The sequence below is a fragment of the Mobula birostris genome, chromosome 27 (genome assembly GCF_030028105.1).
Source record: "Mobula birostris isolate sMobBir1 chromosome 27, sMobBir1.hap1, whole genome shotgun sequence".
In the NCBI taxonomy this organism is placed as follows: Eukaryota; Metazoa; Chordata; class Chondrichthyes; order Myliobatiformes; family Myliobatidae; genus Mobula; species Mobula birostris.
Window position 1 is genome coordinate 21,537,546 of NC_092396.1, and position 144,179 is coordinate 21,681,724.

The 144,179-nt window shown below is 43.3% G+C and overlaps 6 protein-coding genes across 10 annotated transcripts in view; 4 read left to right on the forward strand and 2 right to left on the reverse strand.

The window, feature by feature from the left end:
• Positions 1-21,336, forward strand: part of pusl1 (pseudouridine synthase like 1) — a 101,939-nt gene extending 80,603 nt beyond the window's left edge. For both annotated transcript variants that reach the window (XM_072245069.1, XM_072245070.1), the window contains exons 7-8: positions 15,946-16,108; positions 18,996-21,336. In XM_072245069.1, coding sequence (XP_072101170.1) covers positions 15,946-16,108; positions 18,996-19,003 — 171 coding nt within the window. In that variant the 3' untranslated portion in view covers positions 19,004-21,336. The remainder of the gene's footprint in view (positions 1-15,945; positions 16,109-18,995) is intronic.
• Positions 21,337-33,318: 11,982 nt separating this feature from the next.
• Positions 33,319-47,655, forward strand: LOC140188650 (lysophosphatidic acid receptor 6). Its single transcript, XM_072245121.1, has 2 exons — positions 33,319-33,467; positions 41,508-47,655. The coding sequence occupies exon 2, from the start codon at positions 41,570-41,572 to the stop codon at positions 42,539-42,541; it is 972 nt and encodes a 323-aa protein (XP_072101222.1). The 5' UTR covers positions 33,319-33,467; positions 41,508-41,569; the 3' UTR covers positions 42,542-47,655.
• Positions 47,656-51,924: 4,269 nt separating this feature from the next.
• On the reverse strand, positions 51,925-88,712 carry ints11 (integrator complex subunit 11). Of its 4 annotated transcripts, none has more exons than XM_072245426.1 (19): positions 88,613-88,712; positions 88,200-88,305; positions 84,756-84,833; positions 84,571-84,668; positions 82,422-82,495; positions 81,020-81,248; positions 78,982-79,080; positions 78,073-78,107; positions 72,196-72,334; positions 69,193-69,257; positions 67,175-67,364; positions 65,298-65,381; positions 65,098-65,187; positions 63,303-63,465; positions 62,068-62,175; positions 60,946-61,007; positions 60,714-60,856; positions 56,843-56,972; positions 51,925-52,431 (listed from the first exon to the last, which is right to left on the reverse strand). In XM_072245426.1, exons 3-19 carry the CDS (start codon positions 84,781-84,783, stop codon positions 52,363-52,365), a joined length of 1,806 nt encoding a protein of 601 aa, XP_072101527.1. In that variant the 5' UTR covers positions 84,784-84,833; positions 88,200-88,305; positions 88,613-88,712; the 3' UTR covers positions 51,925-52,362. The 4 variants fall into 4 exon arrangements, with proteins under 4 accessions (XP_072101527.1, XP_072101528.1, XP_072101526.1 ...); XM_072245427.1 differs by lacking the exon at positions 88,613-88,712 and adding an exon at positions 88,441-88,595; XM_072245425.1 differs by lacking the exon at positions 88,613-88,712 and adding an exon at positions 88,396-88,595.
• Positions 88,713-88,739: 27 nt separating this feature from the next.
• cptp (ceramide-1-phosphate transfer protein) lies at positions 88,740-98,025 on the forward strand. Its single transcript, XM_072245428.1, has 2 exons — positions 88,740-88,866; positions 94,630-98,025. Exons 1-2 carry the CDS (start codon positions 88,748-88,750, stop codon positions 95,150-95,152), a joined length of 642 nt encoding a protein of 213 aa, XP_072101529.1. The 5' UTR covers positions 88,740-88,747; the 3' UTR covers positions 95,153-98,025.
• Positions 98,026-108,726: 10,701 nt separating this feature from the next.
• LOC140188447 (uncharacterized) lies at positions 108,727-116,254 on the forward strand. Its single transcript, XM_072244731.1, has 2 exons — positions 108,727-108,788; positions 113,086-116,254. The coding sequence occupies exons 1-2, from the start codon at positions 108,773-108,775 to the stop codon at positions 114,000-114,002; spliced, it is 933 nt and encodes a 310-aa protein (XP_072100832.1). The 5' UTR covers positions 108,727-108,772; the 3' UTR covers positions 114,003-116,254.
• A 13,613-nt stretch (positions 116,255-129,867) lies between these two features.
• The window catches only part of LOC140188589 (tumor necrosis factor receptor superfamily member 16-like), a 35,214-nt gene continuing 20,902 nt past the window's right edge, over positions 129,868-144,179 (reverse strand). The window contains exons 3-7 of the mRNA XM_072245018.1: positions 143,060-143,191; positions 140,392-140,473; positions 136,240-136,424; positions 134,377-134,472; positions 129,868-133,969 (exon numbers count right to left, since the gene is read on the reverse strand). Coding sequence (XP_072101119.1) covers positions 133,872-133,969; positions 134,377-134,472; positions 136,240-136,424; positions 140,392-140,473; positions 143,060-143,191 — 593 coding nt within the window. The 3' untranslated portion in view covers positions 129,868-133,871. The remainder of the gene's footprint in view (positions 133,970-134,376; positions 134,473-136,239; positions 136,425-140,391; positions 140,474-143,059; positions 143,192-144,179) is intronic.

Genomic DNA, 144,179 nt, shown 5'->3' on the forward strand with positions numbered 1-144,179 from the left:
AGGGATTTTGATCAACATAACTGAGAATTTTTATTTGTGAATCGCTCCTTTTTTCACGGTGGAGCCCAAAAACAGGGAAAATTATAAAACATGGAAAACTAAAAATTCAAAACCTGAAATGTCAGCAGTTGGAAGTTTTCATCCTCCTTTGCTCAGTGCTTAGTTGAACCATCTCTTGCAGCTATTACAGCCAGTAGTCTTTTTGGATAAGTCTCTATTAGCTTTGCACAAGATGATAGAGCAAAGTTTTCCCATTCCTACTTGTAAAATTGCTCAAGCTACGCCATGTTAGTTGGGGAGCGGTAGTGGACAGCAATATTGAGGTTTTGCCAGAGATGTTCCATCAGGTTAGATCAGGGCTGTGGATGGACTACTCAAGAACATCAATTTTCTTCATTTGAAGCTGCTCCATGTTTGCTCTGGCAGTGTGCTTTGGCTCATTGTCCTGTGGAAAGATGAATTCCTCCCCAGTTTAAGCTTTCCTGCAGAGGCTAATGGGTTTTCATCCAGGATCTCTGTATTTAGCAGTGTTCATCTTCCCATCCATCCTGACCAGATTTAGAGTCCCTGCTGCTGAAAAGCATCCCCATAGCTTGATGCTACCTCCACCTTACTTTACAGTAGGGATGGTGATTCGCGGCAGTAGATTTATCCCATGTATACCCTTATAGCCCAAGGGTATTATGGAGCCATGAACTTCATCTGCAGTTGCCGCCACTGACTTCTGCAGCTGACTCAGAGTGACTGTTGGCTTCTCAGTAGCCTCTCTTACAAGTGCCATTCTTCTCTGGTCACTAAGTTTAGAGGGGTGGCCTGACCTAGGCAGTATTTTTTCCGCTTTTTCACAATGGACTTCATTGAACTCCGAGGTATGTTCAGTACTTTTGAGAGGGTCTTTTACCCTTCCCCAGATTTGTGCTTTTCTGTTATCATTTCCCTGACTCATCTTGAATGCTCTTTTGTCTTAATTTTGGTTTGGTCTGGTAAAAATCTGTATCATGTTGGACCTTACAGTGAAAAGGCTTCTTTATTCTTATGAATTCATTGAAAACAGGTGATCCTCCAATTTTCTACGCCAACAAATTGGATGAGCTGGTGAGGTAATGTATTGCACCTGACGAAAATTAGCACAGTAATTGCAAAGTGGATGAATACTTTTTCAGCCCCACAATTTTTAAATTTTTAATAAATTGTTGACAGGTTTTGGAATGTTTCTTTTGATTTGACATGATGCAAAATGTTTTGCAGGTTAGCTCAAAATGTCCTACTTCAATATATTTTTAAATTTAAAAAATGAGACACTAAGATATGAAAATGGTTGTGGGGCCTGAATACTTTTTCGAGGCACTGTATCTCAAATATGATTGCATTAATCCTCACACACTTCGTAGTTTTTGACTGTACTTCTTTTAGTTGAGCAGCCTTAGTGACAGTCACACGGGATGTCAGCACCGTGTGTCAAAAGATAGGTGAGGCCACATTTGAACACATTTCTTAGAAACACACAATGAGCTACTTTCTTTAAAGCAACGAGTGAGAGAACAACATCTTGCAGGGCAAAAGCCATCTAAAAACAGCAAGTCTCAGCAGAAGTTTTATTTGAGACAATAAAAAAGGGAGGTGTAAACAGAGTGGGAGTGGGCCAGTGTCAGAGTGGTTAGGATTTGGCTCAACAGGCTTCAGTGAGAACAGGCAAGGAGAGTGTGAAACTCAAAGGTTTTAGAGAGAAGGCACAGGTAAATTGTTTTTTTTATTTTCTGTAAATCCTTGGTATTTAGTTCAGTGTAGGCAGGAATGCTCCTCCTGTGAGATGTAGGATTTCAGGGTACCTGACACTCTCCCTGATGTTTACACCTGTGCAGGAAATGCACCCAATTTCAGCTCCTGACTGACAAGGTCAAGGAACTGGAACTGGAGCTGATGCACTCAGGACTATTCAGGAAGCTAAAAACCTCACAGATGGAACTTTCACTGAGGTGATCACAACAAGGGTGCAGGCTTCAGGCAGGAAGTAGATGGGTACCAACCAGGAGAGGTAAGGAGAGTAAGCAATCAGGGCAAGGTTCCCCTATGGCCATTCTCCTCAGCAACAAGTACGCCCCTTTGGATAGTGTGGGAAGGGTGGGGTCGGGGGTGGCCTATCAAGGCACAGCGGCAGCAGGCACCAGACCAGTGGCACTGTGGCCATCTCTGAGGCTCAGCAGGGAAGGGTAAGTTCAGGCTGGAAAGTAGTGATCGGAGACTCGACTTGTAAGGGGACGGACAGGCGATTATGTGGCTGTGAAAGAGATACCAGGATGGTGCGCTGCCTCCCAGATGCTCGGATCCGGGATATCTTGGAGTGGCTGCAGGATTTTCTCAAGGGAGAGGGTGAGCAGCCAATGATCGTTGGGCATATTGGCACCAACGATGTGGGTGGAAAGGGGGAAGAAGTCCTGTGCAGAGAGTATAGCAAGAGGCCGAAGACCAGGACTTTAAGGTCGTAATGTCTGGATTGCTCCTAGTGCCATGTGCTGTTCGGTACAGGATGAATGAGTGGCTGAGGAACTGGTGCAGGGGGCTGGGTTTCAAGTTCTTGGATTATTGGAACCTGTTCTGTGGTGGGGTGACCTGTACAAGAGGGATGGGTTGCATCTAAACAGGAGGGGAACCGGGAGGTTCTCTCGTGCTGCTCAGGAGGGCTTAAACTAGTTTGGCAGGGGGATGGGGAACCGGGGAACCAGAGAACCAGGTCAGAAAGTGGAGTGATGAAGAGGAAGGTCGACGTCAGGGCCGGTTAAAGCAGATATGATAGGATGGAACAGGTCATTTGAAAGTGTTTGTAAACACTTCAGATGTGTAAAATGGTAAAAGTGATGAACTTAGAGCATGTTGTAACCATTATAGAGACTTGGTTGAGAGAGAGGGACAGGAATGGGTGCTTAATATTTCAGGATTTCGATGTTGTAGAAAAGATAAGGAGGTAAAAGAACAAGAGGGGTTGCACTACTAATCAGGGACAATATTAAATCTACACTCAGAGGGGACATAATGGAGGGCTCGTTCACTGTGTCTATGTGGGTAGAACTCAAAAATGGGAAGGGTGTTTATGGAATCTTGCTGTGCTGCAACATCTGCCCTCCCTCCATTGATGAGTACCTGCTCAAACGATGTCATTGCTTGTGAAGTGCTTAGGAATGCTCTTGCCCCATTTGTCCACTTCACCTCATTTCACTTCTGTCACAAACACAGTGTTTTTGTTTTCTTCCTTTTGGCCTCAGTGCTTCCTGCTTGGGAGCTCTAGCAGTGGTGCCTGCTGATTAGGAACAAGTTTAGACCTCACAAGAGCAGTGGGAATGGGGTCCTGGGCACGCGGTTCTTTGTGATTGCTGCTTATAGTACGCTGTCTCCCAGTTTGCTCTGTGTAATGTGATGGGATTACCTGAGTCCCCCCACCGCTAAACTCGTTCATGCAGGTATTGTATTGGGTATTCCACATCTCTCCATTGCATCTTGTGACATTCCTTTATCTACTAGAATCAGCCTTGTGCATTACCCAGATTCTGTGACATTGCTTCACCTGTTGTCAGCCATTTGTCTTTACTGTCAGAGGCCCTGCTCTGTTCCAAGGAGGTCCCATTGCCGTACAAGAATGCACTTCTGTACCCCACTGGCATGGCACCTGATTTCTTTTTTCAGCTGGTGGGCAGTCCTCTGCTACAGCAATACTAAGAAGCTTTCCTGGATTAAACAATCGATGTTTCCGGCCAAGACCCGTCATCGGGACTAGAAGGGGGAGGAAGCCAGAGGAAGAAGATGTGGAGAGGGGAAGGAGTACAAGCTGGCAGATGATAGGTGAGACCAGATGAGGGGGAAGGTGGGGTGAAGTCAGAAGCTGGGAGGGGATTGGTGGAAGAGGTAAAGGGCATGAAGAAGAAGGAATCTGATTGGAGAGGACAGTGGACCATGGAAGAACGGGAAGGAGAAGTGGAACCAAAGGGAGGTGATGGGCAGGTGAGAAGAGGTAAAAGGGGAACCAGAAAGGGGATGTGAAAAAGAGAGAAGGGGGAGAAACTACTAGAAGTTTGAGAAGTTGATGTTCATGCCATCAGGTTGGAAACTACCCAGACAAAATATGAGGTGTTGCCTCATCATGACGATAAAGTAGACCATGGACAAAAGCATTGACTGTTCGGTCTGCCCCATAAATACTGCCTGATCTGCTGAGTTCCTCCGGCGTTTCGTGCGTGTTGCTCAAGATTTCCAACCTCTTGTGGTTAAGAAGCTTTTAATGCAGCCTCCAGAAGCTCTCAACACAAACTCCGTGCTGCATCCTGTCAACGTGGACGTGGTATTAAAAGCGAGCCAAACCCATACAGCTCCAGCATCCCTGAAAATCTCGATGAGTCCTTCACAAGATGCACATTGAAAGATGTAGCCAGTTGGTGCGTGGATGGGGCACAGAGGCAACCAACCTGAGATTGATACTGACTAGGACACTGCAAAACTCTTTGAAATGTACCAAAGGAACTTGTAAGTCCATCCAAAAGGCAAATTAAAATTGGAATAGTATTCCAATTTTACTAAATTGTAGCAATGATAATTCTTAGTAAATTGTAGCAATGATAATAATCCAATCCGAGATCATAGCACGGCAAAGGAGGCAGCTGTTTGGTTAATGATGACTTGAGTTTCCAAACCATCCATCTCTCCTGCTCCTGGTGATTAAGAAGCATTGTAAATGCAAACCATCCTTCCTGCAATACAGGGGCCTACTTTCCGTTTCACTGCAACCGTGACAATCTGACAGTTTTGTAGATTTATTCATAATGTGTATAAAACCTCTTTCCTGAAGCACACTTAATAGAATTGCTTCATTTAACACGCAGGAGCCCTTTGGTTCATTGCTCCCGTACTAAACCAACGGATCTTTATAGACTCAAACAACAGGAATTCCGCAGATGCTGGAAATTCAAGCAACACACATCAAAGTTGCTGGTGAACGCAGCAGGCCAGGCAGCACCTCTTCCTAGAGATGCTGCCTGGCCTGCTGCGTTCACCAGCAACTTTGATGTGTGTTGCGGATCTTTATAGACTGTTTGCTTTGTGTTTGTATAACCACTACAGGGACCTAAATAATTCTGAACTTGTATAATTACTCATTATTTCTGCTGCCAACTATTGTTAGCTGCAGACGACGAGATTATCTGAGTGTGAGCTGTTTATCAGTATCCATAGTATATTTTAAGACAATTATTAGAAGGCTGATATCGACTGGACCGCTAATATCTAGCTGGCACATAATTTCCATTAATGGCTGTCTGCTGCTGCCTGATATTATCGCAGGTCATAAAATGCAGAAGATGCAAAGCTGCAGGGTAGTGCAGACGTCGTGTTTGGAAATGGGCAGGTGATAGGTAAAGCAGGGTGGGGGGAGACTACCTGACAGGGCTGGTGGTGGTCAGAGTTCAAAGTACATTTATTATCAAAGTGTGCATGCGGTATACAGCCCTGAAATTCGTCTCCCCCCACGGGCAGTCACGGAACAAAGAGCGACCGTGGAACCAACCCGTTCAAAGGAAAACACCAAACCCCCTGCACCCCCCAAGCGCAAACGGCAACAATAAGAACAATCGAAAACGCAAAAGGCATATTTCAGTACGGTTTGTTAGAGTGTTAGAATTGAGTTGCTGAATAGTAAGTTGGGAATCGAGGACTGGCGTTTAGAGGTTTGGAGGACGACCCCGTGGAGCTCAGTTCCAAGGTGCTGGCTGCTTTATCTTCCCCCACTATTCCTCCCCTCTCTTCATGAATGGTCTTTAGAACGACAGTGTATTGGTGCATACATCGGCCAGGTAATAATTTGCATTATTTCTATGAAGTCAAGAGCAGGTTACAGACAGGAATCCTGGCCATTTTATTTTCTGATCCTACCCAAGAGTGAAAACCAATGAAGGCACTCCCCTAACTCCCACAGCCGAGGCCTGAATCCCCTTCAATGATTCCTTTACTAATCCAGTCACTGAGAAGGTTGTTACTTTATTTTGATTTATTTTTGTTATTTTAACCTTTATGATTGACTTTACCAGTGTTTCCCCTTCTGTGGAAAGGTGTGTCAGTGCTGTAGCATGGTGCTGAGAGAGTATCAGAGATGGATCGTCTTCTAAACGACACTTTCAACTGATGTCTTGTGTGCCCAGAGGTGAACAGCAGAAATACCTCAGGATTCCTGGCCAATGTTTATCGCTCAGTCACAGCATCACCAAAATGCATTTTCTGCTAATTATCACACAGCTTTTCTTGCGAGCTTGCTGCGTGCACGTTGGCTCTCACGACAGTACACTTCCAAAGGTGCATCACTGGCAATCCAAGTGTTTCCTGTTTTTAACCATGTATAATCACACTAAGTACCAGTTCACTTCATCATCTTAAATACAAGAAATTCTGCAGATGCTGGAAATCTTGAGACACACACAGAAGATGCTGGGGGAGCTCAGCAAGTCAGGCAGCATCTACGGAGGGGAATAAACAGTTGACGATTCGGGCCAAAACCCTTCATCGGGAGGATCCCCCCTCTGCCCACCTTCTTCTGCTGGCTTCTGCCCCCTTTCTCCAGTTCTGAGAACGGTATTGGCCCGAAACATTGACTGTTTTTCCCCCCTTCATAGATGCTGTCTGACTTGCTGAGTTTCTCCAACATATTGTGTGTGTTGCTCACATTATCATCAGGAGGCTGTCTCTCAGGCTGTACTGGATACTATAGAGAGAGAGTAGAGGAGATTTACCTTATGAGAATAGGTTGAGTGAACTTGGCCTTTTCTCCTTGGAGCAACAGAGGACGAGGTGACCTGATAAGATGATGGGAGGCATTGATTGTGTGGATAGCCAGAGGCTTTTTCCCAGGGCTTACACAAGGGGGCATAGTTTTAAGATGCTTGGAAATAGGTACTGAGGGGATGTCAGAAGTAAGTTTTTCACACAGAGAGTGGTCGGTGCGTGGAATGCACTGCCAGTGACAGTGGGGGAGGCGGATACAATGGAGCCTTTTAAGAGCCTCTTAGATAGGTACATGGAGCTTAGAAAAATAGAGGGCTATGCGGTAGGGAAATTCTAGACAGATTCTAGAATAGGTTACATGGTCGGCACAACATTGTGGGCCGAATGGCCTGTAATGTGCTGTAGATTTCTATGTTCTATGTTTCCATATCCTGCAGAGGAAAGCAGAGAGGTGTGAAAAGAGTTTTCCTGCATATGAGAGGAAAGTAGGCATTTTAGAGGCTGCGGTAGATGTGGGAATTCCTTTTATGGTCGGAAAGGTGGGGTTGGGGGGGGAAGGGATACTGCTGACACAGGCTGGGATCTCAGGGTACAGTATGTACGCAGAAAATCCAAATTCATTGTCACCTGTACAAGCGTACGTAATCATAGGTGGGGGGGTGATCCTTGATGATGGATGTTGCCTTCTTGAGTCATTCTCTCATGTAGAGATGCTGACTCAGGAAGGCAGGACAGCAGCTGTGTTTCATATGGAGTTTGAGAAGGTTTGGTATGTCACTGAAAACTGGAAAATTACTACAGATGTACTGTGGAGAGCATTCTCACTGGCTGCATCACCATCAGTAGAGAGCTGTAAGCTTAGCTCCATCACGGGCACCAGCCCCCGTAGTATCCAGGACATCTTCAAGGAGCGATGCCTCAAGAAGGTGGCGTCCATCATTAAGGACCCTGTAAACACAAAATAATCTGCAGATGCTGGGGTCAAAGCAACACTCACAACACGTTGAAGGAACTCAGCAGGTCGGGCAGCATCCGTGGAAACGATGAGTCGACGTTTCGGGCCAGAACCCTTCGTCAGGACTGTAGGGGGAAGGGGAAGGGGCAGAGGCCCTATAAAGAAGGTGGGGGGAGGGTGGGAAGGAGAAGGCTGGTGGGTTCCAGGTGAAAAACCAGTAAGGGGAAAGATAAAGGGGTGGGGGAGGGGAAGCAGGGAGGTGATAGGCAGGAAAGGTGAGGAAAGAATAGAGGAAAACACAATGGGTAGTAGAAGGAGGCAGAACCAAGAGAGAGGTGATAGGCAGCTGGAGGAGGGGGCAGAGTGAAATAGGGATAGGGGAAGGGAGGGGGAGGGAATTACCGGAGGTTGGAGAATTCTATGTTCATACCAAGGGGCTGGAGACTACCTAGACGGTATATGAGGTGTTGTTCCTCCAACCTGAGTTTAGCCTCATCATGGCGGTAGAGGAGGCCATGTATGGACATATCTGAATGGGAATGGGAAGCAGAGTTGAAGTGGGTGGCTACTGGGAGATCCTGTCTGTTGTGGCAGACGGAGTGGAGGTGCTCGACGAAGCGGTCCCCCAATCTGCGTCGGGTTTCACCGATGTAGAGGAGGCCGCACCAGGAGCACCGGATGCAATAGATGACCCCAACAGACTCACATGTGAAGTGTTGCCTCACTTGGAAGGACTGTTTGGGGCCCTGAATGGTGGCAAGAGAGGAGGTGTAGGGACAGATGTAGCACTTGCGCTTACAGGGATAAGTGCCAGGTGGGAGATCTGTGGGGAGGGACGTGTGGACCAGGGAGTCGCGGAGGGACTGATCCCTGCAGAAAGCGGAGAGGGTTGGAGAGGGAAAGATGTGCTTAGTAGTAGGGTCCTGTTGAAGGTGGTGGAAGTTGTGGAGGATAATGTGTTGGATCCGGAGGCTAGTGGGGTGGTAGGTAAGGACAAGGGGAACTCTGTCCCTGTTGTGGTGGCGGGAGGATGGGGTGAGAGCTGAAGTGCGGGAAATGGAGGAGATGCGGGTGAAGACCCCGTCACCCAGGTCATGCCCTGTTCTCATTGCTACCATCAGGAAGGAGGTACAGAACCCTGAAGACACACACTCAGCAATCCAGGAACAGCCTGTTCCCCTCTGCCACCTGATTTCTGAATGGACATTGAACCCATGAACACTACCTCACTACTTTTTTATTTCTATTTTTCACTAATAATTTAATTTAACTTCTTTACATATATGTATTTACTGTAATTCACATTTTTTTTCTCTATTATTACATATTGCATTGTACTGCTGCTGCACAGTCAGCAAACTTCACAACATATATTGGTGATAGTAAACCCAATTCTGATTCTAAGGTATTACCGATGGTGAGGATGTATTGGGCTGTGCTCACTACTCTCTACAGCTTCTTTCTGTGCATTTGAATTGCCAATCCAGACCACGGTCCATTCAGAAAGGATAGTCTAGTCTATGTTGGCCAGTGTGCTAAAATGTCGCAAGGGCTGGGTAAAGGAAACTGCTTTCATTGGAAGTCCATTAGTTTGACTCACAGCCCTAGTACCACTTGCACTGAGTGTAAGAACTCTTTGTTTGCTACTTGCCACGTCCACCCAAAATCAGATTACCTCGAGTCTATAGAACACCTCTTCTACAGAATTTCCCTTCTTTCTGGAAATGCCGTGCTGGCTAAAGGTGAGGGAGGACCAGACATAATGGACACTGGGATTTTGGCAGTGCAGGCTCAGTCATCCCTCAGGGTGCTGGAGATAAGTGCAGCAGAGAGCCAAATGAGACCCCTGCTGACTGAGTGAGAGAGTCTAAACAAAAAAAATTACACTGCGTGCAGCACCCACAGAATGCTGGAGGAACTCAGCAAGTCGAGCAGCATCTACAGAGGGTCTTTATGAAGGACTACAGCCCAAAACATCGTCTGTTTATTTCTGCCCGACTTGCTCAGTTCCTCAAGCATTTTCTGTGTGTTGCTCAAGATTTCCGGCATCTGCAAAATCGTTCACGTCTCAATTAAACAGTGTGGGCGTTTGACCATAAAATTTCAAGTCTGACAGGTATTTTGGCGAAAGAGGCAACAATGGATTGAGTACAACACGAAGTTTAGGCCATTCAGCCAATCAAGTCCTTGCCAGCTCCCAATAGTCCTGCTCAACCTCTCATTTTCTCCATGCCCCTACAAATTATTCTCTGTCTCATGTCCCTCAAGTGTCTGCTGATTCTTTTGTTTTGCTATTTACCTACACTAAGGGCTGTTTTTACTGTAGCCAGTTAACTTGTCACCATGTCTTTGTGATGCCGGAGGAAAGCAGAACATCTGGAGCTGTATTGTGATATTACTTGCTGTTACTTAGCCACACATAGATTTGGGTTAGCTGGTGCACATCTCTCATTATTCTCTTGGCTGAAGTGTAATGCCTTCACCTCTTGAGTCGGAGGAGCATGCATTCAACACCCACTCATGTTCAAGACCTCAGCTGACTCCATGTGTGGTTGTGTGGGGGAGTTCGGAACAGTGATATGAGTCACCGCAGACCTGAGTGGCTGCTGCTTCTGGGGTCTGGATAAAATCTATCAATTCTGCCTTGAATCTGCTTAGCAATGGAGCCTTTTGAGCTCAAAGATTCTAAAAGACTGTTACTCCTGGGGAGAACTTCCTCCTAAAAACTGTCCTGGATGGCCAGCCTCCCAAGTTGAGCATGTGATTCCAAGTTTGAAATATCGCTTCGATCCCCAGATTGAATCCCCCTGTCAATTATGAAGAAATGCATTCAGTGGCCACTTTATTAGGTATCTCCTGTACCTGATTAAATGGCCACCGAGTGGAGTGTAGGTTTGAGGTCTTCTGCTTCTGTACTCCGTCTTCTTCAAGGTTTGATGTGTCGTGTGTTCAGAGATGCACTTCTGCACTTCACTCTTGTAATGCGTGGTTATTTGAGTTACTGTTTCCCTCCTGTCAGCTTGAAGCAGTCTGGCTATTCTTCTCTGACCTCTCTCACTAACAAGGCCTTTTCACCCACAGAACTGCCGCTCACTGGATTTTTTTTGGTGTGAGTTTTCGCACTATTCTCTAAAAACCCTGGAGACTGTTGTGCTCGAAAATCCCAGGAGATCAGCAGTTTCCGAGATACTTAAATCACCTTGTCTTTCACCAACAATCGTTCTTAGATCCCATTTCTTCCTCATTCTGATGTTTGGTTTGAACAACAACTGAACCTCTTGACCATGTCTTAAGCATTAGGTTGCTGCCACGTGATTGGCTGATTAGATACTTGCATTAACAAGCAGGTGTACCTAATGAAGTGACCATTGAGTGCATGAGGATTTTATGAAATTTAAAGACAGGATGGTGGGTCTGAGTTCCAGTTTGCTGGGATCATGAGCAAAGAAATGATAGATATATATGAGCAGTTGGGTGTTCATATTAACCCTATCAAATCCCATGTTATGTTTCATTGAGACTTCCTCAAGTCTAACACCTTAGACTCAAAACCTTTGATACTTTATACTTCATTGTCGCCAAACAATTGATACTAGAGCATACAATCAACACAGCGATATTTGATTCTGCTCTTTGCGCTCCCTGGAGTACAAATTGATAGTAAATATAAAACATTTAAATTATAAATCATAAATAGAAAATAGAAAAGGGAAAGTAAGGTAGTGTAAAAAAACCGAGAGGCAGGTCTGGATATTTGGAGGGCATGGTCAGGATCCGTTCAGCAGTCTTATCACAGTTGGAAAGAAGCTGTTCCCAAATCTGGCCGTACGAGTCTTCAAGCTCCTGAGCCTTCTCCCGGAGGGAAGAGGGACGAAAAGTGTGTTGGCTGGGTGGGTCATGTCCTCGATTATCCTGGCAGCACTGCTCCAACAGCGTGCGATAGATACCCCACAGGAGATTCCCAAACAATATTAGAGCATTTGAGGTTGGGAGGACTTTGCTGGTGAGGTCCAGGGATTGGGTAATGGACAGAGAGCAAACAGGTGAGTTTGGGTCAGGAAGTTGTGACTAGTGGAGTCTCACATGGATTATTGCTGGGACCCCAGCAGTTCATGGTCAATATACAAGCATTATATTACAGAAGTAAGTGCCATCTACCCTAATTTGTAAAAGTCAGATGAAATAGTGGATTGTGAGGCGGATATGGGGAGGTATCAAATAGATTTCGACAAGCCAAGTGAATGGGTAAGAACATGGAAGATGGACTAATGTGTGAAAATGGAAGATTAAATGGATACGGGGAATTTTAGAGGCAAGTTTTTTTTACACAGAGTGGCGTGTGTGTGGCAATGTACTGCCTGGGATAGTAGTAGAAGTATATTTAGAATATTTAAGAGACTCTTAGGCACATGGATGAAAGAACAGTTAAGGGCTATGTAGGAGGGAAGAGTTAGATTGATCTTAGTGCAGATTAAATGTCTGGCACAACACTGTGGGCTAAAGGGCTTGTACTGTGCTTCAGTGTTCCTTGTTCAGTCATTTAGGACAAACAGGAATGCAACAGAACACAAAGAAATGCAGTTTTGAAGCATGAGAGGAAACCTCAGTGAAACAAAAAACTTTAACAGGGTTTGACAGGGCAGATGTGAGGATGAAGGCATATCTTGATCTGGGATCACGTTTTAAATTAATGACAAGAGAAAATTTCTTCCCAAGCATCGTAAGTTTTTGAGATTCTGTATTCAAGGGGTTCATTTGTTGAGTAGATTCAAAATGGGGATGATAGATTTTTGGACGCTAAGTGGAATATTTGGTTTGTGCAGGACAACGACAGTTGATCAATAGATTATTGAATAGCCGGGCTGCATAGCCTCACTGCTGACGTTGCCTTTTACTGTAAGATGTTTCGCATGGTATGTTTGCATCCCTCAGGATATGTCACCGTGTGAGGGCGAGGTAGGTGGTGTGGGGGTTCGGTTGTGTGAAGGGCACGGGGTCTGCTGGTGGATCAGAGCAGAAGGGGAGCGGCGCATTGAATGAGGCAGGTTCTACACTTGGCTAGATTCACTAGTGCTGCCGTTCAGATGAGAACTTGAATGGTGTGTGACTTGAAAAGCCCATTGCACTACTGAAGAATCATAGAACGTAGAACAGTACAGAGCAGGAAAAGGCCCTTCAGCCTCCAGTGTTGCATTGAACTGATTAATAATCAAATGCCCACCTAAACATGTCCCTTCTGACTACCCAATGTCCACATCCTTCCACTTTCTGCACATGCATGTATCTAGGAGCCTCTTGAACACTTCTATCGTATTTTACCTCTTCCTACCACCCCAGGCAGCATATTCCAGCCACTGGCCAATCTCACGGTAAAAAAAAAAGCACTTGCCCTTCAGATCTTGGCAATTTCTACTGCTGTCTCTTCACAATCGTGCCCCCTCATCATCTCCCGAGGTCAGGTACATCCAAGCTCAGAGCATCGCTGTGACGCTCCTCCATCACACTGTTAAACTGGAACACCCACCAGAGATATTTTACAGCTAACTTTTCCATTAAGTATTTCCAGCCCCATTATTGGTGAACCTCCTCCTCCTTCCTTGCTTAAAGTTAATGGTCTTTGCATCTCTAAGTTGGGCAATGGTAGCAGTGAGTCAGACCTGCCGATTACCACACATAGCATTGTGGTTTTATAGCTCACTGTGCAGGCACCACAATCGACTGGTGATCCTTTCTCTTGAACCTGTTCTATTTGTTATGCTGAACATGTTGCTTAATTAGAAGATAAATGTTCCAGAGACAGAAGCTGTCATTACTGGTTCCCACCACAAACTATTCTACCTACACACATCCTCCATCCAACCCACACCACCGGATCTAACTGCTCGCTACCTTGGTGAGTTTCCGAACAAACACTCTCACAGTTACTAAACCCAGCAGCTTCTGTCTCCGTCCTGTCACCCAGCCCGGCTCTTGATGCTGAGATCTTCACCACAGGCTTCCTTTCAGCCTCAATAACCCCCCCGGCCCATCAGAAACCATGCAGCCCAACCACCCGGCACCCTCGAGCTGGCCGCTCTGGTGAAGGGCAGCCCGCTGAACAGCTACTTCCCTTCCTGATGAAGGATCTCAGCCTGAAACGTTAACAGTTTACTCTTTTCCATGGATGCTACCTGGCCTGCTGCATTTTGTGTGTATTACTTTGATTTCCAGCATCTGCATGGTTGTGACTTCCCTTCAATCATTCAGTTCTCGAACCAACTGGCACAACCCTAATCACTATCTCAGCATGGCGACACTAGGACCACTTTACACTTTTGTATCTCATTGTGTTAATTCTTGTGTCATTTACGGTTTCTTGAGAATGTGATGTAAAGTTAGTTATCCATTGGGCCCGTGCGGGTGACCACAAGTAGTTACACTTATTCCTCTCCATGCCTTACCACTTCTTTAGCATTGTGTCTGTTGCCAGCTCGACACTCAACCCAGCACTGGTGAGCAAGTAGCCGGCTAGATTCGAACCCAGGACCACCCGCCTCGAAGTCCAGTGCTGATACCACTACACCACCAGCCAGCATCAGAAATGGCAATAAACTTGACTCTAACTTTACCCTGTTCTCGAAGCTCCAATACTTCCGTTTAAAACCTCCAGCCTTGTTTCCAAATCTCCAAACCTTGCCTCCAAATCTCCAAGCCTTGCCCTCCTTATTTCTATAATCCCCCTCTGGGTACTTTGTGCTACCAATTATGCCCACTTCCAAGTTTCTTGTGCCCTGAGTTCTGGAATTTGATCTCTAAACCTCTCTACTTTTCTCCCTCTTACATTTTGCCTCTTTGGTTAAAAGCTATTCCCCTCCATTATATCCTGATGTGGCTCACTATCAAACTCAGTTTGCCCGTCACAGACATAAATGAACCTGAGACATCAAAGACGTGTTGCCCCATCACAAGCTATTTATTATTGCTGTATTTACTTAAATTGACTTCAAGAGCTGTGAAGTAATGTTCTGTAAAATCCCAGAAGACCACAATTGGAATATTGTGTTCAGTTCTGGTTGCCTCACTGTAGGAAGGATGGTGGAAGCTTTACAGAGAATGCGGAGGAGATTCACCAGGATGTTGCCTGGATGAGAGAACATGTCATTTAAGGATAGGTTGAGCGAGCTAAGACTTATCTCTTCAGAGCAAAGGAGAATGAGGTGACTTGATAGAAATGTACAAATTGATAAAAAGTTTAGATCAAGTGGACAGCTGGATACTTATTCCCAAGGATGGAAATGGGTGTTATGAGAGGACGTAATTTTAAGGCAATTAGAGGAAAATATAGAGGGGGGTGGATGTTGGAGGTAGATTTATTTCACACAGTGCTGGGTGTGTGGAATTGGCTGCCAGGGTGGTGGTTGGCAGAGGAAGATACGTTAGGTGTATTTAAGAAACGTTTGGATAGACAGATGGGTGATAGGAAAATGGAGGGTCATGTAGGAGGGAAGGGTTAGTTTAAAAGGTCGGCACATCGTGGGCCAGAGGGCCTGTACTGTGCTGTAATACCCAATGTTATACGTACAACTTGCATTTGATACTTTCTCCGTTCAGGGGAATGGTTGTCAGGCTGCCCTGCACAGAGCCCTGATGGAGAATTCATTGTTTGGTAAGCCTGGGACACTGAGACTGAAGAAGGCCTGATTCTGGTAGGCCACAGAAACTGCTGTACATCTCTTTAAGGTTGTTTGCCAAAGCAGCTGGGTGAATTTTGAAAGCAGAAGCAGCCTCGCAGCAGTATTACAGAGTACTGCATTAACACTTCAAAATGGAACAAAAATAACCTACACGTCTTCACACGTGTAGCCCTAAGTGGATCTGTGGATCAGAATGATCACAAGCAACGTTTTGTTTTGACTTTCAAAAGTATCTTCAGAATACCCGGAGAACTCTTTCACCACCCCAGGGGACAGTTTTCTGATTGTCCTCAGTAGTGAGTGTGCCATTTAATTGCAGCAGTTATCTCATTTTCAAAGACCGCTGTTTGCCATTTGGGTTTCACTGTTCTGTTCCCAGGAGCTTCTGCACAACAGAAAGAAAGGAAGCTTTAGCGCAGAGAGACTGGATGGACAGAAGTAGCAAAGACACTGACCCTAGGCTAAGAAGTATCTTCCCAGTGATGTTAATTTAAACTATTCACGTTGTCCCAACACTGAATGTTCTTCTGAGGTGAACCATTGATTTGGGCTTTCTTCCAGGTGCGGAGAATGACGGGAGTTCTGGTAGCTGTTGGACAGGGCAAGCTAATGCCCCGGCGTGTTGCCGAGCTACTGGAGGTCCGTGACTCCAGAGCCTATCCGGGGAATCTTATAGCCCCACCAGACGGCCTCTTTTTGAAGAGCGTGGAATACGATGAGAAGGGTAAGGGGCAAAGTGTGCAAAAGCTGAGTGTATCTTGACTCCTGATCTTTGCATACAAGAGAAAGCACAGGAAAAGACGTTGTCCATTTCCTTCTCTCTCCCTGACACAGATACAGAAATGTGCCTCTGCCTGCAAGAGATATATGTATGTATCTCTCTCTCTCCCCTCCCCCTCTCGTCTCTCTCCCCTACCCCTCTCGTCTCTCTCCCCTACCCCTCGTCTCTCTCTCCACCCCTCTCGTCTCTCTCTCCACCCCTCTCGTCTCTCTCCCCTACCCCTCGTCTCTCTCTCTCCTCCCCCTCTCATCTCTCTCTCTCCTCCCCTCTTCTCTCTCTCTCCCTTCTCCTCTCTCTCTCCTCTCCTCTGTCTCTCCTCCCCTCCTCTCTTCTCTCCCCTCTCTCTCTCTTCCTCTCCTTCCCTCTCTCTCCCTGATATACAGTGTAGATATATATATACACACACATACATACTAAACAGATACATATGCAAGCATGACATGTACATACACAAAGGTGCAGGCACACAAAATATTTACACCATACACATGATCACTACTATATCTTAACGTAAATGCAGATACTAAATATGCACATACGTGATTTCTTAAAGGAGTGCATGCCCCCCTATATACCTGCAAACATGCAGATGTGCATTCATAATTACACACATGAATCCAACTTGTACATATGCAGACATTTTTAGAGACACAACTCGTAAATATACACGCAAACATGAGGAATTCTGCAGATGCTGGAAATTCAAGCAATACACATCAAAGTTGCTGGTGAATGCAGCAGGCCAGGCAGCACCTCTAGGAAGAGGTACAGTCGACGTTTCGGGCCAAGACCCTTCGTCAGGGCTAACTGAAGGAAGAGTTAGTGAGAGATTTGAAAGTGGGAGGGGGAGGGGGAGATCCGTAATGATAGGAGAAGACAGGAGGGGGAGGGATGGAGCCAAGAGCTGGACAGGTGATTGGCAAAAGGGATATGAGAGGATCATGGGACAGGAGGCCTAGGGAGAAAGAAAAAGGGGGAGGGGGGAAAACCCAGAGGATGGGCAAGGGGTATAGTCAGAGGGACAGAGGGAGAAAAAGGAGAGAGAGAAAAAGAATGTGTGTGTATATAAATAAATAACGGATGGGGTACGAGGGGGAGGTGGGGTATTAGCGGAAGTTTGAGAAGTCAATGTTCATGCCATCAGGTTGGAGGCTACCCAGACGGAATATAAAGTGTGGTTCCTCCAACCTGAGTGTGGCTTCATCTTTACAAGTAGAGGAGGCCGTGGATAGACATGTCAGAATGGGAATGGGACGTGGAATTAAAATTTGTGGCCACTGGGAGATCCTGCTTTCTCTGGCGGACAGAGCGTAGGTGTTCAGCAAAACGATCTCCCGGTCTCTGTCGGGTCTCGCCAATATATAGAAGGCCGCACCGGGAGCACCGGATGCAGTATATCACCCCAGCCGACTCACAGGTGAAGTGTCGCCTCACCTGGAAGGACTGCCTGGGGCCCTGAATGGTGGTGAGGGAGGAAGTGTAAGGGCATGTGTAGCACTTGTTCTGCTTACAAGGATAAGTGCCAGGAGGGAGATCGGTGGGGAGGGATAGCGGGGACGAATGGACAAGGGAGTCGCGTAGGGAGCAATCCTTGCGGAAAGCAGATGTGGGGGGGGGAGGGAAAGATGTGCTTAGTGGTGGGATCCCGTTGGAGGTGGCGGAAGTTACGGAGAATAATGTGTTGGACCCGGAGGCTGGTGGGGTAGTAGATGAGGACCAGGGGAACTCTATTCCTAGTGGGGTGGTGGGAGGATGGGGTGAGAGCAGATGTGCGTGAAATAGGGGAGATGCATTTGAGAGACCCCTTGCCCATCCTCTGGGTTCCCCCCCCCCTTTTCCTTCTCCCTGGGCCTCATGTCCCATGATCCTCTCATATCCCTTTTGCCAATCACCTGTCCAGCTCTTGACTCCATTCCCCCCCCCCCATCTTCTCCTATCATTTTGGATCTCCCCCTCCCCCTCCCACTTTCAAATCTCTCACTAGCTCTTCCTTCAGTTAGTCCTGACGAAGGGTCTTGGCCCGAAACGTCGACTGTACCTCTTCGTAGAGATGCTGCCTGGCCTGCTGCGTTCACCAGCAACTTTGATGTGTGTCGTATATATACAGATATTTTTAGAGACACAACTCCCCCACACTTTCATACACTGGGCTCATGTATGAACCAACAGACAGTACATTCCAGCACATGTAAATGACAACTAAATGCTGGTCACCTGAACTCCAGCCAGTTAATTGTTGGCAGAGAAGTACAAGGAAATTCTCTTATCTGGAGAAAAACATGAAAGTGGAATAATTTAATTAACTGAATGTTACAGAAGAGGCATTGAGGCTCTATATTCAGTTAAGCATGGAGTTATTTTGCTGTTTAATGGCAGTGACCCATACTTTTTGCTTTCTGAAGCTGACATTAATTGCATACTATGTTGACAGGTTCCTCCATTTTTTTTTGCCCTCATTCCACCCAAAAAATTGTTGTTTTTGAGAGAAGACTTAGGTTGGCTCGGACAGGACGTTGCACTGTATATTCTCCACGCTGGATACGAGCTCCGCATTAGGTAGTTTTCTCCTAAGCTCTGTCAGGGACACCGCTGGTCAGACGACAAGCGTGGCACTGTTCGTGTACAGAGCATGCTTGCCTTGCATGTTTAAAGATGCTCAAGCTGCCGGCCGTCGTTGTGCCGAAATGCATGCCAGATGTTACAGCTGCAAGTCTTAGACAGATGTCAATGACCGTGTTTCTTCAGCGACTCGGTCCTGAAGGCTCCCAGAAACTGAACTGAGTGTTGCCATGGCAACTTTTTTAAAGCTGGTTTTTGTTTTGCATTGCAGATGTTTAAGTGGAACAGGACATAATTCAGTGACCGTGAACTCAGAATAAGCTGCTGCTTCCAGCTGTTACCAGGGCAAGTGGCATTGACGTTCATGGATGGTCTGGTCCCGTCGGTGACTTGTGCAACTTTCTTGTATTGCATAAACATACCTGGGTGTGTTTCAAATTATGGAGAAGTAAGAGTGTTGGATGGAGGCTATATTCTTATATATATTAATTAGCTTCCGAAATGTGACAGTGGAGATGGAAATGAGAGCCAGAACCTCCTAGTCCTTGCCCCAGATCCTGTGAAAAAGACCCGAGCAAACCCACTTCATTTCCTGAGGGAACATCTGAAGGATGCCCATCGAATTTTCCATCACCAACCACGTGAAAAGTCCCTGACAATCATCACATCCTCCCCAGCAATATTGAAGGCTATACAGTTGAAACCCTGCCGGTTTCCTTGTCTGCATAAGTCTAGGGAAGACACACTCCGGTCCCGCCAAAACCTGTAAGATTGAAACGGCTCTCCCACCACAAACTCCAGTTTGTGTGGATGCTGTGTAATTTGCAACCCTGTTACAACTCAGTGCCAAGAAGTAACAGACAGCACCCTGCATGCAATTAAAGGAATTATATTTATGAATCTTAACTCAAGGGTCAGTAAAGAAAAGAAAGAAAAAACAACAAGGAGCCATTATAATTAAACAGTCAAACGTGCGCAAAGATGAAGCTCAACTCTTCCAGAAGTTATATTCACCAATTGTCAGTCGACCTCAGCATCTTGCTCTATCGAATCACGGTCCCCCACCAGGTCGAATCCATCGAATGTCTCCAGTGTCTTCTCCCTTCATTTCCCGCCGAACAATGGACCCCAGCTCACACCGGTGTCAGGCGCACGACAGAAAACCCACTCCCCTGCTTGGATGGCTCACATTCCAAAGCACCTGTCATCTGCAACCATAATCCAAACACCACTTCGCAGGCAGTGAAACCTTTCCCAGTGTGTTGCACAATGGTTCATGTCTTTAAGCAACCTGGATGAACAGGTAGTCGTGAACGGGATCGGAGACCACGTGCAGCTGAGGCTCTGCAGCAAGTTGGAGAGGAGAAGGTTAGAAGGTTTCTAACTTGTGGAAGTGATAGAAGATCACGTTTTACCAACACGGTTGTAATGAATCAGGAAGATAACCAGTGCACCCCAGGAGTCTTGTCTTTCCTATTGTGTCGGTTAAGAGGGTAGTAAGTTGATGTAGGTATTAAGTTTTGTTAAGTTCTACCTTTGATAGGTTAGTGGGATCAGTCTAGGGTGTGGGGGTTAGGAACAGTAACCACTTCCTGGCAAATCAGTGCAACACTTGAAGAATTTAAACTCAAATGATTAAATGCATCTAATATTTTAAAAATTCAATGGATAATAATGGTTACCATGGAATTATTGGATTGTTGGAAGAATCCAGTTGTTCACCAGTGTCATTCTGGATAGGAAACCTGCCGCCTTCAACCAGCCTAACCTTTGTGTGACTCCAAGCCAGCCGTACCCTGGATTTAGTTCTCTAAACGAGCACGTCACTTCAATAAAGCAAAATGTCAATTGAAGCTACAGTGTGCTGCCGTTTTTATAACTAGACTGCTGAAGTGTGTTCGTGATTACAGTTCACTTCCTCATCGATCAAGATGTAGAATTTGTTTCCTTATAATGTAGTGGAATTGATACCAACTGTGGCAAAGTTTAAAAAGGGAACAGTACTTGTTCCCTACGTCTTTGCAAGCTTTGGTTCACTCCTGACATCAAGTTAGAGGACACCGCATTTCATGGTCTAGTGAATTTGCTGTGGCATTGGTCAAGGTAAGGAAACAGTGTGTTTGAAAGAGTTACTGGGCATGGTAACGGGATCTCTAGGAAAGCATTCACAATGCGATTGGATAGACTTGAGTGTTCAGGGGCATGGATACTTGAATCCTGAGGAAATACATCATGAGTATTTGGATAGGTTGAGGTGATGAGGTGCAGGTCATGTCAGGTCAGGATTTGAACTGGTATCTGGGACACTGGGCAGTTTGGCAAAGGTTGGGCAAGTGAATGGTTATAGTGCTAGTAGTCAGTGGGAAGTGTCTTTGAGGTCAGCAAACAACTTCCTTACACCCTGAGCTGAAGTGGTCAGATTGTTACCAGTAAAGCACGGCTGTGCGCTATCAAAGCTTTACTCTTTGTCGGAGAAGGTTTCATAATCTGACATGTATTTTATTTTCAAAAAAATGTGAACACAGCTGGATAGTGTGAGGGGCGACTATTCCTGGGAGGATTCCGTTTGGTCACATGGCTCTTGGGGTTTTTTTTTATCTTGGTCCAGTTAACTGCAGGCGTGAGGGAGGGTCGTTTATCCCGGGTTTCCATCAGCCTGCTCCAGCGCAGTGTCTGATGCACATGAAGGCATCGGCTGAGGTGGAGGAGAGCAGTCAACCAAAGCAACTCTCCCCCACCCCCCCCCCCAGTGCTTTAATGGTGTTTCATTGCCTTTGTGTGAAATTCACTTGTGATTTATATTTCAGTTCCCCATTATTGAAAATAAATTTATTTTAAAAGACAGTCACAGTCCTGAACTATGTCTTATGGTTAGTGCAAGGGCTTAGACATTTATGAAGGTGCGTGGAGTACAGGAATTGGGATGTTACGTTAAAGTTGTATAAGATGTTGTTGAAGGCAAATTTGGAGTTCTGCGCACCTACCTGCACAGGAAAGGTATCAATAAGATTGAAAGAGTGCAGAGAACACTTTTTAAAAGTTCGTTTACGGGATGTGGGCGTCGCCAGCGAAGCCAGCATTTATTGCCCATCCCTGGTTGCCCTTCAGAAAGTTGCACTTCAAAGGATGTTTTTGAGAGGACCTGAGTTATAGGTTAGGACACTATTCCCCGGAGCGTAGGAGAATGATTTGAAATTCAGCAGAGGTATGACGAGTACAGACAGGGTCAGATGCAAGCAGGCTTCTTCCACTGATGTTCGGAGGTCATAGGTTAAGAGTGAAAGGTGAAATATTTGAGGGGAACCTGAATAGGAACAACTTCACTCAGAGGGTGGTGAAAGTATGAAATGTGCTGCCAGAGGAAGTGGAGGATGTGGGTTTCATTGCGACTTTTTATTCTCCATACATAAGAGGGAGAACAAAAGTTCATCAGACCGACTCCTTGACTGCAAGGACTGCTGTGTGAGAAGAAATCTAATGACGTATTATTGTATATTTCCTCATGAGCTCATTCAGCCCATCAGGTCTGCACTGTCTTGGAGTATTCTCATCCGTTCCATTCCCCGTGTATCTCCCTGCAACCAGTTCTCCCGCGCAAGCCCAGCAACACACATCCTCGGTTCTCCTCACTTACCGGGTGATCACCTAACAGCCAGCACATCTGTGGGATATGGGAGTAAGTCAGTGCATCCAGGGAAATGCAGACATCACGGGGAGAGCGTATGAGCTCCAGGCAGACATCACTGGAAGTGGGGATTGAACCTGGGATTACTGGAACAGTGAGACAATGACATAACCTGTAGCGCCACTGTGAACCTTTGAGCATTCTGCCTGGGTTAGACAGGTCGCTGGGGAGTCCAGCATGAGGGATATGGGAGATATTTGGAGTGAGATGAGTAATTCTTTCCACGTGGGGCTGGTGTCCCTGGAGTTCACGAGCACAGAGGTCAAATCGCTGAATATCTTCAGGAAGCAGGGAAATAGATTTCTGGACTCAAGGCATTGAAGGGTATGGAGATGGGACAGGAGCATGATATAGGCCTTCCCTGGGTTGTTTTATGGGCATACAAAGTTGATTTCATCCACAAGTCAGGAAATACAGAAAATCATTCAGTGCAATAACCTTATCTCCACAGTATTGTAATGTAAGGTCAATTAACATGAACTTCCCCTAGCTAATATCAATGTTACAGAATCAGGATGTCCTAGCTCATTGGCTGGTTTTAATGGGCTCAAAGTATCAGTGGATGTTACATTCTTCAGTAGAGTTTCATAGCACAGTGATTGCTTGCCAACTTCCGAAGCAACTGTCTTACGCGGCCTCCCACAGTGAAACTGGTGTCCTGACTTCAATGGTGTCTGATTACTGTGGGGAGTTTGCATGCAAACAAGTTCTTTTTTTCAAGACTGCTTGAATTTAATATTTCTGGGAGCTCATTTGAACATGCTGGGGTATCCATAATGCAGGCATAAGTAACTTAGGAAGGATCTGTGTTGGGGCAGTGGATCAGACATGATTGTATTGAATGACTGAACAGTCCACTGCTTTTTGTTTCAATTACTGTAGCTGATAGCTGTCTGTACACTGTCATGGAATTGGTTTATTATTGTCACATTACCAAGCTTGTTGTGTATACTGTTCATACGGATTATACAGATTAGGGCGGAGTGGTACCGTACTGGTTAACATAATGATACGACAGCGCCTGTCGCTGTCTGTAAGGAGTTTATACGTACTCCCTGTGATCGCGTGTGTTTCCTCCCACATTCCGAAGATGTACAGATTAATAGGTGACGTGGGCTCGTTGGGCTGGAAGGACCTGTATCTCTAAAATAAAATAAAATAAATCAAATCATTACACAGTACATTGAGGTAAAGCAATAATAATGCTGAACAGCTACAGAGGAAGTGCAGAGCAGGTACAGTAAACGATAAAGTGCAAGATCATAATGAGGCAGATTGTGAGGCAGGGATCCAACTTACTACACTAGGAAACCATTTAATAGTCTTATTACAGCAGGGTAGACGCTACTCTTGAGACTGGTGGTGTGCTTTCAGACTTCTACATTTTCTGCCCAGTGGAAGAGGGGAGAGAAGTGATGGTCTGGGGTGGCTGGAGTCCTTGCTTACGCTGGCTGCTTTGCTAAGGCAGCAGGTCCACAGAGGGGAAGTTGGTTTCGGTGATATGCCGTGTCTTGTCCACAGCTCTGCAGTTTCTTGCAGTCATTTGCAGAGCAAGTTTTCCACTGAGGCAAGGGGAGAAAGAAACCAGAGGACATGGGTTAAGGGTGAGGGGCGAAAAGTTTAAAGGGAACATTAGCGGGGGGCTTCTTCACACAGAGAGTGGTGGGAGTATGGAATGAGCTGCCAGATGAGGTGGTAAATGCGGGTTCTTTTTTAACATTTAAGAATAAATTGGACAGATACATGGATGGGAGGTGTATGGAGGGATATGGTCCATGTGCAGGTCAGTGGGACTAGGCAGAAAATGGTTCGGCACAGCCAAGAAGGGCCAAAAGGCCTGTTTCTGTGCTGTAGTTTTTCTATGGTTTTAATTGCCAAACCAAGCCCTGATGCTTCCAGATAAGAATCTCTTCCGTGGAGCATCACTAAAAATTGGTAATGGTTCAAAGGGACATGCCAAATTTCTTTAGCCTCCTGAGGAAATTGGTGAGCTTTCTTATCTGTGGTGTCAACATGGGTTAGACCAGGACAGGCTGTTGGTGATATTAAAAACGTAAACACGAGAAATTCTGAGTGTGTTGTTGGTGATATTCACTCTTCGGAACGTGAAGCTCTTGACCCTCTCAACCTCAAGACCATTGATGTAGACAGGAGCATCTGACACCACTCCCCCTTTCTGAAGTTACTGACTAGCTTCTGTGTTTTGCTGACACTGACAGAAAGGTGGGTTTCATGACACCATGCTACAAAGTTCTCTATCCTCTTTCCTGCTCGTCGTTATTTGAAATTACGTCCTGCTACGGTGGTATCACCTGTGAACTTGTAGATGGAGTGAGAACAGAAACCTGGCCACACTATCGTGAGCACATAGCGAGTTGAGTATTGTTGACTGAGGACACAGCCTTGTGGGGCACCAATGTTTAGAATAATCGTGGCGGAGGTGTTACTGCCTATCTTCACTGATACTCAGGAAGTCGAGGATCCAGTTGCAGAGGGAAGCATTGACTCCCAAGGTCTGGAGTTTGATTGGAATACTGATGATGAGTTTGACTGGAATAATAGTACTGAAGGCAGAACCGTGGTCAATAAACAATAGTCTGAGGTAGGTGTCTGTACTGTCCAGATGCTCCAGAGATGAGCGTAGGGCCAGGGAGATGGCGTTTGCCAAAGACCTGTTTCGGCAATTGGTAAAATGCAGAGGACTGCGGTTGTCTGGGAGGCTGAGAATGTCCTGAGCACTAACAAGATGTCATTGGAAGAGATGCAAACTCGCTCTGCTGCACTACCATAGTGTCAGAACACTGATTCAGGCCAGCCTCAGCACACAATAGGGCAGGTCTATAGCCAAAGTCTCCCCCTTGTGATGCGCAATACATAGATTTGCAATAGGAGCTCTCAATATGATGAGATAGTAGGAGGAACATCAGTAAAGAGGAGACAAGAGGCTGAAGTCCCATAGTTGTTACTGATCCAGCCCAGGCGTACCAAAGCTACTTAACTGATACCCATTCACCTCCAGTGCTGTCAGCCCATATTGAACAGCTAAAGATATCATTCTGGCCAAGTTCTATGACTGTAGCCAAAGCAACGACGCTCTGGACATGGGACAACCTCAGGTTTTGCTGTTGGAAATGAATGTGGGCAGTGGGCACCCTAGCACTCTACCTAGGTACTTCAAAGTCCAAAGTAAATTTTATTAATAACAAGAACATGAGATAAAGTCCTTAAAGTGAAATCATTGGTTGTAGAAACATTTCAATGATGAGGCAAGTGAGTGTTGTTATACCCTTTTATTCAAGAGCCTGGTGGTTGAGGGGTAGTAAGTGTTCTTTGACCTGCTGGTGGTGCGAGTTCTGAGGCGCATCTATTTCCTACCTGATGGCAGCAACAGGAAGAGGGCATGGCCTTGGGGGGGTGGGGATCTCTGATAATGGATGTGGCTTTCCTATGACAGTGTTTCACGTAGATGTGCTCAATGGTTGGGCGGGCTTTACCCGTGATGTACATCCCATCTTCTGTACTCAGTGCCATGACGACTGAGGGTAACCATGCCAAATACCTTCTTCATCACCCTGTCTACCTGTGTCGCCACATAGGTTTCCACTTACCATTTACAATGCAAGTCCTGCTCCAGTTTAACTTACCAAAATACCCCACACCTTGCACTTATCCAAGTTAAATTCTACCTGTCATTTCTTGGACCACAGGGTTGAGAGGGGTAAATAAATCAGGCATGGTTGAGTTGTAGCTCAGGCTCGATGGGCCAAATGGCCTATTTATCATGACCTTCCCCAATCTATTTTTCTCCCTCCTTTCCATTCCCCTTTCTGCTCCCCATGTGCGTTGTGTGTTAGTGAGAGCCCCTGGGCAAAGTTACCCACAATCTTCCTGATTGTGGTTAGAAGGCATTTCCTTACGTAAAACGAAAGGCAACTGGCCAATGAACTTCTGCACGAACAGGAAAGTGAGGGGATTCCAAGGAAAGCAATGTGATCCACACCTGTCACCCTATGTCATTAACCACACCAGCTGCTTAACGGCAGGCTGATGGGGATGATGCAGTCACTGAGTGAAAACACAAACTCAACGTTTTAGAAACAACTCTCCATCAGATTTCTGAATGGACATTGAACCAACTCATGAACATTACCTCAGTACTTTTGCTCTCTCTTTGTATTACTTACTTAATATTATATATACAGTATCTATAAAAAGTATTTGCCCCCTTGGAAGTTTTCATGTTTTATTGTTTTACAAAACTGAATCACAGTGGATTTAATTTGGCTTTTTTGACACTGATCAACAGAAGAAACTTTTGTGTCAAAGTGAAAACAGATCTCTACTAAGTGATCTAAATTAATTACAAATATAAAACATAAAATAATTGATTGCATAAATATTCATCCCTTTTAATACGACACACCAAATCATCACTGGTGCAGCCAATTGGTTTTAGAAGTCACATAGTTAGTTAAATGGAGATCACCTGTGTGCAGTCAAGGTGTTTCAATTGGTTGTAGTAAAAATACACCTGTATCTGGAAGGTCCAGCTGGTGGTGAGTCAGTATCCTGGCAAAAACGACACCATGAGACACAAAAACACTCCAACCAACTCCGCAATAGCTTATTGAAAAACACGTCAGGAGATGGATCCAAGAAACTTTCCAAGTCAGTGTATCTCCATCCCTTGGAGTACAGTGAAGTCAATCAAGAACTGGAAAGAATATGGCACGGCTGTAAATCTGCCTAGAACAGGCCATCCTCAAAAACTGAGTGACCGTGCAAGAAGTGGACTAATGAGAGAGGCCACCAAGAGACCTATACCAACTCTGGGCGAGTTACAAGATTCAGTGGCTGAGAAGGGAGAGACTGCGCATCCAACAACTGTTGCCGGGGTGTTTCGCCAGTCACAGCTTCATCTCCCATGGCAAAGAGAAAGCCACTGTTGAAAACAATAAAACATGAAAACTTCCAAAGGGGGAGGAGGTGAATATTTTTTTATAGGCACTGTATATTTCTTACATCACTTATTTTTTTATGTATTGCAGTGTGCTGCCATCACAAAACAACAAATTTCACAACTTGTGCCAGTGATACTAAACCTGATTCTGAAGCTCCTCTTAATGGTTCTCTCTGCACTTTGCGTAGATCCTTCCAAGAATGTATCAGTATGTTGAGTATTGGAATCAAAGGCCTCTGGCAGAAGGTCACCGGTGCCTCTAGTTGTAGATCCCTCCGTAGCTAAAGCGGAATTATGATTGGAGATGTGAGCATCTTTGCTGCTGTTAGCAATGTGCATTTCAGGTTTTGCAGCAAGCTATGGTGGTCAGAGGTCATCACTCCCTAAAAACAATTTAGCATTAGTCTGAATTCTGTTGTCATGGAAATCCTGGGAAAGGTGGGACAGTGCTTCAGCAGGAGTCCACCAGCCTGTGTGGTTTGCTAGTTCAGCTGAAGCCACGTCCCAGCTCTCAATCCATGATCTTGTAAGTTACAGTACTTTTGGTCTTCATCCAGACAGCCTTTAAATTTGAAGGGTTTCTCCTTCCACCACCTTATCTAGTAATGAATTCCAGGCCCCAAAACTCCTTTCCATCAATGACCTACCAATTACCTTTAAATGCATGACCATAGCTTATTTGAGCTGCTCACTGAAGGAAATTGGTACTATGTCTTTACCTTCTACTGGGCATTTTGTCAGTACCTCCAGTTGAACTTTGTCTTTTTGTGTGTTTTCCCCCTAGCTGTCAGTCTGTGGTTTTGTATTGTCATGTGCTCCTGTCCCCAGTCCTGCTTTACTCCAGCCCCTGTATTACTGAGTACTCCGTCTCTCACCTGTTTCTCATTATTACCTGTGCTGCTGCCACTTCTGTCTCATTGTGCTCCACCTATCATCTGCCTCTCTGTTTATTGCTCAGTGTATTTCAGTCCTGTGTTTTCACCTGTTTGTTGCCAGATTGTGCCAGTGAGTTTTCCTGAGCCTTTCCTGCATTCATATCTGTACTCTGTCCGTCTGAATATTGACTTTGCCTGTTTCCCGATTCTAGTGTTTGGATTTCTGTGGATGTTTTGATCTCTCGGTCTGACGCTGACTTTGTTTGCACCTCAGGATTTGTTGCTCAATTGATATCACTGTGTGCACAGTGCTGGGTCTGTGATTAGATCTCTGCTCCAGTGTCTTGACACTTTTCTTATTTTTTTCACACCTCAGTTACATCCCCGTTGTTTTTACTGTTAGAACCAATCCTAGCACCTTGTGTTTCTAAACAACAAAGTTCCTCCCCTCATGCCCATCCCCAGTATATAGATTATTTCTGGACCGTGTGTATTCACCTCCCATTGCATCTTGTCTCTCTGGAGTGGGATGGCTGGCTAAGTGCAGAGTTTGAGCTTTGGACGATGCACTGTACGAATTGGAAACTTCACTCCAGTTCCTTGGCTTATATAGGTGAAGGAAAGAATAAACAGAAAATGATAAGGCGCCAAGAGTTCACTGTGATTTCAATGAAGTGACAGTATGGCAACTGCTCCCACCAAAGTGGTAACTTCCTGCCGAACAACTCTTTCAGTTCTTTGTTGCCACTGAATAGGATGAGAAAACTGAGCTGCAAAAATTTAATACAAGTCAAATTCAAATTATCTCCACGGATGAAAGGGACAAACTTGTATTCCTCTCTACTTCTGCAGCATAATGTATCTAAATATTCTATGTTCACACTATCCCATTCATTTAGATTGTCAGAGGCAGTCAAAGTTTAAATAAATGTATTATCAAAGTGCATATACAGGAGTGAGATATATCAGTCAGTGGAGTGGTGTCGCAGCAACAACCTTGTGCACAACGTCAACAAGACCAAAGAGCTGATTGTGGACTTCAGGAAGTGTAAGACGAGGAAACACAAACCAATCCTCATAGAAGGATCAGAAGTGGAGAGAGTGAGCAAATTCAGGTTCCTGGGTGTCAATATCTCTGAGGACCTAACCTGGACACAACATATTCATGCAGCTATAAAGAAGGCATAACGACAGATATATTTCATTAGGAGTTCGAAGAGATTTGGTTTGTTAACTAAAACATTCAAAAACTTCTTCAAATGTTCTGTGGAGAGCATTCTGGCTGGCTGCATCCCTGTCTGGTATGGGGTGCTACTGCACAAGATCGAAATAAGTTGCAGAAACTTGTAAAATTGGTCAGCTCTATCATGGGTACCAGCCTCCGTAGCATTTAAGACCTCTTCAAGGAGCGGTGCCTTAGGAAGGCAGCATCCATTGTTAAGGATCCCCATCACCCAGGATATGCCCTCTTCACACTGTTTCCGTCAGGAAGGAGGTATAGAAGCCTGAAGGCACACACTCAGCAATTCAGGAACAGCTTCTTCCCCTCTGCCATCCAATTTCTAAATGGACATTGAACCCATGCACACTACCTCACTACTTTTTATTTCTGTTATTTTGCGCAACTTATTTTAACCTATCTTTGTAATAGACATATATATATATTTACACATTTAATGTAACTCAGTTTTCTTCTATATTTATTAATCATGTATTTCATTGTACTACTGTAAAGTTAACAAATTTCGCAATATATGCTGTGGTATTAAATCTGAGTCTGATGTCACCACATACTACTTTGGGATTCATTTTCCTTTAGGAATTTACAGTAAAACAGAAATACAATGAACAACTATACATAAAGACTGGCAATCAATTTGCAAAAGACAAACCTTGCAAATATTTTTTAAAACTCATAATAAATAAGTAATATCGAGAACATGAGTTGTGGAGTCCTTGAAAGTTAGTCCGTAGATTGTGAAATCAGTTCAGTTGAGATGATTAAATTAGATTAGATTAGGAGGACACTCAGTCCTCATTTATTGTTATTTAGAAATGCATGCATTAAAAAATGATACATTGTTCCTCCAGAGACATATCACAGAAACACAGGACAAACCAAGAATAAAACTGACAAAACCACATAATTATGACATATAGTTACAATAGTGCAAAGCAATACTGTAATTTGATAAAGAGCAGACCATGGACACGGTAAAAAAAAGTCTGAAGTCCGGATAGCCCCATCATCTCACGCAGACGGTAGGAGGGAGAAACTCTCCCTGCCATGAACCTCCAAGTGCTGCAAGCTTGCCGATGCATTGGAAGCACCCGACCGCAGCTGACTCTGAGTCCATCCGAAAACTTCGAGCCTCCGACCAGCCCTCCGACACCGAGCACCATCTCTGCCGAGCACTTTGACCCTGCCCCAGCCGCCGAGCAACAAGCAAAGCCGAGGACTGGGGGCCTTCCTCTCCGGAGATTCTGGATCACACAGTAGCAGCGGCAGCGAATGGGTGAAGTTATCCACACTGGTTCAGAAGCCTGATGGTTGTTAGAGCATCGAGAAGAAAGCATAGCCTGGATGGTGGGGATTCTTCGTGATGAATGAAGAGTGCTGCTTTCTTGTGGCAGCTCTGCTTGTAGAGGTGGGGAAGGCTTGATTTTGATATTAAATTATTTCAGATAAATAACTCAACCAAAGAGGGTGGACTTCAAAGTAAATTTGAACCCTGAGATTCATTTTTCTTGCAGACGTTCAGAGTAGAACAAAGAAATACAACAGAGGTTCAGATGGCCTCAAAGTTCAAAGTAAATTTATTATCAAAGTACATCTGTGTCACTGTATACAACCCTAAGATTCAATTTTCTTGCCAGCATTTACAATAAAACAAAGAAATACAACAGAATTGAAGAAAAACTACACACAAAGACTGACAACCAGCGTACTGACAACAAATTGTGCAAATACAAAACAGAATAATAATAATAAAAAGTAGCGGAAGAATAAATATCGAGAATATGGATTGTAGATCCTTGAAACCGAGTCCACAGTGTATGGAATCAGTGTGTGTGGGGCCAGTGAGGTTATCCCCTCTGGTTCAAGAGCCTGGTGGTTGAGGGGTAATAACTGTCCCTGAACCTGGAGGTGTGGGCCCTGAGGCTCCCGTACCTTCTTCCTGATGGCAGCAGCGAGAAGAGACCGTGGCCTGGATGGCAAGGGTGGTTGATGATGAATGCTGCTTTCCTACAACAGCTCTCCTTGCAGATGTGCTTAATGGTGGGGAGGACATTACCTGTGGTGGACTGCACTGTGTCCACTGAGCTCTTCCATTTGAGGGCATTGGTGTTTCCATACCAGGCTGTGGTGCAACCAGTCAGTAAACTCTCCACTGCACATCTATAGAAGTTAGTCAAAGTTTTAGATGACATGCCGAACCTTCACAAACTTCTAAGAAAGTAGAGGCACTGCCATACCTTCTTTAATGGCACTTGCGTGCCGGACCCTGAGTAGATCCTCTGAAGTAATAACAGCAAGGAATTTAAAGTTGCTGATCCTCTGGTTTCCTCCTCCTGTTTCGTCCTCCTGTTGTCAATGACCGGCTCTTTGGTTTTGCTGACATTGAGTGAGAGGTTGCTGTTGTGGCTCCACTCAACCATATTTTTCCCATCTGCCTCCAGTATGCTGTTCGTCACCATCTTCGATTCGGTCAATGCTGGTGCCAGTATAAAACTTACATATGCCATTGGAGCTGTACTTAGCCTCATGGTCACAGGTAGAAGTGAATAGAACAGGAGACTAAGCACGCAGCCCTGTGGTGCCCCAGTGCTGATGGAAATTGTGATAGAAAAAGGCATAGTCATAGTCATACTTTATTGATCCCGGGGGAAATTGGTTTTCGTTACAGTTGCTCCATAAATAATAAATAGTAATAGAACCATAAATAGTTAAATAGTAATATGTAAATTATGCCAGTAAATTATGAAATAAGTCCAGGACCAGCCTATTGGCTCAGGGTGTCTGACCCTCCAAGGGAGGAGTTGTAAAGTTTGATGGCCACAGGCAGGAATGACTTCCTATGATACTCTGTGCTGCATCTCAGTGGAATGAGTCTCTGGCTGAATGTACTCCTGTGCTCAACCAGTACATTATGTAGTGGATGGGAGACATTGACCAAGATGGCATGCAACTTCCTGTTTTCAGGGGACAGCATCCTCTTTTCAGACACCACCGTGAGAGAGTCCAGTTCCATCCCCACAACATCACTGGCCTTACGAATGAGTCTGTTGATTCTGTTGGTGTCTGCCACCCTCAGCCTGCTGCCCCAGCACACAACAGCAAACATGATGGCACTGGCCACCACAGACTCGTAGAACATCCTCAGCGTCGTCTGGCAGATGTTAAAGGACCTCAGTCTCCTCAGGAAATAGAGACGGCTCTGACCCTTCTTGTAGACAGCCTCAGTGTTCTTTGACCAGTCCAGTTTATTGTCAATTCGTATCCCCAGGTATTTGTAATCCTCCACCATGTCCACACTGACCCCCTGGATGGAAACAGGGGTCACCGGTACCTTAGCTCTCCTCAGGTCTACCACCAGCTCCTTAGTCTTTTTCACATTAAGCTGCAGATAATTCTGCTCACACCGTGCAACAAAGTTTCCTACCAAGCTCACCAGATTCTCACTTTTTCCACCCCAAAAGAGTATTAAGTCATGTTGAAGTCACAATAAACCATTAAGGTGAAAGTTTAATATTATTCAGTTATTCCACAACATGAGCTACAGATGAAGAGTCAAATCAAATTGTTTCAACATTTGTGTAGTGAACAACTGACAAGAGGAAATAAGGCAATTCAAAATGCCTCTGTTGCTGAGGCCCGGAGGCTGTTTTCTTTAATCTAAATCTTGCATTGGAACAAGATGAAAGGTTTCGATAAACCCATGATGTGTTTCATTGAGGTATGTGCTTGTGTTGCGTGCTTTTTTATATCTGCACGTTGGCCAACCACAGACCCTTAATTCCGTGGCTTGTCTGCATACAGAATTCGACTGAGGTAAATTATTTGTCACAGCTAAGCTGTGCGGAAGAAAGTCGCCGGCTCAGGGTGTTTGAGCCGTAGGCTCCCACTCACTGCACAGGGTCCCGGGATTCAAACCTGACTCCACTCTGGAAATACCTCAGAGCTGAGAACCAAACCTGGAAAAGAAGAATTGGCCATACTTGGTGAGTATTAAACATAAATCTACAATATCTAGATAGTTAATAACGCAATGTTCGCTGACTAGACATGGAATATGTGTAAAGATCTGAAGTGCAAAGCAACTGGTGCCCATCCTGTCAATGACCAGGTCTCGGTCACTGCCTCTACAGACGTGTTTTTTTTTAAAAAAGGAAGTTGTACAATAAAATCTGTTTTTTCTCTCAATACAGACTCAATCATTTGACATCAATATTTTTCATCTTTCATGCATTAATGTGGCTTTTGGACTGTAGAGTAAATGAGTTGGCGATAAAGTTAGTGGATCTGACAGGAAGGAATCTAATGGCTTTGCAGTTTCAACTTATTGGTTTATATTCCATGAAAAATGTAGGAAGGATGCACCAACACACACTTGTTCAGGATCAGAATGAAGTTTATCCTCACTGACGCATGTCACAGAATATGTTGGTTTGCAGCAGTACAGTGCAATACATTTAAAAAGAAATCTGTAGGTTACAATAAGAAAATTAAAAGTAGATAAAGGAATACAGAGTTTGGTCTATTCTGATATGCCATCTACAGTCAGAGTTGTACAGCACAAAATGAGCCCCTGACACCACTAGGTTCATGCCAATCTTTTTACCCTTATACTCTCAGCCCATCGGACTGCATTAGGTCCATTGGATTAGAATGGTTAACTCATTCTATTGCCAGACATTTACTGCACCGATTCAGCTCATTTATTTATTATTTTTATTATTTATTGACATACAGCGTGAAATAGTTCCTTCCGGCCCCTTGAGCCGCAAAGCACAGCAGCACCCCCCCCCCACCCAATTTGATCCTAGCCTAATCATGGGACAATTTACAACCGGAACGTCTTTGGACTGTGGGAGGAAACTGGATCACCCAGAGGAAACCCATGCAGTCACGGGGAGAACGTACAAAATCCTTTACAGGCAGCGGCAGGAATTGAACCCGGGTCACTGGTACTATAAAGCATTGTGCTAACCACTATGCCACCATGCCGGAGAGGGTATCAGAGAGCAAACACACAATAGTTCACTCCCTTAACGGGAAGGTGCCTAATCAATGTACGCTCCACTGGCAGCCAGTTGGAAGCTGCCATTTCTTCCAGAACAGAGCTGCAGAGGTGGAAGGGCAGCTTAAGCTGCCCCTGAGCTTTGTACCTTTAACGGTAATATATTGGGCAATTTATTTTGAGAGATGTAATGGAAGCTGAAGAACTCCTCAAGGGTCAAAACAACCTCCACCATTCACAGAAAAAGACATAGTAAACTTCAAAAAATAATGCAGATCTAGAGGGAATGAAGAGCTGCAAGAAATCAGCATGAGTGAAGTAATTAATATTTGAGAAATTAATGGTACTGCAACACTGGTGCAGACATTAGGGTTTGAATGGCTTAATCCAGTTACTTTCTGATGTTTTCATCTAAAATAGTTTAATCTTTCTCTTCGTAAACACGAGGAATTCTGCAGATGCTGGAAATTCAAGCAACACACATCAAAGTTGCTGGTGAACGCAGCAGGCCAGGCAGCATCTCTAGGAAAAGGTACAGTCCTGATGAAGGGTCTCGGCCCGAAACGTCGACTGTACCTCTTCCTAGAGATGCTGCCTGGCCTGCTGTGTTCACCAGCAACTTTGATGTGTGTTCCTTAATCTTTCTCTGATGTGTTATCTCAAATGCAATCAATCAACGGATCTTTTGCCAGCCAGAATTCCCATTGTTCTGACCCTCATCCACAGACCTTACTTTGTGTTCCCATGAGCCAAGTTCACAGCCTTACAGATGCTGTCATGTCAACATTTATTAGAACTATCTCTCCTTATTTACCACTTTGTTTGCCCTTGCTGAGGACAAAATGACCTTGAACATCTGTTGACGATCTTTGCTGTCATACAGCCATTTCTCTGCAGTGGTCATTAGATCAACCTCAGATATATACACTCAGTGGCCTCTTTATTAGGTACACCTACTTATTTATGCAAAATCTAATCAGCCAATCATGTGGCAGCAACTCATTGCATGAAAGCACGCAGCCTTGGTCAAGAGGTTCAGTTGTTGTTCAGACCAAACACAAGAAGGGGGAAGAAATGTGACTTTGACCATAGAATATTTGTTGGTGCCGAACAGGCTGGTTTAAGTATCTCTGAAATTGTGCATCTGCTGGGATTTTCACACACAGTAGTCTCTAGAGTTTACAGAGAATTGTGCAAAAAACACAAAAAAATTCAATGAATGGCAGTTCTGTGGGTGAAATCGCCTTGTTAATGAGGGAGGTCAGACTGCTTCAAGCTGACAGGAAGGTGACAATAACCACACACGTAGAAGAGTGTCTCTGAATGCACAATAAGTTCAACTGTGAAGCAGAAGGGCTACAACAGCAGAAGACCACAAATATGCATCGGTAGTCACTTTATTAGCTAGAGGAGATACCTAATAAAGTGGCCTCTCAGTATATTTTTTCTATGAATGCATCTTTCTTGTTACAAATGCATTTTTTTCCATACATTCTGGTGAAATACTTTTTTTCCACTTTTCTAAATTGACCAGTAATTTGACTTTTAAACTCACCGCTAGATCTCAGGCAGAATCTGCGGAAAGTGAACATTAATGTTTCTGCATCAAGAGTGTTACAAACTTAATGAAACATCCCAGGCCCAACATACCAACAGGTTCTTTTCTCATTGATGCTGCCTGACCTGCTAGGTATTTCCAGGAATACACACATAGTGCTGGACAAACTCTACGTGCAGGCCAGGCAGCATCTATGGAAGGGAGCGAACAGTGAATGCTTTGGGCCAAGAAGCCGGAACGAAAAGGTGGGCTGAGGGGAAGGAGCACAAGCTGACAGGTGAAACCTGGGGAGGGGGAAGGTGAGTGGGTGGACGAAAAGAGGGATGAAGAAAGAAGCTGGGAGGTGAAAGGTGGAAGGGATGAGAGGCTGAAGAAGGAATCTGATACGAGAGGACAGTGAACCATAGAAGAAAGGGAAGGAGGAAGGGCACCAGAGAGAGGTGATGGACAGGTGAGGAGAGCTGAGAGGGAACCAGAACGGGGCATGGAAAAAGAGAGGAGGAGGAGATTTCTAACAATTTTTGGTTTTGAAGAAACCTCTATTGTCTAATCCAGGCCCTTATGCTCCTCTGACCCCACTCAGCCTTCATATGAATACCCAATAGGCTTAAAGGTCACTATTCAGGCTGTTGAGCTCATGCCAGCTGTTTGAAGAGCAAGCCATTCTTTCGCTCTGTCCTCTTAACACTCCGTGTTTATTTCCTCTAGATATTACTGGCTAACTGCGAAAATGGGCAAAAAATAGCAAATGGAAATTAATGCAGGCAAGTGAAACAGGCGGCACTTTGGGATGCGTAAGACTTGCACAGTGAATGGCAGGGCTCTGAGGTGTGCTGCAGAACAAGGGGACCAGGGAATACAGGATCCATCATTCCTGGGAAGTAGCATCATAGGTAGATAGGGTCATAAAGGGGGCTTCTGGCACATTAGCTTTCATAAATCAGCATTGAGGACACGAGTTGGAATGCTATCTTGAAGTTGTACATTTTTTTCACTCTTTGGGGTTTTTGTTTTCTTCTGTTTTGAGGATGTCTGCGGAGAGCAAGCATTTCAGGTTGTATATTGTATACTTTCCCTGATATTAAATGGAACCATTGAAGATGTTGATGAGGCCTAATTTGGAGCACTGTGTGCAGTTGTGGTCACCTACCTACAGGAAAGATCTCAGTAAGCTTTGAAGGGTGCAAAGAAAATTTACAAGGATTTTGCCAGGTCTTGAGGACCTGAGTTGAATAGGTTAGAACTTTATTTCTTCAAGTACAGAAGAATGAAGGGCGATCTTATGGAGGTATACAAAATTATCAGTGGCATAGATAGAGTGAATGTATGTTGTTTCTTCCCCTAAGTGAGACTAGAACTAGAGGTCATAGATTTAGGGGGAAATGTAAAATATTTAAGGGAAATTTGAAGGGGAAGCACTTCACTCAGAGGATGATGTGAGTGTGGAATGAACTGCAATCCAAGTGGTAATTGCAAGTTAAATTGTAATGTTTAAGAGAAGTTTGGATAGGTATATGAATAGGAGGGGGTTTGGAGGGATGTGTTTCGGGTAAAGTTAGATGGGACTAGGCAGGTCCAGTCGGCATGGACTAGATGGGCAGAAGGATCTGCTTCTGTACCATAGCAATCTATATAACTCCTGACCACCTACTAGCTGCCCATTCTCCAGGGGGAGTCAGTAATGCACCTGTCTCACTGGTAGTGCATGTAGGTCACACAGAGTTGGTGGTCAATCTTGCTTTCAGAGATATAGAGTGAGCAAAAAGCTTAAAAAATTTAATTTAACAGCTTATTTTAAGAGGTAATTAATATTATGTCTACATTTGGGGAATTCTAAACTTTCTAATCTTGAATATTTATTGTCCTTGGGACATCCAGGTATAACAAACACTCACAACACGTTGGAGGAACTCAGCAGGTCGGGCAGCATCCGTGAAAAAGATCGGTCGACGTTTCAGGCCGGAACCCTTCGTCAGGACTGTAGGGGGAAGGAGCAGAGGCCCGATAAAGAAGGTGGGGGGATGGTGGGAAGGAGAAGGCTGGTAGGTTCCAGGTGAAAAACCAGTAAGGGGAAAGATAAAGGGATGGGGGAAGGGAGGCGGGGAGGTGATAGGCAGGAAAGGTGAAGAAAGAATAGGGGAAAACACAATGGGTAGTAGAAGGAGGTGGAACCAAGAGGGAGGTGATAGGCAGCTGGGGAAGGGGGCAGAGTGACATAGGGATAGGGGACGGGAGGGGGAGGGAATTACCGGAAGTTGGAGAATTCAATGTTCACACCAAGGGGCTGGAGACTACCTAGATGGTATATGAGGTGTTGCTCCTCCAACCTGAGTTTAGCCTCATCATGGCAGTAGAGGAGGCCATGTATGGACATATCTGAATGGGAGTGGGAAGCATAGTTGAAGTGGGTGGCTACTGGGAGATCCTGTCAGTTTTGGCGGACGGAGGGGAGGTGCTCAACGAACAAACTTCTGCTCAATATGATGACCTTCTTGTGTATAGATCCAGCGTATGCAGAGTCTTTAGAGAGGTTATTCATTGTGTATCTGCCTCTCCTTTCTCCATGAAATTTATGAATGAATCCTGAAATGATCACCCTTCCCCTAATATCATTAAAGAGATGTTAAGATACTCTCAGACAGCTGTAAAATATCACTCAGCAATATTCACAAACAAATGTCCTCCTCTTTGTCCTGGCAAATATCAATCTCTGAAACAACGTCTCTAAAATCGCAGACCTTGTCCTAATCTCATTAGTCCATCGAGACCTCCCTGTGAGGAAATTGGCAGTTTGTTCCTGTCAGCAGGAACACTTCAGGAGTATTTCCACTGTTTGGAAAGCCCTCCGGAAAGCTTGGATTTGGAAGCGTTACGATAACTGGAGCTCTTTACTTTCTGGAATAATTATTTAGCTGTTGGCTAATGTTCCTCTCTTATCCAAACTGTGCTGTCACTCCCCAACACAGACTTAACCAGAGACTAATGGAAATGTTGCTCAAGCAACGTACACTCAGTGGCTCCTTCATTAGGAACAGGAGTGGAACTTGGTGTGGTCTTCTGCTGCTGTAAGCCATCCACTCCTAGGTTCAACATACTGTGTGTTCAGAGATGCTCTTCTGTACCCCACAGTTGTTACAGTTGTTACTGCTGCCTTCCTGACAGCTTGAAGCAGTCTGGTCATCAATGTTCCCTCTAATTTTTAGTAGTCAGTGTGCGCTAAAATCTTATGTTGTGCAATTTTTTTTCCTGTGACAAAAGTATGTGCGCACTGAATGCATACGTGGCACAGTTTATGTAGCTTTACAAAATATTTGACATAAAACTGCACAGAATAACAACAAAATAACCTATTTAAGTCACTCAGTTATTTTTTCTCTCTCCTGTCTTTGGCATTTACCCATTCTTTATAAACTTTATCTAGACTAATAGAACTTCCATCCAATTGATAATGGTCTTACTCTCAAAGGGTATTTCACATTTAAAGATGTCTTGTAGGGCATTATGTATCCCACTCCAATAGTCTTTGATAACAGGGCGTTCCCAGAAAATATGATAATGGTTTGCATTTTGATTTCCACAATTTCTCCAGCAAACAGGGGGGTTATATATTTTGGGTATATACCTCAAGAGTGGTTGAAAAGAGATAAATATTTAATGAATGTACTGCAGGTGGCTGGTAAAAGACCCTTACCAGGAAATGGTTATCACAGGAAAGCCCAACTCTAAATGTATGGATTGAAATTACAATGGACATTTACAAAATTAAGATAACAGCATCTCTTAATCATAAGTTGGAACAATTTTATTCATACTGGAAAAATGGTTTAACTACATAACACCTCATAGGCCTGATTTTATTCTCACAAGTCAATGTATATGTTGTAAAAAAAAAAGATCACTCCCTACTCTGTACATAGTTTTCTTCTTTCGATTGTTCTTTCTTTCCTCTCCTTTCTATCAGATAAATATTATGTGGAGATTTGTGACAAATATGGTTATATAATATATGTACAGTATCTGAAATACATCTTATGGAAATGTTTGAGGATGAAATTCAATAAAAAATATTACAAGAAAAAGAAAAACTTGGACAGGTACATGGATGGGAGGTGTATGGAGGAATATGGTCCAGGTGCAGGTCAGTGGGACTAGGCAGAAAAATGGTTCGGCACAGCCAAGAAGGGCCAAAAGGCCTGTTTCTGTGCAGTAATGTTCTATGATAGCTTTTGATTTTCATTAACATATCCAAATGACATTCACCTAAACGGTTTCTCAGCCTGTTTTTGAGTTGATTCATTAGGCTAAAACCTCGCTCACAGTCCACACTAGATGCAAGAAAGGTTCCCCCAGTGTCCATCAACTGTGCAAGGTCGCAAAACCGTTCATTTTGAAGTACAAATGCCACCATTTGAGCAAAGTTTGAAATCAGTTTAGATTTAATTTTTTCTGGCATGGAAAATTTGAAATCATTAAACTTTCTAACTATTACAGTATTTTCAGCTAGAAGATCATGATATTTTAGACATAAGGCATTAACTTGCTCATTGCCAAATTTGAAATCACAATCTGCAATTGTGGAGAAATGAAAAGTTGACCATTCTTGTACCTCATCTTCAGGAAACCTTTCTTCTAAATGAACACAAAGACTATTTATAAAGGTCAATAGCGAACTTGTATCTACTGTGATGTTTTCTTCACATTGTTGGCTTAGCAAAACTTTAATTTTGTCACTCCACGAAACATTGTCTCCCAGATCCCGGAATAGGATAGGTGAGGTGACGTAAATTAGTGACGTGCATTGTGGTATTTGAAAAACCGACTAACTAGTTAACAGAAACATTTAGCTGAAAGATTATTTTCAATAAGTATGATTATTAATTACTACATTATTTTAGGTAACTAACCTTTTGTGCGCACATTAATTTCCTTTGTGCGCTGGTTGAAAAACGTGCGCGCGCACACACGCGCACAGCTTAGAGGGAACATAGCTGGTCATTCTCCTCTGACCTCTCTCATCAACTAATTTTCACAGAACCGCCACTCGCTGGATTTTTTTTTAAAATTCTGCACACCATTCTCCGTAAACTCTAGAGACTGGTGTGTTTGAGAAAACCCCAGGAGATCAGCAGTTTCTGAAATACTCAAACTACCCCATCTGGCATCAACAATCATTCCACAGACAAAGTCACTTATACCACAGTATTTCCCAGTCTGGTGTTTGGTCTGAACAGCAACTGAACCTCTTGACCATGTCGGCATGCTTTTATACACTGAGTTGCTGCCATGGTTGGCTGATCAGATGTTTGCATCAACGAGCAAGTGTACAGCTGTACTTAATAAAGTGGCTACAGAGTGCATCCTTTTCCTTTGTTCTTTTCAGTGGATCATGATTTCTTGTTTAAGAATAGCAGTTTTTACTGTGTTGCCCATGATTAAAAGTTTCCCTTTCCTTTATATATCCAGGCTTCAACTGCAGCCCTACCAAGCACAATTGGTGCCAGTGATCAACTGAGAAGGACAAAAACATGGATAGCTTGCGATCACCTTCCTCACCCAGAAACTGCAGCTATGAGGCTCACTTCCAGTACTATCTATTTCCAGCAGTATATACCATTGTGTTTGTTCTGGGCCTGACTGGCAACGTCTCAGCCCTGTGTATGTTTATGAAGAACACTAAGAACACCAGCCCATCCTTCATCTACATTGCAAACCTGATTGTCGTGGACATCATTTACATTTGCACTTTGCCCTTTAGAATCCATTACCACATGAACAAGAACAACTGGGTCTTTGGGGACATCACCTGTGGGATCACTGGGACCCTTTATTTTGCCAACATTTACATCAGCGTCACTTTTCTCAGCCTGATTTGCATGGATCGTTACATTGCAGTGGTCCACCCTAGAAAATACCTCAGGATAAGAAGCACAAAGATCCCACGGGTGACCTCGGCCCTGGTATGGACAGTGGCCTTATCCATCATGCTCCCCTTAATCTTCAGTGGCTCACTGAACAACATCTGGGCAAACAACACAACAGCTTGCTTCGAGAACTTCGACGCTGAGGCTTACAGCAAAAAGATGGCGGTGTATCACATTATACCATTCCTCTTTGGTTTCTTAACCCCATTTACAATTATTATTATATTTTACCCCCTGGCAGCTAAGAAAATAGCCCAACTTAAAAGCAACATCCACAAGGAAAAGGCTTTGAGGATGATCTGGGTCATTATGGTGATCTCAATTCTTTGCTTTGTCCCGTATCACATCACCCACTTACTCTATTTCCTAGCTCGCCTGGACTTCATTCAAAACTGTGCTTTTGGTAACTTTCTCTACAAGATCCGGCGGGTTACCATGGCCTTGGTCAGCCTCAACTGCTGCCTGGACCCACTGATTTATTTCTTTGCAACCAACAAATTCAAGCTAAATTATGGAAGGAGAAGGAGAGCAGTTCAGAATGTTTACAGCATTGCCTGGCATCCTACTGAGGGTTGATACCAGTGCACCTAAGTAAAGACTCCATGGCTTGGGGTCTGAAGGAAAGACCAGCCTTGCTGAGTTTTGAAGTTGGTGCAAATGTTTTCTGGATCCCTACTGCAGCGTGAGCTGGCTACCCAGAAACCACAGGACTGCTGCTCAGTGGAATGGGCCACCCAGTCCAGATTTTTAAATCTTCCCACTCACTATAGCTCAATTAGTCAGAACTCAGTTACTGTAGCTGCACTCTGCTACCTTGTTAATATGCAATGATGACAATGTTTAATATAACAATTACTTGCAGTATGACATTTAATTTCCGTTAGGTCACCACAGGTTTTTTTTAAGTGTGTTGCACCAGACTGTCAGCTATTCTCGTCTGGCCCGTGGTGTCAGGATTGGTCTCCTTTCGGATTAACTGGGTCACGATATGAACGTTCCTGACTTGACCCATTTCTTCTATTTTTTTTACGAGGCCGAGTGGCTAGATCGACGTTCAACCCGGCACGGATGGAAAGCGTGCTCGGGGGGGGGGGGGGGTGGCCCGACTTGGATTTGAGCTCAGGAGCCTTTGCTCCGGAGTCTGGGGCTGATGCCATTGCGCCACCAGCCAGCATTACAGGTTAATCACATTGTACACATTTAAACATAGATTTGTGAGTTGCTAATATTCATTAAAGCTAAATACCATTTTAGATAAAACAGTGCGGGGGTGTTAGCTAAAGGAAAACTGTTTACTCTTAGAGAGGGATGTGTGGAACAAGAAAGATTAGCTTTAAAATGCAGGCTGCGACATTAGAGATGATGGAAGGAAACAACTCTTCAAATGGAGGGACAGAGAACAGTAGCATAGCAGTTAGGGCAGCCCTTTTATCAGTCGGGGCGTTCGGACTTTGGAGTTCAATCCCAGCGCTATCTGTAAGGAGATCATACGTTTTCCCCCCGATGGCATGGGTTTCCTCCGGGTGCTCAGATTTCCTCCCACAGTCCAAAGACAAACCAGTTGGTAGGTTAATTTGTCATTGAAGCCATGTGATTAGGCTAGGGTTAAATAGGTGGGTTGTCGGGCGATGCGGCTCGTTGGACTAGAAGGGCCTGTTCCATGTTGTATCTGTAATTAAATAAATCTGGTCCCCCAAGACTAGTGAATCCAGGCGACAATTGAAAATTTCAGAACTGGGATGGGCGAAAATTTGTTTGGAATGGGAAAGGGAATTGTGAGTCACTGAATGGTAGAACGCTTAGCACAGAGACAAGCCCTGCAACCCATCTTGTCTATGCCAAATTGTTATTCTGCCTAATGCTATCGACCTGCACCTAGATCATAGCCTTGCATACACCTCCCATCTTTGGATCTTGTACTATCCAACCTTCTCTTAAATGTTGGAATTGAACATCAAAAAACTTAAGGGTAGATGTGGAGAGAATGCTTCCTGTAGTGGGGGAGTCTTGGACTGGAGGACACAGCCTCAGAATAGAGGGACATCCATTTAGAACAGAGATGAGGAGGAATTTCTTTAGCCAGAGGGTAGTGTATCTGTGGAATTCATTGCCAAAGATGGCTGTGCAGGCAAAGTCATTAGGTAGATTTAAGATGGAGGTTGATAGGTTCTTGATAAATCTGAGTGTCAAAGGCTACAGGGAAAAGGTAGGAAATTGGGTTGAGAGGGTTAATAAATCAACCATGATGGAATGGCAGAACTGACTTGATGGGCCAAATGGCCTAATTCTGCTCCTTTGTCTTATGGAACCTACATCTACCACTTCCACTGGCAGCTCGTTCCACACTGAGTGAAGCAGTTCCCTCTTAGGTTCCCCTTAAACATTTCAACTTTCACCCTTAAACCATGACCTTTGGTTCTAGTCTCAATCAACTTCAGTGGTGAAAAAGCCTGCTTGTATTTGTTCTATCTATACCCCTCATCATTTTGTATACCTCTATCAAATTGCCACTCATTCTCCTATACTCCAGAGAATAACGTCTTAACTTATTGAACCTTTCCCTATATATACAGGGAAGTAAGAATCTATCCTTATGTATACAGATAGTAATATTAGGAACGAGGATTACAGAATGAAAAATTGGTAGATTATAGATTTAGGTACTGTCAGATAAGGAACCAGCCTTTTGATAGAAAGTTACGTTTCAAAGAGGACATGACATGATGACAAAGAATATAATTGGTGGAACTAAACTGGAGCTAAATATTGTGAATGTCAAAAGCAAAGAACTGGAAATATTGAGCAGAGAGAGTAGCACAGGTTGTTGAGTATTTCAGGTGCTTTGATGGAATTATGCTCATTAATACTTTGAGGCTCCTTGTCCAAATTGTCAATGGACTGATGGTCCCTGAATGTATGAGAAATTTCTGTGGCTGGTGCACATTTCACCCCCACCCCCATACCCCGACTTCTCAGAGCACTCCAAAAATAAAACAAAGCTGCAGTTGCTGGGAATCGGAAGTAAAAATGGAAAAAACTGTAAAGGTCAGGCAGCATTGGCAGAGAAAGGATAACAGTTACCATTTGGGGCGCTAAACCCTGCATCAGATCTGAAAAGTTAAATTCTTTCCATGACGCAACTTGACGTGATGAGTCTTTCCTAGCATTTCCTGCTTTTGTCTTCATCCAAATACGTGGATGGAGTTTGGATGAATTAAGGTTGGAGGAGGCTCATTTCGAGCATTAATCCAAGCATTGACTTCTTTGTCAAACGGCTCTTCTGTGTTGTGAAGTCGGCAGAAAATATTAGACCATAAGATATAGGAGCAGAATTAGGCCCTTTGGCCCATTGTGTCTGCTCTGCCGATCCGTTTTCCCTCTCAGTTCCAGTCTCCTGCCTTCTCCCCATATCCCTCCATGCCCTGACCAATCAAGAATCTATCAACCTCTGTCTTAAACATACGTGCAGACTTGGCCTCCACAGTTGCCTGTGGCAATGAATTCCACAAATTCACCACTCTCTGGATAAAGTAGTTCCTCCTCATCTCCATTCTGAAAGGGCCCCCCCCCCATTCTGAGGCTGTGTCCCCTGGTCTTAAGAATTCTCCCACCATAGGCAACATCTTCTCTACATGCACTCTATTGAGGCCTTTCAACATTCATTGAGGTCACCCCTCCATTCAAGTGAGTAGGTTCTCGAGTGCTGACCTGCAAATATAAAGAGATCCACTTAAATTAATGGATAGAGGGAAGGTGGGACCCGTGAAGGGTCTCTACCTGCAATGTCTACTGTCCATTTCCCGCCACAGAAGCTGACTGACCTGCTAAGTTCCTCCAGCAGCTTGTTTATTTATCTGCAAACTGTAACTCCCTGCCAGTGATCTCCCCAAATAAGAACTAGTTCTATTCAATCCCTGTCAAACTGTAACTAAATTAAGAGACATTTCTCTTCCTACCATGTCCCGACAAGATATTACAATTTCTCATGCTCTCTGTGCAAAATTAATATTTGCTTTGCCTTCATTTGAAAATATTAACAGTTTCCTGGGGACCCATTTGAAAATATCAACACCCGCTTTGAGTTCGCCAATAACTATCAACACACTCGCAAAGGACCCTTCATCTTCAGACGGTGATTCAGGTAATGGAGGAATATTGTACGAATGCAAAAAGCTATTCCTTTGACACTGCAGTTCCAGAAATTATGGGTTATTGAATCAACAATACTGCTAGGTTATGAGCAGAAACCTGCCTGCCTCCAGCAACCTCCGTGACGCTTGTACAAACTGGCTATGATGAGAAGGCTACAGTTCAAGCACTGATTTACAGAAGACCTTGTTGCTGATCATGATGAGTTTGTTACAAATTTATCCACTGCAGTCTGAATAAAATTGAACTTAATTATCTTCAGGGACACTACAACCTTGTTAGCAGCATAGATTAATGGAGCTTTAGCCAGAGAAACACAATAACTTTCACCATTACAATACAATACTCTTCCAGAACCAACCTGGTGACTGTGCTTGCTTGGTTGACTACTTAACTTTGCTGAAGGTAACTTCAGTTTCATTCTAGAGCTTAATTAGGTATGCTATCTTAGCTTAATTTCCACAGCAGTTTCATCCCAGCTCCAGCCTCCAAATTTTAATTTCTAGAAAAATATTAATTAAATATATTTTTTGCTTCAGTATCTTCAGTGTGGTCTTCTGATTTTTTTTTGTAAGTCACATTTATTACTGATTTATTTCAGAAAACATTTTAGTGCTAAGGGACATTAAAAATATAGTTTGAAATGACACCTGTCGCCTTTGTTATAGATACAATTGTAATTTTTCATTTGATTATATGCTAGAAGTATTATTACTTAGTTGTTCCGCTCCACACCTTGCAGCATATTGGGCAGCAACTTTGCTGTTTCTTTAGCATTAGCGTGTGTTTTTTTACAAAGACAAGTTGCTAGCTCGACGCTCAACCCAGCACAGATGGAAAGCGTACAAGGAGCCAGCTGATTTGAACCCGGGACCATTTGCCTCGAAGTCCAGTGCAGGTGCCACTACAGCACCAGCTGGCTAGGAGTATTGTTAGTGCTCTACAAAAAGGCAACAAGAGGTTAAGTCGGTTAATGGAAGCAGTTTCCTGAGAAACTAACAAAGAAGCCCAGTTAATCCGCTCAAGTAACTTGATCTCCATTGTCAGTTCAAAAGTTGTGGACACAATGCTGTTGTAATACTGGAAGATACCACGATTGAAATATGCCAGAATTCATCTGGTCCCTGTCTGTCTTTGAATAGAAGGAGATGAAAAGTTAAAGACCAAGACACAGACTGCCAAGTTCCTAAACTAAGAAGCATAAACCTGGCCCAGTGTCTTAAGATCTATTCTGAAAGTTGTCACATCATGTTTGTAATCTGAGAAATGAAATTTAGTCCTATTATTTAGTTATAATGAGTTACCTTGAAATAAATTTTGCAGTAATGTGTTGAACAAAAGCTTTGAGAGTTACCTGAACAAGCATGATAGTTCTGGGCACTGGGGCGTAGAATTATTTCTGGGCACTGGGGTGTGTAAAATCGTTCCAGGGAAGAAGGATAGCAGCAATGGTGATTACTCTGGCTGCAGAGAATATTGAATGGCAACTTCATAGAGGTGTTTCTTTATTTTAATTATTCATTGCCAGCATTTGTTACCCATACTCCATTGCCCTCGAGAAAGTGGGGCTAAGACCCTACCTTGACCTTCTGCGGATGTTCTGGTGAAGGCTCCCTCGTGGTGCAGTTGGGTAGGGAGTTCCAGAATTCAGACCCAGTAATACGGAAGGACTAGTAACACAGAAACATCCCAGGAACATGAGGTGGTTGACTATAAAAAGCCCCAAATTAAATACTCCAGTTGGGGATATCTTTTACATTTATCCATGCTAAACAGCATCTGCAATGTATCTGCCCACCAATTCCAGGTGTCAGTTTTCAGGTTGATAGATTAATTGCTCGCAGAGTGTAGGGGAGTTGATGGGAATGAGGGGAGAAAAAAAACTATTAGGATTAACATAGAATTAGTATAAATGGGTGGTTGATGGTTGTGTATATGGCCATCTAAAGGGCCCGTTTCCATGCTGTTTCTCTTTATGACTACATTGTGAATCACTGGGTACCCAGTAGTCATTGCTCTCCAACCCGATAAAGAATCCTATCCTGTGATGAATCTTCAGTCCATGTCCTCTAATCCTTCGTTAGTTTGCTAACATCCCATTGAGTCCTTATCTAAGGACAAATGGTCCGCAATTCTTTAATTAGACTCTAGCTCCTTCATATTTGCCTCCTTCAATCTACAGGAACTATTCTCTAATTAATACAATTAGCCCGTGGAACTGCTGTTTCTACCCTCTTTTAACACACTAGCAAGTAGATTGGAAGGCCTTTGAGATTTATCAGCTTTTAGTATCATTAGTTTCTCCAGCACTTTTTTTTAAACTGATAACAATTTTATTTAGTTCTAACCTTTTCATTAGCCTCATGTTTCCCCAAGAATTTTTAAAAAGTGATTTATATCCTCTTCTACGAAGAAAAAATACGACGCTTTGTCTAAATGTTCTGCCTTTTTTCATTCACTATTATAAATTCTTTTATTTCCATCTGCAAGATCAAGACTTCTTTTTGCTGAATTCTAAAGTACTCTCTTAAGCCTGCTACACTTCTCTTGTATTTATATGGCAACTCTTCAGATCGGACACCATTGTTTTGTAAACCATAGTTGGGTCATTTTTCGTTTTGAGTTTTTTGCTCCAAGAGAGAATGTTTAACAACTGCAGCATTTTAATCATGCCCTTTAACAACTGGCCGTTTTAATGAAGCTTGCCAATTATACTCAACTCTTTCCTCATAACTTCACTTTTCTTTCTTTAAATTTAGGACTCTGGTTTGGATTGAACTGCTTCACTTTCAATCTTCATCAAGAATTCTGTTTTGTTATGGTGATGATTCTCTAATGTTTCCATAGCAGGATAGTGTTGTGACTGAGAAGGAAAATTATCTACTGATGGTGTTCTGATGTGCCTGCTGTTCTTTTCCCTCTTGATAGTCGAGATCATGGGGTGGGAGGTGAATTAGGATAGACTGGGTGAGTAACTAGGGTACATTTTTGTAAATGATACATATTGTAGCCACCTTGTGCCTGTAATGAACATTTATGTGCTTTGTCCTGCAGTTTATGAGTTATTGGAGCTGCAGCCATCCAGGCACGTGGAGAATTATTTCATCTCCTGGCTTGAGCTTTGCAGATGACAGAAAGTCTTGGGGTGTTTGGAAGTAAGTCAAGTACCACAGAATACCTAACACTTTGATTAGCTGAGCTTCTGGTCAAAGTGACCTCCAGAATGTTGTTGGTGGGACATTTGGTGGAGCAACAAGACTGAACATCATAGATAGGTGGTTAGACTCTCTCTTGTTGGAGCTGTTCATCGGCTGGCACAAATGTTACCTGCATCAGGAATTGGTTTCTAAGGAAAGTAGTTTCCACTGGAGAAAGGTGGGGAAGCAGAAGACACATTTACAGTTAATGCCCGCACAGGTCATCCAAGGAGAAAAAGAAAGTTAAGCAGAGGCCTTTGCAAATCTGGAATAAACTGTTAAAGGTTGGTAAAAACAGATCCAATAATAACATCTGAAAGAGAATTAAACAAATATGTCTACTAAAAAAAAAATCTGTACTATTGGGGAAAAGCCAGGGAGAAGTACTAACTGGATGTGGCTTTCAGAAGAGTTAGCACAGAAACATTGGGACGAGTGGGTTGTTTCTGTGTTCTGTTTCAATAATGTCTTTGCTGAAAAAAGCACTATAGCTTTTGTCAACCTCATTTTGTTAAGAAAAACACCACCAGTTTCTATACAGAGTGAACTAACCACAACACATCATTAACTCTGGAGGAGGCTTTTGTAGGACACACTCCACTAATACAACAGCATGCTGTGGATCACTCCTGGCTGGCTGACAGCGACTGAGATCATCAACACTTGAAAAGTATGATTTTATACAAGTCTTTCTGCTAGAGAAAACACACTATAAGCTTCTTTATTTTCAATTATTACACATTAGTTGCTGAAACTTCTTGCAGTTGTTACTGTCACATGTGCTTATTGCACAGGCTGTGTTGATGAACTGTGTTCTGCGTCCTGAAGGCCCAGTCATTTCTAAACACGTATGTGCATTTTGAATGGCATTATGCCACCAACAGTGGTTTATACGAAATCTAATTTGCCTAAGAGAAGGTAATGAACAGTGCACAGAAATCTTCATGTGGTGTACAATTTAATTTTTTTTCTTAAATTAGCAACTAGAAAAATGTGGAACTTACTGCAAGATCTGTGATGGCTTCAACAGCCCTTCTGGATCCTCGATGCCTCTCACGAGCAAACACGTGAAGGTACCCACAGCACTGCGAGACTCCAGAATGCCACTTCCACGATTCTGGTTTGCTCTGTCACTCAAACATACACAGCTACAACAGAGCTTGAAGTCTGTTACATTATCACGCAAGGAGGCAGACTGTGGGATCTTGCACCAGGAACCGACTTTAAGTACATCTTCAATAAAATACCCAACTACAGTCCTTCTTCAGCCTCCCAAAGCTTCCATCTGTGAAACAAACCTCCTAAAACTGATGGAGTCCATCCACCCCACACCTACCAGCCCTTCTGATTGAGATCCCAATTTCTCAAACCACTTCAACCCCATTTCCTCCTATATCTTCTGGATAGGCAGAATGAAGGAAATCGTTCAACACACTAATTGTGTTCATCTTGTTTATTTTTAATAGCGAACAACTAATTGGATTCTTCATCACAGAATTTTGCAGGAATGGAGTAAAAATTTGCTGGCCGTCTTTCCAAGTGCTTGAAAATTTCTAGAACCGCATTGTCACTGAAGCTTCTATTTCCAAATTCACCAATGAGAAATGATCAAAGGCATTCCATAAGCCTCACTTTCTGTAGTCACTCTGCTGATTCACCCGAATCTAGATGTGAGCTGATGATTAGTCACCTGAATGCAACCAGCTTCAACATATTCCACTTGGGAAACAGAAGGAAGTTGAGTACAGGCCTCGAAGTCACTGTGACTTCCCAGTTCACCAAGCCTCATCAGGGTCCGGGATCAACTTGACATTGAGCCCATTTCCACATAGAGAGAGCACCTTGCCTAGTGGTCAGCACAACGCTAATACAGCCTGAGGGGTTTTGGAATTCCAGTGCCATTTTGTAAGGAGTCTCCGTACATCCTCCCCGTGGAATGTGTGGGTTTTCTCCAAGTCCTCTGGTTTCCTCCTACAGTAAATTGTCCCGTCATTACACAAAGACAAGAAAATCCGCAGATGCTGGAAATCCACGCAACACACACAAAATGCTGGAGGAATTCAAGTGGGCCAGGCAGCATCTATGGAAAAGATTAAACAGTTGACGTTTCAGACGAGACCCTTCATCAGGATTGAAAAAAAAAGTTAGATTAAGAAGGTGGGGGTGGGGAGGAAGAAGTACAGGGTGGAAGGTGATAGGTGAAACCGGGACAGGGAGGGGAGCGAAGTAAAGAGCTGGGAAGTTGATTGGTGAAGGAGATAAAGGGCTAGAAATTTCTTTCACCGATCAGATTCCCAGCTCTTTACTGCAACCCTCCCCTCCCAGCTTCACCAATCACCTACTGTCTTGAACTTCCTTCTCCTCTCCCCCACACCTTCTTGTTCTAACTTCTCATCTTCTTTTCCCAGTCCTGATGAAGGCTCTCAGCCTGAAACACTGACCGTTTACTCTTTTCTATAGGTGCTGCCGAGCCAGCTGAGTTCCCCCAGCATTTTGTGTGTGTTGCTAGGTCAGGACTAATCGGGTGTGTTGGAGGTTGCTGGGGTGGTGTGGCTCGAAGAGCCAGAAGGGTCTACTCCGCACCGGATCACTAAATAAAACATAACATCCAAGTCGTACTTTTAAAATTTATTTTACAAACATATTCTGGTAAAAACAGCGAACTGAAACAAAACAGAATATGAGGCAGCTCTTCTTGATTTCCAACAGACAGCAGGTGACCCTGCATTACGAAGGGGTTGGGAAGCATTTCTAAAAAGCTGTCCGTCTCCTGATTTACATAACACAGAGCACATGCATATGTGTCAAGAAAAATTGTTTTCATTCCAGATAAGTTCTCTGGGGATGAATTTTTAATTCCATATTCCAGATCTTTTGGGATTTGTGAATTCCATCAGGGCAAGTTTCCATTACATTTCCAAGAACCACATCATATTTAGCATATCTCACTGAATCCTGCTGTGTGTGACTATTTAGACGGAGCAAATACAAAAATATCAAAACAGTAATCCTTATGGACCATTTTACTTCATTATTTTCACAGCCTGCAGATCAGAGCGCAATAGACTGAGGGAGACCTTTCTTCAAAAGTGTTATCAGGTAACTGCCCAAATCCTCATCCTGAAAGAAAATGGGAAAAAAATTCCTGTTACTTTTCCTATTATTGACAAGTGTTAAGAGTTGTTTCAGGAGGGCGCAAATCTCTTCTACAAGAGATGGAGTACAAGACTTGAACACCTGAAGGGTTGAGAGTGGAATTTTTTAGGCAGGGGCAGACTTGACGGATCAGTCAATTTTTTTTGCCCCTTATGTTTTAAAACTGAAGGGCATATAAAAACTAATTTTTCTCTGTTGGGCAGTAGAATAGCTTCAAAGGACTGAATGGTCGCCGCACTGTAAGTTATAGATACTATGTAATTTCATATAAAAAGTAGAAAATGTTAATTAAAGCAGTTAGTTCCATTGTATAGAAACCATTGCTATCAATAGTTTTAAGTCATTCTGAAACTTTAAAGAGGTAATGACATTTTGACTTGCTCTTTGGTCAAACTTTTTCCAAAGTTATACTTCAAACAAAATGTAATTTTCAATTTTCCAATCTTCTCCTAGACAAAATAAAACAGACCCAACAGATCATGCAGTCGCGGTTACAATAGATAAAACAAGCAAATACTAAACCAATTTCAGATGTGAGCATTTGCTAATTACGAAACGTCACTTTTTCTCATTTGGGTACAGAAACTTGTCACAGGTCACATTGAGATAGAGAGTACTGTATTACAAAACTTATTTGTAACATTCATAAAGGATCCACTGCAGTTTGAAAGCTAGCTGTGAATTTACTTCTAACTACACGACAGGATCAAAAAGGAAAACAGTAACAGTCAGCTTCAATAATTAAATTAACTAAGGGCTTGGCAATGTCATGGAAAAATATCTTTACCCCAAGCTTTTGAAATTTCTTACATTCCTTCTAAAAGATTATGGGGAAGAGATCGTCACTATTAGAGTCACAGAACAGTACTGCACAGAAACAGGCCATTCGATCCATCTAGTACGTGCCAGACCATTTAAACTGCCTACTCCCATCGAACTGCACCAGCACCATTGCCCTCCGTACCTCTAACCATCCAAGTATCTGTCCAAACTTCTCTTAAACATTGAAATCGAGCTCATGCTCACATGCACCACTTGCACTGGCAGCTCGTTCCACACTCTCACAACTCTCTGCGTGAAGAAGATTCCCCTCATGTTCCCCTTAAATTTTTCATCTTTCACCTTTAACCCAACACCTCTAGTTGTAGTCCCACCCAACCTCGGTGGAAAAAGCCTGCTTGCACGTTCCCTATCTATACCCCTATCAGATCTCCCCTCAATCTTCTATGTTCCAGGGATCTCTCCTTAGGAAACTGAATGGATTACAAATTGGGGCAAGTTATACTTCAATGTGAAGAGAACAAGCAAAGATCACAAAACTCATCAACAACACAATAGTGGTATTATTTTCAGAGAATATTTTGCAAATACAACTAGCTAGTTACATAATCAAGTATTTAATAATTACAAATCCCAGGGAGATGTGCCAATTCAATTTTGCTGTAATCCCAATTTGACCATAGCTGTCAGGTTTTAATCAGTAGATGGAATACTCACTTAAAATTAATTGCACTGATTTGAAATTACTTTCAATCTACTAATTTACCTCAGGAGGCTGCTTCTTACATTGATGTACTGAAGAACATGAACTATATCCAAACAGTAAGTATTCTCACATCTTAAATATAAAGAACTAAGTGACAATTTCACCATATTTGGAAAAAAAAACATTTCTTAGAAAACTATTCTCACAATGTAAACTGAAACATCTGACTAGGTTAGGTTAAAAAAATATCTCTGAGATTTGGCTTCGCCAGACAGCCATGAAATATAGAAAAACCATGGAAGTTGTTGAAACAAAGGACATCAACCAACCCCCCACATACGAAAAAGAAAAAGAAACAAGCCTGGCAAACCCAAACGCCTCCCACGTACAAATAACAGATCACCCACCTGGAAAACGGCAGTTAGAACATCAAATCCTCCCAACCTCCTCCCACGCGAAAAACTAACAGATCTCCCACATGGAAAGACACTAACAAGAACATCAGACCTCAAATCCTCAACTCCTCAACTCCTCCTCGCACAAAAACTAACCTATCGCCCACAAACACCCACACCACCAAGCACCCAAGTTCAAAATCACCTAATCATGTGGACAGAATTACGTTACTTTAGCTTCTGGTATTTTAGCCTTATATCCTACATAACAGTCTCCATTCTGCGAATATCAGCTGCAGTAGTTAGTGCGGCTATATCACGAGCCCAGGGATCAGGGTTTGATCCTGACCTGGGATGCTGTCCTTGTGGAGTCTGCATGCTCCCCTGGGGCCGTGTGAACTACTTGTGCACGCTCCATTTTCTGTCATATCCTAAAGAAGTGCTGGTGGGTCGAAGGGCTACTTTAATGTTGGTAAGTGGAAAAAGAATCAAAGGGGATTAATGGGCATGCAAGTAAAGAATGCATCACATGGGGTTGCTCTAGGGTAAGATGGCTTGGGCCAGGTGGGCCATAGAGCCTCCTATTATGTTGTAACTGGCAAGCAAGAAAAGAAGGGAAGCTTATCAGATATAGAATCACTTAATTAGTTGATAACATTTAACCCATGACAGGTATCTAGGAATTTGCACTGCTTCTACCACACATAGTTCATTGAAAACATACTAACCCAGCAGTGAGACACCCTGTGCAGGGGTGCCCCTTGCACACCAACTGTCAACACTTTTCATATGTTTTGCCACCTCTGCTGCTTATAGTTTTAGGTCTTGACCACTGCTAGTGTAAAACTTGTTTTCCTTCTTGAACAAGTATTCAAAGTTCTGTTACATTCATCCAAAAATGTGTTAGCCAATTGCTTCTAACTTTGTTTAAACGGAGCCACCAACATATTAGTTAAATGCCAACAGCTGGGACTGCAGGAAAACTAATCTGCACAGGAAATGAAAATGCCAAAGAGTTGTGGATGCGCACGGATTATACTGGAAGTTTAAAATTAGGTGGGGGGGGTAATCCACAAAAGTTAGCTCCTCATCTCAGTCTCTTGCTGACACCATTCCATAGATTGGTCAGAGAACTTAATGGTGGGACTGCTTTTGCCCCGAGCACTCACATCTACAGTGATGAAGTGCTTTGAGAGGTCGGTCATGGCCAGAATTAACTCCTGCCTAAACAAAGACATTGGCCCACTGCAATTTGCCTACCACCACCACAACAGGTGGATGCAATCTTAGAGGCACTCCACTTGGCCTTGGATTACCTAGACAACAGCAATACCTAGGCTGCTGTTTATTGATAACAGCTCAGGGTTCAAAAGCTTCATCCAATCATTACTAATCAACAAGCTTCAAAACCTGGGCCTCTGTACCTCCTTCTGCAACCAGGTGCTTGACACCCTCATATAAAGACCACAGTAAGTGCGGATCATAAATAACACCTCCTCGCTGATGGTCAACATAGGTGCACCTCAAGGATGTATGCTTAGCCCTCTGCTCTATTCTCACTACACTCATGCCTGCGTGGCCTGGCACAGCTCAAACACCATAAATAAATTTGCCGACAATACCATTGTTGTTGGCGGAATCGCAGATGGTGATGAGATGTACAGGAGTGAGATAGGTTGGCTGTTGAGTGGTGTCACAACAACCTTGAACTCAATGTCAGCAAGACCAAGGGATTGATTGTGGACTTCAGGAAGTTGGAAGAACACACCCAAATCTTCATTGAGAAGTTAGCAGTGAAAAGGGAGAAGAGCTTCAAGTTTCTGGGCATCAGCATCTCAGAGAATCTATCCTGGGTCCAACATATTGATGCAATCACAAAGGTGCATGCCAGCAGCTACATTTCGTTAGGAGTTCGAGGAGATTTGCTATGTCACCAAAGACTCGCAAATTTCTACAGATATAATATGGAGAACATCCTTACTGGTAGCATCATCGCTTGGTATGGAGTCTCCATCCACAAGATACAGAGGATTACAGACTCAGCCAACTCAATCATGGGCACAAACCCCCCACCACCAAGGACATCTTCAAAGGCACGCATCAAGGCGGCAGCATCCAACATTAAGGACGCTCTCCATCCGGGAATATGCTCTCTTTCCATTACTACCATCAGGGTGGAGGCACAGGAGACTGAAGACACACACTCAATGTTTCAGGAACACCTGCTTCCTCAACTGTCTCTTAAGGCATACTTCTTCAGCTGAGGAGTCCCAGAGTTTTAATTTGCGGTGTCCTTCTCCTTCTTAGGGGAAAACTTGCAGACAATTGTGGCAAAATTGAACATTGACCAACTACTTCTAAAAAAGCAGATGGCTGACAGATATTCTCAGAGCGTTTACTCGTTGCACAATAGCCTGTGGAATATTTTAAACAGAAAGCTATACAGACTTTTATTTTGCCTAAAAGACATTGCTTTTTCAAAATGTTTACTCACCTGGTAAGTCCATGAAACCAACACATCTTTAGTGCTCTGGTCATCAGACATTGCACTGATTTTAATGAGAATCGATTCCACCATCACAGAACCATCAGGGAGGTGTTGAATAGGATAATCCTTCAAGATGCTTTGAAAGGTAAACAATAACTCATTAAAAATTGAGCAGTTGAATTACATTACCACATCTTTATGCTTCATAAACAGTGACTGCTTTAAGGAATTTTCAAGTCCATTGTGAATGTATGAGACACTTTCCCATACACGGATGATGAAGGTCTCAACCAAGGCAATCTCTGGCTAGCAGTATGGAGTCTGAGAGCACAGTGTTTGTTATTTTTATTGTAAACTGTACAGCAACAGTCCATGGGCTCAAAATAAGCACCAGTGGCACCAGCATTTACCACAACTAGACTAATTGTTTGTCTCATAAACTAATTAGTTCTAGCATTTTCTAGTCAAGACAAGAAAAGCCACTTTATCATCTGTATGATATGCAACACTGAGGAGTCCAGCTCCTCCCATAACCATAATTCCCAGCTGATTCCGCACAAATCTCCATCATACTGGCCTGTGCCTTATTCTGATTATCGAAAGTCACTCCCGTTGAGGTTGGTTAGTTTAGAAGGTGAGGCTGCTTTTCCCATTAGATAGATGCCTAGTGTCCAGAGTCAAATATCCTGGGTATATAAAATAGGACGTGGAAGGGGCCTGCTCTCTTCTTCCTTTGTTTTAGGCATGATGATTGAGAAGGGATACTCTACGTGAACTTTTAACTAAGTATGTTTGTTGAAAGTACACGTTTGTTGAACATTCAGCTTTGTATTGTCTGTAACTGATTAATATACCTATTCGAAGTCAATGCATTTCCTGTCTCACTTGCCGGACCCACAAACCTGATTCAACTTTAGTCTCATGAGACCATGGATTTGTGCTTGGAAGGTTTCCAGGGTGCAGGCCTGGGCAGGGTTGTATGGAAGACCGGCAGTTGCCCATGCTGCAAATCTCCCCTCTCCACGCCACCGATGTTGTCCAAGGGAAGGGTATTAGGACCCACACAGCCTGGCGCTGGAGTCGTCGCAGAGCAATGTGTGATTAAGTGCCTTGCTCAAGGACACAACACGCTGCCTCAGCCAAGGCTCGAACTAGCAACCTTCAGATCGCTAGACGAACACCTTAACCACTTGGCCATGCGCCAACACAACTTTACATGTACAGATAAATGATTTTCCCTAATTTTGATGTACAAGGAGCACTATATCAATATAGGTATAGTTTGCACCAATCTGCCGGCTGGTGGTGTAGCGGCATCAGCATCGGACTTCGAGGCAAGTGGTCCTGGATTCGAATCCGGCCGGCTCCTTTCACGCTTTCCATCCGTGCTGGGTTGAGCGTCAAGCTAGCAACCCAGCCTCGTAAAAAGCAGACAAAATGCCAATTACAGCAAGGTTGCTACATTCTGCACAAGGCACAGAGAGGAATAACGGTGCACCAATCTAACTGTGATGTAATAAGCCAGCAATGGTAATTTTATCACTTTAACACCACCAATTGTGGAAGACAGTATTTTAAAGCACTAAATAATAACTTGCTCACAAGAGGACATTGAATATTTCCCCCAATGCAATGAAAAATATGAATAATTATTTTTCATGCTAAAGTCGCTCCAGTAACGAAAGGTGAGATTGCACGGAATAAGTTGTTGGTAAGAAAGCAGAGTGCGGATAATTGGAAATGTCTCTGTTGTATTCGAGTTCTCATATTTTTCCCACCATCTAAGGAACAGCATTAATAATGTTCAGAACAGGATACTAAGCCTCTGTTGGAGTAAATACACTTGTCATATTTGGAAGCTTGGTTGGTCGCTGAGCTTGGCAAAATGATTGCAGACATTCTAGCTCCAATCAAGAAGCCACCATCAGTGTGCTGTTGAGAGCGCTGTCTCCTCAGAATACTCTTCCAGAGTCCAAATGGATATTGATTAAACGTCGTGATTTGGTTGGTTGGTTCAAAACACTGTGAACAGTTTAGCAGTAGAAGATTCCGATTGGCTAGCTTCGAGGAAGATCCGTTGAAAGAGTTTGCTTTGCTGTCCAGATCCTGATTATTGGCGATTCGTTGATTGTTGACGTCATTGTTTCTCTTTTCTCTGTAAGGGTTCATATACCGGATCTATGTCGATGTGTTTGTTGATGGATCCTTCTATAGAGAACCACCCTCCAAGAAATTCTCATTGTTTTCCTGTCCTTGCTCGAGTCAAGACCCTGGCTGTTGTCCAGTTGAAATGGTATCCCCCTTCACCTTCATGAGCCAATTCTAGCAAGAGTGAGTCATGCCCCCTGCTTGCTAGCTCATGCTCGTGTAGCCTGGTTGATAGTTTTCTTCCTGTTTGACCAATGTAGTACTCGTCGCAGTCACCATACTTGTCACATTTTGATTTTTTTGAACATCTTTCAATAGGTATTAGGATAAAGGTAAACTTAAATATTGGGGTTTTAAACGCAAGCATAAAGCAAACACGTACAAATCGAATGATAACTTGTTAAACAAAAATCTGCTTTGGCCTAGCCTTGGATAGTTTATATAGAATAGTTCTATGACAGAAAGAGAGATGCTACTTGAATTGACTAATGCAACAACTGGTGTGTGGGAGTGTTGCAAGCATTATGGGAGGAAAACTGTACTCATTATCTAAGTGAGACTAATTAGTGTACATAATCTTCAGTTTTGACTGCTTCAGTATAAAGCGGTCAAAAAATTGCAGAGGCACATGATAAAATGCATGCTGGAGACACTAAATTTAGTTATTATTAAGATGCCTCAGATATTATAATGGGATACCAGGGATTCAATCAGTCAAGGTACATTTATTATCAACGAATGTCTAAATTATACACCTTGAGATGTGTTTGCTTACAGGTAGCCACAAAGCACAGAACACGAAGAATCCAATTAAAAAAGAAAGACCATAACCACTGCATAGAAAGAGGAAAAAAAAACATACCATGCAAACAACAGCACATACACACCACGCAAACCATAGATGCAAACGACAGCATTCTGAACCAGGTCAAGTCCTTAGATCTGCTCGCCACAGCAGCTGGAGTAGCAGGCCCAAGCCTTGATCTCAGGTTCATCATATTAGTGGGTCAAAGACACCAGGAAACTCGCAGAGACAACAGCCACCAGAAAGGAATGAACGTCACAAGAGATCGAGCAAAATCAGCCCGACCCCTGCCTCTGCACTCAGGCTTTCTAGTCTATCTGGACCAGCACTTAACTTGTCCAGCACTGAATAGTGCCTCGCCCAATGGCCCAGGCTCCGGCACAGCGATACACCCAGACCACACAGCCTGAAGCCGTTCTTGATCTCACCAGGGTAACTCCAACACACAAGGTAAAAATATACCTGTTATACGTTCCACAATGCAACTGTCAACTCAACAGAACAGTCACTGGTTCTGCAACAGAGTTTAGACAGAAGACACCTGCAGATGCTGAAAATCCTGACCAACACACACAAAATGCTGGAGGAACTGAACAAGTCAGGCAGTATCTGTGGAGGGGATTAAACACTCAATACGAGGGTGAGTTTGAATAGGAAAAGTCGAGACAGTTGATATTTTGCAGGCAGTTAAAGATGAAGAGATCCAGAGCAGGCAGATACTGACGGTTTATTTCCCTCCATTGATGCTGCCTAACTTGCCAAGTTCCTGTATGTTCTGTAACATTTTCTTAGGTCTGCCAGATTCTTTGGTATGAATAAATAAACACTGTTCTAAATGACATTTTATTTTGTGTACGTCTAAGTATTTTGCCGAAGTTGCAAAAAGCACAAACAAGACAGTCACAATTATTGCTCTGCACTTACTTTTTGAGATGATTGTATATTCGGTTTAAGGTGTCCTGTTCGGAGTGATGGTCTTGCATCTGAACTTTGCAGGTGTAGCGAAGGTGATGCTCGCTGAGACCCAACTCTTTTACAGCCTGCTCAGGCGTAACCAGACGAAGGCTCTGGATGAAGCAGAAAAAAAATTACACTTCCTCCCCACTTCCAATGATCCTTAACTTTACACTTAAAGTACGAGAAATGTGTCACTCACATTATCCTTTATAATCAGTGTGCCGTGCATTAGCTTCTGTTTCTTTGGATCAGGTAGTGGGCCTAAAGTATTGGGAGAAATGTTATGTAGTTATCATAATAAACAACATTATAAATTGAATTACTTAGCAAGCTAATAAAATAATAAATATTTCTTGACATCAGCTAGTACAGCTGCTGACTTAGAGCACCAGTGGCTTATGTGGGGTATCTTAAAGTGTAAGGTGTTAGACTTGAGGAAATCTCAATGAAATGTAACATGGGATTTGAGAGGGTAAATATGAACACCCAACTGCTCATATACATCTATTATTCCTTCACTAATGATCCCAGCAAACTGGAACTCAGACCCACCATCCTGCCTTTAGATTTCATAAAATCCTTATGCACTCAGTGGCCACTTTATCAGGTTCACCTATAGACCTGCTCGTTTATGCAAATATCTAATCAGCCAATCACTTGGCAGTAACTCAATGCATAAAAGCATGTAGACATTGTCAAGAGGCTCAGCTGTTGTTCAGACCAAATATCAGACTGCGGAAGCAATGTGATCTAAGTGACTTTGACTGTGGAATGATTGTTGGTGCCAGACAGAATAGTTTGAGTATCTCAGAAACTGCTGATCTCCTGGGATTTTCACACACAATAGTCTCTAGAGTTTACAGAGAATGGTGCGAGGGACAAAAACATCCAGTGAGCGGCAGCTCTGTGGGTGAAAACGCCTTGTTAATGAGAGAGGTCAGAGGAGAATGGCCAGTCTGGTTCAAAATGACAGGAAGGTGACCATAACTCAAATAACCACACGTTACAACAGTGGTGTGCAGAAGGGCATCGCTGAATGCACAACATGTCAAAACTTAAAGTGGATGGGTTACAGAAGCAAAAGACCACACCAGGTTCCACTCCTGTACCCAATAAAGTGGCCACTAATTGTACACGTACACGCACCCGTCCTGGTTTAGTTCTGGTAACTCACCACAGACCAACGATCAAACCAGGTTTCACCTTGGCTGGTTTATCCACTTAAAATTAAGGACATAAATCAAGCATTCATTTACTCACAAACACAACTGCAGGTACTTCAAGTTTAATTCGGATTCTAAAGAAAGAGTACTTTTATTACCAAGAACTGAATCCCTCTTGAGCAAGCAGAGCGAAATATCCACCGGAATATTGGGATTGGTAACTATTGTAGCTGTTTCTCCATTGGCTGGCATGTAACAATTAATACCTGGACACAAAACATCGGTAAAAAATTTAAAAAATCATTCCAAGAGTTAACAAAATAAATTATTTAAAAATATATTAATGCCCAAAATGGAACTGAATTCAGCACAGCACAAGAGCAAGACCTAGAGTCAAAAACCAAACTGGTGGTGGAACTCGGGGACAAGCAGCATCTGTGGAGGCAGAAGGATGTTGGACGTTCTAGATCGAGTGTAGAGGGAAGATGACCTGTGAGGAGGAGGGGCGAGGAAAGAGACAGGTGAAAGAGAACAGGAAGTGTGGTATGATCGGCGGATGGAACAGGGACGTGGAGGGTAGGGGAGGGTGGAAGCTGTTAGGTGGAAACAACGGAGGTTTGCAGACTGTGGGAACCTGATAAGTAAGGCAGGTGATGAGTGGATGACCAGTTCAAACAGTAGGGAGAGGACAGGAGACCCAGAGAGTTAAGTGTGTGGAGGATAAGCAGATAGAGCAAGGCAGGAGGAGGAGAAGCTGGTTTATGGGGAGTTGCGGAGGGGCAAAGTTGGAGAGAAGGGGAGGACCGATGACAGAAACTGGATAGAGCAGGAGAGACAAATGAAAACAAAGGTTGCAGGTAACTTGAAGTTGGAAAATTCAATGTTCATACTATTGAGGTACCGTCCTACTTTGCTCTTGGCCTTACTCTGGCTTCGGAGAAGACCAAGGACGTACATGTAATTGTGGGAATGGGAAGGGGACTGAAACTGCATGTAACCAGGAGCTCAAGATCACCATTGCGGCCATTCCATCTGGTCAGCCTGATCAGGGATCTTGGACCTGAAACATCAGCCATTTCTCTTTCTACAGTTGTTGCTGGTCTTACTGAATGTTTCCAGAATCTTTTGGTTTTAGTTGTGAGAAGAATGGTGGACCCGTTTACCTACTTAGGCTCTTGTTGAAGGATTATTTCAGGAAAAAAAATGATGGTAAACCCAGTCTTTGCAATAAGTTGTAAGTATTAACAGATACCGGGTACATCTTGGCCTGTTCATCTTTATATAATCCTAACAATTTGATTCAAAGGAAAGACTTAAATTCAAGTTGTAAAGGCCCTGTTAGTGTACCTATTCATGGCAGATGCAATAATGCTTGCGATTGAATGAGACTTACTAAATTCCTGCTCGATTTTCTGTTTGAGAAATCCCATTTTCTTTGCTTCTCCGTGAACCAACAGCACATTCTGTGGCTCTGCTTGACGAATGAGTTGCATGATGCCTTTAGCATCAGCATGTGCACTGAACGACATGTACTCCACCTGCATCTTCACTTCTAGCTGGGAAGTACAGTTAAGGAATAAGCGGTGTTAAAAAAATATCTTCAATTAAAATGAAATTAACATTTTTTAAGCAGAACTCAAATTCTCAATTTCTAATTTATACATAATGCAAAAGAAATAATGAAACCAATCCATTATTTCCAAGATGCACAAAATATATCTTGTAAGCTCCTTATGCCTCTCAGTATATGGATCTCTAATAATAGCTCACAAGAAGAATAGCTCAGCCTCAGTAATATCAGTTTGAGGGGAAAAGAGCTTTCTCAGCTAATTTCAGAGCAAAAATGTGTTTGCATTAAATTATATGCAATTAGTATTAATAAATAAAAAGCCAACTAAAATTACAACCTTCTCTACTAAAAGGAAGAGCATACATCTTTCTGAACTATGAATCTAGAAATGGATTGATTGAGTACATAAATAATATAAAATAAAGATTGTCCTGAAAAATAATGAGATTAAAATTGCACGGAATATAGGACACCATTGTTGTGAAAAGCTTTTAGAAATATATTTAAAGCAAACATTTAGTTAGTCAAACAGCAGGGCCCTAAAGAGCTCCTGCAGTAAATAAGATACTGGTTGTGTCCGAGGAAACAAATACACAACCACAGCGAGAGAGTGGGAAGTGATTAGTGAGTGCCTGAGGAATCAGTGTGGAGACTTTGAAGTAACAGATATAATCAATTCAGAGTGCTGCGACAAACAGTGCTGCTTAAATTTGTCAATGACATCATAAAATTGGTCATTGGAAATAAAAGCTACAAATAACAGAGGATAAATCAATTTTTGGAAAACAGGGAAATTTAAGATTTAGACAAACAAATGCCAAATGTGGACAATATTGAATAGGAGAGTTGACTCTGAATTACAAAATTACAAGGCACATTGCAAAAAAAAAAGGAATCTTGTGATACAAGTGCTTAGTGCATTAAATTTATCAGTATAGCATGTGTGATGGTAATATGGAAACCGAACCTCAAATCTTAAAGTACACAGCAAGAACAGCAAATACACAAGCTAATAACAGGTTTATAAGCACTGAGTCTAACCCATTACATGTAGTGTACACAATTCTGTTTAGGGTGCTACAACCATTGAGTCAGAACTGATACCAAGCAGACTGTCAAGTCAGAGTTTAGATATTGAAGCTACGAAAAGAGACAATGAAGCTTGGATCATTGTACAGAAGGAGGAAGGGTTGCGTGAAGCATCCCAGAAATCCCTAAATCTCTAAAGTGGAATCATCGCCAGGGCTAATTGACTGAAATATCAGAATAATGAAGGATTCTGGGGTTAAATGACAGAGGGGCTGACCACTGCTGCACTGTCATCCAGCAAACAAGACATTTACACACAACTCCTTCCACATCTGGAGGATGTTAATGATCCAATTAGATTTCCTGAAGTAGTTCAGGAAGATTATCAGATGTTCCCATAAATTCCTTTCTTAACTAATACTGCCAAAACAAAACTAAATGAACTAGTCATTCATCTCAGTTTCATTTGAAGTATCTAATTCTCGAGTGTCACTCGATGAATCAATTTGATGAAGTCTTTTGCCTTGGGAACAGTATTTCCTAAAGGCCAAAAACCTCAGTTCTTTAATGAATGCAAAACAGTGCTTACAGTTTGCCTCCCCTCCATTTCAAGTTTCCGTTGTCCACTAAGAATTTTATGTCCCACTGTTCCTTGCACACAATATCCTGGCATGATAACCTGAGACAACAAGGACACAGTTAATAATCCAGACAAAATATTATGAAGAATTTATTGAAAGGAAAGGATTTGTACTGAATCCTTGGTGTAAGTAGGTCTTGATTTCTAACCATGTTTTTGTCATTGCCTGCCCACTTCCTGAAAATCTGCAGGGACTGCCCAGCGTGAAGCATACCTGGTGTGGCAAACACAACCTGAAAAAAAAACAATCCTTATTGGAACTCCTCTGGCATGTATTATACACAAAACTTTCAACATTTTTTTTTACAAATTCAAATCCCAATGCGAGAGCAAAATTATATAAGTGGTTAACTGCTTGAGAATTCAAAATGTTAGAAGCTGCCAAAGTACAAGAAAGTAATTCAAAATAAATATTCAAAGGGTAATTCGAGAAATTACTGTGTGTTGGTGAGTGGGAGGAAGGAGTTGGTTCTGTTGTAATTTTTTGCTTGTTGTGTTCTGCGTTGTTCTGCCAAGCATTGTGGGCAAGCTGTTTCCTTTTTCCTATGGTCCACTCTCCTCTCCAATCACATTCTTTCTTCTCCTGTCCTTGACCCTTCCCACCCACCTGGTTTCACCTATCACCTTCCAGATGGCTCCCCCACCGCCCCCCCACCTTTTTATTCTGGCATCTTCCCTCAGTCCTGAAGAAGGGTCTTGGCCTGAAATGTCAACTGTTTATTGTTTCCCATTGATGCTGCCTAACCTGCTGAGTTCCTCCAGCATTGTGTGTGTGTGTGTGTGTGTGTGTGTGTGTGTGTGTGTGTGTGTGTGTGTGTGTGTGTGTGTGTGTTGTGTGTTGCATGTTGCTTTGGATTTCCAGTATTTATAGACTTTATTTGCGATAAGCTATTTTAGTGCCAGAATGTGTGGCAACACTTGCAGACTGCCCAGCAATCCTTAGCTGTGTTGTTAATACAAAAGACACATTTCCCTGTGTTTTAACACAAACATTTGATTAAAATATCTGAATCAGAATAATCAAAATTATTCTAATTAAGGAAGAAATGGACGAAGATTTTGCACATATGGAAACTGCTAGTTTTCTTTTCAAAAGCACATGCTAAAAATTCTTGCTTATAATCCACAAGTATTCACTCCCTTACTTACTCAGTGTAGTGAGCAATTTATCTCCGACCCATTGCATACTAGCTAATCTCATTATGGTGAAAACTGGGTCGCCAGTTAGTTTGTGTCATTAGGCAGATAAAAAAGAAAACAACCACGAACAGTGTTCCCACAGATGTAATTTTTTCAGTGACCCCCTACTAGGAAACAATATGTGGTTTCTAGGCATGTACTAGACAGATACAATAACTATCCCTTTTTATGGCAGAACAATCTGCCAGCATTCACATACAAAGTGCTCATTCTAGTCCACTGCCAATACTCAACAAACTACAATTATGAAGTCACTGACTTTATATGAAGAAAAATAAAAAGGTGGTTGGATACCTCCCTATGGTGCTCCCTCCCCCTTCACTTCCTTCCATGGCCTTCTGACCTCTCCTATCAAAATCTCCCTTCTCCAGCCCTGTATCTCTTTCACCTATCACCTTGTGTTTCTTTTGACCCTCCCCTCACCTTTTTACTCTGAATCCTCTCCTTTTTTTCTCCAATCCTCATGAAGGGTCTTGGCCCGAAACTTCAACTATACTCTTTTTCTATAGATGCTGTCTGGCCTGCCGTGTTCCTCCAGCATTTTGTGTGTGTTGCTTGCATTTCTAGTATCTGCAGATTTTCTCTTGTAGGTGGTTGGATACATATAGTTTTGCTAAAATAATTTTGATACAGCTAATGAATCACAGAATTTTGCAGTACAAGAAATCCCATGTCGGCACTGTTCAAATAACAGAAATTTGCACTTACAGAATTCACAAATAACTCCTCAAAAATTTGACATACCTAATAAAATTAGCTCTCATGGAAAAAAAATAGGAAATAAAGACAATATCTTTTCAACTCTTGTTTCTTGGCAGAGACATACCATTGGTCCAGGGTTGTCAGCATACGCCCTATCAAATGCCTTGATGTGTTTGAACTCAAACATGTTTCTCTGCACAAAGGTCTTCCTAATTTTTTGATTGGTCCACGTAATGAATAATTTATAATAATGGTTGGCTTTTTCTGTCAGTCCAGTCGAGAAATAGATTGGTGCCTTCAAGTTCATTCTCTCCCTGTGTGCAGAAACAACAGTAACTTGTCAATATTGTCATGGATAATTTAACCATGGAGATTTCCCTTCTGCAGGCCTTTGGTGGAATTCATAATATGTGAATTATATGTGGTTTGTAAAAGAAATGAGTGTAATGAACTAAATTATCTTTTCTGTACATTCTGCATCAGAGTGTAGGTAGTACTGCTGGAAGTTTCTTTTCAATTCATCTCAAAATCTGAACCGTTTTGCCATTATAACTTTCACCTCTGTATCTGTTTAAATGTCAGTCAGTTTAAGGGACTCCTTCACTAACAGAGGCGCCAGATTTCAGATGGAATGTTACTTCGTACTAGCTTCTCACTTAGCAGGATTCTCAAAGTTGTTCAAAGATAAACAAAGTCTTCCAATGTCCTGTGTAATAAGGCTACCTCTCAAAAGCACTCCAGCAACGCCCGGTGCATCCTCCTCTAATTCCATGAGGTTCAATGCAGGTTGGGGACTGCTTCATCAAACATCTTTGCTGTCTGCCACAACCGCCAGACTCTCCCTGCGGCCACCTCTTTCAATTTCACGTCTCATTCCCATAACGACTTATCTGTCCATGGCCTCCTCTAATGCCACAAAAAGGCCAAACCCAGGCTGGAAGAACAACAAACACCCTGCTTTCTCCCCTACCCTTCTCTCTTTTTCCTACCCCATTCTGGTTACCCTCTCACCCTTCCCTTTCCCTCCCCGCCCTCATATTCAGCCCACCACCTTCCTCTGGTTCCTTCACTCCTTCCATTGTCCTCTCCTATTAGATTCCTTCTTCTTCAGCCCTTTACTTCTTCCATCTGTCATCCTCCCTCCCCCACCTTGTCTCATCTTCACCTGCCAACCAGTTCGCCAACCCTTCCCCTCCACCTTCTGATTCTGCCTCAGCTCCTCTTTTGTGGCACTTCCCTATGGCTCTAAATACCCTGATCTTTCAAAAACGCATCTACTTCATCCTTAAATATCCCCGTGATCTACTCTCCTCAACCCTCTGAGGTAGGGAATTCCAGAGAGTGACGACACTATGCATTTCAGCTTTAAATGACACCCCCCCCCCTTGTAACAATGTCTCCTTGATCAAGATTCTCCCACTAGTGGAAACATCTCCACAATTATCCTGTCATGCTCCCTAAAGTCCTTATCTTTCAATAAGATTACCGCTCATTTTCCTAAACTACGAAGAATATTTATTTACTTGGTGATACTGCATGGAGAAGGCCCTTCCAGCCCTTCAATCCACACTGCCCTAGCAACCCCAAGCAAACTACAGGACAATTTACAATGACCAATTAATCTACCCAGTATGTCTTTGGACTGTGGGAAACCCACACATTCCACAGGAAGGACATACAGAGACTCCTTACAGAACAGCACCGGAATTGAACTCCAAACTCCAGAATGCCCTAAGCTGTAGTTGCATCATGCTAACCACTATGATCACACCTGATCATCTACCGTCTTCCTGACTTACTATCAGACACATCTAATATTCCAAATCCTGTCACTTTTGAACGCAATCACTGACTGAGCTTCTACAGCCCTTGTGAAGATTCACCACCCTCTGAATAAAGAAATTCCACATTACAGTCCTAAAAGACCTACTCCTGTTTGACTCAAGATAAAACTGAAAAGCTTCATAATTTGTTTTAAAAAGCGATCAGCACAGAGATTGTAATGAACAGGGACTGAAACAGGAATCCGAAGCAAATACAATTGGACTTCAGGTTTTTTGTAAACTTGGAAATCAGAAGCTGTCCTAAATTTTCCAATTTTTTTTAAACTGTGCTAATTATTTTAGAAAAGCTGAAATTTACCAGAAGGTCTCCAGCAGGATGCAAAGTTCCTGGGCTCGTCCAAGGGCAAAGACTGGAATCAGCACCTATGAACATGAAAGTTCATCAAAATACTGAACAAGCCATTTCAGAAACATTACTGCAATTCACAGTTTACTCACAGGTCATTACTGCCTGTCTACTCGGTACAGACTGAGGGAAGTAGCAGGGACAGACCATTGGATCCCAGTTTCCTCTGGTTTATGCTGAGAGTCTTTCACCAAACAACCATGGTATGAGAGGGGAACAGTGAGGAAGGAAAATCCTGTTGCTGATCTTTCTTGGAAAGGGGTTATGTATTGATGGAGCCTATACCTTGACTGAAACTTTGTACCAGTAGACTGAACACACAAGGTTCTGGAAGTAAGATAGCAAGGCTGATCACAGTCATTCTATCCTCTAAGACAACACTCTTAGGTTTGGTTTACTTAACGCAGGCTAGGAAGTGAAGCTGAATATTCTGCTCCTACCAAACCACTCAAAAAAGTACATCTGAAAATCAACAACATAACCTTGAATAAAAATGTTTACCTGACAAAATCAAAATTATTTTACTGGGCTTTAGCTTCTGAATAATCAACTGTGAAATAACTTCATTTTTGATTTCTATATCTAGGTGATGTATACAGACACAAATAAAAGTTTTTAACAGAGGAAAAGACCTGAACCAACCACATTAACATGGAAAGATTGTTATCGAAGATGTCCTGCCCCCTGCAAGACCCATCCAAACCGTAAGTGCAGCTATATCCAGACAGTGAAACAAGGGGAAACTGAGAGGCAGTGAGCTTCAGTGAAATCAAAACTTATACCACCAGTCACCCCACATGAGGGGAACCAAGTTGGGAAGGAGAAAAAGAAGAAAATAGAGAGCAACTGGTTGGTATGGTAGTGTTACCAAATGCTCCAACAATGTTACCAACTCAGTTCAGGGGCTGTAGATGACCTCCAGAGCAATCAAGATGCAGGGTTTGGCTGGATCACTCTAGAGGAAAAGAATAGTTCACAGTTCTAGAGAGTGCAATATTCCAAGCAGAAAGAGATACCTGGAGTCCTCAAAGAGGCTCGTAGAAAAATTAAGGCACAAGGTAGAAGGAGAAGGAAAAGAAAATGGAACCAATTTGGCAAACTAAAAATGGGTCACTGCACAAACCAATGTGACGGGAGCAACACCACTTGCAACCTACTTTTGGGAAGCCAAGAACATCAATGCCAACGGCAAAATTTACCTTTGCTGGAAACCAGTGCAGAACTCCAGGCATCCCAGCTTTAGGAATCTGGGACCAGTACCACAGGAGCTCTGGGAACCCATCAAAAAGAACAACACTCTCATGCTACTGTCGGTTCTAGGTTGAAGAGACTGAGTTTGGGAGGTAAAGTCAATGTAACCTAGGTAGTGGATTTTTAATATGATAGATACTGCCACCGCTGTGTGCTGGTGCTATAGAAAATGAATGTTTAAGGTGGTGGACTGAGCACAGTTCAAATAGACTGCTTTGTCCTAGATAATGTTCAAGTTTCTTGAGAACTTTCTGGGCTGTTCTCATCTAGACAATTGAAGAATACTTTATCAACCGCCTGACTTGTGCATTGTCAATGGAGGAAAGCTTTGGAGAGTCACTGACTGCAAAATACCTAAATCAGTTCTTGGAGTCATGAGATTTACGTAGCTGATCCCACTGAATTTCTTGCTAATGGATTCACCTTTCTTCCCCGAGAATATTGATGTTGGGGAACGTCAAGGATAGGTGGTTAGTGTGTTATTTTTCATTACAGTTCTGGTTACTCACACAGAATTCCACTACTTTTCTGATTCTCATGAACAAATGAACTAATATAATAATACTAAAGGCACTGGGGGAACTCAGTGGGTCTGGCCCCCACCTATGGAGTGATGTGGATAGTCAACATTTCTGGTTCATCTGGACGTGAAGTAGCCAGTATAAAAATGTGGAGGGAAGGGTTGGAGCATGAACAAGCAGCTGATAGGTGGATCTAGGCTGGTGTGGGGTCTGGGGGAGGTGACAGGGAGATGAGGGCAGGAATAAAGTCAGAAGCTGGGGCATGATGGGAGGGGAAAAAAGGATGAGCCATGATTTATGGTCTTATGTCTCTTGCTGAAAATCATCACTGCTTGGCACTTTCACGATGTGCATGTTACTTGTCACTTAAAATTGCATGTCTAAATCTTGCGGCATGCAGGAGTGGACTTGTTCTTTGCCGAGGAATCAAGCAAGCACAGAATCCAAATGTACTCCTGCTCATTTGTCATTATGAATAGCACACAGGTAGCATAAATGTGTGCAGCACTACAGACAGGAGACCATAAGTCAACGCATGCTGAATCTACATTTGCAATTCCAGTTCAAAGACGGAGGTAGGCAGTGTAAAGGTGTCAGATAAGAAATGCACTGCATCGGCATTCCCTTGTTTTGATACCCCTTTCCTTATCCATCGTCTAACGTTATTTCGTCAGAACACTTCACAATGTCTTGGCTATCCATGGGAGACTAGCTATAAACCAAGAATATTTTTGTTTCTTCTTTTCTCTTTCTCCATCTGTCCTAATATCCACCCCGAGTCCATGGACACCTCTTAACATCGAGAAGCTCACCTTCTTACCTGGTACTTCAAGCAGTGAATGTCAAAGTGTTGACATTCAGATGAGTTGATACCATCCCCGCTATACATTGTTATGCCATACATTTCATACAAAAGCACCAGATCAGGTGCAGCATTATGGCTGTGATGAGAATAAAGCTCAGAGAGCACAGTAAGACTCAGATGCTCACTGTTCTAATCTACTGTGCCATCACCAAGCCTGCATGGATAATTAGTAAAGAAAAAGTTATAACCAGAGAAGACTAGGCAGAAAATGGTTCGGCACAGCCAAGAAGGACCAAAAGGCCTGTTTCTGTGCTGTAGTTTCTATGGTTTCTATGGTTAAGATATTTTTCTACAGAGAGTACAATATTTAAGCCATACCTTTCCACCCCTCTCTATCGCATCATGCACTTTCTTCAGAAAATCTCTTTCTCGGCACCGCTTTGAGTCTCGGATGGTCGTGGCGTATGTAGATTCTGAGATTAATAAGTCAGGGCGACATTTGTCAATCCAAGCAGCTCTAAGACATACAAAAAGTCAAGGATTTGAGAAATCAAATATTAATCGCAGAATAACTGAGTGTTGGAAGATAGAAGTATCTCAAACAGCCCATCAACTCTGCACAGTTGTTTTGTTCATAGTCTAGCATTTAATCAGAAGGAGAGAATCTGCCCATTGCAAGTTTGTCAGCTCTTTGAAAAATATCAGCCAATTGTTTCCACTTCCATGCTTATTAATGAAGCTCTACAATTCTATCTTTCCCATCAAACCTGAAAGGCTCTTAAACTATAATTAATTTACACTAACATGTAGCTCTGAAGTATCAGATTTTTCTTCTGCAGAATAGCATGTGTGTTGTTTTTATTTTGGTGGCAGAGCGGTAATTAAAGCCTTTGGATTTAACAGAAAAGCCTTCATTATTTCATTAGAAATGAAACTCATAGTAGGATAAGAAACAGCACCAACTCTCTGGCTGGCAGCATGGCTATGCTAGAAAAAAACAATAATCACATCCCACATATTGAAAAATTGTACACATTTCTTAGGCTTGGGCACCATTCCCAATGATGTCCATAGATGGCTGTTCTGATGCTCATGAGAATGGCACAAGACGTTATGCCATTGCAGAACAATGGTCTTGCAACACCTGGCATTCTTTATCCATTCCTCCTTTTCAACTATCTGCAAATTATGAAACATGGTTTGAAAAGACCCATTTCTTTGGTCAATGGTGTTCCAACCAAATGAATCACACATCCAAACCAAAAGCAACAATAAAAAAGACAAGTGCAGCAAGGGGAAAAATAACGAGCTTAAGTGGTCTGTGTTCTACAAATGTACTATGGAGAGTATTCTAACTGGCTGCATCACTGTCTGGTGGGGAGGGGAGGGGGACCTACTGCTCAGGATCAAAATAAGCAGCAGAGAATCTCAAACTTAGTCAGCTCCATTATGGGCACTAGCCTCCGTAGTAAGCAGGACATCTTCAAGCACCAGTGCCTCAAAAGGCAGTGTGGATCATTAAGGACCCCCACCACCCAACTCATTGCTACCATCAGGAAGGATGTACAGAAGCTTGAAGGAACACACTCAATGATTCAGGAACTACTATCTGACTTCTGAATGGACATTGAACCCATGAACACTACCTCACTACTTATTAATTTCTATTTTTGCACGACTTATCTAATTTAACTATGGTATACATTTACAGTAATTCAGATTTTTTTCATTATGTATTGCATTGTACTGATGCTGCAAAGATTACAAATTTCACAACATATGCCAGTGAAATTAAACTAGTTTCTGAGCTGCCCTATATGAAAAATAGAAAGCTAGCAGATAAATGTCAAAATCTATATTTATCACTAATCTCCCTGATGTCATGATGTTCAGTTTTTTTTATTACTCAACTGCACTGAACAAAAATCTATCACACCAAGGTTGAAGGCAGCATTACCCAACGCCAGTGCATCTATAGATTTAGGCACATGCCATTTTAACTTTAATTGCTGACCATTGAGCGGAGAAAGTTCTATTTCTCCATGACCTGTAAGAAAAGCTGGCTGAGTCAGAGGTATGCTTTTTTTTTACATTTAATACTGGTGGCACTATGCCTTTGGTAGGATGGAACAATCAACACTGGTACACCTCAGGGGTGTATACTTAGCCCACTGCTCGACTCTCTATATACTCAAGACTGTGTGGCTAGGCATAGCTCAATTACCATCTATAAATTTGCTGACGATACAACCATTGTTGGTAGAATCTCAGATGGAGACAAGAGGACATATGGGAGTGTGATATGCAAACTAATGGAGTGGTGTCACAGCAACAACCTGGCACTCAACGTCAGTAAGACAAAAGAGCTAATTGTGGGCTTCAGGAAGGGCAAGACGAAGGAACACATTCCAATCCCCATAGAGGGATCAGAAGTGGAGGAGTGAGCAGTTTCAAGTTCCTGGGTGTCAAGATCTCTGAGGATCTAACCTGGTCCCAACATATCGATGCAGCTATAAAGACGGCAAGACAGCGACTGTACTTCATTAGGAGTTTGAAGAGATTTGGTATGTCAACTAAAACACTCAAAAACTTCTATAGTTGTACTGTGGAGAGCAATCTGACTGGTTGCGTCACTGAATGGTATGGGGATGGGGGGGTGGCTACTGCACAGGACCGAAAGAAGCTCCATCTTGGGTACTAACCTACAAAGTACCCAGGAGATCTTCAGGGCGTGGTTTCTCAGAAAGGCAACATCCATTATTAAGGGCTCCCAGCACCCAGGGCATGCCCTTTTCTCATTGTTACCATCAAGTAGGAGGTACAGAAGCCTGGAGTCACATACTCAGCGATTTAGGAACAGCTTCTTCCCCTCTGCCATCCAATTCCAAAATGGACATTGAACCTGTGAACACTACCTCACCTTTTCAATATATATTTTTTTTTGCATGATCTCTAATATACATATACTGTAACTGATTGATTGATTGATTTCTTTCTATATTATGTATTGCATTGAACTGCTGCTGCCAAATTAACAAATTTCACGACACATGCTGGTGATAATAAACCTGATTCTGATTCTGACTTAGAGTCCTCTGGCAGCATCGGTAATCAAAAACACTGTCAGATTTGGATATGCTGCCAATAGAAGATTATTAAAATATGCTTTGGAATCGTGTACCAAATGTAGCCATTCTTGTTAATAAATGTGCTGGTGAGACACCCTTTGGTTATTGGTGGTATTACTAATATTTAACAAATTGGTACTGAAGCAGCCTGACCTCCACAGGAAATCAGAATTTACACTGTTCATGCTGCACTATATTTACACCAAAAATGTTCTATCAATCTTAACAACGCTGAAAGACAGATATAAACCACAACAAACAAGATGAAAGCAGCACATAGGAGACTGGAATAAATCATTGAACATTGCAGCATTTTCAGTAAGCCACTGCTTACAATGTCAGGAACATATCAAGAACAGCATTGGGGATGAAAAGAAAGCAATTGTTATAGAAATGCAACATTCAACAAAACTCATTCTGTTGCCTTTATGCAGGGTCAGACGCAGCAAGTACCCGACAGGTCTCAATATAGCAGAATTTAAAAACACAGAATATCATAATAGTTGATACAGTCTTCATACAGAGATCAGAAGTGGAAAGAGTGAGAAATTTCAAGTTCCTGGGCATCAGTATCCCTGAGGATTTATCCTGGGCCCATCACATCAATGCAGTTACAGAGAAGGCACAACAGTGGCTATATTTCAATAGGGAGGAGGATTCGTATGTCACCAAAGACGCAAACAAATTTCTACATTGTGTACCATGGAGAGCATTCTAATAGGCTGCATCACCATCTGGTGGGGGGTGGGGGGGGCTACTATACAGGATCAAAATAAGCTGCAGAGAGTTGTAAGCTTAGCTCCATTATAGGCACTAGCCTCCGTAGTATCTAGGACATCTTCAAGGAGCAATGCCTCCAAAAGGTGGTGTCCACCATTAAGGACCCCCATCACCCAGAACATGCCCTCTTCTCATCGCTACCATCAGAAAGGAGGCACAGGAGCCTGAAGGCACACACTCAGCAATTCAGGAACAGCTTCTTCACCTCTGCTATCCGATATCTAAATGAACACTATCTCACCACCTACTTCCTTATTTTTACACTACATATAAAGACACATATACGTATATATACAGACAGACACAAAGACACACACACACACACAATGTAGTTCACATTTTTTTCTCTATTATCAGGTATTGCATTGGACTGCTGCCACAAAGGCAATGATTTCACAACACACACTGGTGACATTAAACCCAATTCTGAGACATACCCCTGCGTTGATGACGTGCAGCAACATGAACAGAAAATGATGAGGGAAAACCAACATCCAAATCTACATCAAAAATCAAATGAGTGTGATACAATCTAACAGCTTCAGAGGTGACAATCATTACTCTGAATAAATTCAAGAACATCGGAGAAGTATAACAGAACTACAACTCTGTTTTAACCAATACCTAACTTCAACAAGAGGCAACATTTTTGGAAGAGGTATAAGCATTTACTGGGAAATTACAATTGAAACAGATAAGTTTACAGTGCCTATAAAAAGTTTTCACCCCCCCCCCCCCGGAAGTTTTCATCTTTTATTGTTTTACAACATTGAATCAAAGTGGATTTAATTTGGCTTTTTTGACACTGATCAACAGAAAAAGACTCTTTCATGTCAAAGTGAAAACAAATTTAGAAAAATTGGTCTAAATTTATTACAATTATTAAACACAAAATAATTGATTGCATCATTACTCACCCCCTTCGTCAGTATTTAGCAGACGCACCTTTGGCAGCAATTACAGCCTTGAGTCTTTGTGGATAGGTCTCTATCTGCTTTGCACATCTGGACACTGGAATTTTCCCCCATTCTTCTTTACAAAACTGCCCAAGTTCTGTCAGATTGCATGGGGATCGTGAGTGAACAGCCCTTTTCAAATCCAGCTACAAGTTCTAAATTGGATTGAGGTCTGGACTCTGACTTGGCCACTCCAGGACATTAACTTTGTTGTTTTTAAGCCAATCTTGTGTAGCTTTGGCTTTATGCTTGGGGTCACTGTCTTGCTGGAAAACAAATCTTCTTCTAAGTTGCAGTTCTCCTGCATCAGTTTTTCCTCCAGGATTTCCCAGCATTCATTTCACCCTCTCCCTTCACAAGCCTTCCAAGGCCTGCCACAGTGAAGCATCCCCACAGCATGATGCAGCCATCACCATGCTTCACAGAAGGGATGGTGTGTTTTTGAAGATGTGTGGTGTTTGGTTTACGCCAAACATAGCCTTTAGCCTGACGGCGAAAATGCTCAATTTTGGTTTCATCAGACCATAGAACCTTCTTCCAGCTGACTTCAGTCTCCCACATACCTCTGGCAAACTCTAACCGAGATTTCATGTGAGTTTTTTTCCCAACAGAGACTTTCTCTTTGCCACTCTCCCATAAAGCTGCGACTGGTAAGCACTCGGGCAACAGTTGTTGTATGCACAGTCTCTCCCATCTCAGCCACTGAAGCTTGTAACCCCTCCAGAGCTGTCACAGGTTTCTTGCTGGCCTCCCTCACTAATCCCCTTCTTTCACGGTCACTCATTTTTTGAGGACGGCCTGCTCTAGGCAGATTTACAGCTGTGCCATATTCTTTCCATTTGTTGATGATGGACTTAACTGTACTCCAAGGGATATTCAGTGACTTGGATATTTTCTTGTATCCATCTACCGACTTGCGCTTTTCAATATCCTCTTTGCGGAGTTGCTTGGAGTTTTCCTTTGTCGTCATGGCGTAGTTTCTGCCAGGATACTGATACCAACAGTTGGACCTTCCTGATGTGGGTGTATTTTCACTACAGTCAATTGAAACACCTTGACTGCACACAGGTGATTGCCATTTAACTGGTTATGTGACTTCTAAAACCAACTGGGTGCATGAGTGATTTGGTGTGTCATATTAAAGGGCGTGAATACTTATGCAATCAATTATTTTATGTGTTATATTTGTAATTAATTTAGAACACTTTGTAGAGATATGTTTTTACTTTGACATGAAAGAGTCTTTTTCTGTTAACAGTGTCAAAAAAGCCAAATTAAATACACTATGATTCAATGTTGTAAAACAATAAGACATGATAATTTCCAGGGTTGGTGAATACTTTTTACAGGCACTGTAGTAGCATAAAAAAAGACGCAGTGTACATTCTTACCCTAGATGTCGATCTGGTGTCATGTTGTAGTCACCCTGTGGATATTTAAAACCAAATAAATACCAAAGAGAACTAAAATTACGAGCCAACTTTAAAAAAAAAGACTTATTATATTTTATTGTCGAAGTTTCTTAGGGACTATTGTTCCCAGAGCACTTCTCATTTAAGTGAATTGAAACCCCATTCAGACAAGAATCAGAAGCTGAGAAAAACAAATCCAGCATGTCCTAAACAAGACAAAATCTGCAGATGCTGGAAATCCAAACACCACGCACAAAATGCTGGAGGAACTCTGCAGGCCAGGTAGCACCTATGGAAAAGAGTAAACAGTCACCGCTTCGGGCTGAGACCCTTCTTCAGGGTTCTTTTCCACAAATGCTGCCTGGCCCACTGAGTTCGTCCAGCATTTTGTGTGTGTTCCAGCATTCCCTGGGGCCCCTGCAACCTGTTTCCCAATTATCACCAGCCCTTCCCAATTGTTATGTCAGCAACTAATGGATGAATGAAGATATCATTGAATTTAGTTGTGTTATAGTCAGGGCTCAATATCCTACAGAACTCACAATGTAAACTAGCGCATAAATGATGGCTATTCATCATAGCCTTTCCGTTCTTCAATCAAGTTGCAAAAGCAGACAGGTCAGAAATGGCAGCAATCTGATCATTCAGTATAGTTAATACTGCAGCAAGTGAATATCCTTGGTAAACTACAATTAGAAATCTCACTATGTTAAATCAGTTGTTCAATGTAATAAGAAACATTGTAATAACGTATTTGGGATTCAAAATAATGTGGTAATAAAAGTCAAATGACATACTAATTAGCTCTGATCCTTGAACCAACTTCTCCCAGTATTCCGTTTTAGTTATGCATGGATAGTGTAGTTGCTGAGGTTTAATCATACTTACAGTATACACCACAGACTCTGAGCCCACCCGGATGTGAACCATGGCTGCACCCAGCACGTGGCCAGCGTAATATGCTTTTATTTCAAGTTCATCGTCAACCTGGATCATTCCAAAAATATAAATCATGTACCTTTGAACTGAGACACTTCAGACAATTCAGCAGTACTGTTTTATTGGAACTGGGTAGAAAACAGGGATGCGTGAATCATTCACCTCAGGTTGAAGGGGCAGTAGAATTGATTTTTTAAAAAAATATTACTTATAACAGAACAAAATCTCCATAAAGGCCAAACTGAAACAGTGCAAGCCTGGACAGCAGTGTATTAACCATGTATCCTGAGAATTCATTCCCCTAGAATGCAAACGATTATAAACAATAATAAAAATTTTAAATGATAGAAATACTCAGCAGGTCAGGCAGCATTCCCTGGAGCAAGAAGCAGAGTTAATGTTTCAGGTCAAAGACCCTTTTGTCAGAAGTGGGAATAGGAAAAAACAAATTGGTTTTAAATTGCAGAGTGGGTTGGGAAGGTACGGAAAGAACAAAGGGAATATCTCTGATAAAGTGCATAATGTGTATACAAGGACATCCAGTCAATAGGTTCATGAGGACAGTTGGCAAAAGAGAAAACACAAACACAGGAACAGAGAAACAGTGAACTGAGGATCGTACAAAAGTGGGAACATAAATAGATGAATATACAAGTCAGAGCTGTAAGACATGCCCAGCAGTTCAGTCTGTGGTATTGGAAGAGAGAAAAACAGAGTCAATATCATAGATAGATCAGTCAGTACTGAACAGACAGAGAAGGCAAGTTGTCTTAAGTTGTGGAGTTCAGTTTTGAATATGGGACTCTGCAATATGCCAGACGGAAGATGAGATGCTGTTCTTCAAGGTTACACTGGGCCTCAAATCTCAGATGGACAGGTCAGAAGGGGAATGAGAAAGGGAACTGAAGAGGTGGGCAATGGGAAGCTCAAGGCCACCCATGCAGACTTGACGCTTGTGCTCTTCAAATTTGTTTCCCCAAAGTACATTGTGAACACCAAATGCTGTTTACTAAAATGGAACGAGTACAAGAACATCGTTGCCCCATCTGGAAAGCCTATTTGGATCGCAGAGGGAAAGGGTTACATTTTCTGCGGCTAAATAGAAAAGTGGTGTAACATTGGAACAGGAAGTCACAAAGTGAACAGTCAATCCCTTCAAAATGCTGATAGTGTGAAGAGGATATATCTGATCTTTAGCATACTGCAGTCAATGTTCACAATATGGCCTGCTCTACTCTGCAGAAACCGAATACAGATTGGGTAGTCACTATTGGAACACCTGCAGTATGTCCACAGAGGTGTCCCTGAGATTTCCATTAATTCTCCATCCTATTCTGACCTGTCTGTCTCTCCCTCATCCTCTCTGCACTTCTTTCTCTGTCTGACAAAGAATCATGTTGACTCTATTTCTCATCCTGCCTGACCTCCTGAGCACTTACAGCATTTTCTGTTTTACTTACGGATTTCTGGCATCTGTCATTACTGTGACTACTTTTGTAACTGGCTGTATCTTTGTGCTTTTAATAAGGTATTAATTCAATTAATAAGTTATTAGCAAGAATGAACTTGTAGTTTTATTATAATTTTTATCTGGGATTTTTCACAATATGTGGTGTTAGACTCTACCTAGTGGTGGCAGAGTGGTATAACAGTTACATAACGGTTATCACCTTTCCATGCTTCACTGGCTAAGTGTTAAACAGGCTACGCCTGTGTGCCTTCTCTTGGCCCTTTGCTTATCTCAGGATTGTGGCTGTATCTCAGTATTAAAGTGTCAGTTTCTGCAAAAATTGCCATTTTATCTTTCTCTTTTCCTGAGATTCTTTCCTTTAGTTTCATATGCGCTGTATCTGCTAATTTTGTTTAAACTTTAAATAAATGATCATAAAGCAACAAGTTTTCCCTCATTCTTGGATTCCTAAAAGAACCCGCAGATTGAAAAATCACCAGATCCGACAACATCAAAAGGAAACAATACATTTCTTACCTGGACTGTCTGATGGAGGTTGATGGCTACAACTTTCTTCATGCAGTCTTTTATCATCTGAGAAGTAAAGAAGTTGGTCTCTCCTTTCTTATCAACCGTAATCTTCCTATAGTCCTCTAAAAGAATTGGACAAATGGCTTTTGTGGGATGAGTCATGTAAATAGGGCCGTCATAACCAATCATCTCACTCATGTAAGGAAGGGCACCACAGTGGTCTAGGTGAAAATGGCTGGAAAAGACAAAGATCATTTGGTGAGCATTGTAACCAATTGGTATTTTGAAACCTTTCAAAAATACACTTTATTCATTATATACAGTAGTAAAAATGGGATATGGCATCATCTTCATTCACTTTATGAGCATAACATTACATTTGCTTATAACTTGTTGACACAGTGTAAGTGTAACCATTGATTCAATCAAAAACATTTTGTCAATAATATTTTTATTATATGCCAATCAACTATGTTTCTGGGTTTTCTTTCGGATTCAGTGATAGATGGGCTTTATAAAGACATTCCCCCCAGAGCCTTTGCAGTGACTGCATGAAGGTTCAGTGCGTCTCTCAGCAAATACCCCTGCAAACTGGAATGCGTTAGATGCCAGTGTTTGGTTCTGGATAATGCCTTGCATTGGGCAGACCAAAGTAAGCCTTTCATCGTGTAATGACCTTCCAGCAGTAAACATCCCCAGAAACTGCCCACAGGGCACAGTCATTAACTACTCAGCTGCTTGGGATGAATCTTCACAAAGACCAATACGTCCCTTTGCAGAACTTCTTGGCAAACACACAGACCATAAGGAGATGGCGGGGGGGGGGGGGACCACCTCATCCACACGGCAGCCACTTCAAGAACAGCGTGCGGTGAGATTGAGACCCCAGGAGTGCACGAACCATCTGACAGGGAGGGTCCCTCTCACCATGGTCAAACAAGGTCACAATGCATTTTTGAAAGCTGTGATGATGGAGCATTTTGTCAAATAATATCTAATCAACCAAGTAAAATGCTTGCTCTTAATGCCAATCAACTACATTTCCAGGTTTTCTTAAGGATTCAACAGTTTCTTCAAACCGTATGGTCTAAATAGCGGACAACTTAGAGGTTGTTAAAAAGAAGCAGAACTTGAATAGAACTAAAAATCTGCTGCAACATACTAAAATAGGCTAACATTTTTGAAATTAAATCTTCTGGGACTAAAATCCTTAACTGAAACAGACTGCTATCACATTAAGCAAAATATTGCCACTGTTATATATCTGAAATAAAAAAAACTAGAAAGCATTAGAATTCTTAGCACATGAAGCAGTGAAAAGGACTATAGTCAGAAACTATTTCTCCTTCATACCTCTACAATGGTTCCAACAATCCAATAAATTTGAATTCAAGGGACCAAAAGTTACCTGATAATGACACAGTCCAGAAATTCTGTGAGTCTTCCATTCTGGGTTATGTAAGAGAAATCAGGAAAGCGTCTCTGAAGAAAAAAACATGAAAATACCAAATAATCATGGTGTAGTTCACAGAACCTGATAGATCAGGAAAACATTTTGTGAGGTTTGGGGATGGGAATGAGGCCATTTAGCCCATCAGATCTCTGTCTGGCTTTTTAGCAATCTCACTAAACTCTCTGTTTCCTCTGCTTCGAGGGTTCATCCACAATTCTGAGAAAGTGCATTACCTCTTGTGAAAAAGCATTTCGTATTCTAAAAACCTTCTGAGCTCTTTCCTTACTCTTTTAATGACATTATTGTTGGGAAATACTGTTGGTCTTCCCTCAAGTTCAAATTCAAGTTTAATTATCATTCAACCATACCTGAATACAGCCGAATGAAACAGCGTTCCTCTGGGGCCAAGGTGAAAAACATACACAGCATAGCATAAGGCACACAGCACATTCAAGATAGCAAGAACACAATTACACAAAAAATATTTTACAGCCCAAGTCCCTGAGTGACACGTCCCGCAAATTGATGGTGCAATTCCAAACAGCCGGTAGACAAACACACAAATGCAATCCAGCTGATCATTCCACCAATTTGACACTGGAGGGAAGCACCAATGGTGCTCAAATTAAGTGACAGATCAGGAAGGCGTCACTACAACAAGTAATGATATCCCAGGCCAGAAATGGCCCGACAAATCAAGCTAATTCCTGTTCAACACCAAATCTGTGCCACTGCAGTAGCTGGGAATAATCCAGTTCCTCACATGTCCTTGGTTGACTTCCTTGAAGTCATTATTACCTAGTAAGTATACTTGGAAGCTTACATCCACCTGACACAGCTAAGATGTACTCTGTTTTCAAATATTCCAAGTTCACACTTGCAGACTTTCAAATGGAACAAGGCACTCAAGGATGTGAAAACATCCCCTTAGCATTTTGGACAGTGGAAAATCTAAAACTGAAACATTTATTTAAAAAATATAAAGACTGCATAGAACTACCTTGAATCTTGTGATACAGAAACAACACAGGACTCTCAAAATCCACATTTTATATAGAAACCATGTTGAAAATAAAAAACTCGTTAAAATTAATTTTTATTCCCAAAGGCAAATATTTTCTTGCTCAGTAGGATTCTATATACTGGCTAATACCTGGGTAATAACTTTCTCCTTGCAAAATGAAGTCAGAGGAAGGTGACCCAAATGAGCTAGAAATGATAAAAATCCAATCTCCATTCTGTATGCACAGAAGGATATGTATCAACAAATGCTAAAGAAATTGGTTTCATCAGTCACAATAGCAAAGGAAAGATGTACCCAGGATATGCTGGAGGAACTCAGCAGGCCAGGAAGATCTATGAAAAAGAGTAAACAGTCGACGTTTTGGGCCAAAGCCCTTCATCAGGAGTGTGGGAGTGTGTGAGTGTGTGTGCACGCGCGCTGCTTTGGATTTCCAGCATCTGCAGATTTCCTTGTGTTTTTGATATAGCCAGAGTTCCCTTCCTTTGTTGTATTGTAAAACTGGTTGTACACGGCAACTGAATCAGGCTCTCAGCATGCATCCTTGCTCCGTGTAAAGTAACGGAAGAGCAGCCACAATCAATATATCACATCAGAAGGTTCACTTCTACATACACTTGAATTTTCATTACATTCCCTTAGTGAGTGAGACTCCACACCAGAAGCAAAAAACACACACACACAGATCTATTTCATTCGTTCTTGCACTCTCCCTCTCCCACCGAGTGAACAAAACTGGAGTCTTTCTCAGATCACCCTCCCAGTTAGAAAGGCATAGTGCTCTCCCGACTGCCAGCACCACAGTCGGACAAGCTGCTTTAAAAGGCTTGTGCATGCAGAGGCCACTCAGCTCAATTATAATGTCTCTGGTACCTTGAAACATTAAACCTAGAAACACTGCCCTCCCACCTTCCCACTGGGGGTGCAGTGGTCCAAGAATTTCATTCTTGGGGAAGAATAACAAAAGGAAAGATAAACCATTTGAACTCTACGCTGCCCATCACGTTAAAGTACCAGACGGTGTATAAGACGATTACAGCTTTCTTGTATTTTCTTTCCACTTCAATAACTGCATTCACTTACATCATCATTAAACCCCATGTGCATTCCGCAATCCAGCATCACATTTTTCCCACCGATTGAGACCAATATGCAGCTACGGCCCACATCTTGGCCAGCCCCTGAAAAATAAAAAAGCTAGTTGTTTTTATGAACTTACTGCACCATGAATTCCATTGCATAACTTGGCTTAATGTGGGATTTCTTACCCAGGGGCGTGACTTTTATTTCAGGCATTTTATTCCTGGTTTCCCTCAGCCAGATCGAAGTGAAGTCAGCCACTCATCCTAAATTTTGTAAATCAAGATTGTAAAGTTCAAATAACACAATAAAAGCAAAACACAACATGAGCTATCAGTTGGTTCCCCTGCTGTGGCTCTCCTTGCAGACTTGGACAGGAGAAGATGTGTCAATATACTGAGGACTACAGAAAGAACAGTTTCTCCATATCACTCCTATAACCTTTTCAATTTTTTAACAACTTAATAACCATATTTAGCATATGAAAATGTATATACATAATTGGTCCACAGAACTATGAACTGCAACACAGCACTTAACAAGTGGTGAAGTAATATAATTTAATAAGAGTACAAAATTATTTTCACAAACACAAGGGATTCTGCAGACGCAGTGTGTCTTTGCTTAAAATTATTTTGATGCTGTCAAATCTGGTGTGATTTCCGATCCTCAGGTTATTTTAGGAGGTGAAGAATGAGTTGAAAAACTTGTTGCTTCACAATTGTTTATTGAAAGTTTAAAACAAAAAAAAACAGGCACAGGGCACAAATGAACAGGAACTAAAGAACTGAGAGAGCTAAAATAACTAACACAAAGATAGTGATTTTTGCAGAAACTGACACTTTTATAACGAGGTACAAGCAAGTTCCTGAGATAAGAGAGGGCCTACTGGAAGACACACAGGTATGGCATGTTTAACACAGCCAATGAAAAATGAAAAATGATAAACTGTTATATCATTTTACAAGTCAAGTCAAGTGACTTTTTATTGTCATTTCAACCATAACTGCTGGCACAGAACATAGTAAAAATGAGACGACGTTTTCCAGGACCATGGTGCTACATGAAACAATACAAAAACTACACTGAACTACTGAAGAAAAAAAAACACAAAAACTACACTAGACTACAGACCTATCCAGGACTGCATAAAGTGCACAAAACAGTGCAGGCACTACAATAAATAATAAACAAGACAATAGGCACAGTAGAGGGCAGTAGGTTGGTGTCAGTCCAGGCTCTGGGTATTGAGGAGTCTGATGGCTTGGGGGAAGAAACTGTTACGTAGGCTGGTTGTGAGAGCCCGAATGCTTCGGTGCCTTTTTCCCGATGGCAGGAGAGAGAAGAGTTTGTATGAGGGGTGCGTGGGGTCCTTCATAATGCTGTTTGCTTTGCGGATGCATGTCTATGATGGCGGACCAGTAGTACCACCAGTAGGTGGAGTCTAACACCACATATTGTGAAAAATGCAAGTTATATGTTAGTGAAACTACAAATTCAGTCTTGCTAAAAACTCATTACTTCAATTAATACCTTATTAAAAGCATAAAGAACAGGAGATTCCAACAATGCTTCCAATGGAACTGACTATTCTAATCATATTTTTTTCACAAATACACTTCATAAATATTTAATCTTGAAATACTGATGGTTTCCAACCTTAAAAATTACTAGTGTGATATGAGTGTGAAAACAATGGTGATAACTTTCTACATTCTTCTTCTTTTTACATTTCACTGTCTTGTTACCTTGTGAAAGCCAGTGGAGATAATCTTTTGACTGTGTATCATCTGAAATGTCAGAATCTATCAAACTTCCTCAGTTCCAGTGAGGGTTAAAAGACCCAGAGCTTGAGACAAAGGAAACTTTGACAGTTCAGACAGAACCTTTGGAGTAACGAAAGCCTGGTAGTATTTCATCTTGAATCCTTGCATCCAGTCAAACGATTAACCGGTTTTGTGTTATAATGTATTTTTGAGCCTATTAGCTCTCAATCCAAAATATATTTATCTGATTACATTGCTGTGAAATAAGCATTGTTCAAATCGGAAGCATTATATATTTAAAACTCTTAATACGATTACATTCTCCTGCAAGCTCCCTTCATGCACATAGTACAAATACCACATGTGGTGGGTATATGCTTAAATCTCAAAAGATGGTGAAAGCCTATGAGCTCTACTTTGGGTGGCAACCAAAACAAAACATGGGCTCCTCACATTTGTTGCGCAATATGCACTGTCAGTCTGAGAGTTTGGCTCAGAGGTACTCAGAAGTCAATAATGTCCGCTGTCCCACTGATATGCCGAGAGCAGAAGGATCATGTGACAGACTGTTACTTCTGTCTGACCAATGTAGCTGGTTTCTCTACTAAAAACAAGAAATCCTGAGTACCCCAGTCTCCCTTCAGCCATGAGACATGTGCCACATGACAACAGTCTTCCAGTAATGAAGCCACCAGGCACATGGAGTCTAGAGGAGGCAGACAAAAATGCCATGATGCACGAGCCAGCAATGGAAAATGACACTGATTCTGATACGGATTTTGAACCCTTTATGTCGAGTGAGCCTCATCTGATGACTCAGTCTGAATTAAATGACCTGGTCAAAGATTGGGTTTGTCAAAGGCAAAAGCAGAATTACTAGGTTCAAGACTGCACTGTGGAATCTGCTGACACCAGACACAAGCGTTTCTGTGAAGGATTTCGATATTTGAGACAGATGTCCAGAATAACTGATGCCAAGGTTAAGGAAGGCATTTTTGCTGGTCCACAAACCAAACAGGTCATCAGTAACAGACAATTTGAAGAACTTCTAATGGGATTGGAGAAAATCACATGGAAGGCATTCAAGGATGTTGAAAATGTTCTTGGCAACTACAGAGCCCCAAACTTTGTGCAGCTGGTTGACAAGATGCTTCAAGCATACCAAACCATGAAGCGCAACATGTCACTAACGATTTATTTTCTTCCCTGCAAATCTTGCAGTCAGTGACATGCATGGTGAAAGGTTTCACCAGGACATTGTGGACATGGACAAACAGTATCAGGGCAACTGGAATCCATCAATGCTGGCTGATTATTGTTGGCCACTTAAGCGAGAAGCCTCAGATATTGAGTACAAATGTAAATCATCATGAAAACGTTTTTAGTTTAGCTGAACTATTGCAAAGCATTAGCATCATTGTGCAATTAAACACATTATATTCAATAAAAGTTGATTTCTTTTTTCCCCAAATTTCTAAGTAATACAAGTGGTCTGAAATTATGTGTTCAGCTTCAAGCAATCTATCATAACCACAAAAAAATTCTGACAATGCAACATTTCTAAAAAAATTTTCTGTCCAATGTTATTAAATGATTCCCTAGTACAATTAGACTGTTGACCTCACAATCTACTTTATTGCCTTGCAGCTTATTGTTCACCTGCACTGCATTTTCCCTGTAGCTGTCATACTTTATTCTACATATTTTATTGTTTTACCTTCTTCTAATCAGTGCACTGTGTAATGACCAGCATGCAATACAAGCTTTTCACTGTCCTAACCTATTGTACGTGACAATAATAAACCAATTCTAGGTTCCAAGGAATGGGGAGGATATAAAGAGAAATGCTGCCAATCATTGCATTACCTGCAGGTTAGGGAATAATTGATGGCACCAAATAACTTTGTGAGAAATGTAAAAAGTGGTGGAATCCAGGAATCCAGTTCTGTGATCCAAGAAAGTCAGACGCGACCTAAAATTCACAACAAATGTGTTTTTCAGATTAATATTCAGAGCACTTAAGCAGGGAAATAAAATAAGTTTATCTTCACAGTTTGCCCACCACCCCGTGCTGCCATCAGTGAAAATGTGGAATGTACACCATCACCTCCCCGGCCGGCCGGGGCGCTTTGGGCTGTGAACAGCGCAACAGGAACGTCAGATTTTCCCGTTAACTGGAGGATCGCGGCTCTGGGCCGCTCTCCCCGCTGCGCACTGGGCAAACTCAATGACAACATCCCCCTCCCATCCTCGACGGCAGCCCCCCGCTTCAGGCCTACCTCAAGCCCGGCGAATGTTACGTCACGCTGATTGACCCGCTGGAAAGCCAATAGGATCACCGATTCCGTCGGACCGCTAGTGATAGGGCAAAAGGGAGGGGGTGGGCCTGGCGACGGGCGGCTTCCGGGTTGAAGATGGCGGGCGTAGAGCCGTTCAGGCTGAGTGAAGTCCTGGAGTCATTCAGGAGCTGCCTGACCGAGAGCGGGGAGCTGGTGCAGGAACATTACTTGGACGGATGGAAAGGGCTGGTGAAGTGAGTGATCTAAAAGAATCCTGAAGCCAAAGGATGCTGGGAATCTTAAAATAAGACCTGAAAATGCTGTGGAAAACCTCTGACTTTGACTTGAAATGTCGATCCGCAAACGTGGACTAACTCACCCGCTGAGGTTTTCCAGCATTTTCCGTTTCTGTCTGAAATAATCCTGTCCTTGGAGCTGCTTGATGGTATCAGGGCGAAGTACAGTATGAGTTATTCATCGTGCAGACTATGACAATGAGCGATTATTAGGAGGATGAGAGGGTTATGCCATTTCTGATTGTGTCTGAAGTATTTTGAATTAAATTTTTGGATGCGGGGTTCGTTAACAAGATCGGCATTTAATGGCTGGCCTATACTGTCTTTAAAAATGTAGTGGGGAGTCGCTAGTCTCTGTGATGAAGGGGGTATGTTCACTGTTGTTAGGTAGTGAGTGCAATTTTCAGATTTAGCGACAATGACAGACCGGCGATTATTTCCTCGTCAGACCCGGAGATGCTCTGGATCAGGGGGTTCCCAACCTGTGGTCCGCGGACCCCTCGGTTAATGGTAATATAGATGATAATGTTCCCACCAGCCTACTCCCCTCGCCCTCGGTGATGGAAGTTTCAAGTTTGGAAAGGGTTTGGGTAGCCCGAAGGAGTAGATGTGGTGTACTCTCTGTACTGGAACTAGGGTATGCCGGCAATGGGAGGTGTGAAAGTTTAGAATGACCAATTAAGGTTAATGACGTGAGCTGTCTCGTTCTAAGGTGGGGTTCAACATTTTGGGTGTTGTTCAGGCTGCATTAACCAAGACTACTCACTGTAGGTAGTTAAGAGTACCGAGGTGAATTCCTCCCAGTTGAAAACCCGTGAAGCAACAAATTGTTGTAATGTTTTTAAAATGTAGACATTTAAATGAAGATATAAAATAGAGAAGTTTTCTCAGTAATATTTGAGTAACATTGCTTCTTTTTACAAATGGGAAAATCTGCAGCTGCTGGAAATCCAAGCAACACACACAAAATGCTGGAGGAACTCAGCAGGCCAGACAGCGTCTATGGAAAAGAGTATTGTTGGCATTTTGGGCCAAAACCCTTTCTTTGTTTAATTCATTTATTCAGGGTTATATGTAAAAGTATGTGAATGGCATACGTCATTACGCCACTGTGTCATATGTGCACGCTTCACTAAAAGTAAAAAGCACAGGCGTATATATCCTGCTGGGCTCCTGCTTTTTTCTTTCAATTAATTTCTGCAGTTACAAAACATAACAGTGGCAACGAGTATGTTTTAAAACGAACTCGTGACAACTACCTACCTGTAGAAGTGCTGCACATATTTTTTCTTTGCAAAGGGAAAGAGACGTTCAAGTTTTTTTAAAAATGCAGCACTTTTTTTTCCACAAGGGGGGAAGGTAGTCAAATAAAAGAAAGGCAGAAAACGGACAAAATTCATAGGTTGTTCATAAACAGTGAGTACTGGGTGATAGTGATACTAAGAAATAAAAGCAGAAATGGCTGGCTACATCAGAAAGATAGATATGTTCAACTGCACAACAGATAACTGCATGTTGTATACTGAGCTAATTGAGCAGTATTTTCAAGCAAATGAAATAGCCAATGAAAAGCAAGTGCATTAGGTGGGAAGGCATGCAGTTTACTTAGAAGTTTGACTGCTCCAACTAAACCACCCAAAATGAGCTTTGCTGATGTGAAAGTAATACAGCAACATTTAGACCTGAAACCATTGTTGATTGCAGAAAGTTTTAGGTTTCATAAATGGAATCAAAAAGAAGGGGAGTCCATTTCACCATATGTGGTTAAATTGAAGAGATTGAACATTGCCAGTTCAGTGATAGGCTTAATGATGCACAGAGAGAGTGCTTAGTTTGTGGAATCTTACAAGAAAACATTCAAAGATGGTTTCTGACTAAAGCACAACTCACATTTAAAAGAGCAGTTTAAGTGGGTGTATTAATGGAAACAACTGCCAGAGATACAGTTGTGTTGTGGTCAGGAATGAAAGTGAGTGAACAAAATTGCAACATCTAAACAGAAACCTTCCTGGACAGACAAGTTGTGTTACCATTGTTACCAAGCTCCCATACACAAAACCAATGCAGATTTAAAGGTGAAATTGCAGAAAATGCAACAAAGTAGAATGCATAGAAAGAGCATGTGTTGGATGGACAAAAATAAATGGACTACACAGGGAAGAGGAAAAAGTCGAGCTGCAGTTTCAAAAAGAGCCCTGATCTACATGCCATTGATGAAAAATCTGATGATGAGAGTGACACGGGACTGTGTAGCCTTCAAATTTACATTGTGAAAATTAACTACAGACAAGCAATATGGATTTCAGCAGAAGTGAATAGTGCATAAATTTAAATGAAATTGGACACTGGCTCAACTGTTTCAATCATTCCACAACATGAGTTTGATCAGCATTTCAAAGATACTGACTGAACTGAAGCCTGCAGATATTCAACTAAGAACCTGTCTAGAGAAAAGGTAACTCCCATGAGAATGACGTTCTTAACAGTGAATTACAACCAACAAGCCACATTTGTTTGTATGTGGTTAAAAACAGGAAGCCAGCATTGTTGGGCTGTGATTGGCTGTGACAACTACAACTTGATTGGAGATCCATCCACTGTTTGCATGCCACATCCTCTGCAATAGTGTCAACTGAAAGCAAATTAAGAAAGGTACTGGATGATGCCACAGCAGTGTTCAAGGATGTCATTGGAAAACTCAAACATGTCAAGAGTGAAATAGTGTTAAATAAAACTGCCACACCCCAGTTTTACAAAGGTCATCGGGTTCCTTGTACCAACCAGGATAAAGTAGCCAGTCAGCTAGATTGCATGGAGGCTGAAGGAACTCTTTCCAAGGTTGAGTGGAGTCCATGGGAACTGCGCAGGTTGACTCTGTGGTTAAGAAGGCATACGGTGTATTGGCCTTCATCAATCATGAGGTTGAGTTTAAGAGCTGAGAGGTAATGTTGCAGCTATATAGGACCCTGGTCAGACCCCACTTGGAGTACTGTGCTCAGTTCTGGTTGCCTCACTACAGGAAGGACATGGAAACCATAGAAAGGGTGCAGAGGAGATTTACAAGGATGTTACCTGGATTGGGGAGTATGCCTTATGAGAATGGGTTGAGTGAACTTGGCCTTTTCTCCTTGGAGTGACAGAGGATGAGAGGTGTACAAGATAATAAGGGGCATTGATCGTGTGGATAGTCAGAGGCTTCTTGCCAGCGCTGAAATGGCTAGCACGAGAGGGCACAGTTTTAAGGTGCTTGGAAGTAGGTACAGAGGAGACGTCAGGGGTAAGTTTTTTACGCAGAGAGTAGTGAGTGCGTGGAATGGGCTGGCGGTGGTGGTGGAGGCAGAAATGATAGGGTCTTTTAAGAGACTCCTAGATGGGTACATGTAGCTTAGTAAAATAGGCTATGGGTAAAGCCTAGGTAGTTCTAAGGTAGGGACATGTTCGGCACAGTTTTGTGGGCCGAAGGGCCTGTATTGTGCTAAGGTTTTCTATGTTTCTATTCTCCCTAATGCAAATCAGAAGTCTTCTTATTACAGCAGAGGTGATCCAAAGGGAAACCAGAAAAGACCCCTCACTGTCTCAGATTTACATGGCCACCCAAAATGGCTGGAAAGTGTATCAGATTCTCCAGTTCTCCCATTTTTACCAGCACTGGGATGAACTTAACTTTGACAGAGGTTGCCTCATGTGGGGATTAAGAGTTGTTCTACCACCAAAGCTGAGAGCTAAAATGTTGAAGAAGAAGCTACATGCCGTCATCTAGGCATGGTAAAAATGAAAGTACAAGCTCGAAGCTTTCTCTGGTGGCCTGAGGTAGATCAGCAGACTGAGGAACCTGCCATGCACTGTTTGGAATGCAAAAACATCCAGCAGGTGCCAAGAGCAGTGCCTCTCCATCCTGGAAATGACTTGTATTGTCCTGGCAGAGGATTCGTGTGGACTTTGCCCGACGATTCATGGGCACAACTTTCTTAGTAGTAGACAATAGACAACAGGTGCAGGAGTAGAGTAGTAGATACAGCTACAAAGTGGTGAGAAGCGTTCCCAACAACCTCCACGACAGCCTCGCATACTGTTGATGTGTTGAGAAGCCTCTTCTCAAGGACTGGTGTTCCAGAACACTTAAGCAGCGACGGTGGATCACAGTTTGTTGCAGAACAGTTTCAGTCATTGCTGAAAATGAATGGAATAAGACATATTACATCCACACAGTACCACCCAGCTACAAATGGCTTGGTGGAAAGAATTGCCCGGAGACTAAAGAACACACTATGAACGATGTCAGCAGAGCACACTACACTATCACTAAATCAGAAGCTCGCCAATATCCTCCATGCATATGGCAATGCAGCACACTCCACAACTAACAGCTCACCAGATATGCTGTTCCAGGGACATCCCTTGTGTTCACGCTTGGATTCTCCTCGACCTCAATCTCAGAAGGAGCATGCAGGACGAACAGCTGAGACAAATTGAAGGCTCCCCAAACAAGGACGTTCAATGTTTCACTCCTGGAGGGGGACTACAGTGGTAATTAAAAGTAGGTACCTGAAAAGATTACGGACAGAACTGGACCACTCTCCTACACATGGAGGTTGCATCTTGATATCATCGGGAGAACACACATTGATCAGTTGAGGACAACTGAGTGAATTGTTGGAGAGGAAAGGTGTCCAGAGCTGTTAGAACCACTTACTGAAGTCCCAGAGTCGACTCCTACAACCATCACAGCCACATGTCACTCCTGCTAAGCGGAGTGATTCTGCCCAGCAACACCCCCCCCCCACCAATAAAAAATCAGGAAAGACTTTATTCCACAAGAATAAGAAATCCTCCACAGAGATTAAATCTTTAGGCCTGAATGTGGTAATTTAAAATTTACTGTGCTGTGTCATGTGTGTTCTGTATTTAATATTTCAGTAATATTGTAAATATATTGGTCAAGTACTCTGTGTAAATAATTCATTAGGGGTTACATGCAAATTACGTGAATGGCATACGTCATTTCGCCACCACATTATAAGTATGTGGCTCATTAACAGTAAAAAGAAGCATTGGTGACCATTAGGGTCCTGCGAATGGTTTCGGCCTGAAATGTCAACAATACGATAGTTGCTGCCTGGCCTGTTGAGTTCCTCCAGCATTTTGTGTGTGTGTGTTGCTTGGATTTCCAGCCTCTGCAGATTTTCTCTTGTTTGTAAAAAAAAAAAAAGAACTCGTTCCCCTAGGCACCAGTCTTTTTCTTTTGATTAGTTTCTTCAGCAACAAAATATAACAGCTTATATTTTTGTATAATATTTCTCTTCGCGGATCTGCCAAAATTTGTGGTTAAGGAAATAACTTGAGAGGGGACGTTGCTGAAATGTAAGAATTTCATCAACAAATCTGTCCACAGCAAGCTCCCACAAATAAAACTTATTAATCACTGAGGGATATATCTTTAATAGTTGATTGTCATAACTGTTTTTTCCTAATAAATTTTCATGATTTGCATAATGTGATTTATTTTCTCTCTAACGTACCAATGGAAACTAAATAAATTTGGAAATTTCTTGTAATAGACTTAAGTAAATAGTTTATGAATTTGGGAACCATATTCTGCTCAAACTTATTGTGCACTTCAAAATCTTTAATTTCTAATATTAATTTTACTTTTGTATTTCTACTCTGAATTGTCTTGGTAGGAAAATCCAATTTTAAATTCATTGTTTGATTCTTTTTTAGGTTCATGAATAGCCTTGGTGCGGCCTTTTCCTTTATTTCAAAAGATGTGGTCACTAAAATCCAAATTCTGGAAAACTACGGATGTAGTGAAAGGGGCCAGGAATATAGAACAATTCAGTCAATGGTGAAGTATGAGGTTGACAACAAGCTGGTGGACCTGAAGAAGCGAGGTGACCATTGGGATTCTGGCTGCCGTACTCTGTTGCGACTACACCGTGCCCTCAAGTGGCTGCAGCTCTTTCTGGAAAAGCTGCGGGTGGCCTCTGATGACAGCAAAACTTCAGTCTTGTGTACAGACGCCTATAATGACTCCCTGGCAAACTATCATCCCTGGATTGTGCGCAAAGCTGCAGTTCTTGCATTTCATTTACTGCCAAGTCGGGCAGACTTTTTTGAAGTTATGAATATGGGCACAACAGAAAAGGTTGTGGCCACACTCGAGGAAGCTGTCCCACTCATTTCTAAGACCTATGACATCACACAAGATCTGTATGCTCAACATGACCTGCTTGATCTACCTTAGATCTGTTCTTTTTTGAAGAGTACTACAATAATAGCACCTTTGAATGTTTTAGATAGTAAACTTTATTTTATCAGAATCACTTGACCAAAGGATAGGTTGTAAGTGTTATTTAAAAAGTAAGTCTTTCATCCATATGTTTAAATAATTAGCCTTTCTGTTTGGGGGGAGATTCAAGTCCAATCAGGATTGGCAGAGTGATGGAATTTTCAAGTACTTGAATTGCTGAAGTGGAGTCGCTACACTGCTTGCTAAAGGGTCTGCACCACAGAACAGAACTAATTAGATAGCTCTCTGTAAGGTGGGGGTAGCAGTGTCCAAGGTGCATGTTTTTCTGCATCAAAAGATGGTAGTTCCATAACACTACCATCTCTAATCTTCAGCAAATACCTTCCGGAAGGACCTTGGTCAGGAATGGCCTTTCTCAGAACCTTTTTCCATAAGTCATTTTGCCTGTCAGCACTTTGGTGGAATGCTTCTTCAGGAGCATTTATATTTAAATACAGTTGAACAAATAATTTAAAATATTTTACCATGGTCCTTCCAGGAGATTTTTTTAGCGACATTACATTTGAAATGCACCAAAAAACTTTAATCTCTGTAACTGACCACATTCAATTGCTGTTCAAGTGAGAAGTAATAATTTGGATCTCCCTCCCATTTTCTGTACTTCTAATGGTGTAGACCTACTGATGTCCATTTCCAAGGATGGCAGAAGGTCGTACTTTGAGTGTTTATTGTTTGTATGGACGGGGTTGGTTTAGAACCTGTGCGAATCTGGAGTTATCTGACTCAGTTGACTTCAGGTTGAGCATTTACACACTTAGGAACTGGGAGAAATGATCAGGCCTGAGATCCGTGGCTGATGGTTTTTTGTCTGTCTGTCTTATTGCATCTTCTTCAGAAACAGTAGGATCAGGGCTATCATGGCAGTGTAAGCCGTGAATGAGTTGGAGCATTTCCCTATACAGTGATAACTCAGCAGGTCAATGTGAGAAGGCGGAGCAAAAATGTGACTAGATTTTGATTTGTTGGCCTTTCAGTTTGTAAGTTAATAGAGCTTCCTTCTCAATTGCTCCTGGCAGTTTTAGGTGACCTGCTGGAAGGAGCGTTGAGAATCAAAACACTGCAGGTGCTGGAAATCTGATCAGGCAGCATCTGTGGAAAGAGAAACATCAAAGGCCATTCATCAGAATAGGACCATGTTCCGATAAAGATTATCTGCCCAAATGTTCTTGACATATACTGACTGATCTGTGTATTTCCAGCATCTTATTTATATAGAAGGTACCCCCTTTCCAGTTCAGGTCTGCTTTAAATATACAGTATTTTGTTCATTGTCTGCTGTGAGATTTAAATGGCGTAAGTGAAAGAGACCTCACTGCATAAGCACAGAAGATCATCTTGAAGAATTTGCTGTGACACGTCCTCTCATACTTGTGCAAGGGAAATGTATGGAGCTTAAAAAGTGTGGGTCCTCATAATGTTCCTGCTGTACACTTTGTTGTATACTATGGTGGTATAGTTAACTCTGTCAGGTAAGACAAAAAGGAATTGTGCTTACAGTGCATTAATACCTAATATGTTTTTTTGTTATCTAACAAAAATAAGCTCTTCCTTTCTGTCTTTTCCCCCATCCCAACAAACATTGCTGCATCCTCTTTTTGGTGGAATTCTTTGGGCACAAATTTCTCTGTCCTATTTCAGCAGCTGATTTTCATGTGAGCCAGGACAATTCTACACACAAAGTGACATTACACCTCGGCAAGACAAGTCTACCTCCTTAAGCTGCTGATTAACAAATCAGCTTTGATCTAGTTTTAGTCCTGACCAAGAACAATAGATTTTGCATTGGGCTGTGTGAAGGGGGTGCCCTTCACCGACTGGTCCCTGGAAAAAATTAAGCAGGATTAATGCTGGCAGAAGAACACTGGTATTGTATTGCAGTTACTGAACTTCGTAACCAACAACAGTCTGTCAGCGGGTAAAGGAGTGGAAAGGTGGCCACAGCTGCCACAGGCTCCTCCTGTTGGAAGTCACATTCTAGCTGGGTGGATCCATAATGAGCTCAGCTGTCATCTGATGTCTTCATGTGGGTCCAAAGACATTTTACCCTGATCATTGCTTGTTACCGGCGTTTAGGGCAGCGATGAAGGTCCTCCATCTCTGGCGGTGTTCAGGGCTTCCTTTGTTGTGTAGTAGCTTCCTGTCAGTTTTCACTACTGTCAGTCATGTAAGTCCCGGGTGGAGACTCAGGAATACCGTCACACTCAGATGTAGAAGGATTCTTCATTGCTGTTTCCGTAACAATTTTGTTTTACGAATTAGGGTTGTCAGCTCTGGGCTGAACCCCTGAACCTGGAGGACTGGTGGACCACTCTTAGTCTGGCCTCTAGCCTCTGACCTGTTTGGTATGGGTGACTACCGAGAGCCAACACATAAAGCCCTGACTCCAGCTCGCATAGCTCTCCGGGTCATTGAGGCACACAAGCCCCCAAACCACAACAAGGTTATGGTCCTCTTGGTGGATTTTACCCGGGGACAAGGGAAAAAGAAAGCTGCAATGTGAAGTAAATTTTATCTTTAATTCTTTGAAGACCCTAGGTGTTTGTTTTCCTATTCACATTTTTAACATTAGTCTTTGGTGGCTAATTACTTGTCAAATGCTGCCACCCCAGTGTACTGTTGACCTTCCATTCTAATCTTCAAACATTAAATATCTACAACCATCAATGGACAATTAGCAACATTTCTCTGTCATGAATTGTAGGTTTTAAAGTCAGAAATATTTTTAATATTTCAGGTGAAAACCAAATGTAACTTGTAGATTTTTTATTTGCAATATGAGTAATTATTTGCTGTATAAAAACAATAAATTATGATGTAGTTCATTCTGGCTTAGTTTATTGTAATTGCACAAACAATTAGGTCCGTCATTTTTGAGAAAATTAAATGGAACAGCATTAAAGCCCTCAATAGTGGTAAATTAATGCCATACATGTTCAAAGGTTAATTTTATTGTCAAAGTTTGCATGTACAATACAACTCTGGTATTCATCTTCTCCAGATAGCCATGAAATACAGGAAGATGTCTGTAAGCAAACAACGCGGCAACAGTTGCGTTATTTTTTAATTAAATTCAGGATCTGTCTGCATGGGAGAAATCTGACTTCCATACTGTAACAGTGAGATGGAATAGTGCTTCTAGATCTCCTACAATAACAGATATTAAGCCTACTGGATTCAATTTGAAGGAACATTCAAAGTAAATTTATAATCAAAGTACACACATGTCACCATGTACCACCCTGAGATTCATTTTCTTGCAGGCATTCACAGTGGAACAAATCAATGAAAAACTACAAACACTGACAACCAATGTGCAAAAGAAGGCAAATTGTGCAAATACAAAAAAAAAGTAAGTAAATAAATAATACCTGAGAACATGAGTTGTTGAGTCCACGCGTTGTGGAACAGGTTCAGTATTGAGGTGAGTAAAGTTTTTTATGCTGGATTAGGAGCCCTGATGGTCGAGGAGCAGTAACTATTCCTGAGCATGGTGGGGAGGGACCTAAAGCTTCTGTACCTCCTTCCTGCATAACCTGGATGATGGATGTTGTTTTCCTGCAGCCAAGATACTTTCCAGTGTGCATCAATAGAATGCCAGATGCAGTGTGTGATTGGAATAGGAACCAGGGCATAGAGCTTCATGGTGGGTGCACAATGGTGTAGCAGTTCGTGCAATACTCTACAGTGCCAGCTGTAAGATTAGGGTTCAATTCCTGCTGCCGTCTAACAAGTTTCTACATTCTCCTTTCCAAGAAGACATATGGTTAGAGTCAGTGAGTTGTAGGCATGCTATCTCGGCACAGGAAGCATGGTGACACTTGTGGGCTGCCCATCACATCTTCACTGATTTGATTTGAATCAAACTGTGCATTTCACTGTATCTTTTGATGTACATGTGACAAAGCTATTTTTTTTTCTTTCATTCAACCAGACAACAGAACATTTTAAATATACCCAAGGGTTTGAAATATTACTTGAGGTCCAGGTCCCCTGATCTCACCAATAGAAGAGGGAGTTGCAAGACCATTGTGGAAGAGCATGAAAAGCCAACGTGAAATGATTTAATAGGTGTTAACCCAAAATCCTGGGGAGATCACTGCCATTGCCTGAATAAGATGTCTAATTGGTCCAGGAACTTCGCTGAGATCTTGAAGCTCTTGGCAGCAGCAACACATCTGACTGCCTCCCCTTGCTTAGCATTATTATGTTTGGCGTCGTGTTTTCAGGATCTTCATGCGTTCCCTCAATAACAGGGCCTGCTCCAAAACTACCTCCTGGTGTGCTTCCAAAAAATAAATTGGTCTTCTACAAAAGGAGTAACCATCGAAGTTATTAGGTCAACAGGAACATATGTAATTTCACATTGAATTATTTGCAAGTTTATCGATGTCAGGGGTTAAAAATTTCTCTGTTCATCATGATGCAAAATGAAACGCCTAGTAGAAGATTGCTTTGCAGTGCCAGTGATCACCAATTCCTATCGCTGCCTATAAGGAGTTTGTACGTTCTCCCCATGACTGAGTTTCCTCCAGAAGCTCTGGTTTCCTCCCACATTCCAAAGACGTACATTTGGGATTAGTAAATTGAAGGCATGCTATGTTGGCACTGGAAGCGTAGTGCAATCCTCGCTGATTTGAATTGATGCAGATGATGCATTTCTCTGTATGTTTTGGTGTTCATGACAAATAAAGCTAATCTTCGATTTTTAAAAAAAATCTTTGATTTGGTTTAAACCAACCTGCAATTCGGCAAGTAACCAGTAGGTGGTAGAATTTGAAAACAAAACGAGAAAAGCTGAAAATCAGAATCAAAATCAGGTTTTCCGGTAGCAGTGCGTAGTATTACTTTACAATAAACTACAAGTTGCATTAAGAAATATATATTTGTTTTAAATGAAATGGCAGTGCAAACAAAGAGCAAAAAAGGAAAAAAACGATGAGGTAGTGTTTATGAGTTCAATGTCCATCCAGAAATCTGATGGTAGAGGGGAAGAAGCCGTTGCTAAAATGGTGAGAGTATGCCTTCAGGCCCCTGTACCTCCACCTTGATCGTGGCAATGAGAAGAAGGCGGTCCTGATGATGGGGGTCCTTAATGACGGATGCTGCCTTTTTGAGGCCCCGCCTCTTGAAGATGTCCTCTGCAGGTTGGAGAGGGCTAGTGTCCAAGGTGGAACTGTCTGAGTTCGCAACTTCCTTCATCTCTGTCCAATCCTGTGCAGTGACGCCTCCTTACCAGACGGTGGCGCAACCAGTCAGCATGATCTCTACGCCACGGTACGTCTGTAGAAATTTGTGAGTGTCTCTGGTGACGGCAAATCTCCTCAAACTCCGAATGAGATATAGCCACTGCCGTGTCCTCTTGGTAACTGCATCAGTATTTTGTTCAACGATCAGCAGGTCTGGATGCATCAATGGGAAGAGTCTCAGGTTTGAAAACCCTTTGTCAGACCAAGGAAAGGGGGAAAATTCGGTCTTCAATAACACAGATTTTAACTCCCCTGAATGTTACAGAACTCATTTATTCTTGCACCATCAGAATTAGCCCCTTTCCTCTATCCATCCTTCCCTAACCTCATACTGAAAACTAGCAGCTGCAGATTGTCTTTTTGTTCCAAGTTGGTCCCCCAGTGAAATCCACCATCAACATAAGACACTTCAAGTGCCAGAGGTACCTACAACTGAACTTGCTGTGCCACAATAGTAATATGGAAATAAAGACAGATCATCTTTCAAAAAGAGTGCTCAGATTATATTCAGTTTTGATCAAAGCCAGGTTGCCCTGATCACCAGTGCAAATTAAATACATTCCATCTTTGAATTAAATTGAACTGATCCTCACCAGAAGCACAGTGGGCTACCAAGGATAGTGTTGGACTCAACTGTATTCCCCTTAAAACTGAGTGTATCCAATGTGGCAGTTCAGTTGGACAAAGCTGCCATCTTCACTAGAATTTTACCCTATTAACATTGTACCTTGGGAAAGTAAAAAAAAAATCCAAGGAAGACAAAAAAGCATTGCTCTAGCATGGGAAACATCACTTCCAGGTTCCCTTTAAGACATTTACACTGACTTTGCTTCGTTACTGCAGGATCATAACCCTGGAATGTGAAAGTTAGATATTCATCAGATTGTTTAAAAGAAGTTTGCTTACTTGTCAGCAGGTTTTGCAACAAATTCTGTTTCATAAACAAATTATACCTTTTTTAAAAATCAGAAAAATATAAATGTTAGAAACATACAGGTTGAAATGTGCTTCCGAATGTTTGTTTGTATGGTATTACTTTATTTAGTTAGCTGCAAATATGGATAAAATCACATAAATTATGATGCTAATTTATTCCAGTTATGCTGTGCTGAAACTTTTGCATTGGCACCCAATCTGAGCTGGCATTTTCTACCAGGGGAAGCAAGGTACTCCTGCTATAGGGCCTGAAGAATCGACATGAATTCCTAATCTGCTGAAAGTACGTATGCACATAAGGAGAAAACTCCATGGAACTTGGCTGTGATGCCTCCTAAGAAAACATGTGCATTAAAAATCTGTTTCATTTTTTTCATCACTTGACAATCTATTATTATACCTAATGTAAATACAAACGTTTGTTTTACTTTCCAAAAAGCATTTCAATAAATGTTTACCCTCCCAATTCTGATATAAAGATCTAATTAGTTCTGTGATGTAAATGTAGTTAAGCAAAAGGGTTTCATTAAATGTTTACCCTCCCTATTCTGATATAAAGAAGTGGTTGAGGCAGGTTCGATATTGTCATTTAAAGTTAAATTGGTCAGCTATATGGACAGGAGAGGAATGGAGGGTTATGGGCTGAGTGCAGGTCGGTGGGACTAGGTGACAGTAAGCATTCGGCACGGACTAGAAGGGCCGAGATGGCCTGTTTCCGTGCTGTAATTGTTATATGGTTATATATGGTTCACTCAATCTGCGCTCACAAGGCACGAACTTCAATCCAGACAACATCCTTGTAAATCTCCTCTGCACTCTGTCTATTGTATCCACATCCTTCCTGTAGTGAGGTGACATGATCTGAAAACAGTACTCCAGTTGGGGTCTAAGTTAGTTCTTATATAGCTGTAACTTAACCTCACGGTTTTTGAACTCAATTCCACAGTTGATGAATGCCAACATACCATACGCCTTCTTAAAAACACTGTCAATCTGCGCAGCAGCTTTGAGTTTCCTATGGACATGGACCCCAAGATCTCGTTGATCCTCCAAACTGCAAAGAGTCTTACCATTAATATTATATTCTGTCTTCAAATTTGAGCTACCCAAGTGAACCACTTCACACTTATCTGGATTGAACTCCATCTGCCGCTTCTCAGCTCAGTTCTGCATTTTATCGATGTCCCGATGTAACCTCTGACAACACTCCAGACTATCCACAACACTCCAAACTTCTGTGTCATCAACAAACTTTCTAACCCACCCTTCTACTTCCTCATCCAGGTCACTTAAAAAAAATCACAAAGAGGAGGGGTCCCAGAACAAATCCCTGCAGAACATCACTGATCACCAACCTCCGTGCAGAATACAAACCATCTACAACCACTCTTTGCCTTCTGTGGGCAAGCCAGTTCTGGATCCACTAAGTAAGGTCTCCTTGGATCCCATGCTTCATTATTTTCTGAATGAACCTTGTATGGGGAACCTTATCAAATGCCTTATTGAATTCCATATACACTACATCCATTTCTCTACCTTCATCAATGTGTTTCAATGAACCTGGACTTCCTGGCCTTGAAGGTCATCCTAGCCCAGGTAGCCACGTTGTCCATCTTGCTTGGACATGGGTTACTGTGATGTTATCCATGAACCCCCCATGTTGCAGGGCTACAACACTGGGCCTCAGGTTATGTCTGCTGCTGCTGATATGAGGAAGTTCATACCCGTGACAAACAAGATGGGGGAGATGGTACAGCCAGGTGGAATCCCTTTTTAGAGGACTTGCCACCCGGTCGTAAAGGGGTAGGCTGAGGTGAAGCATAGCTTGAATCCTCCTAGGTAGCTAGTGATCACGTTTCGTGTCGCTGGCGAGATATGTAGTGGTCCAGGCCAACCTGGATGAGGATATGTGGACTAAAAAGACGACTGTTCGGTTGCCTTTCTTCTGCCTGGCCTGGTGGATCAACTGTCTGATTATTGAGGTGTGTTCAAGGTACCCAGAGAAACCCGGGCTGCCACCTTTTAGGATGGATCTGTTGATATAGAGGTTCTCCATTAAGTAACAAGTTAGCCTTCTCTCAAGCAGTGGGAAGAATATCTTGCACTCCGTGCTAAAGAGGGAGATTGTCCTAAACTGGGTGATTGTGGAGGAATCTTATTGCTCGGGAACAAAGCATCCTTCAGCCATTTCAAATATTATTGGACTCTGGCATGGTGCCAGAGGACTGGAAAATTGCAAATGTCAGTCCACTCTTTAAGAAAAGAGGAAGGCAGCAGAAAGGAAACTATAGATTTGTTAGGCTGACCTCAGTGGCTGGGAAGGTGTTGGTGTCAATTGCTAAGGATGAGGTTATGGAGTACTTGGTGGCACAGGGCAAGATAGGATGAAGACAGCATTGTTTCCTTAAGGAAAAATCTAACCTGATGAATCTGTTGGAATCCTTTGAGGAGATTACAGGTAGGATACATAAAGGGATGTAGTGGATGTTGTATATTTGGACTTTCAGAAGGCCTTTGACAAAGTGCCACACTTAAGGCTGCTTACCACATTAAGAACAGATGGTATTACAGGAAAGTTACTGGCATGGTTAGGGAATTGGCTGATTGGTATGAGGCAGCAAGTGGGAATGAAAGGATCCTTTTTTGGTTGGCTGCCAATGACTAGATTCTGCAGGGATCGGTGTTGGGACCGGTTCTTTTTATGCTGTATATCAATGATTTGTGGGCACGTGGCCAAGTGGTTAAGGCATTGGACTAGCGACCTGAAAGTTGTGAGTTCAAGCCCCCCCAAGGCAATGTGTTGTGTCTTTGAGCAAGGCACTTAATCACACATTGCTCTGAGACGACACTGACGCCAAGCTGTATGGGTCCTAATGCCCTTCCCTTGGACAACATCGGTGTTGTGGAGGGGGAGACTTGCAGCATGGGCAACTGCTGGTCTTCCATACAAACTTGACCAGGCCTGCAACCTGAAGAGTGAAGACTTTCCAGGCGCAGATCCATGGGCTAATGGATGCCTTTACTTTACTTTAGTTCCGTAAACCAGAAATTCTACACAAAGTTAAAATTTCTATCAGAATGTCAACATTATTTTGAAATTGGATGCCAGAGCTAAAACAGCAGAAACAAATGTTTGCAAACAGTGTAGATGGCTAGGAATTGAGGTTTTTCATTTCCCCTCTTCCCTATATGTTTCTCAGTGAAACTTTCAAGCTAACTCTGCTAAACAAGTTCTCTTTTATGGGACAAATGTTACTTGTGAATTTTCACCTCTGGTCTAAATTCGGTCGGGTTCACGCTGATGCAGAGATGGGCTGCTTCACTTGCTGAAGAGTTGCAAATGGAACTGAACATTGTGTAACTCATCACTTAACATTCCCATGTGGTCTTACAATCCAAGAGAGGAAGGACAAGCACGCAATTTTTAATTGAGAAAGTAGACAAAGAATCGTACTATTATTTTACTAGTTCTACTTTGAAACAACCCAAACTTGTCCTGCAGAGCAAGCCTAACAGCCCCCAATTGAGTCCTCCTTCTCGATGATGATGATAAGATATTGGACTAAAAAAGGCACACATCTGTGTAGAAAATACATTCACTATTTGGTGTGACTCATGTGAAAGTCTTTTGTGACGAGGAGCTGTTAATTGAAGGGAGAAAGCTTGATGTCTATGATCACCCAGTTTCAGTGTGTTGAGAAGCAGAATGCTGTCACTTTAATCACTGGTACTTTCTGCCACCCTGGTTCTTTTGGGCAAGAACTCTTCCATTGATCAATGATTCCCAAGAAACTGCAGAAAGAGGGTGTCTGGGATCATAGAGCACTGTCCATCTGGCCAGCTTTAGTGTAGGGTACACACTGAACCAAGATTCTCAATTGATTTTAAAAAAACATTTATTTTATCACATAAAGGAAACATCAGCAAATCGGAATCTATTTTGTGATTCCAAAATTTGTACAATTATTTCCTACAGCCATCAGCTGAATGCCTTCAGTCTTACTTCCTTGGGTTAGGAAATCGAGAAATATATCCTGGTAGTGTAGCAGTTAGCACAATGCTATTGCTGCTTGGGCATTCCAGAGTTTGGAGCCAATTCCGGTGCCACCTGTAAGGAGTTTGTCTGTTCTCCCCGTGATGCCGTGTGCTTCTTCCGAATGCTCCAGTTTCCTCTCACATCCAAAGACTAAGTTAAACTAACTTAAACTACATTTGGCAGTTTAGCCTAATAAGTTTCAACTGATTTGGCAGGGGGATGGGAACCAGAGTGATAGGGGTGTTAATTTACAAGCAGCGGTAGTGTATAGTGAGACTGTGAGGAAGGACAGACAGATCATAGGGAAAAATTGCAGTCAGTGGGATGGGTTGCAGTGTAAAAGGGGACAAAATCGAGAAGGGTGGCAAATGCAGGACTGAAAGGTATTGTATTTGAATGCATGTGGTGTACAGAATAAAACTGATGATCTTGTACCTCATTTAGAGATTGGCAGGTGTGACTGAGTAGTGACTGAAGGATGATTTTAGTTGGGAGATTAACATCTAAGGATACACTTTGCATTGAAAGGACAAGTGGTAGGTGGAGGAGAAGGGGTGGCTCTGCTGGTAAAAATGAAATCAATTCCTTAGAAAGGGGTGACAAAGGATTGGAAAATGTAGAATCCTTGTGGGTAGAGTTAAGAAACTGCAAGGATGGGAAGATCCTGCTGGGGGTTACGTACAGGCCTCCAAACAGTAGCCAAGTTGTGGGTTACAAATTACAGTGGGAGATAGAAAAAAGCATGCCAACAAGGCAATGTTATATTAGTCATGGGGATTTCAATATGCAGATAGATTGGTGAAATCAAGTTGATGCTGGATCCCAAGAGAAAATTTGTGGAATGCCTCTGCGATAGCTTTTTGGAGCAGCTTGTGGTTGATCCCACTAGGGGGATCAGCAATTCTGGATTGGGTGTTGAGTAAAGGACTGGATATGATTAGGGACCTAAGATACAGGAACCTGTAGGAAACAGTGATCATAGTGTGTTAGACTTCACCCTGAAGTTTGAGAAGGAGAAGTTAAAGTCAGATGTATCAGTGTTATAGTGGAGTAACGGGAATTGCAGAGGCATAAGAGAGGAGCTGGCCAAAGTTGACTGGAAGGGGACACTAGCAGGGATGACAGCAGAGCAGCAATGGCTGGGGTTTCTGAGAGCAATTCAGAAAGCACAGGATAGATACATCCTAAAGAAGAGGAAGTATTCTAAAGGCAGGATGATGTAACTGTGGCTGATAAGGGAAGTCAAAACCAACATAAAAGCATATAACAGCAAACATTTGTGGGAAGTTAGAGCATCGGAAAATTTTAAAAAACCAACAGAAGGCAACTAAAAAAAATAAGGGGAGAAAAGGTGAAATATGAAGGTAAGCTAACCAATAATATCAAAAATTATGCCAAAAGTTTTTCAGATTATATAAAGAGTAAAAAAGAGATGAGGGTAGATATTGGACTGCTGGAAAATGTTGCTGGAGAGATAGACAAGGAAATGGTGGATGAAATGTGTAAGTATTTTGCTTCAGTCTTCACTGTGGAAGACACTAGTAGTATGTCAGAAGTTTGAGCGTGTCAGGGGGCAGAAGTGAGTGCAGTTGGTATTACTAGGGAGATGGTGCTAGGGAAACTGAAAAGTCTGAAGGTAAATAAGTCACCTGGTCCTGATAGACTATACTCCAGGATTCAGAAAGAAGTAGCTGAAGAGATTGTGGAGGCATTAGTAAAGACTTTTCAAGAATCAATAGTTTATGGAATGGTTCCAGAGGATTGGAAAATTGCAAGTTTCACTCTACTCTTCAAGAAGGGACAGAGGCAGTAGAAAGAGTATTTAACCTGACCTTGGTGGTTGGGAAGATATTGGAGTCAATTGTTAAGGATGTGGCTTTGGGGTACTTGGAGGCACAGTACAAAATAGGCTATAGTTTCCTTAAGGGAATATCTTGCCTAACAATCTGTTAGAATTCTTTGAAGAAATAGCAAGCCAGAATAGAGAAAGGAGAATTGGTGGATGTTGTGTACTTGGATTTTCTGCAGGTTTTGATAAGGAGCTGCACATGAGGCTGCTAAACAAGATTAAGAGTCCAGGGAAATACAGGAATGATAGTAGTATGGATAGAGCACTGGCTGATTGGCAGGAGGCAAAGAGTGGGGAAAAAGAAAGTTTCTTTGAATTGGCTGCTGGTGACTAGTGGGTTCCACAGGGGTCTGTGTTGGGACTACTCCTTTGAACATTGAGGGGGAAATGGATTAGTCAGGATGAAATGGCGGAACGGACTCGATGGGCCGGATGGCCTAATTGTTCTCCTATGTCTAATGGTCTTAATTGATCATTGCCAAATGTCCTGTGATTAGTGTTAAATAGGAGGGTTCCTGAGCAGTGCAACCTGTTGAGCTGGAAGGGCCAGTTCTGAGCTGCGTCTCTAAATAAATAAACTAGAAGACATAGGTTTTGCTCCTGCTATTTGAACGATGTTATTAAACTGGGAAGAGTGCAGAAAAGATTAACAAGGACGTTTCGAAGACACTGGGGACTGAATTATGAGGAGACATTGGACAGGCTAAGATGGTGGAGACGAAGATGTGATCTTATAGATATTTATAAAATAATGAGGGGGAAAAAATAGGGTGAATGCATTCAGTCGTTTTTTTTGGGGTTAGGGAATCAAGAACTAGAGGGCATTGGTTTAAGTTAAGAGGAGAAAGATTTAATATGAACTTGTTGGGCAACTTTTTTTTTAACACAAAGGTTGATCAGTATGGGGAATGAGCTGCCAGAGGAAATAGTTGCAATCATAACTTTTAAAGCATAGTTCGACACTACTACTACGTTGACTCAGGCCAAGGGGGCCAGCGTCGATGACGGACTCGCCACTTCTTCCTCTCCCTCATAGTTGGACAAGTAAGCGGATAGCAAAAGGTTATAAAGTTATTGGACAATTGTGACCAGATTCAACGGGTATCTTGGTCGATATGGACCAGTTGGAGTGAAGGGCCTGTTTCTGTGTTGTATGACTTTGAACCAATTAATACACATCAGAAGCCACATGTAAATAGAAAACAGCGTTCGGAAATCCGAGCGTCGTGAAATAAATTCAATAACATAAATCATCAATAAAGATTAATGTGGACTCACCGCGTAATGTACACCAGTATTACAAATCTAAAAGAAAACGGCTGCCACGCCTTTCTGTGAAAGAAAAATTACCCAGAATCCAGATCGAGCCAGAAAGCCCTCTATCTCTGCCGGTTTGGGGCGAGAACACTGCGCATGTTCGGAAGTAGAAGCGGAGCGGTTGTCAGGGGTGAAATCGTTAGGAAGCGGACAGAAGGCTGGCGGGGTTGATGCAGACAAAGGCAGGTAAAAGCCTTCGGTGTCAGGGCTCGGTTGTATGCAAACTGAGCGTGCAGTTTACTACAGAGGAAACAGTGACATATTTTCAAAGACACTTTATTTTAGTTTGACATTAAAAATCAGTAGGTGCATTTTTATACTATTGGCTGAAGGGAAGCGGGCTGCTGGGCCCTGGCAGTCCCCGACGTTGTTTATATCCCGCTGCAGCCTTTCCCCGTCTACTAGTTGCTGTAAATGCGTGTGCGTTGTCCTCGCCGTGCCGGGTGATTTTGTGTTGTACACAGAAGAGATTCTGCATGTCTCTACCAGACCCACTCTACGCATTGGTGTCGAGAGCCAAAGAGGCAGTTTGCTAATTTCATTCAGGGAGAGGTGCTATTTCTCTCTCTCTTTTTCGCTTAGGATTGAGCTGGCCAGCTGCGTTTTACTGTTGCAGTTCGCCGACTCTGGGATTAAGTAAGGCTAAAGTCCAGCTTGCCATTTTTGATTTGGTGACAAATATTTCAAATGCCTAAAGTTGGGATGATGCTTGGGTGTGATGTCACCCACTCCACCCTCTCTCAGTGCTCCCTTTCTGTGATCAAGCTGCTCTCTAACTTCGCAGCTATAACCTGCCAGCATGTGCTCCTTCTTACCTCCCTCCCACCCCTATCCATTATATTATATTATTCTGGCTTCTTTCCCTTTGTTTTCCAGTCCGGTCTTGGCTTGAAACGTGGAGTGCTTCAAAGTAAATTTATTATCAAAGTACAAACGTACATATGTGTCACAATATACATCCCCGAGGCTTATTTTCTTACAGACATACTTACTAAATCCCCTCCATAGATGATTTCTGGCCTGCTGAGTTCCTCCAGCATTTTGTGGGTGTGTGTGTGTATGTTGCTCTGCACTTTCAGCATCTGCAGAATCTCCTGTGTTTATGAGACCTTGCAGCTAAGTTTTTTGGAGAAGGTAAATGAAAAATGTGGGAGAAAAGGGAACAACAAAAAAAAAATACAAAGTTGGGACTGTAAATTTACCAAAACCTATAATGGCTAGAATTGGAAATGAAAGTGTGCTGAAAATACTCAGCAGGCCAGACATCTGTGGAGAGGGAAATATTGGCAGTGCTGTCTCAAACTGGAAAAACAGTTTATCTGAGTATCAGTTTCTATGAGTGTAGCTGAAACACCATTGTTAAAGATTGGGCTTCATTGGTATTGAGAGGGAGAGATAGAGACTAAAAAACAGGTTAGTGGGATGAAGAACGGAAGTGACACGAAACTGGAAGGTGCTGATCTTGTGGGCTTCATGAAGGTATTCTACAAAACTTGGTCTATGATCTTCCCCTATTGGATTATAAGACCATATGGGGGATGTTAATTGATGATTACTCAGTTTTCAGTTCCATTTGCAACTCCTCAGCGTGAAGCAGCCCATTGCTGCATCAGCATGACCCACACAGAACTGAGACGAAGTGAAATGTTGTAAGTAACACTCGTCCCGCAAGAGTGGCAGACAGTAAACATGTAATCATCTTTGTCACGTATATCCAGTCATCACAAACCTCACTCGGACCAGCCACGCGCGCGCACGCACACACAAAGAGTCACAAGAGCACAGAGGAGGCAGCGTATGCTGCGGTGATTGACTCTCCATCAAATATCCCAAAGACTTTCGCCACTTGCAAGGCTGATCTAGATAGTTCACAATTGCCTGGATGAATGCAGCTGTGACACTGCTCTCTGAGCGTAATGCCATTCAGTTAAAACAGGTCTGCTTCGTTAATGTTCCATCTGCTGCAGTTTGTGCCACCAACGAATGCATTGCAGTCACGCAGGCTATTTCAAACGCTTCTACCGCCAAGAGCAACGGCAGCAGGTGCATGGTCATGCACCTCCAACCGCAGGTTGCCCTCCGAATCACTCACTGTCCTCACTACAAAATTGATAAGCAGGTGCTGGATATCCGAAGCAACACACGTACAGGGCACTGGAGGAAGCTCAGCAGGCCAGGCGGCATCTATGGAAACAAATAAACAGTCGACACCCTTCATCAGGAATGTGGAGGGAAAAGATGAGAAGTCAGAGCAAGAAGGTGGTGGGGCGGGGGGAGGAAACTCAGCAGGTCAGGCAGCATCTGTGAAAATGAATAAATAATCAATGTTTCAGGCCAAGACCCTTCTTCAGGACTGGAAAGGAAGGGGGAAGAAGCCAGAATAAAAAGGTGGGGAGAGGGAAAGGAAGATAGCTGGCAGGTGATAGGTGAAGCCAGGCAGGTGGGAAAGGTAAAGGCTGGATAAGGAGGAATCTGATAGGAGAGGAGGGCGTACCATAGGAGAAGGGGAAGGAGAAAATGTGCAAGTGTTCTTGGGTCTAAATCCTATCATTCCTTACCAGCATTGTGGTAGTATCTTCAAGAAAGAGCAAGTAATAAGTGCTTATTGTGCCATTACTGAATAATTCCAGCATATTAAACTGCCTTGAGGGCATCTGTCATCAATGCTGTCTGGTCTGGGTAGCCCTTAAATGCAAATTCGTATTCTGCTTCAGATCTTCACCAAGCAGAAAGTGTATTACGGGCAATGCTCAAGTGGTAGCACAACATGTCTCAATAATTTTATGGAATTTAAAGCAGTCCTCATTCATGTTCTCATTTACTCTGTTTATAATGATTGTGTGGAAATATTTCTTGGGTAAACTCTTCTCACTGCTGGCTGGTGGACTTCAAGGTGAGTGGTCCCAGGTTCAAATCCGGCCAGCTCCAATACCCCACTTTCCATCCATGCTGTGTTGAGCATCGAGCTAGCAACTTGGCCTCATTTTTAAAAAAAACACAAAATGCTAAAGAAAGTGCAAGGTTGTCACCCGATGCGTCACAGGGTGCGGAGAGGAATAATAACAACAAACTCTTCTCTAAGGCTGCATCTGTATATCCATGCCACACACATTAAGGTTGCTGGTGAACGCAGCAGGCCAGGCAGCATCTCTAGGAAGAGGTACAGTTGACGTTTCAGGCCGAGACCCTTTATCAGGACTAACTAAAAGAAGAGCTAGTAAGAGATTTGAAAGTGGGAGGGGGAGGGGAGATCCAAAATGATAGGAGAAAACAGGAGGGGGAGAGATGGAGCCAAGAGCTGGACAGGTGATTGGCAAAAGGGATACGAGAGGATCATGGGACAGGAGGCCCAGGGAGAAGGAAAAGGGGGAGGGGGGAAAAACCCAGAGGATGGGCAAGGGGTATAGTGAGAGGGACAGAGGGAGAAAAAGGAGAGAGAGGAAAAGAATGTGTGTATATAAATAAATAACAGATGGGGTACGAGGGGGGGTGGGGCATTAGCAGAAGTTTGAGAAGTCAATGTTCATGCCATCAGTTTGGAGGCTACCCAGACAGAATATAAAGTGTTGTTCCTCCAACCTGAGTGTGGCTTCATCTTTACAGTAGAGGACGTCGTGGATAGACATGTCAGAATGGGAATGGGATGTGGAATTAAAATGTGTGGCCACTGGGAGATCCTGCTTTCTCTGGCGGACAGAGCGTAGGTGTTCAGCGAAATGATCTCCCAGTCTGCGTGGGGTCTCGCGAATATATAGAAGGCCACATCGGGAGCACCGGACGCAGTATATCACCCCAGCCGACTCACAGGTGAAGTGTAGCCTCACCTGGAAGGACTGTCTGGGGCTCTGAATGGTGGTAAGGGAAGAAGTGTAAGGGCATGTGTAGCACTTGTTCCACTTACAAGGATAAGTGCCAGGAGGGAGATCAGTGGGGAGGGATGGGGGGAACGAATGGACAAGGGAGTCGCGTAGGGAGTGATCCCTGCGGAAAGCAGAGGTGGGGGGGAGGGAAAGATGTGCTTAGTGGTGGGATCCTGTTGAGGTGGCGGAAGTTACGGAGAATAATATGTTGGACCCGGAGGCTGGTGGGGTGGTAGGTGAGGACCAGGGGAACCCTATTCCTAGTGGGGTGACAGGAGGGTGGATCTGTATATCCATTCTCACTGAGCACAGGTTGCAATTTGTGCAGGATGGTTCTCTGTGCATGTTGTCTGTGTTCCACTATCTTTGAACTGGATTGTTTCTTTTGTTGGTACTGCAGGATAACGAGCATGAATGGCAAGTGATAAAGCAAAAGTTTCCTCTGTACTGGCTACCTGTGCCTCTTTGTACGTCCACAGAGTCCCCCAAAAAGGAGGGGGTTTGTGAAATGCTGTTTTCTGGTGCACTGATCTCCCATTGATAGCTGGGCTTGGGACACTGAGTTTGCCTACCTTGGAGTGTGGGTTGTGATGTGTAATCAATGCCAACGTGCTGTGTTTCAGGCCTGATGGAGAAGTTGCAGCAGTCACAAACTGACCCCAGTGCTGAGGACAAGAGTGCCGCGCCCAGCCACGACCCAAGGCGCTTCACGTGCGGGGAGTGCGGCAAGAGCTTCAAGCAGCACTGTGACCTGAAGCGGCACGGCAGGGTGCACAGCGGTGAGCGGCCGTACTGGTGCCCAGCCTGCGGCAAGCGCTTCAGCACCTCCTACAACTTGCTGATCCACCAGCTGATCCACAGCGGTGAGAAGCAGTACAAGTGCCGGGCTTGCGGCCGGGAGTTCGTGCAGCAGCACCATCTCGTCACCCACCAGCGCACCCACACGGGCGAGAAGCCCTACCCGTGCCCGGTGTGCGGCAAAGCCTTCCGCCAGTCCTCCACCATGATGGTGCACCGGCGAATCCATGGCGAGGAGCGGCCCTACCGCTGCCCTGACTGTGCCAAGAGCTTCAAGACCTCGTCCAACCTGTCCAAGCATCGGCGCATCCACACGGGCGAGCGGCGCTTCGTCTGCGAGGTGTGCTCCCGCCGCTTTCTGCACTCCCACCACCTGACCACGCACCGCCGCACCCACGTGGGCGAGCAGCCCGCCTCCTGCCCTCTCTGCGGCCAGCACTTCGGTGACCCGGAGCAGCTCCTGGCTCACCGCCGGGCGCACGCCGGCGAGCCTCCCTACAGCTGCGAGACCTGTGGCAAAGGCTTTGGCCAGCGCTCCACGCTGGTGCGCCACCGCCGCACGCATACCGGCGAGAAGCCTTACGCCTGCCCCATCTGCGCCAAGACGTTCCGGCAGACTTCCACCATGCAGGTGCACTATCGCACGCACTCCGAGGATCGGCCGTACCGCTGCCTGCAGTGTGGCAAGGGCTTCAAGAGTGCCTCCAATCTGATCGGGCATCATCGTGTACACAGAAGGTAGAGCATCGCCTGACTTGTAATGGACTCGTTTTCATCAGGCAGGACAGTGCGATTGTAGAGACAGTGACTCACTGGCTGAGGACTTTCTGAGTGACTGTAATGACATGGGTGGAGCATTTTAATTTAGTGGATGCCCTCAAATCATTGAGCTTGGGGTATTAACAGCCAGCTAAAGCCAAAGTTTTATAACAAGTGTGAGATGGCACAGTCTTGGGATGTTTCTCTATACGGGCTAGTGCACAACTTTCAAACGCACATTAACTTTTTGAATTGATTGAAAGTCTTTGAATGTCTCATCTTTAACAACAGGATTGGATGTCCAATCCTTATATACTTCCATTCCCCATCAAGAAGGCCTCAAAGCCCTCCGCCACTTTCTGGACAATAGACCTCACCAGTTCCCCACCACCACGACCCTCCTCTGGTTGGCAGAATTGGTACTCACACTTAATAACTTCTCTTTTAGCTCTTCCCACTTTCTTCAGACCAAGGGTGTAGCTATGGGCACTTGCATGGGCCCCAGCTATGCCTGCCTCTTCATTGGTTATGTGGAACAGTCTATGCTCCAAACCTATACTAGTACTGCTCCCCAACTTTTCCTTCGCTACATTGACGACTACATTGGTGCTGCTTCCTGCACCCATGCTGAGCTTGTCAATTTCATCAACTTTGCTTCTAACTTTCACCCAGCCCTCAAATTCACTTGGTCCATCTCGGACACTTCTCTCCCCTTTCTCGATCTCTTGGTCTCCATCTCTGGAGACAGACTGTCCACTGACATCTTCTATAAGGCCACTGACTCTCAAAACTACCTCGACTATACCTCTTCCCACCCTGCCACATGCAAAGATGCTATTCCCTATTCCCAGTTCCTCCGTCTCCGCCACATCTGCTCCCAGGATGAGGCTTTCCATTCCAGGACATCTCAAATGTCCTCTTTCTTTAAGGGTCATGATTTCCCTTCTACCGTCATCAATGACGCCCTCACCCACATCTCCTCCATTTCCCTCACTTCGGCCCTCACCCCATCCCCCCGCCACCACAACAGGGACAGAGTTCCCCTTGTTCTCACCTACCACCCTACCAGCCTCCGGATCCAGCACGTTATCCTCCGCAATTTCCACCACCTTCAACAGGACCCTACCACTAAGCACATCTTTCCCTCTCCACCCCTCTCCGCTTTCCGCAGGGATCATTCCCTCCGCAACTCCCTGGTCCACACATCCCTCCCCACGGATCTCCCACCCGGCACTTATCCCTGTAAGCGTAAGTGCTACACCTGTCCCTACAGCTCCTCTCTTGCTGCCATTCAGGGCCCCAAACAGTCCTTCCAAGTGAGGCAACACTTCACTTGTGAGTCTGTTGGGGTCATCTATTGCATCCGGTGCTCCCGGTGCGGCCTCCTCTACATCGGTGAAACCCGACGCAGATTGGGGGACTGCTTCGTCGAGCACCTCTGCTCCGTCCGCCACAACAGACAGGATCTCCCAGTAGCCACCCACTTCAACTCTGCTTCCCACTCCCATTCAGATATGTCCATACATGGCCTCCTCTACTGCCATGATGAGGCCAGACTCAGGTTGGAGGAGCAACACCTCATATACTGTCTGGGTAGTCTCCAACCCCTTGGTATGAACATAGAATTCTCCAACTTCCGGTAATTCCCTCCCCCTCCCTTCCCCTATCCCTATTTCACTCTGCCCCCTCCTCCAGCTGCCTATCACCTTCCTCATGGTTCCACCTCCTTCTACTACCCATTGTGTTTTCCCCTATTCCTCCTTCACCCTTCCTGACTATCACCTCCCTGCTTCCCCTCCCCCACCCCTTTATCTTTCCCCTTACTGGTTTTTCACCTGGAACCTACCAGCCTTCTCCTTCCCACCCTCACCCCACCTTCCTTATAGAGCCTCTGCCCCTTCCCTCTTCAGTCCTGATGAAGGGTCTCGGCCCGAAACGTTGACTGTTCGTTTCCACGGATGCTGCCCGACCTGCTGAGTTCCTCCAGCGTGTTGTGCGTGTTGCTTTAAGAACAGTGATGTACCCAGAAACTTTAAAACTTGACTTGGTTTTCTGTAGCACTCTTCGGTTCCCTTTCAGGACACCCCAAAGTACCTTGCAATGAAAATTTTTTTAATGCAGTCGCTTGCAAAACAATATGTGGGCACCTAGCTCCCTCAAACAGTGATGTGTTAACGAACAGATAATGTGTTTTACTGGTGGTAACTGAGAGATAAATATTTGTTTCTTTGCAAACTGGAATTGGTCTGTGGAACATTCCATGATGCAGACGGAGGCTGGGAAATTCCAAAGCAGAGACTGAGAATGAGAATGGAGGGAAATGTATGTTGATGTTTTTAAAAGTGTGGAGCAATACTTCATACGCCACATGCAATGGATTTGATTGGCTTAGATACTACCACTTTATTTTCAGTTTGACAATTTCATTTGATAGAACATTAGGTTTATATGCCACGAGGGGGCATAGTTTTAAGGTGCTTGGAAGTAGGTACAAGGGGGAATGTCAGACGTAGGTTTTCCACACACAGAGTGGTGGGTGTGTGGAATGCACTGTCAGCGAAGGTGGTAGGGATGGATACAATAGGGTCTTTTATTGAGCTTAGAAAATAGAGGGCTATGCGGTAAGGAAATTCTAGGCAGTTTCTAGAGTAGGTTACATGGTCAGTACAACATCGTGGGCTGAAGGGCCTGTAATGTGCTGTAGGTTTCTATGTCTATGTAGATTATTTATTTAAAATTGCTTCACATTTTAAGCTTGTAAGCACAAATTTTTTGAGAAGGTGAAATCTGCAGATGATGGAAATCTGAATGTACTGTGCATTTGGTGTACATACTGTGCTCTCTTCTACACTGGAGAAACCAAATGAAGATGGAAAGATGAGCAGAACACCTCTATCCAGGATGCCACCAACTTTGTGATTTCAGCCACTCTCCGTCACCCTCTATTGCTTCAATTCCAATGTCATCATTTTCCTCCATTGCTCTGATGATGTTTAACGTAAGCTCCACGAACAAGACTCACTTTTATTTGGACACATTGATGCTTTTGGGCCTGAACATTGAATTTAACAATTTCAATTTACCAACCATTCCCTTTATCTGCTCCATAGATGTGGCTATACGTTTATTTCAATTTGGTGATCTCTTTATAATCTGACTTCATGTTTTTCCTTTTAATTGTCACTTTGACGAATTAGGTTTGCACCTCATCACAGACTCACCCTCTTCTCTTGACACTCACTCACTCTGCATCTTAATACAGACTTGTTTTCTCTCCTTCATTCCAGTCGTTTTTCACCCAAAATGTTGACTCTGTTTCTCTCTCCACAGATGTTTTCAACATTTTTTTTGGTTTTTATCTAAGATCTACTGTTGCTGTAAAGTATTCCCACTCAGACTAGCCGATTGTTTAGCTGCATGATAGCAAGATTTAGCTTGGAGATCAAGGTACATTCATATATTCATACTTGGGAATCAAACATGAAGATAATCCAAGATATGTGAATCAATTTAATGTATTATGAAGTATAAAATGGCCTTTTTAAAAAAGCAAGTTTTCTCATTAAAAACTTCCTTCTTTGAGCCCCATCCTGGTCCCCGAATGTTGAGTAATTAGTGTTGTTGAGTTAGAGTTTGACTCTCTTAGCATTTATCTTGAGAAGTAGGCGCTCTTTAATAAACAAGTGTTAAGACTCTCTACTGTCAGTACAGGTTTAGCAACCTCCCTGCTATAAGGAACTCAGCAGGCCAGGCAGCCTCTATGGAAAAGAGTAGTCAACGTTTCACGCCAAGACCCTTCTTCAGGACTGGAAAAAAAGATGAGGAGTCAGAGTGAGAGGCTGGGCGGAAGGGAGGAAGAAACACAAGGTGATAGGTGAAACCAGAAATGGGGGAAAGGGGTGAAGTAAAGAGCTGGGAAGTTGATTGGTGAAAGAGATACAGGGCTATAGAAGGGGAAATCCAATGGGAGAGGGCAGAAGACCATGGAAGAAAGAAAAGGGGGAGAAACACCAGAGGAGGCGATAGGCAGTATGGAGATAAGGTGAGAGAAGGAAATGGGAATAGGGAATGGTGAAGGGGTTGACCATTACTGGGAGTTCGAGAAATCAATGTTCATGCCATCAGGTTGGAGGCTACCCAGATGGAATATAAAGTATTGCTGCTTTAACCTGAGTGTGGCCTCACTGCGACAGTAGAGGAAGCCGTGGTCTGACATAGGGGAATGGGAAGTGGAATTAAAATGGGTTGCCACTTGAAGATCCCACTTTTTCTGTTGGACAGAGTGTAGGTGCTCGGTGACGTAGTCTCCCAATCTGCATCAGGTCTCGCCAATATAAGGGAGGCCACACCGGGAGCACTGGATACAGTAGGTGACCCCAGTAGACTCACAGGTGAAGTGTCGCCTCATTTGGAAGGACTATTTGGGGCCCTGAATAGTGGTGAGGGAGGAGGTGTAGAGGCAGGTGTAGCACTTGTTCCGCTTGCAAGGATCATTTCGGGAGGGAGATCATTGGGGAGGCATGAATCCACAAGGGAGTTGTGTAGGGAGCGATCCCTGTGGAAAGCAGAAAGTGATGTGGAGGGAAAGATGTGCTTGGCGGTGGGACCCTGTTGGAGGTGGTGGAAGTTACAGGGAATATGTACTGAACACGGAGACTGGTGGGTGGTAGGTGAGGACCAGAGGAAACATCCCTGGTGGGGTGGTGATAGGATCCCACCCCCCACTTTCTGCAGGGATGGCTCCCTACACGACTGCCTTGTCCATTTGTACCTCCCCACCGATCTCCCTCCGGCACTTATTTTTGCAAACAGAAGAAGTGCTACACCTCCTCCCTCACTACCGTTCAGGCCCCGAAACAGTCCTTCCAGGTGTGGCGACACTTCACCTGTGAGTCTACTGGGGTCATTGACTGTATCCGGCGCTCCCAGTGTGGCCTCCTGTATATCGGGGAGATCCGACAGATTGGGAGACCGCTTTGTTGAGCACCTACGCTCTGTCCACCTGAAAAAGTGTGATCTCCTTCCTAGTAGCCACCCATTGTAATTCCACTTCCCATTTCCATTCCAACATGCCAATCCATGGTCTCCTGTACTGTCGCGATGAGGCCACACTCAGGTTGGAGGAGCAACACGTTATGTTCCTTCTGGGCAGCCACCAACCTGATGGCATGAACATCGATTTCTCAAACTTCCAGTACTGCTCCCCCACTTTCTCCTTCACCATTCCCCATTCCCATTTCCCTCTCTTACCTCATCTCCTTCCCTGCCCATCACCTCCCTCTGGTGCTCCTCCCCCTTTTCTTTCTTCCATGGCCTTCTGTCCTCTCCTATCAGATTCCCTTTCCTCCAGCCCTATCTCTCCTTCACCAATCAACTGACCAGCTCTTTTCTTCACCCCTCCCCACTTCCCGGTTTCATCTATCACCTTGTGTTTCTTCCTGCCCTCCCTCTACTTTCTTACTGACTCCTCATCTTTTTCTCCAGTCCTGATGAAGGGTCTCAGCACAAAACTTCAACTGTTTACTCTTTCAATAGATGCTGCCTGGCCTGCTGTGTTGCTCCAGCATTTTGTGTGTGTTGCTTGGATTTCCAGCATCTGCAGACTTTCTCTTGTTTGTAATTCCCTCCTATAAGGTCAGTTTCTTCAATTTTTTGCTGCAGGACTGTCATTCAGCGTAACAGTCATCCAGCTAGAAATGTTTTCCAGGGATGGGCGAATCCAGATAAATCTAACCCCAAAGCCTGAGGTCCTATCTCCACATTCAAGGCTGGCTTTGATAAGTCTCTCAGAAGCACGGTGATAGTGGGTGAGATATCTGCTCTTGCACAGTCAGTAATCAAGGTGGGTCTCCCAAGCTTATTACTAAGATAGAGTCATGTACAAAATGCTCTTTGCTTTTTGATTGCCTCCAAGTGAGAATCATCTCAATGAAAGAACTTGGCACAATCTTTCCTTCTCCATAAAACAGTTTTCTGAAAATTAGCATGTTGAATGATGTGGGCTTGACATCTTTAATAAAACTAATCTGAAGTGACCATCCCATTTTTTGCAACTCCAAGCCAATCCTTTGCATAGTGTGGTTTGGAAGACCTATTGCTTGGCTGACGTAAACTGTAGTCTATTTGTTTTAATCTGAGTTCAAGGATACATTCCCTGGCATGGTGGTGACATTGCTCAACGTTAGCAGTCACATTCATGAGACAGGAGATCAGGGGTTCAAACATCACGCAAGGTCATCCTGGCTGATACTTCGGGTAGAAGCTGAGCTACATCATCTGAGGTGCTGCTTCAGGGAAGGAAATGAGGAGTGGGATGCATCGCTGTTCTCGGGCGGAGGCACAATAGGTTGAATGGCTACTTTCTGTCCTGTATCATACTTCTTACAGTGAAATCGTTGCTCTCTTCAGGTAAGACACTGGATGTGCCACATTAATTGGGGGAGGGAAAAGTAGTCATGTGTGAATGTTGTACTGAAGCAATATGACTTCCTAAGATCTCACCAGATGCCTATTTTGTCACTGAATATTCTAACCCAAGTGCTCTAGTAAGCAACTTAATAAAATAATACAGATGCTTAATCAAAGTAGTAAAAGTCTTATACATCTCTCTGCATTGATAATTTTGGTGTGAGGTAACTCATTTCACTCACAGTATACCACAATCCTGTGCTTGCTCCTTCATGTCTAGTCAGTTAATACTTTGTTTTTGGTGCATGGGAGTTCAGTGGGAACTGTTTCAGATGTTTCCATCTTGGGTGTAAAAGATAAAATTGAGGTTAGCCCATTGATGCCCGTGCTATTGAGGTCCTGAGGCTTCAGTTCTTTGCATAAAGCCCTTTTCAATTTTTAAGATGTTTCTTGCAAGCTACTTTATTGATCTGAATACCTCAAGTGGCTTGGTTGCTCATTTTTGTGTGACAGTACTTTCACGTTGCATCCTGGGACGATTCCTAGAAAGATACAGCTCAGAAGTAGGCCTTTTGGTCCATTCAGTCTGTCGATCATAAACCACCCATTAACACTAATCCTACATTAAGCCCTTTAAAAACTTTTCCCTCACACTGTCAGTAACTCGCTCTATACTATACTACTCACTTATACTTAGGCTCAATATACAGCACACTGGCCAATTTACCTACTGACCCCTGTGACTTTGGAACCTGGAGGAAACTCGTGGTCACAGGGAAAACATAAAATGAAAGGAAAATTGTAGTTCACCGATCTACCTGAAACGGCACTATATTCTGTGTACAAAGGTCACCTTCTCCATCCACATCATTATCCTCAAGTAGCTCCATTATCAACTACATTAGACTTCTCTTGGAGCATTGTCAATCAGTTCCAGGTCCCATTTCAGTTATAGAGTGAAACTGCAGGAATATATTTTATAGAAAACCTTGTGTTGCGTAAACTTGCCTTCATTTGTAGTCTGAATGTAAGTCCACATTCTAGTTATGAGAAATACTTTCAAATCCAGTCACTTTTACCTATTTTTATTTTACCAGACAATTTCCATTAAATGGTTATCAGTAAAACCCATAGATTACTGTTCTTTGGCAATTGTGGGCCATTATCATCATTATATACCATGTCATATGATGCAGATAATCGTGAATGGTCTTGGCAAATTTTTCTACAGAAAGTGATTTGCCATTGCCTTCTTCTGGACAGAGTCTTTACAGGACAGGTGACCCCCAATCATTATCAACATTCTTCAGAGATTGTCTGCCTGGCGTCAGTGGTTCCATAACCAGGACTGGTGATATGACCATGCACCACCTGCTCCCATGGCTTCACATAACCAGGATTAAAGTCTAACCTTGCCCAAAGGCGGCCTGCAGGCTAGCGGAGGGGAGGGAAGGGAAGGAGTGCCTTACATCTCCTTTGATGGAGATGTATCTCCACCCCACCAATTATGGGTACAAAATAAATATCCACCACCAGTTGAAGGAATAGAAATAACTGCTTCCATTCCAGTGGGTGAATGAGAGAGTATTTTTAAACAACTCTTTCTGAAAATTTCCTTTACTCATTGCATAGATACACCTACAATAACGAAGCCTAATTTCTTTGTAAGAAATAGAGCTGTGAAAATTCCCCACTGAAAGCTACCGAACTAATAATTTACATTTTGTGAGGCTGATATTTTCTTATATATTGATATTATTTTTGAGCATTTGCATAAACTTCCCCTGTTTTTGGATGTGGGTAGCACAGTCAAATTGTTAAATTATTGTGCACTTTCTCCTCAAAGCTCAACTCCTACAGTAGTATTTTCAGTATTATAATATATTTTCCAGTAACTCAATAAGGTTTCAAGAAAAGATGCTGAGTGTTAAACTATTTAGGCTAATATTGTCATTCCTGTCTCCATATCGCTTATGATTCAAAGAATAGTAACTATACACCACAGCCTGGTACTGATTCTTGGCATTTGCTGAAGTGGCTCTGTAGTCTGAGTTATAGGAACCTGTGATTAGTTTAGTAAAATTGGAATCAGGTTTAATATCACAGGCATATGATGTGACGTTTGTCAACTTTACGGCAGCAGTACAATGTAATACATGATAAATAAATACATACAGAGAAATGGGTGCAAACTGAAGCCAGAGTTGGTTATGAATGATGCATAGGAAGCTAATGGTGGGAGGAGGCACGGAGTGTATGGTTAATTTCCTGTTTGAGTCACTCAAAGGCTCCTTTTATTCTATCTGAAAATAATCGTGTCCCAGTCTGGTCTCTCTATTTAGATGAGGCCACAAAAGGAATTTTACAAAGCATCACCAGTTTGATCACTGGGATAGACATATTGTCGAATGAGGAGTGATTGAGCAGTCTGGGCCTGAAATCTTCAGAACTGAGCATTAGAGATAATCTCATTGAAATGTACAAATATTTACAATACAGGAATGAACAATCATGGCGCTAATTTAAACGAATCCCATTTGTTACATGTGATCCAATCTCTAATTCCTGCCTGCTCATGCATCTAATTAAATGCCTCTTAAATGTTGCTATCGTATCTCCTCCTACCATCTCCCCGGCAGTGCATTTCAGCCACCGACTGCTCTGTGTAAAAGAAAAACTCACTACCTTTAAACTTTTCCCCCTCTCATTTTAAAACCATGGCCTGTAGTATTTGCTCTTTAATATTTCCACTCTTGGAAGAAAAAGGCTCTCACTATCCACCTTGTCTGTCTTCTTCCCAGGCCCTTGGCTCCCAGTGGAGCACAGGCCGTCGATGGGCTGGTTGGAGTTCATCAATGTTTCTGTAATCCATTACCTTATATCCACTGCACAGGGAATTGGCCTATACAGCTTCACCAGAGCCCTGTTAGCCGGCCTTTGGGAGGCATCTACCTTGTCTATGCGGCTCAAAATTTTATATGCTTCTATCATGTCATTCCTCAGCTTCCCGACACTCCAGTGAAAACAACCTAAGTTAGTATAAACTCTTGCTTATAGCTGATACACTCCAATCCTGGCAATGTTGATTAACCTCCTTTGTGCCGCCTTTAAAGCCTCCACTTCCTTTCCATGGCATGGTGACCAGAAATACACATAATTTTCCAAATGTGGCATAAACTTATACAGCTGTAATACTTTTATACCCCTTGCCCACACCAATGGAAGCAAGTAATCCATATGCTTCTTTACTACCTTTTCCACTACTGCTGCCACTTTCAGGGAGTTATGGACGTGCATAGCTCCTTGAAAGATCCCTCTGTGCATCTAACCAAAGGGTCCTGCCATTCACTGTATATTTTACTCTTGCATTTTACATCCCAACTGAGGTTCCAGAGGACTGGAGGGTTGCAGATGTTGTTCCCTTATTGAAGAAAGGGAGTAGAGATAGCCCAGGAAATTATAGACCGGTGAGTCTTACTTCAGTTGTTGGTAAGTTGATGGAGAAGATCCTGACAGGCAGGATTTATGAACATTTGGAGAGGTATAAATATGATTAAGAATAGTCAGCATGGCTTTGTCAAAGGCAAGTTATGCTTTACGAGCCTGATTGGATTTTTTGAGGATATGACTAAACACATTGAAGGTAGAGCAGTAGATGTAGTGTATATGGATTTCAGGAAGGCATTTGATAATATACCACCTACAAGGCTTATTGAGAAAGTAAGGAGGCATGGGATCCAAGGGGACATTGCTTTGTGGATCCAGAACTGACTTGCCCACAGAAGGCAAAGAGTGGTTGTAGATGGGTCATATTCTGCATGGAGGCCGGCGACCAGTGGTGTGCCTCAGGGATCTATTCCAGCACCCCTTCTCCTCGTGATTTTTATAAATGACTTGGATGAGGAAGTGGAGGGAGGGGTTAGTAAATTTGCTGATGACACAAAGGTTGAGGGTGTTGTGGATAGTGTGGAGGGCTGTCAGAGGTTACAGCAGCACATTGATAGGATGCAAAACTGGGCTGAGAAATTGCAGATGGAGTTCAACCCAGATAAGTGTGAGGTAGTTCATTTTGGTAGGTCAAATATGGCAGAATATAATATTAATATAGACGTGTATATTGGCAGTGTGGAGGATCAGAGGGACCTCGGGGTCCGAGTCCATTGGACACTCAAAACTGCTGCGCAGGTTGGCTCTGTGGTTAAGAGGGCATACGGTGCATTGGCCTTCATCAACCATGGCATTGAGTTTAAGAGCCGAGAGGTAATGTTGCAGCTATATAGGACCCTGATCAGATACCACTTGGAGTACTGTGCTCAGTTCTGATTGCCTCACTACAGGAAGCATGTGGAAACCATGGAAAGGGTGCAGAGAAGATTTACAAGGATGTTGCTTGGATCGGGGAGCATGCCTTATGAGAATAGGTTGAGTGAACTTGGCCTTTTCTCCTTGGAGTGGTGGAGGATGAGAGGTGACCTGATAGACGTGTATAAGATGATGAGAGGCATTGATATTGTGGATAGTCAGAGGCTTTTTCCCAGGGCTGAAATGGCTAGCACGAGAGCACCCAGTTTTAAGGTGCTTGGAAGTAGGTACAGAGGAGATGTCATGGGTAAGTTTTTTTTATGCAGAGTGGACAGTGTGTGGAATGGGCTGCTGACAATGGTGGTGGAGGCAGATACGATAGGGTCTTTTAAGAGACTCCTGGTTAGGTACATGGAGCTTAGAAAAATAGAGAGCTATGGGTAACCCTAGGTAATTTCTAAGGTAGGGACATGTTTGGCACAGCTTTGTGGGCCAAGGAGTCTGTATTGTGCTGCAAGTTTTCTATGTTTTATCCTGGTACATCCTCGAGGTTTTCCTTTTTGCACTCAACAACCAGAAGGTGGCAGAAGAAAATGTACTGTTTTTCCATCATGGTCACATAGTGCCAACATTGAAAGCTTTCAGACTGGTCAAGATGTGGAACTCTCCCTTCATCTTGATCAGTAACACACTTCCAGCCAGAAACTTTGCTGTTGACTGACAATTATACTCACCCTATCCATATATGTTTGTAAATATATCAAGATGTAGTCGCACGCAAATGCACTACTAAAGAAACACACGGAGGCAGAGAGAGCTGAACTCAGAATGTCTTTACTGATTCAAAATCGCGCGCTTAAATCTCCCCTCCCATGGGCCCCTGCGACCCGCGGGGCAGACGTGACGTCAGACTGTCCCCAGAAGCTCCGCCCCGAGCGGGTAGTTCTAAACGCGCTACCGCGTGTCTACCCGCGGCTCCCCAATGGCGGTTCGAGTCCGGCGTGTGCGGGCCGCCACACCCCCCCACCCCCCAGAAACGTCCATCGGGGAGTGGAGCCCCTAGTCTGTGTGCCTTGCCTGGGTGGCCGGCCTTGCCGGTGTGGTGCAGGTACCCTCACTGGTTGCTCGATGTCTAAGTGCGCTGGTTTGAGGCGGTCCACTGTAAAAGTCTCTTCCCGGCCACCCACCTCCACGACACATGTGGTTCTGTTGTGCTGGATCACCTTGTAGGGTCCCTCGTACGGCCGCTGTAGAGGTGACCTGTGCATGCCCCTGCGAATAAAAACGTACTCACAGTCTCAGAGGTCTTTAAGGGTGAAGGATGGCGTGGGACCATGCCTGGAGGTCGGGACCGGTGCCAGGGTCCCTACCTTGTCCCGCAGCCTCATTAGCACTACTGCTGGAGTTTCTTCTAAACCTCGGGCCTCTGGTACGAACTCGCCTGGGACTATCGGGGGGGGCGCCGTAGACCAATTCCGCCGAGGTGTCCAGGTCCTCCTTGGGAGCTGTGCGGATGCCCAGAAGGACCCAGGGAAGCTCATCTGTCCAACTGGGGCCCCTGAGGCGTGCCATCAGGGCCGACTTGAGATGCTGGTGGAATCACTCTACCAAACCGTTGGACTGGGGATGGTACGCTGTGGTGTGATGCAGCTGGGTGCCCAGGAGCTGCACCAGTGCTGCCCACAAACCAGGCTTGATGTCGGCGGTGATGTCTGTTGGGAGGCCGAACATGGCGATCCAGTTTGCAATAAGCGTCCTGGCGCAAGACTCAGTGGACGTGTCTGCGAGCGGTACAGCTTCCGGCCACCTGGTGAACCTGTCTACCATGGTAAAGATATACCTGGCAGGGGGCCAACGATGTCCATGTGGATGTGTTGGAACCTCCTGTGCGTCGGCTGGAACTGCTGGAGGGGAGCCTTCATGTGCTGCTGGAATTTGGTGGTCTGGCAGTGTACGCAGGTCCTGGCCCAGTGTCCGACCTGTTTGCGCTAACCGTGCCAGATGAATCTGTCTGCTACCAGCTTGATGGACGGGTGGACCAGGTTGTGCAGCGTGTCGAACACCCGGCACCTCCATGCTGCTGGTACCATGGGTCAGTGTTTGCCGGTAGACACGTCGCACAGGAGTCGATCCGCTGCCAGGCTGATGGAGACGTCCTCCAACTGGAGCCCCGAAATGGTGGTGCGGTAAGCCGGGATCTTGGTGTCCGACCATTGTGCTTCCGCCAGTGCTGCGTAGTCTGTTCCTGAGGACGATACGCCTACTGAGTGGAGGCAGGGGCGAGACAGTGTGTCAGCGACGATGTTGTTCTTCCTTGCGATGTGGTGGGCGTCTGTGGTGAACTCTGAAATAAAGGACAGGTGTCTCTGCTGCCAAGCCGACCATGGGTCCGATACCTTGGCCAGTGCGAAGGTGAGGGGCTTGTGGTCTGTATACACGGTGAACTCCCTTCCCTTGAGGAAGTACCGGAAATGCCGGACAGCCAGGTAGATCGCTAGCAACTCTCTGTTGAAAGTGCTGTACTTCACCTCTGGTTGCGTAGGTGCCGACTGAAGAAAGCGAGTGGTCGCCACTGGTCCTCAACGAGCTGCTCCAGGACTCAGCCGACTGCCGTGTTGGAAGCGTCGACTGTGAGCGCCCTGGGTACATCGATTCTCGGGTGCACTAGGAGGGCCACCCTTGCCAGCGCCTCCTTGGCCTGCTTGAACGCCTCCATGGACTCCGCGTCCCATGCCACTTCTTTGGCCTTGCCGGCCATCAGGCTGAACAAGGGTCTCATGATGCGTGCCGCTGCCGGCACAACCCGGTGATAAAAGTTGACCATCCCTATGAACTCCTGCAGGCCCTTGACCGTGCTGGGCTTGAGGAACTGGCGGATGGCCTGGACCTTGTCCAGTAGGGGAACTGCGCCATGTCGGTTGACTCTGTGGCCCAAGAAGTCGATCTCCGTCAGCCTGAACTGGCACTTTGCCGAATTGATTGCCAGTTCGTGGTTGCTCAGGCGTTGGCAGAGCTGGCGCAAATGTGCCACGTACTCTTGGTGCGAACTGCTGGCCACCAGGATATGGTCCAAGTAAATGAAAACGAAATCCAGGCCGTGTCCCACCGAGTCCATGAGCCTTTGGAAAGTTTGGGCTGCATTCTTGAGACCGAAAGGCATCCTCAGGAATTCGAACAAGCCGAACAGGGTGATGAGGGCTGTCTTGGGCACGTCGTCGGGGTGCACTGGGATCTGATGGTATCCCCTGACCAGGTCGATTTTCGAGAAGACGGTCACTCCGTGCAGGTTCGCCGTGAAGTCCTGGATGTGGGATAATGGGTATGTGTCAGTGGTTGTGGCATCGTTGAGCCTTCTGTAGTCTCCGCAGGGCCTCTATCCTCCAGCGAACTTGGGCACCATGTGCAGCGGAGATGCCTACGGGCTGTCTGAGCGGCATACAATTCCCATCTCTTCCATCTTACGGGACTCCTCCTTGGCGAGGTGGAGCTTGTCGGGTGGGAGCCTGCGAGCCCGAGCATGCAGCAGCGGTCCTTGCGTGGGGATGTGGTGCTGCACACCGTGCTTGGGGTCGGCCGTGGAGAACTGCAGGGTGACTATGGAGGGGAATTCCGCCAACACCCTGGTGAATTCATTACCCGAGAGGGTCATGGAATCCAGGTGGAGGACCGGTAGCTTGGCTTCTCCGAGCTGGAAAGTCTGGAACATCTCGGCATGGACCAAACGCCGGTCTTTTAGGTCGACCAGGAGGCAGTTGGCTCATAGGAAATCTGCCCCTAGTAGTGGCTGTGACACCGCAGCCAACGTGAAAGTCCAAGTGAAACGGCTGGACCCGAAATGCAGTGAGATAGTTCATGGGCTGTATGTCCGAATACTGGTGCCATTTGCAGCGGTGAGTTCAGGGCCTGGGACCGTGTTACGAGTGTCCATGTTTGAGGGGGGGAGTACGCTGACTTCGGCCCCGGTATCTACCAGGAAGCGCTGCCCAGAGTGCCTCGGTGGCCAGCCGTCGTAGCCATTAGCGACGGCTGGCCCTGGCATTTGCTGGAAAAGCATATGGTGGACGGCAGCGGCGCGCACCTGAGCCCCAACTTTGGTGATAGGAACACCATTGTTCCGAACTTTCGTCCTTTTCCCCCATGGGTCTCAACGGCTTCGGTTGCAGTGCCTGGGCTTTGGGGCACGCGATCGTGGCTGGGCCAGTGGAAGCTGCTCTACGTTGCTTGCTCTGCCAAAGGACATCTGCTTTAGCCGCGACCTCGAATGGGTCGCTGAAATCCTCACTCGCAAGGAGGAGGCGAATGTCCTCTGGCATTTGTTCGAGGAACAACTCTTCAAATAAAAGGCACGGCTCATGGCCGTCCATGAGCGCCAGCATATCATTCATGAGCTCAGATGGCGCGGATCAGGAGCGCCTTAAGCTTAGTGTACCTGTCCTCCATTGGTGGCTGGCATTGGAAGTCGATGATCCGGCCTGCCGTCTCCTGGTCGAGCGTGCTGACCACGTAGTAGTACCGTGTGGTGTGGGCTGTAATGTCTCTGATATTGAACTGGGCCTCAGCCTGCTCGAACCAGACGTGGGGCTGAGTGGCCCAGAAAGTCAGGAGCTTTAGAGAGACCGCGCTGTGCGAGTTGCTCGAACTCATGGCTGGGCGCTGAGTTGCCGGCTTCAGATGCCGTCTGGAACATTGGGGTCACCAATGTAGTCGCACACAAACGCACTACTAAAGAAACACACGGAGGCAGAGAGAGCTGAACTCAGAATGTCTTTACTGATTCAAAAACGTGCGCTTAAATCTCCCCTCCCATGGGCCCTTGCGACCCGCGGGGCAGACGTGACGTCAGACTGTCCCCGGAAGGTCCGCCCTGAGTGGATAGTTCCAAACGCGCTACCGCGTGTCTACCCGCGGCTCCCCGATGGCGATTTGAGTCCCGCGTGTGCGGGCCATCACAAAGAGAAAATTGATTTTTTGTGATGAATCCTAATAAAAGATGTGGCCTTTAAGTTTGGTGAAAATGAACTGCTAATGAAGCCACTTCAAAATCAAGCAACAAGTGATGTACTGTTGAATCACAAAAATCAGACACAATGAAAGAGAGTAAGCAGAACTGTTTTCCCAAAATAATTCAGACACTCCAGTTTTTCTTGTCACAATCATCAATGACAACTTTTTAATTCCATATTTTGTTATCAGTTTAAATCCCCCAGCTCACATCTCCAGATCTTTAGTCTGGGCCCCTAGGTTACAAATCCAGTGATTACTGTATGATTTCAAGGGCCCAAGGCTGAAAGCCCATTGGATTTGCATACTGGCACCTTCTGTACTCTTTTACTTTTTCACAGTAAATCTTTGTCAACATGCTGCAGATTTCCATGATATTTACAGTCAAAGAAGGTATATTCTGGTATTAAGACCTTCATTTACAGATTAAAGGTGTACAGTTGTTTTATAAACTACAGCTTCATCTTATTGACTTGAGAAGACAAAAGGAATGGTGGATAATATTCCCACACTTTCAACATGCATTATAATTTTAACATTGAATGAACAGCAGATATACTGACACAGAGACTGCTTGGACCACCCATTATCACTGAGGCATCTTGTTCAGATGTGACAATATAGATCAAACAACCTCACAAACATCTGATAATTTACATCTTAATTGGGAGAGCTCCTATGGATCAGTCAAGCACAATCTGATCTGATTATACTTTACAGCTAGCATCCCAAACTTCTCCATCACAGTCTACAGGTATGTCCAGATTCACCAAATGTGACAGCACAGTGGTTTAAATTGGAGTCCTCAAATTGATTCCACACCCTGTGAAGACTCGTGACATAAGACCGTAAGACAAAGGAGCAGAATTGGGCCATTTGGCCCACCATTCCGTCATGACTGATCCATTTTTCATCTCAGCCCCAACCTCCTGCCTTCTCCCCATATCCCTTCATGCCCTGACCAAGCAAAAATTATCAACCTCTGCCTTGAATATATCCAATCAGTTGTTGTCCACAGCTGTGTCCTCTGTTCTTAAACTCTTCCACCATAGGAAACATCCTCTCCAAATCCACTCTATTAAGGCCTTTCAATATTCGATAGGTTTCAATGAGGTCACCCCTCATTCTTCTGAATTCCAGTGAATACAGGCCCAGAGCCAAAAAAACGTTCTTTATATGACAAAGCTATTCAATCCTGAAATCATTTCTGTGAACTTCCTTTGAACCCTCTGCAGTATCAGCACATCCTTTCTAAGGGGCCCAGAACTGCTCACAATACTCCAAGTGAGGCCTCACCAGTGCTTTATAAAGCTTCAACATTACATCCTTGCTTTTATATTCTAGGGTACCCATGTGTAAGAAATCCCCTCTTATCTATCATCCTCCCTCAGCAAATAATTAACAATGAGCAACAATTGGAAGAAACAGTGAAAGCAGCGAGGGTACAAGAAGTTTTCTCGCTGGGGCTATCACTGATCTACTGTTGGATGAGAGCTGAAGAGCAAAGCTGACAGGTTACATTTGTGGCAAGAGTACAAATGAAGTGGAGGGGAAAAATCTATTCTGACCTTTTCTTCACTGATCTATTTTAGCACTGATAGAAGTGCTAATCCTTGTGGATTGTGATATGTGACAACACAATCATGCTAAACGGGATTGACTCAGAACAAAGCTGGCAGTTCAGAAGTAGGCATCATCAAGTCGGATCATCAGCAGCAGGAATGTGCAATCCACAACCTCGTAGCCCAGCATGGCCCTCATTCTCCCATTACTAACAACGAGGAATGCCGAGTGCACTCTGGGATCAGTACCAGCTGAGCAGAGAAAATGAGCTGCCTGTTGGTGAATCTACACATGGCATGAACAAGACACAGCTGAGTAATTCCTCAATTCACCGTGGCTGTACACTTACGCCATATCTAGCCATGAATGGTGATAGACAATTAGATAATGAGGGAGGACATTCCAAAAGTATCTATCCTCAGCAAAGACAAGTGAGCATTAAAGGTCCATTACAGCTTCATAGAAGCCAGAATTCAGAAATTCAAATCACTTTGTGATATCAGGAAATGAAATATTGGATGCAGCAAAGACAAGCTCCAGAATTAGCCGCCTTAACTCAAACCAAGCTGGTTTAATGCAGTTACAACACTGGCTCCTACCAACATTGTTGTAATTACCCAGGCATAGAAGAAAAAAAACACAGAACAAATCCAGTCCAGCTAATTACAAACCACAAATTAACTCCCAGTCAACAGAGAAAGTATTGGAAGGTGGCAACATCTTATCCCCTTGTCTTACATTACCTCCTCAAACCCACTGTGGGTTATACCAGATCCACTCTACTCTGGGGCTCACTACAGCCTTAGTTCACATAACTATATTGCGAAATGCAAGTGATTGCCTTTGACATAATTGTAGCATCTATGTGTGGTATTAAAGAGACCCAGAAGAAACTAAAGTCAATGGATATCAAAGAGAAAGCACTCCAATAATTAGAAAAAGGAGGAATGGTTTCAATCATCCCAGCACTAGGACATCACAGCAGAAGTTTCTTTGGGCATTGGGTTTGGCCCAATGATCCTCAACTGTTTTTCTAATGACTTTCTTTCCATTACCAGAAGTAGCATTGTGGAACCATTAGCAAATATTGTTCAATCCCATTCACAACTCACTTGTAACAAGTCCTAGATAACATTCAGGCATGGATGGATAACACTCACACCTCAAGGTGACGGGATATCATCTCCAACTCCTGATATTCAGTGCCAGTATCATCACCGAGGCCCGCTGTCAACATTTTGCTTGTTACTCTTAATGAGACTATCTGTATAATACTGTATCTATAACTGCTGATGATTTGCTCAACACCCCAAAGCCCTTTCACTATCTACAAGGCACATAGCTGGAGTATGATGGAATACTCTTCACTTCCCTGGATGAGCGCAAGACTCAAGAAATTTGATACCATCAACATCAAAGTAGCCTGCTTGATTGGCATTTTCCAGTATAAACATTTAAACCCTTCACCTTCAGGAAGGCATAACCGCATTGTGTGCTACCTGCAAAATGCATTGAGGTTCCTTGGCCCAAAACTCTTAATCCCGTGACCTCTCGTACCATGGAGAACCTGCCTGAGGTTTCCACTGCAAATTGCAGAGCATACTAAACTGCAAATCTGTTGCTGCTCCTTCAGCGCTTGAGTCTAAATTCTTAAACTTAGTTCCCAACATTTTGAGAGTTCCTTAATCAGAAGCACTACACTAGTTCAGGAGTTTGGCTTACCTTAACAAGTTAGTAACTGACAGTAATTACTGTACTGCTCTCACCATTGACACAACATTTTGAAAAAAGGAACTATTATAAATAAAGCAAGTCTTCAGTCTTCAATGTATATCAGAATTCTCTGTCATACAAAGCGAGATAATGATGATTCAGTCACTCAAGGAAAGCTGATAAAATTTAACATAGAATGTAGAACAGTACAGCACAGGAACAGACCCTTTGGCCCGCAATGTTGCACCAAACCAGCTAAAAAGCAAATCACAAACACCCAATACTAATACCACCACCATGTCCATATCCCTCTATCTTCCTTACATCCATGCACCTCTCTAAACATCTCTTAAAAGCCTCTAATGTGCTTGCCTCTACCACCATACCAGGCATTCTCCACTCAAGTAAAAGAACTTACCCCTCACATCCCCCTTGAACCTAACCCCTCTCACCTTCAATGCACGCCCTCTGGTATTAGACATTTCAACCTGGGAAACAGATACTCTCTGTCCACTCTATCTATGCCTCTCATTTTCACACAATAATTTCTCTTTATTTTCCAGAATGAGGTACTTATTGGTTTTTATCCTACTTACCAAAAAAATAAACAATATATAAAGGATTGAAATGGTTTTCAGTCTATTAAAATAAGAAACAAAAGTTAAAGCAAATACATAGGCTCGTTACGGTCTGAGAAGTTCAATGTATAATCCTTATTCCTAATGAGGTCCGATGAAAAGTGATAGAACATATTATCCCTGAGAAATTGTTGAACCAGTTTCTTCATGTTTACATTTCAATTCAGGCAAGTGTATTTACTTGTGAACTTGAAAATTAGTCGAGGATTGTCCACACTGAAAACACATTAGTTTTTCACTTGTACTGATGTGAAGTCATTGAATTCTTCCTGCACAGGAACTGGAGATTTTGTGTAGTTTCTGTATCCAAAACAGCATTGGAAACCTGTAAAATTTCACATTTATTACAAGATGGAATTTTCAATTTACTACCAATAATATTTTCACCAAATAGAACTTTGTGCTCATCCTAGTTACCACTCTAAATTATGATTAAAACTGTGATTGGCAGGAGCAGAACAATACTACGGGAGAAGTAGATTTCAATGCAGATCCTAACTTTGAAAAAGTAATTAGAACAATGAAATTAGTTGCGCTAGTAAACATCCAATTATCATAGACTCAAAAAATAAGCTTTAATTTCCTCCTGTAGCCAATGAACATCTTTAATTACAACCCAGATCTTCTCCCACTTTCTTCACTTGGTTCAGTTTCTTATTTCATTTACATTTATGAATCTAAAAGCCATGTGGCATTGAGAATAAATGATTCTTTCAAAGCCTTTGTTCTCACCTTGATTTTGCTCCTTACAGGGCATAAACCGCATGAGCACCAAACTGACTAACAGCACCACTGCCACCACGATGACGCATGTGAAAAATAAGTTGTCTTTCATTGAAAATAAAGAGAAAAATGCAACATGACGTTAAAAGATGGTGTTTGATTTCAACACTTCAAAACATTCATTGTTAATGCCACTGAGGCAATAAACATTGAAATTTTGCTTACCACAAGGAGTTGAAGCATCATAGCACAGAAAAAGGCTCTATACCCATACCATTTTTTTGCCCTTCCAGACTAATCTCATTTGTTTGAATTACATCCGTATACTTCTATGCGTTGCCTGCCCCCTGTCGTAAAAGTAATGATGGTATCTGACTCGGTGGTGTAGCGGCTAGCATAACCCTATTACGGTGCTAGTGATTCAGGGTTAACTCCACTGCTGTGTGTAAGGAGTCTGTACATTCTCCCCATGACCACGTGGGTTTCACCCACATTCTGAAGGCCTACACTTTAGTATGTTAATTGGTCACTTTGGTGTACTTGGGCAGTGCAGATCTTTGGACCAGAAGGTCTTTTACCATACTGTATTTTGTATTTCTAAATAAAGAAATAAATGAATAAAATATGCTGCCAGCAAGTTCCAGACACCACTCTCTTCAAATCTATGTTAAAAAAAAAATTCTCCTCAAATCCATTTTAAAGCTCCTTCCTCTCAGCATGAACTTATGCTCCCTTGTTTATGTTATCCTATCATGGGGAAAAAAATACTGCAAATCTACCCTTTCAATGTGTCATGTAACTTTATTTACCTCCATCAGACTATCTCAGCCTACTTTGTTCCAGGGAAAAAATATCCCAACCTATCTCATAGTCAGTCATACTTTATTGATCCCGGGGGAAATTGGTTTTCGTTACAGTTGCACCATAAATAATTAAATAGTAATAAAACTATAAGTAATTAAATAGTAATATGTAAATTATGCCAGGAAATAAGTCCAGGACCAGCCTATTGGCTCAGGGTGTCTGACCCTCCAAGGGAGGAGTTGTAAAGTTTGATGGCCACAGGCAGGAATGACTTCCTATGATGCTCTGTGTTGCATCTCTCCCAGTTACTGAAGACCTCCAAGCCAGGGAGCGTCTTGGCCAATCTCCTCTGCACCCTCTCCATTGCAATCACATCCTTCCTCGAGAGCGGCCATCAGAACTGCATCCCATACTCCAAGACCAGTTTAACCGATGTTTTGTAAATTTGCAACATAATGTCCCGACTTTTATATTCTGTGCCCTACAGCACTCCATAAACCTCCTTCACCACCCTATACAATGCTTTCAGGAATCTATGAACTTGAAGGCCAAGAACCCTGCGCTCATCAAGATTCCTGAGTGCTCTACCATTTGCACTCTATGTTCTACCCCTACCTGATTTCCCCAAAAAGTGCACCTCACACTTGTCTGGATTAAATTCCTCATGCCAGTGCTCCACCCAGCTCCCCGTGTGATTTATATTCTGCTGTGGCCTTTGGCAATAATCTTATTTTCCATAACACCACCAACTATTGTCGTACCAACATACTCCCTACATTTTTGGCTAAGTTGTTAATATGTATCACAAATGGTATGGGTCGCAGATACTGAACCTGTGGTCACATTAAAAGGCCTAGGTAATTGCAGAATAGTAGAATTTATATGTCAAAGGAGGAGCAATCACCCTAGTGCATCCGTACCTTTCAAAACAGAGTGTTACCTGAATTAATCCCACCTCCCAGCTCTTTCCCACATTTTACTCCATGCTTCAATACCTTCGGTTCTTTGTGACATGGTTAAAAAAACATAATGGGAAATAGTGTTTAAGAACAAGTTATTAAATCTTACCTGATATTGTTCCTGAATCAGCTGCTGTCGTTACTGAAACAACTGTTGTCATTTTTAGCAGCGTCGTACTGTATGTGGTCTCAGGGGTAGAGAGCCTGTCTTTGCTGGTGGTGGTTGGATTAGACTCAAATGAACCACATACCGAATCCTTTGTTGCTGATCCACGCTGAAACGTCTCATTGCACCTGCACAGGAGCAGAAGTGCATCTAGTGTGTGCGTAAGCATGGCTGATCGATGAGATTTGATGCTGTGTGCTCCCGATGTATAATGCATTTTAAAAATGTTACTTCAAAAGCTTCAGAGTTTTATTTATTATCAAGGTATGTATGCAGTATACAACTCTGAGATTTGTCTTCTCCAGATAGCCATGAAACAAAGAAAACCATGGAAGTCATTCAAAGAAAAATATCAAATACCCCACCCGCACTCAAAAAAAAACTTACAAATTGTGCCAAGTTAAATTGTGTAAAAGCAACAAGATCTATGATAAACATTGTATCTGTGAAGACAGTGATAAAGGGTTAATCATGTCACTGCAACCTGTGACTAAAGGTACAAAACTATAAACACATCAAAATAACATAAGGTCAAAGTGCACACGCTGTCACTGACCAGTTACTGAGAAGAGGCTTTTCTATCATAGAACCAAACAGGAATGTCATATTAGACATGTTGAGAGCTGCCATTTCTACTCAGTTCTATCAAATATAAGAAGTGAGAAAATCAACTTAAAAACCTAACACTTTCCAAAATGATACATTAACTTTTAATTGAGAGCAGAGCACTCAATTAAACTCAGTAAGAATTTGAGCACTTCTGTATTATAAAGACTAGGGTGGAGAGTGGTAAACTGACTTTTCACTCCTCTGTAATGAGAGAATACTCAGAGAATTTTCATCATCTTCACATGCAAACTTTCAACTGGCCTGATACCAAGTATATCTAAGACAACAGTGCCACAACTACAGATGGGTTCTGGATATATGTATTTCTTAGCAGTGGGGAGGGGGGTGTGGTGGTGGATTGAGCTTCCACAGGAATATGTCCAAAGAGCAGAGCACTCAATTCAAGCAATTGGCACTCAGAGATGGGACAGTGGTTCAGCTTTCCTGATGACAACTCGATGAGGACCTGTCCAAAGCTTGGCTTAAAATCTGCTTGACCAACAGAAGGAAGTATATGCAGACCAAAGGCAGACAGAATAAACAGGCCAAAATCCTGTAAAATAGTGGCCTCCCATTATCTTCACTATTAAAGGTGGGCTGTAAAATCTCCGGCATATATTACATCTACTTCAAGGATTGTAGCTTGTATCTGTGTATATATTGTAAGGAGGAGAAATTCACCACTACCAGAGAAGTTGGATGAGTCCAGCTCAAACTAGCCTCAAGAACCTCAGCACCATTCAGAACAAAGCATTAGGCACATACTATAGAAATGGTGCATATTTCTCTCAATAGATTATATTACACTATAAAACATTCTATAAATAAAAAAAACAGAAACTGCAAACATCTGGTACCACAGCGAGTGGATAAAGAGGAGATGCTACAAGTTCACTCAGTGACAATACTAAAACACAAAAGATTATGTAGCTGCTGGAAATACAGAGTAAAACAAATGTATCCTTTCCATAGTTGCTGCTTGACTTGCTGAGTTCCCCAACATTTTGTTTGTGTTATTGGGTGACAATGTTGGTCCTTTAACATCCAAGTGTACCTGTTACATTGGCTTTCTCTTCAAAAGGGTACTTATTCACAGGATCTAGTTTCTGCACTGAGCAAGAGGAAAGTGCGACCCTGCATCTGTATGAAAGGACATACAACACACACAAAGTGCTGGAGGAACTCAGCAGGCCAGGCAGCATCTATGGAAAAAAGTACAGTCGACGTTTTGGCCGGAACCCTTTGCCAGGACTGGAGAGAAACAGCTGAGGAGTAGATTTAAAAGGTGTGGGGAGGGGAGAGAGAAACACCAGGTGGTAGGTGAAACTTGGAGGGGGAGGGATGAAGTAAGGAGCTGTGAAGTTCATAGGTGAAAGAGACAAAAGGCCATGGAAGAAAGAAAAAGTGGGGAGGGGCACCGGAGGGAGGCGATAAGCAGGCAAGGAGATAAGGTGAGGGAGGGAAAAGAGGATCGGAAATGGTGAAGGGGGAACATTACCAGAAGTTTGAGAAATCAATGTTCATGCCATCAGGTTGGAGGCTACACAAAGGGAATATAAGGTGCTGTTCCTCCAACCTATGTGTGGCCTTATCAGGACAGTGGAGGAGGCCTGCTGAGTTCCTCCAGCATTTTGTGTGTGTTGCTCAAATTTCCAGCATCTGCAGACTTTATCTTGTTTGTGAAGGACACACCATTGTATCAGACCATTTAATTCTAGTATTAGACTGTTTATTTATTATTTTCTTTGAGTTTAACAATTAATTATGTTTGTATTTTATATCATAACTTGTATACAACTGATTGCTTACAATGATTCCTAGTGGCTATAGTGTGCAAACAACAGGAATTCTACAGATGCTGGAAATTCAAGCAACACACATCAAAGTTGCTGGTGAACGCAGCAGGCCAGGCAGCATCTCTAGGAAGAGGTGCAGTCGACGTTTCAGGCCGAGACCCTTCGTCAGGACTAACTGAAGGAAGAGTGAGTAAGGGATTTGAAAGTTGGAGGGGGAGGGGGAGATCACTTCCTTCAGTTAGTCCAGACGAAGGGTCTCGGCCTGAAGTGTCGACTGCACCTCTTCCTAGAGATGCTGCCTGGCCTGCTGCGTTCACCAGCAACTTTGATGTGTGTGGCTATAGTGTGCATATAACAATTTAATTTGCCTGTAGTGGCTATACAAAGTACAACTCTGGATGCTTCTTTGTTCTGCATTGAGTGAATAAGTGTTTTCTCATTGGTTAATTTTGATCTATAGATTGGAAAGGACTTTTCCCTTATCTCAGTAGTATAAAATAGCTGTTCTACTTATTTAAGCAACATGCACAAAATGCTGGAGGAACTCAGCAGAACAGGCAGCATCTATGGAAACGAGCGCAGACGTTTCGAGCCGAGACCCTTCACCGGGACTGAGTAAAAAAGATGAGGAGTCAGAGTTAGAAAATGGTGGGGGGGAGGGGGAGGAAGAACCTGAAGGTAACGGGTGAAACTGGGAAGAGGGGGAGGGTTGAAGTAAAGTTCTGGGAAGTTGATTAGTGAGAGATACAGGGCTGGAGAAAGAGGAATTTGATAGGAGAGGACAGGCCATGGAAGAAGGAAAATGGGGAGGAGCACCAGAGAGAGGTGACAGGCAGGTAAGGAGATAAGGTGAGAGAGTGGAATGGGGAATGGTGAAGGAGGGGAGGGGGCCTTTACCAGAAGTTCAAGAAATTGATGCTCATGCCATCAGGTTGGAGTCTACCCAGATGGAACATAAGGTGTTGCTCCTCCCGGTGTGGCCTCTTGTATCTCGGGGAGACTCGACGCAGACTGGGAGACCGCTTTGTTGAGCAGCCACGGTTTGACCGCCAGAAAAAGCAGGATCTCCCAGTGGCCACCCAGTTTAATTCCACTTCCCATTCTGATACATCAGTCTATGGCCTCCTCTACTGTCACCTTATCTCCTTATCTGCCTGTCACCTCCTTCTGTTGCTCCTGTCCCTTTTTCCTTCTTCCTTGGCCTTCTGTCCTCTCCTATCAGACTCCCTCTTTCTCCGACCCTGTATCTCTTTCACCAATCAACTCCCCAGCTCTTTACCTCAACCCTGCCCCCCCCCCCGCCATTTCACCTCTCACCTTGTGGTTCTTCCTCCCCACCCCCACTTTCTTACTCTGACTCATCTTTATTTCCAGTCCTGATGAAGGGTCTTGGCTCGAAACATTAACTGTACTCTTTCCCACAGATGCTGCCTGGCCTGCTGAGTTCCTCCAGCATTTTCTGTGTTGCTTGGATTTCCAGCATCTGCAGATATTCTCTTTCCTTTTCCTGTCACTGTCCGTTTAGGTTTTTTTTCCTGTTCTTTCAATTCTTAATAAAACAATCTTGAAGCAACAAGTTTTGTGCCTCGTTCCTGACTTCTAAAAAAAAACTTTGGATTAAAACACCAAGATCCATCAACACTGCAGGGAATTGAATATAAACCCATTCCAAGTTACAAGTTACAGCTACCTTGTCCAAGGTTTGCATGATTTGGTTCCTCTTTGATCTGCATAAAATCCTTCTGGACATGGTTCACAGGTATAGATGTTGCCTACAAATCGAACAGTATAAATAAAACTAGTCAGTTAACTGAAGATACCATGGTAACTGTAAACAGATAATTTTATAGCCACTAGTAAGCAAGTCTACTCTCATCAAGAATCTGCAAAGAACTTTTGATTTTGAACAACTACATATGTTAAATCTTTACCTACTGCTTGGGGATCTTACTTACATGGAAGCATCACCACAAAACCGGTTGTAAAGTGGTTGGCTTACATCTCACACAAGGGAACAAGGTTGTAATTTTTTGTGCAACACACATCAAAGTTGCTGGTGAACACAGCAGGCCCAGCAGCATCTATAGGAAGAGGTACAGTCGAAGTTTTGGTCCAAGACCCTTCATCAGGACTAACTGAAGAAAGAGCTAGTAAGAGATTTGAAAGTGGGAGAGGGAAGGGGAGATCCAAAATGATAGGAGAAGACAGGAGGGGGAGAGATGGAGCCAAGAGCTGAACAGTGGATTGGCAAAAGGGATATGAGAGGATCATGGGACAGGAGGCCCAGGGAGAAAGAAAGGGGGGGGTATAGTGAGAGGGACAGAGGGAGAAAAAGGAGAGAGAGAAAAAGAATGTGTGTATATAAATAAATAATGGATGGGGTACGAGGGGGAAGTGGGGCATTATCGGGAGTTTGAGAAGTCAGTGTTCATGCCATGAGGTTGGAGGCTACCCAGACGGAATATAAGGTGTTGTTCCTCCAACCTGAGTGTGGCTTCATCTTTACAGTAGAGGAGGCCGTGGATAGACATGTCAGAATGGGAATGGGATGTGGAATTAAAATGTGTGCTTTCTCTGGTAGACAGAGCGTAGGTGTTCAGCAAAACGGTCTCCCAGTCTGCGTCAGGTCTGGCCAATATATAGAAGGCCACATCGGGAGCACCGGACGCAGTATATCACCCCAGCCGACTCACAGGTGAAGTGTCACCTCACCTGGAAGGGCTGTCTGGGGCCCTGAATGGTGGTAAGGGAGGAAGTGTAAGGGCATATGTAGCATTTGTTCCGTTTACAAGGATAAGTGCCAGGATGGAATTTTTTGAGGTCTTATCTCAGTCCAAGGACAATGCACACAGCAAGACCCAGATAACATTCAGGCATGGGCCACTAAGTGGCAAGTAACCTTTGTGTCTCAGATTGTGACCTTCTTCAAAAAGAAAATGTCTAACAATGGAGTTCCCTCCCATCAACATCCATTTGACCAACCAGGCCAGCCACAACAGAAAATCAAAGTAACACACACAAAATGATGGAGGAACTCAGCAGCGTCTATGGAGAAGAATGAAGAGTCAATGTTCTGGGCTGAGACCCTTTATCAGGACTGGAAAGGAAGGGGGAAGAGGACAGAATATGAAGTCGGGTGGAGGAGAAAGAGTACAAGCCGGAAGGTGATTGGTGAAGCTGGGTGAGGGGAAAGATATATGGCAGGCGGAGAGCAGGTGAAGTGAGAAGCTGGGAGGTGATAGGTGGAAGAAGTAGTAAAGGACTGAAGAAAAAGGAATCTGATAGGAGGGAGAATGGACAATGGGAGAAAGGGAAGGAGGAAGGAGAAGGTGAGGAGAAGAAAAGGGGTAAGAGGGGAGCCAGAATTGGGAATGGAAAAACAGGGAAGAGAATGGCAGGAGAAATTACTAGAAATTAGAGAAGTTAATGTTCATACCATCGGGTTGGAGGCTACCCAGACAGAATATGAGGTGTTGCTCCTCCAACCTGAGAGTGGCCTCATCGTGGCAGTAGAGGAGGCTATGGATTGACATGTAAGAATGGGAATAGTGGAATTAAAATTGTTTTCCAGTGGGAAATCCTGCCTGTTGCAGATGAAAAAGCACTCCCCCAATCTACATCGGGTCTCACTGATATAGAAGATGCCTTACTGTAAATACTGGATACAGGAGATAATTTTGACAGACCCACAGGTGAAGTGCTGGTTATCAAAAGATATGCCACTTACTTCTTGATACAATAAGACTTTTCCACCATCTCAAGAATGTGGTATAACACTCATTTGCTGGATGAATGTAGCTCCAATAAATCTGAAGTAAGTCAACTTCATCCAGGACATTGCAGCCTCTTTGACCAGCAAACCGTTGATTATGCTAACAATTCATTCCTACCATCACCAGGACACAGTGACTGCAGTATTTACCATCTACAAAAAAGCACTTCCCAAAAAGCATGACCTCTACTGCCCAGAAGGGTAAAGAAGGCAGCCACAAGGAGGTTCTGCCTCCAAGTTGTGCTCTGTCTTGAGTTGGAAATATATCTCTGAGACCAAATCCTGAAGCTACGGTTGAGCCACACCACAGGAGTATCTTCACCACCAGGTTTCCAGTGATTCAGGATGTTGGCTCACCGCTACCTTTGCAAGAGCAATTAGACTAATGAGGGATGGGCAGCAACTGCTGCTGTTGTCAGTGGTTCCCAGATCAAACAAAGGAAATTCACTGTAATGTTATTTTGAACTGTTTGTTGAAATGGGCCAAGCGGGACTAGCATCTTGGTTGGAATAAACAAGCTGGGCTGATGGGCCTGTTTTCATGCAGTATTACACTATGGCTCCATGAATGTTTATAGTTTTGTACCTGATTTTAATTGCTCTCCTTTGTCACATATTTTGAAGCATTTTCCATTCCCATCTGAAGAGTAACCTGGCCGACAGGTGCATTTGGTATTGGCTTTTTTGTTGCATTCCTTTGCAATTTGAAAACCATTTTCTGGATTGGAAACAGGAAGCATTTCATAAAATAATCTGTTATTACAAAGGTTTTTAAATAATAATTGGAAACACACTCTTATTGGCAGTCAACAACCTTCTGTAAAGAGAGACATCACATTTGTAATTCCTTCCAGGTGAGGGATTTTTGAGGACATCTCTGGAAATAAGAAGTAATCTTATGGGATTCCACTCTGAATGCTAATAAGTGGGAACTTGAAATGAGTTTCCAATTACCTTAGTTAATAAGCTTAAAAGCAAAAAGCAGACTGGTCATTTGAAATTGAAATAGTGAAGACATGAGAGTTAACATTAATTTCCACTTCTGGCAACACGCCTAATTCTGTTACTTTCTCCTCTGGCGTCCTTTTTCCTTAATAAAATTTTTGTTACTGCCATTAAATCAAAGATGCTCCCCCACCACTCAGCCAGCCTTACCTTGTGATCTTTATCTGAAGTGATTCAAACATCAGAGGTGCAGAGGGACTTAGGAGTCCTCATGCAAGACTCCCAGAAGGTTAATTTACAGGTTGAGTCCATGGTAGAGAAGGCAGATGCAATGTTGGCATTTATTTTAAGGGGAATAGAATATAAAAGCAAGGAGATAATGCTGAGCCTTTATAAGACAATAGTTAGGCTACACTTCGAGTATTGTCAACAGTTTTGGGCCCCGTATCTCAGAAAGGATTTGTTGTCATTGGAGAGAGTCCAGAGGAGGTTCATGAGGATGATTCCGGGAATGAAGGGGTTAAGATATGAGGAGCATTTGGCAGCTTTGTGCCTATACTCATTGGAATTTAGAAGAATGCGGGGGGATCTACCTGAAACCTACTGAACGTTGAAAGGACTAGATAGGGTGGATGTGGAGAGGATGTTTCTTATGGTGGGGGTATCCAGAACTAGAAGGCACGTCCTCAAAATTGAGGAGTGACCCTTTGGAACAGAGGTAAGAAGGAATTTTCTTAGCCAGAGAGTAGGGAATCTGTGGA

Excerpts from the sequence above, each read along its gene's own strand:
- ints11 (XM_072245426.1), bottom strand. The coding sequence starts at position 84,783 with ATGCCTGAAATAAAAGTCACGCCCCTGG. Across the intron at positions 79,081-81,019 it reads ACCTCCATCAGACAGTCCAG|GTTGACGATGAACTTGAAAT; the intron begins GTAAGAAATGTA and ends GGAATGATCCAG. Across the intron at positions 65,382-67,174 it reads CTGACAACCCTGGACCAATG|GTTGTGTTTGCCACACCAGG; the intron begins GTATGTCTCTGC and ends TTTTTTTTTCAG.
- cptp (XM_072245428.1), top strand. The coding sequence starts at position 88,748 with ATGGCGGGCGTAGAGCCGTTCAGGCTGAGTGAAGTCCTGGAGTCATTC. Across the intron at positions 88,867-94,629 it reads GGATGGAAAGGGCTGGTGAA|GTTCATGAATAGCCTTGGTG; the intron begins GTGAGTGATCTA and ends ATTCTTTTTTAG.
- LOC140188650 (XM_072245121.1), top strand. The coding sequence starts at position 41,570 with ATGGATAGCTTGCGATCACCTTCCTCACCCAGAAACTGCAGCTATGAG.